The 109,090-nt window shown below is 51.8% G+C and overlaps 6 protein-coding genes and 2 pseudogenes across 12 annotated transcripts in view; 5 read left to right on the top strand and 3 right to left on the bottom strand.

Moving 5' to 3' along the window:
* Positions 1-529: 529 nt before the first annotated feature.
* On the top strand, positions 530-2,974 carry Tomm22 (translocase of outer mitochondrial membrane 22). The gene is made up of 4 exons (XM_004845598.4): positions 530-1,181; positions 1,409-1,527; positions 1,949-2,066; positions 2,271-2,974. The coding sequence occupies exons 1-4, from the start codon at positions 828-830 to the stop codon at positions 2,343-2,345; spliced, it is 666 nt and encodes a 221-aa protein (XP_004845655.1). The 5' UTR covers positions 530-827; the 3' UTR covers positions 2,346-2,974.
* Positions 2,975-4,151: 1,177 nt separating this feature from the next.
* Josd1 (Josephin domain containing 1) lies at positions 4,152-17,167 on the bottom strand. 2 transcript variants are annotated; one of them, XM_087213878.1, is made up of 5 exons: positions 17,004-17,167; positions 15,877-16,632; positions 7,378-7,506; positions 7,022-7,216; positions 4,152-6,216 (listed from the first exon to the last, which is right to left on the bottom strand). In XM_087213878.1, the coding sequence occupies exons 2-5, from the start codon at positions 16,059-16,061 to the stop codon at positions 6,117-6,119; spliced, it is 609 nt and encodes a 202-aa protein (XP_087070004.1). In that variant the 5' UTR covers positions 16,062-16,632; positions 17,004-17,167; the 3' UTR covers positions 4,152-6,116. The 2 variants fall into 2 exon arrangements, with proteins under 2 accessions (XP_087070004.1, XP_004845654.1); XM_004845597.4 differs by having other exon boundaries at positions 16,903-17,039.
* A 127-nt stretch (positions 17,168-17,294) lies between these two features.
* Positions 17,295-22,800, top strand: LOC101703814 (vesicle-associated membrane protein-associated protein A-like; annotated as a pseudogene). Its single transcript, XR_015452293.1, has 2 exons — positions 17,295-20,172; positions 21,454-22,800. The product of XR_015452293.1 is annotated as a vesicle-associated membrane protein-associated protein A-like (transcript).
* Positions 22,801-22,998: 198 nt separating this feature from the next.
* On the top strand, positions 22,999-51,247 carry Gtpbp1 (GTP binding protein 1). 2 transcript variants are annotated; one of them, XM_004845596.4, is made up of 12 exons: positions 22,999-23,519; positions 26,159-26,270; positions 32,665-32,845; positions 33,370-33,718; positions 40,873-40,996; positions 41,833-41,947; positions 43,388-43,532; positions 43,645-43,827; positions 46,834-46,969; positions 47,522-47,700; positions 49,063-49,275; positions 49,706-51,247. In XM_004845596.4, the coding sequence occupies exons 1-12, from the start codon at positions 23,328-23,330 to the stop codon at positions 49,796-49,798; spliced, it is 2,022 nt and encodes a 673-aa protein (XP_004845653.1). In that variant the 5' UTR covers positions 22,999-23,327; the 3' UTR covers positions 49,799-51,247. The 2 variants fall into 2 exon arrangements, with proteins under 2 accessions (XP_004845653.1, XP_087070001.1); XM_087213875.1 differs by lacking the exon at positions 22,999-23,519 and adding an exon at positions 29,348-29,429.
* Positions 51,248-53,041: 1,794 nt separating this feature from the next.
* Positions 53,042-70,404, bottom strand: Sun2 (Sad1 and UNC84 domain containing 2). 2 transcript variants are annotated; one of them, XM_004845595.2, is made up of 18 exons: positions 70,267-70,404; positions 67,465-67,615; positions 66,515-66,705; positions 66,273-66,410; positions 65,484-65,579; positions 65,116-65,209; positions 64,176-64,246; positions 62,112-62,239; positions 60,102-60,356; positions 59,036-59,113; positions 58,617-58,660; positions 57,927-58,110; positions 57,382-57,603; positions 57,048-57,132; positions 56,571-56,686; positions 56,291-56,458; positions 55,876-55,968; positions 53,042-54,412 (listed from the first exon to the last, which is right to left on the bottom strand). In XM_004845595.2, the coding sequence occupies exons 2-18, from the start codon at positions 67,587-67,589 to the stop codon at positions 54,299-54,301; spliced, it is 2,202 nt and encodes a 733-aa protein (XP_004845652.1). In that variant the 5' UTR covers positions 67,590-67,615; positions 70,267-70,404; the 3' UTR covers positions 53,042-54,298. The 2 variants fall into 2 exon arrangements, with proteins under 2 accessions (XP_004845652.1, XP_087069999.1); XM_087213873.1 differs by having other exon boundaries at positions 66,515-66,615.
* LOC147827469 (uncharacterized) lies at positions 70,113-88,169 on the top strand (annotated as a pseudogene). Its single transcript, XR_015452366.1, has one exon. The product of XR_015452366.1 is annotated as an uncharacterized LOC147827469 (transcript).
* A 4,005-nt stretch (positions 88,170-92,174) lies between these two features.
* On the top strand, positions 92,175-93,392 carry LOC101702512 (mitochondrial import inner membrane translocase subunit Tim13). Of its 2 annotated transcripts, none has more exons than XM_004845594.3 (3): positions 92,175-92,467; positions 92,555-92,623; positions 92,904-93,392. In XM_004845594.3, exons 1-3 carry the CDS (start codon positions 92,348-92,350, stop codon positions 93,000-93,002), a joined length of 288 nt encoding a protein of 95 aa, XP_004845651.1. In that variant the 5' UTR covers positions 92,175-92,347; the 3' UTR covers positions 93,003-93,392. The 2 variants fall into 2 exon arrangements, 1 of the variants encoding a protein (XP_004845651.1); XR_001183523.3 differs by having other exon boundaries at positions 92,278-92,467; positions 92,536-92,623; positions 92,904-93,033.
* A 12,096-nt stretch (positions 93,393-105,488) lies between these two features.
* The window catches only part of Dnal4 (dynein axonemal light chain 4), an 11,449-nt gene continuing 7,847 nt past the window's right edge, over positions 105,489-109,090 (bottom strand). Inside the window, exons 3-4 of the mRNA XM_004845592.3 lie at positions 107,695-107,778; positions 105,489-106,626 (exon numbers count right to left, since the gene is read on the bottom strand). Of these exons, the coding sequence (XP_004845649.1) occupies positions 106,462-106,626; positions 107,695-107,778 (249 nt within the window). The 3' untranslated portion in view covers positions 105,489-106,461. The remainder of the gene's footprint in view (positions 106,627-107,694; positions 107,779-109,090) is intronic.

Raw genomic sequence — 109,090 nt, 5'->3', positions numbered from 1 at the left:
AGCACTGTAGGTGATCCTGGTCAGGTTTTTATGACTGGAACCTTGGGCCTGGGGGCACTGTCACTTCCTGTCATGGTAATTGGACCTGCTGGGGGTGGGGATCTCATCATGGGGTTGGGGGTCTGCAAGGCTCTGCTTTTCCACCCTTTTCTGGAATCCAAGGTGACTGCTGGTATAGGACAATGACCGGGGACTTCTAGGCATCGCCCCAGCAGGTCTGGAACTGGATGCTGACAAATCTGACCATTGGATGTTCCTGCAAATCCTGAAAATTAGTTACTCTTATCTTGGTGTCCTCAGTCTTGCAAGGGAGCAAGATAGACTAGCTAGATTTAGGGCCAAACTTGTATCACAGACTCTCCTTAAGTGATTAAAATGCCTGTGTGCAGAGCTGAGCAGGAATCTGACCCAAAATATTAAAGTAATAAATGAGGGCCAGGGATTTAGCTCAATGGTTCCGCCGTCTGCCTTCCAAGCACAAGGTCCCGAGTTTGATCCCCGGTACCAAAAAAAATAAAAAATTAAAAATTAAAAATAAAGTAATAAATGAAAGAAACTGAAGGAGAGATGCCAAGCTTCACCCTGCTCTTAGTTACCCATTGGGCATCTGCAAGCCCGGCTTTTAGGTTCCTGTTACATTGGCACCTTGGGCCTATTTACTTGCTGCTTTCCCAAAGACCAGTAAACCAGCAAACTGCTAACTTATTCCTACTAACTGCCATATCCCTCTGGAAAATAAAACTGGATTGGTGTTTCTCAAGGTGTGAGCTCAGGAAGGCTTGTTAAAATCTAGATTTTTAGTCCCACCCCAAACTCACTGCCCAGAAATGCCGTGGAAGCACCCAGGAGTGCTCCCTTTAGCAAGTTTCCAGATGTTTTTCAACCTGCTAAAGTCAGAACCACCGCGTAAACCCGGGGCCAGACGGCCGAATGGAGCCGGAGGACCCGAGGGACAGAGGGCGCCACTCTCCCGGCCCGCGCGTCTCGCTGCCGGAAGGGCGCTCTGTCTGCCGCTGCGCACGCTCGATCCCCCCCCCTTCCGCGTCCGGTGTCCCTTAACAGCCATGGCCGCCGCATCCGCTGCCGCCGGTGCCGGGGAGCCCTTGTCCCCAGACGAGTTACTCCCGAAAGGCGACGCGGAGAAGACTGAGGAAGAGCTGGAAGAGGACGACGATGACGAGGTACTGGGGCCCCGCGGGGCGCCGGGCGGGGAGCGGGCCGGCCCGGGGGTGTGGGCTCCGCGTGCTGCGGATCGGACGAAGACGGCTTCTCCGGGAGGCGGGATTAGGGATCCAGCAGGGCCCCCGCGGTGCCCTAGCTCCGGGGGATTCGGCGTTTCTTGGAGCCGCGGCAGGGCTGGGATAACCTCCCGCTGCTTTGGCCGATACCCGCGCCTCCTCTCCCACAGCTAGACGAGACCCTGTCCGAAAGACTCTGGGGTCTGACGGAGATGTTCCCCGAGAGGGTCCGGTCCGCGGCCGGAGCCACTTTCGATCTCTCCCTCTTTGTGGCTCAAAAAATGTACAGGTAAGTGGCGGGGGCAAAGACATTGGGGATTTGCAGGGGGTGACTGGTGCTGTGAAAGAACACGGGCTTTGGAAACAGCAGACCTGGGTTCGGGTGACCTTGGACTGATGGCTCCCTAACCTGAGTCTCAATTTATTTTTCTATAAAGTGGGGATTCTTACTTAGCAAGGTCGTTATGGGTATCGTTTCAGGTCATTAATGTTTGAGCAGCTTAAGAGCGCAGGATAATGTTAAACTGCTGTCACTAGACAATACAGGTCCCAGAACTGCTGCTCCTGTGTGTTGTAGGAGTGTGGTGCAAAGAGGGAGTAGAATACACTTCAAAAAACACTGGTGTACTAGGGCAGAGGTTCGTTTAGGGTTTTATTCTTGGCCAGGCTGTTTTTGTTTGCATCTCTCCATGCTCACCCTCCCTCTGCAGGTTTTCCAGGGCAGCGTTGTGGATCGGGACCACTTCCTTTATGATCCTGGTTCTTCCTGTTGTTTTTGAGACTGAGAAGTTGCAAATGGAACAACAGCAGCAGCTGCAGCAGCGGCAGGTGAGCCTGAACCCTGGGCTTTTTGCCAGTGGGAGACTCGAGTTATTTATTTCTCCAGTACCTTGGTAGACTGGCATTTAACGTGGGGGTGGGGGCTTGGGATTGGGCTTTTGCTCAGCAGTGTCTGTCTGCCCCATCAGTTATGGTGAAAGTGACAACCCTAGGCCTATATAGTTCCTTACTCCTGTCTTTTTTCTTTTCCAGATACTTCTAGGGCCTAACACAGGGCTTTCAGGAGGAATGCCAGGGCCTCTACCTTCGCTTCCTGGAAAGATCTAGATTGTTAACTGATAACATTTGAGCTGTCTTGGTGGAAGCAGGTCAAACTCAGTTGTGTTTGAACTGCTGTTTGTTTCTTGTTTTTTTAAACTTAGGCACATTGACGTAAACCTGGTAGGGAGAATTCTCCCTTTGTTGTTTTATGGAGACTCCCAACCTGCAGCTGTGCCCTACACGCTGTCCTCACTGTCCTCTCCTCGCTGATACTGGAGTGCAGCTACATGGACGGTTACTTCAGCTCTGGCCACCCAACCCCTTTTAGTAAACTCCTCCAAATTATCCCAGATGGGGTAAAAACTGATGCCAGTGGGAGGGACAGACACCCAACCATTAATAACTGGTTTTGGGTTATTTTTGTCTTTCCAAGAATGGCGATGTTGGGGAGGGATGTGCACACGTTATAAAACTGACACGGTACATTACAGCTGTATTATAAAGCACCAGAAATCCTTGTGTGTGTTGGAGAGGGAGGCTTGTTGCAGCTTCAGCCCCAAGATGAGGATGATGAGGGCTGTTGGGGACAAAGCAGGGGCTCATTTCCTCTGCACACTTTGGCTATCAGGCCTGTGTATAAGAAAGGTCAGTGCTCACTTTTTGTATTTAAACATTAAAAATTATTCCAACTCAAAGTGTTATCCATGTGCTTGTGACAGGTACCTCAGAATTACATAGGATCATTTGAGAAGGCCAGAGACACACAGTACCTCAGATCTCCTCACCTAAGCCAACACCTCTGTCTCCACTAATCCATCTCATAGGTGTAATTTTGTTTCCCAAAATGAAAAAGAAATTTCATTTTTGGACACCTCTTACTAGCAGCCTTTGCCCTAATTCAAGTAACCACTTTCAGATCCATGAACCTAAAGCAAAGGATCAGCTCTGTGTACTTGCAGTCTTCAGTGACATCATAAAATATTTACAGTAAGTACTGATTTCTAGTCTCAGTGATGGGGCTAAGTTTGCAAACAACATTTTTTTTTTTTTTCGGTACCAGGGATCAAATTCAGGACCTTGTGCTTGCAAGGCAAGCGCGGTGCCACTGAGCTAAATCCCTAGCCCTAAACAGAACTTTTTTGTGACCTAGTTTTTAAAAAGTTATTGCTGAAATGAACCACTGATGATGAAACCAGCTGCAGCCTTGTCTGAACTTTGCAGTTTTTCCATTTACTATGTTTTTAATAAGCATCAAACATACTTTGCCTTGGATGTATTTATTAGAATACTATGCAATTTAGGAGGTGGTAGTATTCTTTTGAAAGATTAAGTAATGTACATGAGGTCTTGTAGTAAAAGCTGGACCTAGATTCAGCCTTCCAAGTACAGGCCTTGCAGTGTACTCCGGATGCAGACAGCCCAGGCCCAGTGCATGGCCTTTCACCTTTCAACTTAAGGACAAACACTGATCCTCCATCAGCAGGTACAAACTTATGCCTACCTTGTGGCTTCAAATTGCCAAGCCTAATCTTTTAAATTAAGGTAAACTCCAAAACACCTTGGAGGTGGGTATGGTGTTGGTAGCACATGCCTGTAGTTCTGGCACTCAGGAAGCTGGAGCAGAAGCATCAAGAGCTCGATGCCAGCCTACCTAGTGAGACGCTGGCTTGAAGAAAAAAAAAAGCTTTGGGCACCTTCAGAGCCAAGTTCCACGTGAAATATTTTGTCTGGATTTTTCAGGTAAAAAGTTTGATCAGAGCTTAATGTAATTCTAAAGGATGACTTATGATAGTAATGAATTCCTTTTGAAACAGCATCATACTATTGTTTATTTTTTTTCTTTACATAATTATAGAATTCAGGCAGACAAGATTCACGTATGGAGTTTTCCATTTTTAATATTTGGTTAAAGAAAATACATCTTTTGTAAACAAACCCAGCACAAGGCCAACAAAAAAAGGGAACAAAAGCAAGAAAAACAAAGCCTAGGATTGCCCCTTACGGGGCATCAGGGTCAGGCCTGCTCCCTTCCTTAGAGGAGTGGGCTTTCCGCCCTTGGGCATCAGCATGGGTCCCCGTTCCTAAGCACCAGAATTGGATATGAACAGAGAAACCAGCCCTGAAATGTTGAAGCATCTTTGCATATTCCATTGGCTCGTGCACTCCATGTGCATGGGACTCTGAAGTGCCATTTGCACAAGCCCAATCAAATTTGTGGAGAGGAGTTTCCTCCTCCCAGGAAATGGCTTACTCTCACTGACAGTGCCAATGGACCCACAGTCCTGCTTGTGACAGTCAGCAAGGTTGGCTGTAACTTCCTGCTTGGTGTGGGTGGAATGTCATTGTGCAGGGGGAAAGAGCTCCCTGTGGTGCCAAGCAGGTCTGGTGTATAAAATGGTGCAGAGACCATGGCCAGTTGCTGAGAGGGCATAATGCAGTTGCTGCTTGGGGCCTCTTGTTACTCGGCATAAAAAACAGCCTTGTTAGATTGAAGATACATGTGCAGAAAAAGTGCTGGTGTAAACATGCACTCCAGTCACAGTGGGGAGCAAACCTTGGCTTCCCCTGTGAAGCTTGCTGAGGATCAACATGCAAGCCCCAGGCTGGCTCTGCTGCTGGAGAGAAGTCTGGCCAGTGGGGCAGCCCTCCAACCTGCCAAGACCATGGATCTGGAAGGGCTGGCCATGTCGCCCCTACCTGCCCACCTGTCCTAAGGCAACCACAGCCACTTTGGTGACACATGGTATGACAACTTCCTCTCCTCTTTTGTTTTCCAAAGTTACAGGAGAAACGTGGCCTACAACTATATCGAGGTAGGGGGTGGGTCAATCCGGTGATTTGTAAAGGAAACTACATGGAGATGACAAACCCAGGTCCTATAACAATGCACAGAACCACCGACTTGTAGGCTCTGCTGCTTGTCAACACAGTGACTCAGCCTTGGAGCCCAGGATCTCTGCCATTTCTATTCGCTCTTTAACTCTGAGAAACGTTATCTTCACATTACTTCCCTCATCCACTTCTGTCCCAAGCTAGTGGAATTTGCTATCAAGGGTAAACATCATTTTCTGATTTTGCCAGAGTGGACAAAGTATGAAAACTGCCCATTTTCCTTGACTTTTGCTCCAGAGCCTTCTAAATCAATGTAGTGAAATGGTATGGACAAACTGGAGTGAAGAAAAGCCACCCCATGCCTGTCCCAGTTTGGCTTTAGCCACATCCTCTTAGCTATGTATTCACCCTTGTCTTGCCAGAAGATTGTGGGATTTAGCCACCTGGCTTGGAATATTAGAGAACTTTTCATTATAAAGCTCAAGGCTGGCCATAAACCACCTGTAAAAGTGGGGTGGGGTGGCATTAAGAGCTGCAGATGGCCCAGCATGTGGTACTGCTGCTGGGGTCCGGGAGACGATTTCCTGAGAGACACTTATGCTCTGGGTCCTTGAAGGCAGTCGCTGGGTTTTGTCTTCAAAAAAGACAAAACTGTGTCTTCAGACCCACTGGTGCCATGGCAGAGAAAAGTGGGGGGAGCCTGGAGCAGCAGCGATGATTCCAGCAGAACCTCTGTCAGGTCCTCAGAGAAAGGGGCAAACAGCTGGGACCCACCCTGCCTTCCCAATGGCTGGCCTTCAGTGCGTGGGCCCTTCCCTTCCTTTCCCAGTCACAGACAGTGGGTGGTTCTTGTGACAGTCCACACACCTGGCCTAGTGCACTGGCAGATCGGAAGGGGAAGCCCAATGAGATGTCTGGGGAAGCGGCCAGGGCAGACCCACCGCACAGGCCACAGCACATCACAGAGACCTGGAGGGTGGGGCAGGGGCAGCTTGGGCAGAACTGTTACACATCGGCCCTCCAGCTCTGATGGGCTTCCACCTCTTCTGGCACCACCAGCAGGAGTTCACAGTTCTTTCCTCGCAAATGATGTTTTAGAAATTTCCTACAGAGGAACAGGTGAGAGAGAAAATGAAATCCTGGTGAACTGAATTCCAACCTCAGGGCCATTCGTTGAGCAAAGACCTCATCTATACATTGGTAATCCTAAAACATTCTAGTGGTGGACTGTTTGTGGAGGCTCCCCTCGGTCTGTCCAGGTAGAATTCCAACCTGAATACTCCTCATGCTCATACTGCTGACTGTAGCTGGATCTATGAGGAATAGAAGGGAAAATAAAAGGCTTCTACTTGTCTGAAAAAACTTTAGAGGGCCGGGGATTCAGCTTGCCTGCCTCGAAAGCGCAAGGTCCTGAGTTCAATCTCAGGTACCAGAAAAATAAAAACAAAACAAAAGAAAAAACAAAAAACCTTTATCCCTTTCTGGTTGAGTGTTTGTCTTCCTTTCTCTGAACATCAATGAAATGACCCTGGTTGTCTCAGTGGAGAAAATGCCAGCCCCTAGAAGGCCAGGATCCCAAATTGTGGAACTTGCCTAACAAAAGGAAGAAAGTCTTGATTAAGGACTTTCAGGCCATAGTGGCACATGCTTACAACCTCAGCACTTGGGAAGCTGAGGCAAGAGGATTGCTGTGAGTTCAAGGCCAACCTGCAATACATAGCAAGACCCTGTCTCAACCCCCACCTCCCCAAAAAAGGTCTTTCAGGTCTCAGACCTATGGCCAAGTAAGGCAGGGAGAGGATCCGAGTACATAGGAATTTCATTTCCTCTGTCAAATAACCACAGATGAGCTCAACTTCGATGAACTAGCAAACAGGAGAAGCTGGCAGCTTAGCCACGGTGAGGATTACCTGAGTTCACTCTCGCCTCCGATCCACTCAGGCATCTTGAGTTTGGAGTCAAGGTTGTAGTAGGCGCCTCCCACCTCTCGGACGCAGATCCAGTGCTGCCTTTTGAGGGGCAGCTTGAGTGGTCCCCAGCACAGGCTGGAGGGCAGATTCATGATGAACCCCATGACGTTAGTAAGAGCAATGACACCGACATCCCTGTGAAACAGACATGCCTCAGGTTCTGAGGTGCCCAGCCTTGGACCTCCTCCAAGGCCGCCTGGTTGTACCACCACAGCTGGCCACCTCCCCATCAGGAGTCCCAGACTTGGGCCCATGCCATGACCTGTTCTCATTGAGTCAAGTCTGGTTCATGTTACCTGCGCTTGTCCCACCAAACAGCTTCATAGCCTTTGGTCTGAAGTGCTGCCATAATGACGTTCACATCGTAGTTCCCATTTCCCAGCATGCTCTTCTTGTGGGGTGTCACCATGGTGTTTGGAGACAACCTACAATTCGAAAAGAGGAGGGCTGAGACTTGCTGGTCTGCTGACACTCCACCCCTCAGCCCAGAAAAGCACTTTATATCACTGCGATGTAAGCTAGTTTCTCCAGGTCTACCTAAGTATGCTGACCTTTGGGCTCCTGCTTCCCTAGGGCTTTTCTCTCTATGCAAAACAGTTCAGGAGGAGTGGGACCTATCTGGCTGCCATTCAAAAAGTGTTTCTACAATTAAATCAATGAACACAAAAAATGATCCACAAAGGAGTCTCATTCACAAAACCCCAGCCCACTGCAGCCTCTCTGCCGTTTTCCTATCACTGATCTTCCTGCCTTGATGCAAGTCTTTTCTTAAATAGTGGGAAACATATGTAATATGTGTACTTGTGTGGATAGTGACTGGTTACTGCTGGGGAGGTTTTTGTTTTTTGGTTTTTTTACAGTTTAAGTGCTATTTAAAGCTTGCACACTTGGTAATAATTAAATACTCAAAGGCCTACAGAGGCCCAGGCAGGTAACAAATGCATGAACTGGGGCCAGATGTAAGGCACTAAAAATTAGTAAGCCCTGTGTTAATCTGGAACATATGATACACCTGAAAGCATTCCAAATCTGTGTGTAGTACTTGAAAAAAAAATTAAATTAAAACACAAAGAATCAATTGAAAAAACCCGTGTGTGTGTGTGTGTTAATGGAGACCCATAGCTAGGCAACCGCTCTACCACTGAACTACACCCCCAGTCCTTTTTTTTTTTTTGAGTACTGGGGATTGAACTCGGGACCTTGTGCTTGCACGGCAGGCGCCAGAACCACTGAGCTAAATCCCCAGCCCCAAAGTCAACTACCCCCAGTCCTTTTTTATTTTGAGACAAGGCCTTGCTAACTTGCCCAGGCTAGTGCCGAACTTGTGATCCTCCTGCCTCAGCCTCCCAAGTACCTGGGATTATAAAGCGCACCATATCCAGCTAACTGAGAAAAATTTTGTGCCAGACAAACAACTCACCTACAGTGCTGGTTGACCCACCCAGCTTCCAGCCACTTTCTGCCAGGACTCTAGCAAGTCCATTTCAAGACAAAGCCTGTGCTGAAGGCATTTGCAATCCTATTATTTTGTTTTCAGAGATCTGTCAGGCCAGGAGCTGAAAAAAGGCCATCCTGAAGGGAGACTCGGCATGCCTTTGACCTTTCTGTGAAAGGGACAAAGTGGAGGGCAGGTGTCCAGAAGGCCCTGATGTACCATCTCCAGCAGGGAACTCAGACGTGAAGCACATCAGGCAGGTGTGGCACCACTGAGCTATATCCTCGGCCCTTTAGAAGCACATCAACTCTAAAAACATCATGTTTTTTACTTCTCCATACTGATTTTTTTCTTTTCCTGTGCTGGGGATCCAGGGCTTCTGCACATGCTAGATATGCAGTGTTCTACAACTGAGCTACTGATATTTTTAAACATATGTACATAAAACATACTCCTGCCACTGCTTAAAACCCTCCAATCATACACAGAGAATTTAATTACAAGCTAGCCAGGCATGGTGGTGGATGCCTCTAATCCCAGCACTGTGGAGGCTGAGGCAGGAGGATGGCAAGTTCAAGGCCAGCCTGGACTACCTAGTGAGACCCTGACTCAGAAAACCAAAAATAAACAAATTAACTACTAAAACTGCATAGGTGCATACAATCTAAACACCTTCATCTGCTGACCTCTGCTCTTTCTTCTTACACATGATCTTTTTCTTGTTCCGGGAATACATAAGCTTCGCTCTCACTTGGGACTCACTTGCTCTTCCCGCTCCCCATGGCCTGGAAATGTTCCTCCCCAAGAGCTTTGCACCTTATTATTTGGGTCTCAAAGTTACTGCCACACAAAAACCTTTTCTGGCTACCCAACCTTAAGTTTCTCCCAGTCACTTCCTCTTCTGCTTCTTCACTGTCCATCTGCTTTGGTTTTATTACAGCCCTTTGTTACACCAGACACGTTTCCTCCTGTGCTGGTTTTCTGCTGTAGCGATGCCTGGGGTCTTAACTGTTAATAGTTATCATCCGCTAGGGCCTCGAGTGCCGGGCACACACCAGGTACTCAAAGAATGTTTCTTGAAATATCCTTTGTTTATTTTTGTTATTCTATCTCTTCCTTTCTCAATATTAGTGACGGGGTGGGGTGGGGGTGGGGGTGCAGGTTGCTAAGAGGAAGGGTCATTGAGTCCCTAAGGCCTGGGGCTGAAACACACAGCTTAAAAGGACAAAGGTTTTCCCTGGTGAGAAAGCTCAGGAAAAGAAGGCCAAGCTCAAGATCTCACAGGCTCCTTTCCCCCACTCACTTTCCAGTGGCCTCTAATTCCTTCCTGTGATGTCCCTGACCAGTACAAGGAAGAAGATCCCAACAGGAACAACAGTGAGTCTTCCATCTCTCACCACGTACCTCCCTGCAGGCACACATCTTAGAGCAGAGCTACCACATTCCCAGTGATCCTAGCTCTGGGCTTAGTATCAGAGAAACTGGAAGGCACCCAATATTCCAATACCATAACAACTGAATGAACCAAGCAAGTAAAAAGGTTTCCTGCAGGTACTCTGGGAGTCCCTACTCTGATAATCTTCACCTGTGTCTCCAGGAAAGGAAGTTACATGATATGCTTCAGTTCCCAAACATATCTGACCAGCCAGGCATTTCTTCTGAAGTTCACCTTTCAAGACTGTCCCAAGGATCTCTCTTCCTTGGCCTTCATCTTCCATTTCAAATTGAAATCCTTTCTTGTCTATTCCCACTACCTCTGTCCTAACTGGAGGCCCCTCAAGTATACCTGGACTTCTGAAACAGGTTCTTAGGCTGATCTCCTTGCTTCCAAACTCTCCTTCCACCAACTCAGCCTGTATCCTGCCACAGTCACCAAGATGTCACTTCACTCCCTTACATAAGAACTGACAGTCACGCCACCTGCCAGCTCGGCTAACTCCAAACCCCCAGCCCTACTGGGCCTGCTGTTCTGCTCTCCCGGGGCTTAGTGCCCTTTAGGCACTGTCACCACATGGCCTCTGCTCTTTTATCCTCTGTCTAGTTCCAAGCCAAATCCTGCAGCTTCTTAAAGCTCAACCTCACATCCCATCTCTCCCATGTAATCCTTTCTGGCTCCTCTGTGAAAATGGAGGGCGACTGGGAGGAATAACATTTATCCAAATTCACTTCTAGGTGTCATCTACACTGTGAGATTTAATCTCTGAGGCTAAACTGGATGTGGTGGTGCACCCCTGAAGTCCCAGCTACTTGGGCCTGGGCAACATGGAGAGCCTCCAAATCAAAAAAAGTTAATCTCCACGCCTGTTACACAATATGTTTCAGTTCCCAAACCTATCTGACCACCCAGACATTTGTTGTGAATGATCCATATAAATGGGAATGATTCCTACTTCATGGGACTGAAGAATTCATTTTATACATGTATAACCAAACAGGTCCCTGAAGCTCTTTCACTCTGTATCTTTTGGCTAGGCATTGGCACCTGATGAAATAGATTGTCTAAACCCCTCAAGATTTGGAATGCTGAGTAGTTTCCATCCCACCCTAGAGGGTGCTCTTTTGAGTAGGGAGGTCCCCTGGGTGCACCACCCAAGTACTTGCTATTTTACTAATAATCAGATGCCCACTGTGTTAGATGCATCCATGGACTTTGTCACTTAATCCTCCCAGCAATCTTGATATTCTGTAAATAAAGAAGCTGAGGTCCTAAGGCTATCTCAGGATTTGCATGGCCATGCAGTTGGTGGCAGAGCCAGGGTTTAACCTCTAACCCAGGAAAATACTGAAGTCTTCTGGTTCCAGTGAATTCTACAAGGTCCTGTTTGCCTTCCCATGGAAAGTTGTTTTGGCAAACGCCTGTTCAAGACTGTCTTACTGATTTCCATACAAACTTTGGGTTCTAAAGCAAGCCTCTCATGTCTGTCATCACATAGAGCAGAGCCAGAAGATCTGAAGTGACTAGCCTCTAGCCCAGGTCTCCACACCCTCAGCTAAGTCCCTGGAACTCTCTCCTGATTACTAGTGCATCTGGCCATGATGATTTTGAATTTTTATGAAAGGGAGACAGGGAGGCATTTCATTAAGGTTCATTTCCTCCCCGAATTCCTTGTCAGGTCTGGGAGATGTGACATTAAAAAATGTGGCTCAATACTGGAACCTGAGGCAGAAGGAATGCAGGTTTGAGCCCAACTCGGCCAACTGAACAAAAATGATGCCTCAAAATAAAAATTTGAAAAGAGGGCTGGGGATGTAGCTCAGTGCAAAGCCCCTGGATTCAATTCCAGGTACTCTGAAAAGAAATCCCCAGTATTGCAAAGGGAGAAAAGGGGGGGGGGGAATGGCTCAAAATTTCCTGATTTTTTTTTTTCCAGTACTAGGCACTGAACCCCTGGTCTCACATATGCTAGGCAAGTGCCCTACCACTGAGCTACATCCCAGCGTATTTTTGGAGACAAGGTCTTGATAAATTGCCCGATTAGCCTCGAACTTGCAATCCTGTTGCCTCCTGAGTAGCTGGGATTATAATCATGCACCACCACACCTGGCATCCCGATGTTTCTAAATAAAGGACAGATTATAGAGCTAGCCATGTAAATTCTTTAGGTTAGCTACTATTATTATGTTTTCCTGGCTCTTGGACAAAACATTCAAATCTTTTTCTCAACTTATAACTACCACACATTTACATGTGGTTTCTTCTACCTGCTCAGAGACCTTTAATGGAGAAGGTGGAGTGCCTACTCTTTAAGGTACAACAACACCCCAATTTCTTTGTTCTTTCCAATTGTCATTAGTTCCCCCTCCCCCGTACCAAGCTAGTTTTCATCTAATTAGACTGTAACAGATAGTCTATTTGGGAGAAGAATGCACAGCCAGCTGCAAGAAAGTCTGATCAATGAAAAACTGGGATGCATCCTGCAAAATGTTTGAGGCCTGAGCATTTTCAAAACCACTTGGCCAAGCTGCTACTGTATCATTTGACCTCTACCACCCTCCTTTTTCAAAGCTTAAGACAAAGACATGGTAAGACATCTGCAGTTAACATCCTTGTCTACATACACATACACTCTGAGCTTTCGTCCTGGACCATGCCTTGGTCACAACTGACTTCTCTTCCTAGTCCCTTCCTGGCAGTGATCAGCTCAGTTCTGAGCTCCTACTCATTTCTACTCTAAGTGTGAGTCATCTCATATCCATGATTCTACTGAAACTCCACCCTGCTTTTGTATTTCTCCTCTTCCTCTTCTATTTGGCTAAAACTCAACTGCTAAGATGAACTTCCTCTCAACAAAACAGCACTTATCAACATTTTCTTCCCATTTCTACCACTCATTAGCCACATCTTCAAAACAGCAGAGAATTTTAGGTCTGAGAACTTAAAAGTTATCTAGTTCTTACACTTGACAGCTTTACTTTTCTTCCCATCAAGATATGAAGAGACCCCCCTTTTTTACTTCTAAATGGCTCTGAATTCCATGCTTCTCTCTTCACCTAAATCTTTTCTAAGACCTGTTCAGAGTACAACTCTGAGATGTCCTGTTCAGCTCGTTTTCTCTAGTGCCTTGTGGTGCCTGGCACACTGCAAGAAAGCTGCTCAATGTTTGTTTAAAAAATTCCATCTTCTCTCCCTCACCTTTTATCCCTTTGATTTTTCCTCTGTATTTCTTCCACACTTTTGTTCCTACCTATATATAGCGAAGCTTTCCATACAAAATGCTCTAGATAGAATTTTACTTCTGGAATTCTGTTTTATGTACTGGTTTATTTTTATTCTCCGGTAGATCTTTATACTGTGCTGATAGGGAATGGAGGAGTGCAGTACAATTTGAAAAAACTTAAGAGTACTTGGGAAGCTGAGGCAGGAGGACTGCTGTTGAGTTTGAGGCCAGCCTGGGCTGGATAGTGAATTCAAGGCCAGTCTGAACTACATAGCAAGACTCTATCTCAAAAAACAAACTGGGCCAGGCATTTAACTCAGTGGTTTCGCTGCCTGCTGCGCAAGCGGCAAGGACCCAAGTTCAATCCCCAGTACCAAAAACAAAAAAACAAACAAAAACCAAACAAACAAAAAGCTTTAAAAGGAACAGGTCCCTGGTTCCATGTGGCTGTTTCGCAGATATTAAGAGATCTTTCACTCAAGAATTGCAGCTGAAAACTCCTGCTATTATCCACAAATATTCAATAATCACAGTCCAGATCTTCAGATCTGGCTGCAGGTACTAGCAGCATGACCAGCTACTGGTGATACAACAGCTCAGACAAGCCTTTCCAGTTTGCAGCACGCAGGAGACAGGCCCTGCAGCCATAAACCTTGAGTCCAAATCCTGCCATGAACAGCTCTGTGCACCCTCTGTGCCACGACTTCATCTGGAAAAAAGGGAAACAACAGAGCCTGCCCCCCCCCCCCCCGTGCTCTCATGAGTACTCAGCACAAGGGAAGCACTCAGAACAGTGCTCTGTTATTCTTCTCACAATTATTCCCCTTGGGCCGGGGATTTAGCTCAGTGGTTCCACCGCTTGCCTCACAAGGACCCAAGTTCGATCCTCGGTACAAAAAAAAAAAAAATATTCCCCTTGTCAGATCAGAGGCCAAATTTACAGAAGACTTTTCCTCCTCAGTGTAACTGTACACAGAATTTTTGTATCTGACATTTATTCACTAGGGTACTAACTGTGCAAATCACTCAAACTGAGTCCCATTTCCTAAGGTTGTTCTGGGATCATCAATACATATTGTGAAGTACCAAGTAACTCAAGTACTATGAATCCTTTCCTTCTTCTTAGTTTTGGATTAGGAAATAATTTGCAAATACTGAAGGAGTAGGAGAAAAATTAATGGCTGGCCAAAAAGAAGCAGTTCAAGGGACTGGGTTGTCCTATCACAGGATTTGGTGATCTGTGACACATTATCTTACCTCCCAGGACCCCATTTCCTAAAGCTGGCACTCTTCTTGCTGCCAGATAATGGGCATGATGCAAATGACACATCTGCTTTGCTATGGCGAAAGCACTACTTCAGTTATTACTGGCATTAGAAAATAATTACTCTCATTATAGTTCTGTCAGCATGCTCAAATTAACATTCTTTTAAGAGAAAGCTTATGGTTCTTCCAGGGAAACTGGTCCACACCTATTCTTCAAAAATCATACAACTAGACTGATTTTGGCTGTGACTCAGGCTCCTGTGCTGCAGTAATTTCATCTCTAAATAAAGGGAATTAAAAAAAAGTCCTTGGAAGTGTCAGTGTGCTCTGCTTGAAGACACCTCAAGCTTTTCCTACCCTGAGGACTGGGCAAGTCTAACCCTTTCTAGCTGGAGTGATCAGACAGGCTCATGGCCAAGGGTTCTGTGCACTGCCGCCATGCTCTGTGTCCATCCAAACACTGCAGAACTAATTCCCTAACTCTCTGGTAAAAGAAATCTAGAAAATCAAAGCAAAGAGCAAAAAGCTGAACTTCTACCTACTTGTGGGGTGGTATTTTAGTGGATAAGAAAGGCCATCTAGGGGCCGGGGATTTAGCTCAGTTGTTCCACCACCTGCCTCAAGCAAGTGCAAGGTCCTGAGTTTGATCCCCTAGTACCAACAAAAACAAAACAAAAAAAGAAAGGCCATCTAGAATAACGTAGAAAGGGAGTGGGGGAGGGATATGGAGTCAGCTTCAAATCACAGTTTGCTCTTTAGGACTGACTTGGATGAATTATTGATCTTTCTGCCTGTTTCCCTATCAGTAAAATGACCATTGAGAGATGGCCACACAAAACAAATGTTCTAAAAAGCACCAAGGCCAGCATGCGGCTTCACAGAAAAGCTGGGTAGTGTGTGTACACCTTTCTTGTGGTACCTACCACATTCCAACCTTCGGAGGCAGGTAACCGTGGACATTATTATGTCCCCTTTCTAAACTGTAAACTTGGTGGCAGGACTTGAGAGGACGATGTTACAGCACAAACATCAACAGCAGACACATAAGCCTGATAGCAACCCTGGCTCTAATGCTTGTTATACTACTGTAACACATTACTGCATTTTGCTGAGTGCAGTCTTCATCTATAAACTGGAAATAACTGCATGTAGAATGGATTCCATGAAGCTATTGAACAGATCTCTTGAAAAAAGATCTTTTTTTTTTTTTTTTGAAAAGAAGATCTCTTGAAAGAACACATCTGAGGCCTCAGTAAGTAAGTGGTCCATAAATGGAAGCGATTCTCTTTCCCATTCCTGCATCCCTTATACCTGCTGACCACATCTAGTTAATACTTGCAGGTTCAAAGACGTATGTACATGAGACATTGCCCCACCCACACAAACTCAGAAATACCAAGGAGTGGGCATCAGGATGCCAAGAAGGGGCACCCTACCTCTGGAAAATCTCTTGCAGCGTTTCCCGCGTGAAGGCGTTGCCGTCCTGGAAGACGTTATTGAGGGCGTGTAGGGCACAAAGTTCCCTGCGCTGTTTCTCATGGTAGATTTGTGGGGGTGCTGCCTGGGGCAGCTCCAAGGACTCAGATTTGGCCTTGTCTCCTTTCCATGGCACGCAACTCATGTTTTTTTAATTTTAGGTTCCAGAGAGGGCTGAAAACAACCCACTCTTCCCTCCTGAGGTCCACCTTATTCTCTGGTGTCCATGATTTATGCTTTGTCACTGAGAGAAAAGGTTGGGATCAAAAAAGAAAAAGAAAAATTCCCCTCTTCTCACTTCCCAATAGAAAAATAACTTTTGAATTAGTTTATATCGCCACCACCGTCAAAGTGCTGGGCTTTAAAAAATCATACAAAACATAAGACCTTGTTACTCTTTACCCACCCTCCTCCAGAAAGACACGATTTCCTTCCTTGCTGTGCCTTCCTCTCTGCAAATGCCAACCAGGCCTTAACGCAGGAGGACCGACTGGAATAGGTCACATCGCTCCTTTTCTTCCATTTCTTTCCAATCACGACGCCACTGAATCAAGAGACAAGGCCTAGGAGGTGGTGGATAAAACGCACAATTCGAGCAGCTAGAGGCGGCTAGCCAGCGTGGGGTTGCGGGGAGCTCTGGAGCAGCCCTCCATCCCCTCCAGGGCGGCGGGCACGGCTCCTTGGGAAGCGCGGACTCTGGTCCTCTCGCCGCGGCCCTACGGAGACAACTGGTCAGCGCCGGCGGGCCGCCGCCAGCACTAGGCGGGCCCGGGACGGGGAGCGGCTGACCTGGACCCGGCCCATGCCGACGGAAGGGTCCTGCGCCGCACAGGCCCGGAGGGGTGGGGCCGGGCATTCACCGCGCCCTCCCGGCCCAGGCCCCCCTGCTCCCCCCCCCCGCCGACCTCCCCGCCCGTCACGTGAGCTCAAGCCCAGGCGCCCTCTGGCTTCTCTCCGCACTCTGGCTCCCTCCCTGTACACCGTACCCGCGGGGACAGAGCTCCGTGGCGCCGCCAGTCGCCCCTCGCCGCCGCCAGGACCTGCGGGCCACCACCTGGGCCGCGGGCGGGCGGGCGCGCGCGCGCACCTGAGGCCGACGTAAGCAGCCGTCTCCTGGCGCGCGCTCCGGAAACGCCCTCCTGCGGCGGCGTCATGCGTGACGTCAGGATGACGCCAGCGGCGCCGGCTTCGGAGCAGTGGTAGCCGCGATCTTGTTAGAGCGAGTGTGGGCGGCGCCGAGGGCTGCGGGGACTGTGAAAGGCCGCGGGTTGCTGGGCAGCCACAGGCAGGGCGGGTGTCTGGCCGGTCCGCGACTCCACCCCCGGGTAGGAAGTCCCGCTGGGAGCCTGCCCGCTTCTCTGGGCGGCGGCGCCGTGCCGGGGCGTTGACCCAGCCTGAGGCTGTCCTTGGCTACACGCCCCACCCCGGCCTCGCTGGGTTCTGTGCTTTCTCGAACCTGGACTGCGGGTCCTACCGTTTTCTGTCTAGCGCGCCATTCACCAGGTGGTTTCGAAACAGGTTGGGCACAAATTGTTTTGGTTAGTGATCCCGACCTCCTCTCAGTCCAGAGCACCGAGGGTTAGCACCTCGCCAGTGGGAAGGAGCGCCCTAATTCAGTTACTAGTGTCGTGTTTCAGTTCAGCCCACACAAACCGCTGCCCTTTTGCCCCACACCCCTCCTCCCATGGTGGCTGTCACAGGGCTTTCCTCGGCATAGTTTCAAGCCGTAGCCTAGCGTTTTGTGTTAAGAGGCAGACAAGCAGGTTTACGAGGATATTTTTCTTTTTACTCCTAGAGGAGGTGGAAGGCATCCATTATTCCCCGGAGCAGCCCTCCTTTTGGATCTTTGTTCAGCAAATAGATAAAACATTAAAAGAAAAAATCGCACTTCCTTCAGTCGTTTGGACTCTGTTTCAACACGACTGTCAAGACCATTTCACTCCGTGGTGTTACTTAACATGCTTGAGCAATTACCACGTTGGTAGAGTCTTCGACTCATCAGCCCACTGCTGAATTATCTTAGATTTTTGTAATTTGTAAACCACCTAAAGGTTATAGTATATCTCCATAAGGTTAGTTATTGAGGGCTACTGTGCAACAAGCACTGTTGTAAACGCTTTACATATATTCTCATTCACCGACAATTATCTTTTTTTTCGGGACCTTGTGCTTTCGAGGCAGGCACTGGAACCACTGAGCTAAATCCCTGGCCCTACCGCCAATTATCTTATTAGACACTTATTTTTAGAGAAAACTGAAGCTTAAAGAAGTTAAATTGCTCAAGGTCACATATGTCTAGTGGGTACAGGATTTGAACCTAAACTAACCTGTCTTTACAAAAAAAGAGGATGTAAAGACAGGTGGGGAATTGCCTCTGAAATGTTATTTAGACTTCCCCCTTCAATTTAACAAGCATCTATTCTGAGAATCTTTCTGGCCAAAGTCCTATAGTGGGAAGGGCATGTTTTTTGTCTTTTAAGTTTTATTGGGTGTCAGGTAATACGTTTTGAACTTGAGCTCTTGTCTTGAAGATCCAGTGGATGAGACATGCTAAATATCATTCTGGGGTGATGGAGTTGTAACACAGCACTTCTGGTCGCCAAATTGTGGATTTCTCTCTTCCTAGAAACCAATCGTTTTTGGCAGCAGACACCAGATGGGCATCTTCCAATTCAATTCTGACACTTACCTGAAGATAGCATCAGATGCTATAGATTAAGGAACTCAGGCTTACAGACTGCTTCTCATTTCAGGCACCAAGTGCAAAGCCAGGCCTCTAGAACTTTTGGCTAGCCAGTTCCATAGAGCAGGGTACTCATGACCTCCTCCTTGGTCCAATTAACCTGCTCAAGCAACTTATAGAATTCAGGGAAACACTTATGTTTACCAGTTTACTGTAAAGGATATTGCAAAGGATCAGGACGAACAGCCTGGAAGAGATCAACAGCAAGATACAGGAAGGGGTGTGGAGCTTCTGTGTCCTCTCTGGGTATGTACTCTCCAGAAACCTCTATGTATTTAACTCTGGAAGCCACCCAAAATTGGTCCTTTCCATTTTGTTTTTTTAATGAAAGCTTCATTACATAGGCATGACTGAATGAATATTGTTCACTGATTATCAACTTAAGCTTCAGTCCTTTTCCCAGAAGCTGGGGCTGAACTCCTGACCCTTTAATCTTGCCTTCGTCTTTCCAGTGACCACCCTCTATCCACCACTCACCTTTCTAGTGTACAAAAAAATACTTGTTACTCAGGAGATTCCAACAATTTTATGAACACATTAGCACAGGGAATTATTATAGAATATTTAAATTATAGGTATTTGACTTTTCTAACAAACCAATTTTAATGTTTCAACTACTCATGGGACCAGGTAGAGGAGTATATGGGATGGTGGTGAGCAGTTCAGCTAGGGGGGAAAAAAGCACCTCAGAAAAATTATCAATACCACTGAAATTGCATGACTTTTTATCTCACATTCCCAGCTGTATTTGTACAAATAAGGCTTGATATTAGCCGGGTGTGGAGGTGCATGACTGAAATCCCAGCACTTGGGAGGCTGTGGTAGGAGGTTCACCATGAGTTCCAGCCCAGCCAGGGCTATACAGTGAGTTCAAGGCCAGCCTGCAATGCATAGTGAAACCCTATCTCAAAAAAATAAAAAAGAAAACAAGGGCCGGGGATTTAGCTCAGTGGTTTCACCGCCTGCTGCGCAAGCACAAGGACCTGAGTTTGATCCCTGGTACCAAAAAAACGCCCCCCAAAACCTTGATGTGGCAGTGTGGGTGGTGTGGCAGCTGCACGGGGTTGAGTCAGTTGTAATCTTACAGTGGCCCATGAATCTCATGAACCTGGACCAAGCAGCAGGTATCAAGGCCCTGGATGATGCACCACTGTAAGCTATGTCTAATGGTGTCCTCCTCCAGGGCCATGGCAAAGCACTAGCAGAACCTGGTCCTCAACCTGCCCACAGACCTCAAATTCAAAGGCCCCTGTACAGTTGTAGTCACCTCAGATCTTAAATTGTGAAATCCATCAGCTAGAAAAATGTGTTTCAAAGAGAAAATTATAGCATTTCACCAGTACTGGGTAAGGCCCAACCATGAAGTTATTGACTCAGGGTCAGCTGTGACTGAGTAATGCTACAACCCTTTGACTCTGAGCTAAGTGAAGACAGTAAACACAAGTTCATGGTACAATTTTTGCTCCACCAAATACTTTTGATAAGGAAGCTGTGTGGAAAGAAGCAACCCTCGGTGAAATAATGGATTTTTTTTTAATGTTCAGGATCTGTTTTTTAATTTGTAAAATAAATTTTATTTTATTTTATCCCATTCAAGCCCCCTCCCCTCCCTATGTACAGAAACTTTGTTTTCATTTTTTCCTTCTATTTTCACTTTTTCTTGTCCCTTCCTCCTTTCTCCTTCCCTCTTCCCTTGTTCCCCTTCCCATTTGAACACTTTCTTCCCATTTCCCAACATCCATTATGCATCTCAATCCTTATTTCCACATTTTTTTTACACCAAGAGAAACAATGCCGTATTTAAATATGCGTGTCCAATTTATTTCACTTAAGAGTATGGTCTCAAGATGCATCCATTTAGCTAGAACTGTCTGAAGATCTTTCTTCTTTATGACAGAGTAGTACTCCATTGTATAAGAAATCCACATCTTTATCCACTTGTTTGTTGATGAGCATTTGAGCTGTTTCCAAGATTTAGCTATTGCAAATTGTGCCACTGTAAACATGGGTGTGCATGTATAGTTGTGGTAGGATGCTTTTAATTCTTTCGGGAAGATACCAAGAAGGGAAATAGCTGGGTCAAATGGAACCTCTAAGTTTTAGTTTTTTGAGGCATCTCCAATTTGATTTCCACAGTGGTTGCTCCAGTCTACACTCCCACCAACAGTGGAGAAGGGTTCCTTTTTTCCCACAGCCCCTCCAGCATTTGTTATTGGTTGATTTCTTGATAGCAGCCATTCTTTCTGGAATGAGATGGAATCTCAGCATTGTTTTAATTTGCATTTCACCAATGACCAATGATGTTGAACATTTTTTCACATACTTATTTATCATTTCTAATTCTTCATCTGAGAAGTGTCTTTTTATTTCAGATGCCCATTTGCATTGGGACTTTATATTTGGGGGGGTCTGATTTTTTTGAGTTCTTTATATATTCTAGATAATAGTCCTTTATCTGAATATGGTAAAAAAAAAAAACGTTTCCCACTCTGTGGGTCTTCACTCTGTTGGTGGTTTCTTTTGCTGTGAAAAAGCTTTTAATAAGATGAGGTCCCAGTTGTTGATTCTTTGTAGTATTTCCCGTGCAGTCTGGGTTTTGTTCATGAAATCTTTGCCTACTCCTATATCCTCAAGCATTCTACCTATTCTCTCTTCCAGCAGATTTAGTGTTTCTGTTTTAATATTTAGATCTTTGATCCATTTTGATTTTAGGTTAGTGCGTGGTGAAAGATATGGGTCTAGTTTCAATCTTTGGCTTGTGAAAAGCCAGTTTTTCCAGCACCATTTATTAAAGAGGCTGAAATAATGGATTTTAAACTGAGATGTGTATTTGAAATACCAAATGAAAAGGATAAATTGAGTGATAGGGAACCTAGCAAAGCTGCTCCACTGAATGTATCTAAACAAGATGGACCCAGACCCAAACTACAGTGTTTTGCTCAATGGTACTGAATGAGGAAGTAAGGAAGCTAATAAAAGAGTGGGAAAGACTTCAGAGAGAAATGATGAAACCGTCAGAAGAAAACCAACACCTGAGAGGTGATAGCTTAAGGCTGGAAAGGTACCACATTCAGATAAACCCAACTGAACCTCAGCTGCATCCTTCAGAAATGTCACCAGCCCTCTTCTCTCACTCCTCTGGCCGCAGCTATTTTCATCAGAATCTTTCTAGGGAAATTTGTCTTGTAGGGTGAAGCATGCAGAGTGCTATTTTTTCTCTCCTGCTGGAAAAGATTTGTTTACTTACCATTTTATTGGTAGTATGACCCCTGCAACCATTTGTTTTTGTGTACAGAGTCATACAGGCTTTGCCTTTAATGATGTCTTGGGGTTAGAAAACAGTAAAATACAATCAGCTGTTGGACAAGTTGTCCATCACTGGGTCATCACTAGTAGATATCAGTGCTGCACTTAGTTCTTCATGAAATACATAAAGAGCTGTTTTATTTGCATATATATATATATATATATATATGACTTGATGGTACCTAACTGAAAATAGGAAAGAGGCTGTCTCTTTCCTCTCAGATCCCTACCACCTCCTGCTCACTAAATTCTGCTGTCAGAACCCTAAATTTTGGTTACCTTCTCAAATGGCTGCTCTTTTTTGTTTACTGCCTAGCAAAAGTGGCAAAGGTTAGCATTATTAGACCTTAGTCAATCCCTAAATTCATTGAAGGTCTAGGCCTTATAATATTTGAAACAAAGATTTAAAACTGTGCAAATGGCGTTTTGGATTGGGGCTTTCCACAACTGATGATATCGTGGAAGAATAATCCAAAGGAAACTACCTTAACGGAGCTTAGAGCTTGGGTTAGCTGTTTCACTAGAAATGTAGTGAGGTGCTTTTGGCTTGCATTTTCGCTGCTTGCTTTAGTTTTTTGTTCAAGCAATTGCTGTCTCCGCAGAGGCAATGAATGGAGAAATCTCCCTAAGGTCAGCATTCTAATTAATTGCCTCACTGTGGCTGCTATAGTATTACAACTCTTGGAATATACAGCATCGATTCTACTATCAAATTTGGCGTGTGCCAGCACGGCGGACAACGTGTTCCAGCCACTGCCTCAGTCTTTGGATTGAGTGGGCGGTTCGTTTTGCAGTTTACTATCTCCTAGAGCAGCGCCCCCCCCCCCCCCGCGCCGTACCTATGGAGGACTAGATTGGATTGCGTCCCTGTGCATCAACCGGAGGCTCGTGGCGCCTACTGTTTTGCAGTAAGATTTGGGAGCCACGCCCCGCCCCTGGAAGGCAGGAGCGTGAAGGGGCTGTGGGGAGAAACATGAATTTCTCTTCTCATTGGATGGATGCTGTGTCAGTCATACAGCACTCTGCTCCGGTTGGTGGGAAGACTCCAGGTATGTAGCATGTAGCGTGGACACCCTGCTGCCAGCTCCTGGGCTGCGACCCGGGCTCTTGACGTCTCAGACATTTGTTGTTGGGGTTTTAGCTGTATTAATTATTCATTAGGTACTTGAAAAGGCTACAGCGATTGGCGGCTGAGAGACCTGGTCGATTGTGTCTTAGCTAGAGATACGTGTCATCCTTTGCTCTGCCGTAGAAGCTCCGCATAAATTATTCCAATAAGGACAGGGCGTGGTCACGCATAGATTAATCAAATGAGCCGGGGAGGGAGGGCAGCAGGCTGCGAATTAGCCTAAGTTATTAAAGATGGCGGCGGAGCGGAGTCGCTCTCCGATGGACTCGCCGGTGCCGGCCTGTATGTTCGCCCCCGAGCCCAGCTCCCCCGGGGCGGCCAGGGCTGCGGCATCTGCCGCCCGACTCCACGGCGGCTTCGACTCGGACTGCAGCGAGGACGGCGAGGCGCTCAACGGCGAACCGGAGCTGGACCTCACCAGCAAGGTAGGCCCGGGCGGCGGCCACGGGCGCTGAGGGGACCCGGGCGGGCCGAGCCGTCTCCTGGGCGACGGCTGGGGCCGCCGGCCGTCGGGGCGCTGGGAAGGGTCAGGCTCTGGGACCAGCGTGCGGCAGGGCCGCCCCCGCGACCCCGGGCAGCCTCCTCGGCTGCCCGGCGGCGCGGACCCGGTCTCCCGCGCTCCCCGTTTACGCCGAGATCTCAACCCCTCGGCTCCGCCACGTGGAACGGGGGCGCCCGACGGCGGCAGCAGCTGCGTGGTGTCCCCCCGCGCGCCATGCCGTCGCCCCCTTCTTCGGGTCCTGTCCGTGAGAGTGGCCCTCTCCCCAGGGAGTCCTGGATGGCTGGGGGTCGAGGTGGCTTGGGCTGGGGACGTGGGGAGCTTGGGGACGTTGGGGGTGGGATGCTCGGGAAGATAGTCCGAGGGGAGGCTGGGGTGGCAGACGCGTCCCTTCCTGGTCTCGGGAAAAGAAACAGAAAGCAGTCGCTCAGCCGGGAGAAGGATGTGTCTGAGGGACGTCCACTTTGTGAGTTCACCCAAAACAAAATGGAAAGATGGGCACGACCCAGAATCTCGCCATCTGGAATTGGAACCTCGTCTTGTATGAGCAGAGTAATGAAGGATGTTTTAAATACTGTCTTCTGAGCTTTTGAGAAAGTAGGCAGGAATTAAGGGCTCACCCATCTGCTTAGGATTGTGGAGAAGGAAAAAGTATAAAATGTGACTGGTGTTTTGAAGGCGCTTAACATCGCTAAAGTAATGAATATCGATTTGGGAGTCAGACAGGAATGAGCTCCTTTTCCTGCTCTGCCATTTGAAAGGCTCCATGACCTTGGGAAAATTAACCTTTCAGTTCTTCAGCTACTCCTCTTAAGTACAGATTCATTGCAAAAATTAAAAGTGTATGTTGAGACAATTAGTAAGCGCCTGGTCCATACTGGAGACTCAGTAAATATTTGAAGTGAACTGGATACAGTAATTCCCTGTGGGGATTAAGTAGCAGCTGATGAACACTGTAAAATAGATACAATAGAGATTTCATCAAAACTTTGAAAATGCTTGTGACTTATAGCTCATGATGACAAAACTGCATGAAACTTGGCCCTAAACTGAAGAGAACTTTCCCTGCAACCTAAGTAAGCAGTTTTTCAACTGTTCTTTCTCCTAGTCTCAGCTGAGGCCTTGGAAATCAACTGGGTCCTGTTTGTCACAGTGGTCTTCTCTGGTGCCTCAATAAGGGAGGGGCTGGAGACAGTCGGGAGGGAAAATAGGAGAGGCAGGATGGCCCAGGCAGCATCCAGGTTACAGTTATAACCCTGATGAGTCAGCTTAGGAAGTTCTAAGGTAGGCATCTGGCTGGAGTGGACCAGCTAGATGTCAGTACATGGTCAAGGAGCTGAAGAAAACTGAAAACAGTGAGAAGTTGCAGAGCCTGCTTATTTAATGTTCATGGTTAGGGAAGTGTTACTTCATCACATAGCTAAGGAAATCCTAAAGATTTTGAAATTGAGAAGATATATGTCTATATGATACATTGCATGTATTTGCATATAGAGACAGGTGGATAGATGATATTGAAAAGAAAATTGACCTGTGAGGAGGAGAGAAGGAATGGGTTGACTAGATTAAATCCTGAAAAGATTAGATGTTAGACATTTTTTTTTTTTTTTTTTGGTACCGGAGATCGAACTCGGGTCCCTGTGCTTTCGAAGCAGGCGGTGGAACCACTGAGCTAAATCCCCGGCCCAACATTATATCCTTACTATAATTAAATATGGGGACCTAAGGCTCTAAGGTTCACAATTAGTGAACAGTGTTGGCGAATTCCATGCAAGGAGATTTTTTAAAGATATGATTGGATGAAGAGAACTTTGTAATGACCATGTATTGAGATTCAGACTAGATGCTTTACATGTTATTTGGTATTTATAGTGGCCACAGGATGCAAGGTAGTATTATCTCTGTTTTTCAGTTTGAAAATCTTAGATTCAGAGAGATTAAGTTCTTTGTCTAAGGTCATACAAGAGAATGAGGTCTGACATGCTCATTGGTGAGTGGCCTCTACAAATGAATGGTTGATACCATAATGTTATTGACTAAAGTTTGCAGAGTTATGATGTTAATACTTATCTCAGTGGTATTGACATTTAATTGAAGATGAGTCTTGCAGGCACTTTCCACTGCTATTTTCCTAATAGTCAAAAGGACTAAGATAAGGTGGAGCAGAATTCTTTGGTTATTATTATGGGAGCTATTGGCCTATGGGTGGAGGGCATGGCTGTACATGAGATCTTTGTCCTTGAATTTCCAGATACAAGCTTCAGGTAGAAGACTGGCATGTAGGTATAAAGCATTGCTCATCAGTTTCTTCCTGCCATGCTAGATTCTCAGTTGATTGAGTCCTGACCTCCTCTACTGTGGATCATAGTTCAGACACCCTCATTTATTACCTGGGTCTTTCAAGGCTATTGAAGGAGATGCAGAGAGGGCATGAGGGGACTGTGCAGTTCCCCTCAGTCAGGGTGCTGTGGGGTTCTGTCAGAGTCTGTGGTCAGGCTGGTGATCAGTGTTGGCTGTGGTGCTCTGTAGTAAGTGTGGTCCTAAGGCTGTTGGTTTCTCTTCTAGCTGGTTCTAGTGAGCCCTACATCAGAGCAGTATGACAGCCTACTTCGGCAGATGTGGGAGAGGATGGACGAGGGATGCGGAGAGACCATATATGTCATTGGGCAGGGATCAGGTGAGCATAGTTTTCCTTTCATTTATTTTTAACAATTATTTAGAGCACCTTTTATCTCTTTATCAACTTTCTGCTCATGTGTCTGAGTTGCAGTGTTGCTTTAGTATCTGCAGAACTATTTGGAGGACATAATGAGAGAAAATGTCAGTTCCTACTCCCCTCCCCCGACCAGGGATGAAACTCAGGTCCTTGCGCTGGCCAGGCAGGCACAGCACCACTGAGCTAAATCCCCGGCTCCCCAGTTCCTACTTTAGTAATCATGATGTGCCTAGACTTAAAGATTCCCTTTCTGAGCAGTTCTACAGATGTGTCCTTTCTACCTCAGTGCTCCCCATATGCATAAAAGGAAATGAAGCACAAAGCAAGGAAACTTCTTGTCTAAGGTGACAGAGCAAGTCATATGTTTGGAATTAAGCCTGCCCTGGGCAGCTCCAGGTCTCCCCTCTGAGCCCTGTTTATGGGTCCCGTTGCTATTATCTCCTGCCTAGCAGAGAAACTCTTTGATTCTTCTTGATGTCAGCAAGAAAAAGATGCCCAGAATCTGTCTTCAGTCGAGCCAGTTAGCCCAGACCACACTGACCACTAGGTCTGCCGTGATAACAGAGGTCCCTTCCTCTCCCTACTGGGTCCTTTCTGTCACGTAAGCTTGTGACTGTTCTGGTTATTGTCTTCCAACCTGCTTATTCATTGTAACAGGGCCTCCAGTTTGAGAGGAATGCAGCCTCTGTGACAGAACCCCAGATTATATCATGAGGTTTTTTTTTCCCCCAGTCACTCCTAGTTCACACCCTCCAATAGGAGGTCTGCTTACCTCCCTCTTCATTGTAACTTTATCTTTGCTGACATGACAACTGAGATTGTTAACAGTTATGAATTCAGTCCGTACCAGCACTTGTCTTTGTCAGCTTTGCTGAAAGCCCAGGATGGGTCTGGATTCATCATTAGGGAAACAGTTTTCTTTGTTCAGTGTGGGCTTTGTAAAGGAAGGTTGTTATTCTTTTGTAGTCTGAGTTTAAGGTTGAGGAGATCTCAAAATAGTTTTTTAACAGTTTGACATAGATCTAGTAACTATTCTACATGGCTTGATACTGTTACAAAGCTCTTCTGGATACTTAAAATCTGGTCCTGGGGGCTGGGGCTATAGCTCTATGGTAGAACACTTGGGTAGCATGTGCTAGGCCCTAGGGCTCAATCCCCAGCACCCCCCCCCCAAAGGTCTGGTTTGTACCCCAAGAAGGAAAGATGGCATATAGTATACATAAATAACCTCAGGAGAAAATAATCTTTGGAACTGCTACAAGAGTGACAAAAGGAAAAAGGGTTTGCTCTCCAAATACTGCTGTCCTGTCCTTTGAACTGTCCTTCCTATCTCTGTTCTTTCCTATCCCTATCCTGGATGCCACTTCTCCAGTTATGAGTCTTTATCAGCTAAAAGAAGGTATGGGCAAAGAGATAGGCAAACTGAGAGGTTGCATATCAGGAAGGGGAGGGACTGGTCAGCTTTGTCAAGTGCTAAGGATGCAGGGGGCAGATGGCCAACACAGCAACAGTGTCGAATTCAGAAAAGGCTATTCAACTTGATGGCTGAGAAATCATTGATAGCCTTTCAAAAGCTTGTCAGGTACACTCCTATCCCACTCTAATAAGATAAACCACTTGTAGATCACTTGTAGAATTTCAGAAACCACATAAAGGTCAGTTTTGACCAGTATTGGGACTGGTCTTTGAAGACCCAGATTCTTAAGACCTTTCTTTCCTCTTGTCCTTTAATGTAGACTCTGCGTTTTACCAGGCCTTGGCAACTCACAACTAATTAACCCTTCTGTGGCAAAGCGTAAGAGATATCAGACACTCATTAGCCCATCTCCTACACACCCAAGCATTATCCTCTCATCTACCAGTTGGATGCTATTAGATTCCTGCTGGAATTCTTTAGAGCCAGAAAGAGATCAGAACTAGTTAAACAAGTTGAGCATCAGACAGAGGATTCAATCAGATGCAGACTCCCAGGAGATGGCTTCATCATTGACGTCCTGTGTGTCCTTGGTATGTCACCTCTATCTCTCATGTGCTCCTTCTGTAAAATGGGGGTAATGATATCTCCCTCACTACCTCAGAGAAATTTTAAATGGATATATTAGACATTAAGAAATTGTGAGCATTGCAGAGGAATGTGTTCTTGATGTATATGTTCTTAATTTAAAGTGGGCATTTCAGAAGGAGGCAAGGCATTAGGGCCTAGTAGGTGAGGGTCTGGAGCCTGGCAGATCTGTTTGCCTGCTGACTTTTCTCTTTGTCTGAAAATGTAACTGATCATAGAACCTAGCCCATGGTCCAGTAGTGAAGATTAAATAGTAAGAATTCAAGGAAATCGCATATAAATGGCATATAAACATTCATGAGTATAGTAGTTACTGTAATAATTTCTTAGGATCCCAGGTTGTAGTTTTTTTATCACTTTTTTTTTTTTTCTTCATACCGGGGATCGAACTCGGGACCTTGCGCTTGCAAGGCTGGTGGTGGCACCACTGAGCTAAATCCCCAACTGTAGTTTTTTTTATCATGAGATCTTTTTTTTCAGAAAGAACCTGGTTCATTTCTCAAATACTAAGTCATGACTTTCCAAGAGCCAGGTGCTCTACTGAGAGTGCTGACTCCTAGAAGGGGGGCTTAAGTGTGTGGGGAGTAGGAGAGGCTACCCGGAGAAGCTGCTGCTGGGATTGATTCTAAGGGCTGAGCAGAAATTTGCAAGTGAATGGAGTCAGTGGCCAGCTGGCAGAGAAAGCTGCGCACAGAGTCGTGGAGGTAGTGGAGACTGGGCCTGAGGGGTCTGGGAAGGTGGGAGTGGCAGGAGAGGAGACTGGACAGGTAGACAAGGCCCCATCTGGAGGGTCCTTGAATGTCATGCCAGAGAGGTTAGATGTTTATCCCCAAAGTGTGGGCAGCCCTTGCAGCACATTGAGCAGACGAATGCTTGTAGGAAAGGTAAATGAGCTGGCAGGATGGAAATGTGATTGGGGCAGACATGGCTGAGGATAGGCCTTCAGTAATTAGAACGCTGTGGCTTTTCTTCTTAGCCCCTGTCTCTACTCCTGGAATAAGGAATGTGATGCATGCTGAAGGGTGATGTGACCCACTGATCGCCCACAGGTGGACCAGGTGACATTGACATTGGCGATGGCCTCTGTGTGAAGCAGGACCTGAAAGTGCTGCTTTTTTTTTCTTTTTTTTTCAGAACCAGGGATTGAACTCAGGACCTTGCACTTGCCAGGCCCTCTTGGCGCCACAGAGCTATATCCCCGGCCCGGCACTGCTTTTTGTTATACAGAGGGTGGCAGGGGAGGATGGGTGGAACTGAGAGTGTGGTGAGAATGGCAGCCTCTCCAGCTTCCCCCTAGGGACACTTTCCCAAGTCCTTCTCTAACCCCGGAGGCGTTCAGAGCGCATTTGCCTGTGCATTTAGAACTACCTCTCAGCCCAGCCGCTCCCTCTTGGCTGATTTGTTTCACATTTTACAAACATTTGAGGAAGTGACATAGGAAAGCCATGCTGTGTGGGGCATCAAGAAATAGTTGCGAGGGCCGGGAATTTAGCTCAGTGGTTTCACCACCTGCTGCGCAAGTGCAAGGACCCGAGTTTGATCTCCGGTACCAAAAAAAGAAATGGTTGTGATATGGTCCCTACCTTCAGGATACTCCTCTATGCGGGCTGGGCATAGTTCAGAATACCTTTTGGACTAGGCAGGACATGACAGATGCTCTAAGGGAGGCAAAGATTTATGTGGAGTCTGAGCAGAGTGGTCGGATCTTGCCAGGAGGAGGGGCACTGACTGGCTGCTTGGGATAGGAAATCCATGAGCAGAGGTACAGAGCTGGGACCATGCCGAGAGCTCAGGGGAAGAGGGGACTGGCTACTTGCACTGGGGCAGAGCTTTCAGAGGGAGCTTGAGAAGGAGGTATGGATTAATTTGGGGAGGCCCTTAAGAGAGGCTAGAAAAAAAAAGAGAGAGGCTAGAATAGGGCCGGGGATGTAGCTCTGGCACCAAGCCTCCCTGGCAAGCACAAGGTCCTGAGTTCGATCCCTAGTTCTGAAAAAAAAAAAAACAACAGTAAGAGAGGCTAGAATGCTGCTGGGTCTGGAAAGCCATCCAGAAGTTTTGTTGTGGAAGTGACAGCATCAAAGCCCTGCTTATTTAGGAGCTTAAGCTTGTGAGTCATGTAGGATGGAGGAAGGAATAGAGGCTGAATTTGTGAAGTCCAGTTCAGAGTCTGTTGTGGTGATTTGGGTAGAATAAGGGCTGTGTCGGGTGGTGGCAGTGGGTAGACATCAGAGAAAGAGGGAAGGTAAAGAGCTGAGTCTGCAGGACTGGGCTGAGGGGTGTTAAACTTGGGTGGCTGGAAGGCTAGGGGTGTGGTTATTAGAATAGGGTATGCGGGGAGGAGCCAGTGAAGAAAAGGCTCCAGGTTGCCCCCTCTGCTCCCCTTGGCTTCTGTTTACCCCACCCCTTTGGGGGTGAGGGCTCCAATGCTCTATTGGTGTTAGTCACTTTATGCTGGTGATTGAGTGTGGGTGTCTGACTTCAGGAGTTGTCTTCCAGGCCCTTGGGCATTCAGTATAGCGCTCAGGAAAGAGGGTAGTACTAGAGGTGAATGTTTTATTGTTTCCAAAATGACAGTTGAAGTGGCATCGCTGTGCACACCTGTAATCCCAGCACACAGGAGGCTGAGGCAGGGGGATCACAGCAAGCTTGAGGCCAGCCTGGGCTACATAATTAGACCCTGTCTTAAGACAAATGAACAAAAAAATCAACAAGATGACAGTTGAAGCTACAGAACAGAATGGCTAAGGTAAATGTTTATTTCTTTTCTCTTTCTTTTTTGAGATAGAGTTTTGCTAAGCTGCCCAGGTTGGGCTCAAACTGTGGTCCTCCTGTCTCCCATGTATCCGGGACTACAGAATGTGCCATAGTGCCCGACCTGGGAGGGTTAGGAGAAGAGAGAGAAGGCCCATCGATGGATGCTTGGGAGAGAGGCACAACAGGAGAGGTGTTGGGGCAGACAGGCAGGGTGGGAGAAGGAAGGACAGGATGGCCATCAGTGTAGAGTGCTCTAGGAGTGGAGACACGGGTGTGGGACAGAGTGGCTGAAAGGTCACTGGTGACATCTAGAAACTGCAGTTTCCTCAGGAGCAGTCAGCTCAGAGCAAGTTCAGTGGATGGTCAAGGGCCAGATGCTCTTTTGAGGTGTTCTGTGGTCAAAGGAGAGCCAGGAGATGGCGAGGAAAGGAGGTGTGGCTTTTTTCTTGGCTTGGGGGTGGGGGGAGGACAGGAGACCAGAGCAGGGGAGGTGGTGAAGAGGGGAGGCGCCTTGCTGAGGGAGTGCCAGGGAGGAGCCTGGGGAAGGGCAGAGGGGGCGAGGGTAGGAATTGAATCCCGCACTCACGTGGCGCTCAGTAACCAGAAGTTGCTCAGCCTGTCTTCTATCTGCCTCTCCTCATCCTCGGCTCAAACTCCTTTTGCCAGCTACTTGCCGGACATTTTAGCTGAGCCACCTCAGTTCAAAGTCTACCTGTAAAATAAACCCTGAGATCCTCCCCATCCCCTCCTTCCTCTTGTGCTCCTTGCTCACCTGTGCTAGTAGAATGACTTCCTCCCTGGCTTCCCCCTTCTGGCCTCTTGCTTGCTCCCCTGGAGGCCTTTCTAGTCCACCTCAATCTCCTGTTACTGCTGTGCCTGAACCCAGGCTTCCCACAGCCTAGTACTAAAGTTTCTGTTGTACTAGTACTGTTTTCCTAGTACTGTTTCTGTCTGATGCCCATCCCCCATATAGGCTTCCATCTCTTGTGTGCTTTCCTGCCACTCCATCTTCCCTGTCCTGCTCCCCCATGCCACTTCCTGGTTCCTTGATGTGCTCTGATCTGCCATGGTTCATGCTCTGCTCCTCTGGCGGATGTCCTTTCTCCTTTCTCATGGGCTCATTTGTCACTCAGCCTGGGGTCAGCACCTGCAAGGCTCCCTTCACTTCCCTTGGCTGTGTTTCTCTTTTCTCCATCCAGATCTACAGCACAGCACTCAAGCTATATAGCAGTTAATTAATTTCTTGCCTGACCCTCCCTCAGAGGCATGAGCTTGCTCAGGGCACCTGTATTCTCAGTACCCAGCATGAGACTTGGCACGAAACCTAAGAAAGTCTCAGTGATTATTGTTGAATGAATTGCCCAGTGCCCAGGTTGGTGGGAGGTGCTGGCACTGTCTTGTCCTAAGTCTGTCAGGTGAGAGTGTGTGTTCTCTAGTGCCCAGGTGGGCCTTTGTTAGGCAAGTGGGACTGGCTGGCGTGTTGGCAGGCTGGTTGGTCAGGACTCTCTCTCCCGCTGATGTGTGGGCTCTTGTCACCAGATGGGACTGAGTACGGGCTGAGCGAAGCTGACATGGAGGCCTCCTATGCCACAGTGAAGAGCATGGCGGAACAGCTAGAGGCTGATGTCATCCTCCTGAGGGAGCGCCAAGAAGCCGGTGGCCGCGTGCGTGATTACCTGGTCCGGAAACGAGTAGGAGACAATGACTTCTTGGAGGTCAGGTGAGGAAGCCTCAGAACAGTCCAGGGGTCCCCAGTGCATGACCCTGGGGCCACAGTGTCCTAGATACCCATGATAGAACCTGTGACACTTAGTGTGTCAGCCGTACCCTTCCCTTCTTTTCCCTTCCTGAGATGGGGAAAGTGTGCCCAGGGTCACGACAGCTCTGTTCTGTCTGCACTTCCTGCCCCTGAATGGTTCCATCTGTGAAGAGTGGGAGAGGCCCAGTCATGTGCTCTGTGGCCACCCTGTGGGCTGCATTTGTTCTCCCATCAGCCTGAGAGGCCCGAAGACCAGGGCCTGGGGGAGTTAGGGGAGATAGCTATTGAGGGAGCCTGGACCCCTGAACAGCTTCCTACTCCCTGGCTGCGACTCTAGGAACATTCCCAGGGGCTAATATAAGAGTAGGAGGAATGGTGAGCTGAGGGCCTGGGGGCGAGCCTGGACTTGGAGGTCCAGTTTCTGGGCTCCGAGTTGTCTCTTCACCGCTAATCTCATGCTGATGAATGGGTTCATGTGCACACAGGGTAGCAGTTGTGGGCAACGTGGATGCTGGCAAAAGCACACTTCTGGGGGTCCTGACGCATGGGGAGCTGGACAATGGCCGAGGCTTTGCCCGCCAGAAGCTTTTCCGCCACAAACATGAGATTGAATCTGGTCGTACCAGCAGCGTGGGCAATGACATTCTGGGCTTCGACAGTGAAGGCAATGTGGTAAACAAGCCTGACAGCCATGGTGGCAGCCTGGAGTGGACGAAGATCTGTGAAAAGTCCACTAAAGTGATTACCTTCATCGACTTGGCTGGCCATGAGAAGTACCTGAAGACCACTGTCTTTGGCATGACCGGCCACCTGCCTGACTTCTGCATGCTCATGGTAAGTATGAGACATCCTGGGGAGGGGAATCCCATGCAGGGCCTGGGATTGGTCAGCAACAGGGCTCTTGCTTTGAAGCGCAACACTAGGTAAGGATGGCAAGTTTGGGATCTCAGTGCCCAGTCTTCTGAGCACCGTGGCCTTCTCAGGGATGAACTTGACCTCTTCCCTACATTAGGCCAGGAAGGGGTTGTCTTGGTAAAACCACAGTGTCATTTGCAGACTTTTATTTTTCAGAGACACAAAGGAAAGCCTATCCTGGGATTGACTTACTGCCTTTAGAAATGTTTCCAGAGCAGTGGGGTACTTGGATGAGGGGAGACTTGGGGAAGACATGGAGGGTAGTGCCTCACATAGGGAGCCATGGGCATCAGTCAGGTGGCCTGAGAGATGGCGTCTTCAGAGCCTGGGAGGGGCAGTCGGCCGGGCCACAGGCCCCTGTGGGGTGGCTTCTGTGTGTTTGGCGCTGTGCTCACCTGGTGGCACAGCAGGACCAGGCTGTCCCAGGGCTCCCAGAGAGCTTGCAGTCTAGCGTGATTCGATTTTTGGTTTTTTTTTTTTTTGTACCGGGGATCGAACTCAGGTCCTTGCGCTTGCGCAGCAGGCGGCGAAACTGCTGAGCTAAACCCCCAGCCAAAGAACTGATAATTAATGTTCACTTTTTTTTTTTTTTTTTTTTTTGTGCTTGGGGATCGAACTCAGGACCTTGCGCTTGCTAGGCAGGCGCCGGAACCACTGAGCTAAATCCCTGGGCCGTGATTTGATTTTTGAGCAGCTTGTCATTGGATCCACTGCAAAGGAGAGGGAGCAGAAGGCTCTGCTTGTTTCCTGTTACTGTGCTCACAGGTATCCTTCCTCCCTGGACAGAATGGGAATAGTGAGGCCTCCAACCCTCTGCAAAGCTTCCAAGCCTTTGCAAGGGAGGGAGGCAAGAAGGAGGGATAACGAGAAGGGTACGCTAGTGCAGGAGTGAGCACATTTGCCTTTGGCAAGTCCTTCCCAAAGCACTTCCCCATTCCCAGTTCCTCAGCTGCTCATGTTAATAAGTGTGGTAAACACAAGCATCTGTTCCTAGCAAACTTGCTCAAGTTGCCCCACAAACAAGAGTCCTGAGGCCAGCTCCACACACAAGAGCAGTAGAGGGAGACAGAACGTGTGGTGTGAACATACTCATTCTGCCTGAAGTTCTCGGGCTCTCAGCACGATTTCTTCTCCCATTTCTTTGAACACCGAAGAGCTGTCACTAGCTCTCTAGACTGAGGAAGGAGCTGCTGTGTAGCAGTGAGACCCAGTAGAAGATCCATAGGGTTTATGTGGGCAGTTGCTCTGAAGAAGGTTATAGAAACCACTTTAAAATAAGTGTTAGGAGCCACTGGGTGGTGCACATTTGTAATCCCAGCTCTTCAGGAGGGTGACCCAGGAGGATCACAAATTCAAGGCCAGCCTGGACAACTTAGCAAAACCTTGTCTCAAAATGTAAAGAAAGGACTGGGGATGTCGCTCAACGGCCATTGGGTTAAGTTCCCCCAACCACAAAACAAAAAGTATTGGGGCCCAGGTTGTAGCTCAGGGGTAAAGTGCTTGGCTAGCATGCATGGGTTCAATCACCAGCATGACAAAAACAAATAAAATAAGTGGTTTTCTTTTGTAGTTTTGTTTGAATTAATGTAATAATCCTACAAATGTTGGTGAGGGTGAGGGGAAAGGAACCCTTCTACATTGTGGGTGGGAATGTAAACTAGCACACCCACTATGGAAATCAGTGTGGAGATTCCTCAGAAGACTAACAATAGAAATTCTATTTGACCTAGCTATTCCCCTTCTAGGTATCTTCCCCAAAGAGTTAAAAGTCATCATATTACAGGGTTACATGCATACCCATGTTTATAGCAGCACAATTCATAATAGCTAAATCTTGGAAACAGCTTATATCCCCATCAACAGGTGAATAGCTAAAGAAAATGTGATATTTATAAACAATGGAGTACTACTCTGCCATAAAGAAAGACTCACTTGAGGCATTCATGGGCAAATGGATTAAGTGAAATAAATCAGACACAAGCTTAAACATTGCATTATTTCTCTTATATGAGAAACTTAAAGTATATATATTTATATATACAAATAAAGAGTAAAACAATATAAACAGGAGATCTTTTCCAAATGTTTGGGGAAATAAGAGATGAAGGGGAGGTGGGAGAGAGGGAAGAAAAAAGGAATGGGGGTGGGGATGGGGTTGGTGAGGAATTGAAGGGAAAAGAAAATGCTGATGAAAGCAGAGCTTTTGCAACAACTGGAAAGGGGACCAAGCATTGAAGAGAGCAGGGAGGGAAGGGAGGGGTATGGGATGAAAGAAAAATCAAGATGCACTGTGTGCGTGCACCAGCTCCCCACAGTGAATGTAATCATGTACTGTGAATGTGTACTAATCAATTTTTAATGTAATGTGAAAATTGATATAAAACTCCTCTCTTCTAGTTCTTCATAAAATAAAAATATTTTTCTAAAGTAAATAAGACCAATGAATAGAATTATCTTTTCTCCAGACACAGTGTTCATGTCTCACTTATAGGCCATGATCCAGACGTGAAACTTCTATAAAAAACAATGAAATATTTCATTATTGTTCCATGGTGGTCAATTTCCAGGAAAATTTTTTTTAAAAAACAAAAGTATGTACCCAACAGAGCAGTAGAGCACTCTCTTCTGCAGCTCAGGTAAAACAAAAGCCAGCCTGAGCCGGATGGCGGGGGGTTGGGTTGGGCGGGGTGTCAGGAGGAAACTGTGCCTGCCGGCAGGTGGGTGTCCTGGTAAGGCAAGGGAACGGGTGCAGCGGCAGCCGGGCTCCACACCCTGTGGGCTTTGATATGACACGAGTGAGCGAGTTCCTTGCAGCACGGCAACGTGACAGTGCCCTGGGATGATACAGCAAGTTCTTTTGCAACTTAATTTTATTGGAGTAAGTAACATGTTCATGGGACACAAAAATAAAAGGCACCAGAGAACTTACTGTGAAAAGCTTCCCTTCCTCTTCTTTCTAGTTTCCTGCCAGAGGCAACTAGTGTTTGTAGTTCGTGTGTGTGCTGCTGATACCTGTACTCGTGCCAGCAAAAGTGTGTCTGTTCTCTCCCTCTACTTTCAAACATGCAGAAAAAATGGAAAGAATGGTATAATGAATGTCATAAACACACCTGCTACATAGATCCAACAATAACACGATGGGTGCATATGTATATGTGTGTATATTTTCTTCCCTTTTTTACTGAATCATTTGCAAGTAAATTATACACTTAAGGCCGGGGATTTAGCTTAGTGGTTTCGCCACCTGCTGCACAAGTGCAAGGACCCAAGTTCAATCCCTGGTACCAAAAAAAAAAAAATACACTTGATCTTAGCCAAAAGGCCAAGAAACGTTTGCACATAGATGATTGTGACCTTCCCGTCAAATAATCAGCACACAACTCCTAAAAGTAAGGACTATCTCCTATTATTGCAATGAGGAAAATGAAGAATGATAGTTCCTTAGTGTCCTCCAAGGTCTAATCTGTATATTTTCTCAAATATTCCTCACATGTCTTACATTATAACTGCTTTTTCAACTCATGATTCAGCAGCATTTGCCTCTTTCTGGTTCTGGAGATGGAACCTAGGACCTTGCACGTGCTTGGCAAGCACTCTACCACTGAGCTATATCTGCAGCCCGCTCGCCTCTTTTTATGGTAGCGCACTGTGTGCATTTCATTCGGGGCTTTTTTCCCCCTTAAAAACATATTTTAAAGATTAACCCTTGCTGGGCATGGTGACACGTGCCAGTAACCCAGCACTCAGGAGAAGAGGCCAGGAGGGTTGCAGAGAGTTCAAGGCCAGCCTGGGCTGCATAGTGAGTTCAAGGTCAGCCTGGACTACAAAGAGAGACCCTGTCTCATAAATAAATAACCTACTCTTAACTGAAGATAAGCATTTCAGCCACACATAGTCATCCCAGCACTCTGGAAAGCTGAGGCAGGAGGATTGCAAGTTCAAGCCCCATCAACCTGGGCAAATTAGGGACCAGTCAGAAGCTGCCTAAAAATAAAAGGCAAACTCAGTGTGTAGGCCTCGGGTTCAATCACCAGTACCAAAAAGAGAAACAAAAGTTTCTTTTTTGTACACTTGCCCTAATTTACGTAACAAGCCTTCATGGTGATACTGAAGACATTTAACATTACCAAAAGGAATAGTAACAGTAACAGCTGCCGTTGGACACACCTAGTTCATGCTGGTTGTGTGCTGGACTTTTCATATATACCAAGACATCTAAGCCTCTACTGTGCCTCTAAAGTAGAGATTTATTTAACTACGTTTTTGGTACATAAAGATTACTTCTATCATGGGGGGTTGGTACATGCACATAACAGACACGTTTGAACCCTACCTCGCCATTCCCTGCTTCCTCCAATTGTTGGTCCCCTTCCCATTTACAAAAGCTCTATTTCCATTTTTTTCTCTTCAGTTCTCTTTTTTTCCACTCCCCCTCCCTCTCCATCTCCTCTCCTTCCATCTCTTGTTCTCCTTAACATTTGAGAAAGATCTCCCAACTTCCTATTATTTATCTTTTATTTTGCTCTTTATTTGTAGTTTGAGTTTCTCATAGAAACCATGCAATATTTAAGCTTGTATGTCTGATTTTCATTTAATATTATGGCACAAAGTGCATCTATCTACAAATGTCTCAAGTTTATCTTTCTTTGTGGCAGAGTAGTATTGCATTCTGTATAAATACCACATTCGCCTTATGCATTCATTGTTGATGGGCATATAGGTCATTTCTAAGATTTAGCTTTTTCTTTTTTTTTTTTGGTACCAGGGATCGAACTCAGGTCCTTGCTCTTGCGGAGCGGGTGGCAGAACCACTGAGCTAAATCCCCTGCCCAGATTTACCTTTTATAAATTGTGCTTCTATAAAGATGAGTAGTGTACATGTATCTCTATATGATGACTTTTAACTCTTGGAAAGATACCTAAAAGGGGAGTAGCTGGGTCAAATGGAATTCCTATATTTAGTTTTTTGGGGTTTTTTTTTGGGTACTGGGGATCAAACTCTGGTCCTTGCGCTTGTGCAGCAGGTGGTGAAACCACTGAGCTAAATCCTCGGCCCATAAAAACATTCTGTTAATTTCTTTTTTTTTTTGGTACCGGGGATCAAGCTCAGGACCTTGCGCTTGCGAGGCAGGCAGCAGAACCACTGAGCTAAATCTCCGGCCCCCCTATATTTAGTTTTTTGAGGCATCTCCATGCTGGTTTCCATAGTTGGTGTACTATTTTACATTCCCACCAATAATGTAGAAGAGTTCTTTTTTTCCCTGAGGCCATGCCAGCATTTGTTATTTGAGTTTTTTGATGATGACTATTCTTTCTGGAATGAGATGGAATCTCAGTGTTGTTTTAATTTACATTTCTTTAACGGCCAGCGATGTTGAACATTTCTTCATGTATTTATAGTCATTTGTACTTCTGAGAAGTGTCTGTTCATTTCAGTTGCCCATTTTCTTGACTGGGTCTTTCATTTTGGAGGGAGGTCTAATTTTTTTGAGTTCTTTTTTTTTTTTTTTTGGTACCGAGGATCGAACTTGGGTCCTTGCGCTTGCGCAGCAGGTGGCAAAACCACTGAGCTAAGTCCCTGGCCCTTGAGTTCTTTGTATATTCTAGATGTTGTACTCAGTATAAGGAATATCTGGCAGACATCTTTTTCCCATTCTGTAAGTTGTCTCTTCACTCGGTTGGTTGTTTGTTTTGTTATGCAGAAGCTTTTTAATTTGATGTGATCCCATTTATTTATTCTCAATATTATTTCTTGTGCCATTGGGATTCTGTTCAGAAAGTCCTTGCCTACACTTATACTTACTTACTTTCTTTCCTTTTTTCCCCCCCTCAGTACTGGGGATTGAACTAAGGACCTTGTGCTTGCCAGGCAGGGGTGCCGCTGAGCTACATCCCCAGCCCCTTACACTTATACTTTCAGGAGTTTCACCTGTTTTGTCTTTCAGCAGATTGTTTCTATTTTACCATTTAGATCTTTATCCATTTTGATTATAGTTGAGAACATAGTCTAGACTCAGTCTTCTGCATGTTGATATCCATGGTGCCACTTAATAAAAAGGCTGTCTTCTCCCATTGTATGTTTTTGGCCCCTTTGTCAAAGATCAAAGGGCTGAATGTGCCTGGGGTTGTTTCTGCTTCCTCTATTCTATTCCATTGATCCGCATAATCTTGATTTTTTTGTTTTGTTTTGTTTTTCGAGATAGGATCTTGCTATGTGGTTCAGGCTGGTCTTTAACTCACTGTGTAGCCCAGGCTGGCTTCAAACTCACAGTGATCTTCTGCCTCAGCCTCCCAAGTGCTGGGATTATAGGTATGCACCACCACACCTGACCCATGCGTCTGATTTTGTGCCAGTACCGTGCTTTTTATCTTTGTAACTTTGTAATATAATTTCAGATCTGGGATTGTGATGAGTCTTGCTTTGCTTTTTTTGGGGGGGGGAGGGGTTACCAGGGATTGAATTTGGGACCTTGCGCTTGTGAGGCAGGTGGCGGAACCACAGAGCTAAATCCCTGGCCCCTTGCTTTGCTTTTATTACCCAGATTGCTTTACCTATTCTGGGTCTCTTCTGGTTCTATATGAATTTTAGGATTGTTTTACTTCCCTGAGAAATGCTGTTGGTATTTTTGATTGAGATAAAGTAGGTTGTTATCTCTTTTCCAGGAAACTGAGGGCTAAGGATGTTAAACTGAATCCACTTTGAGGACTGCAGACATTCCCCCCACCCCCCCGACCCTGGGTGTTTTGGTTTTGGTTTTGGCTTTTTGGTTTTTTGAGACAGGATCTTGTTTTGTAATTCAGGCTAGCCTTGAACCCACAGCAATCCTCCTGCCTCAGCCTCCCGAGTGCTGGGACTGCAGGTATGCACCACCATGCCCAGCTAGATGGTCTGGTTTTATCTTCTCTCTTGTTGAAAAGTCTCCCCAGGTTTGAATGGCCTGAATTTGTGAGTCTGGGTTAAAGTGGTCTGTGCCCAGCCCAGCTTTTGTTGGTAGATGCCTTGGAGCCCCTGTGCCCACCTAGCAGCAGCCTCTGTCCCCCTGTCCTGACAATTCCTTTCTGTACTGGGGCAGGTGGGCAGCAATGCTGGTATCGTGGGGATGACCAAGGAGCATCTGGGCTTGGCATTGGCACTCAATGTACCTGTCTTTGTGGTGGTCACCAAGATTGACATGTGTCCCGCCAACATCCTACAAGGTAAGTGCCGCCGCCAGCGGGCAGCAGCCTCCCTTCATCTCCCACTGCATCTGGAGGCCAATCTGCTGCCAGGGCTTCAGCCCAGGCTCTTCTGTTTCTGTGTTTTGTGCTCAGACCTTGGCCTGAATTTCTGTCAACCCAGAATCTTCTTCCCCTTCCTTCCCTGCTTGGCTCTTGATCAAAGCATAGCCTAGAATTTTCCTCTGTTCTTTGTTCCTTCTAATTCCAAGTGTAGAATCCTGAGATCCCCTAATCTGGTACTCTTTTCAGATGATTCAGGCAGCAGGCATTGGGCTGTACCATCCAAGCCAGATATATACACAGGCCTTGGGTATCTGATGACCTTTACCACCCAAATGTCCCACAGGGTTGCAATAGAGGGCCTCCATGTTCCTCTTCCTCATTGTTGCAGATTGTCATGCTAGGAGGCCTCATAACAAGGGCCTCTGCAGACTTCTCAGGGCACAAGAGATCTTTTTGTCAGATGAGATTTTCTCCCCAGAAGCAGAGCATTTTGAGAAGAGCATTGGCTCCTTTCAGGGACTCCTGAATCACTTGTCTGCAGGATATAGGTCTGCTAGAGACTGGAGAAATCCACCAGGTTTCAGATGCACAGGCCTTAAAAAAGAGGCCTTACCTGTGCTCTTTCTACTCCAGCAGCTTGTACTCACCCAGTGTTGCTCCTCCTTTTTGCTTCTCCAGGCATTGTGGCATTTAACACTGGTTCATCTGTCGATCCCCTGCTAGCATCAGTAACAAGTGGGCCTGTCCTGCCCTGGAATCCTAGCCAAAGAGAAGGCTCTGCTCCATAATTCTGTTCCATTTTGCCCTTTAAGAAACCCTGAAGCTGTTACAGCGCCTGCTGAAGTCTCCAGGCTGCCGGAAGATCCCTGTGCTGGTGCAGAGCAAGGATGATGTGATTGTTACGGCCTCCAACTTCAGCTCTGAGAGGTAATGGGTGGACAGCATGTGCTTGGGGCTGTGGCCGATGATAGGCCTAGAATGGCTGTCATTTGGGCATAGGTCTCAAGGACCCTTACTAGTCAGGGGTTGGAGGAAATAGAAGGTTCCTGTCGTAGGGCAAGGTCTCCCAGAACAGCAGTATTGCCAGAGGCCATATCAAGTCACCCATATTCTAAGATGCAGCCTCTGAGGTTGAGATCCCTGCTGAGACTTCATTGTCACCATCTGTCAAATGGGAATAATACTGATTCCCCTGCAGGGCTTTTGTGGGTTTTTTTTGGTGGGGGGGGTACCAGGGATTGAACTCGGGTCCTTGTGCTTGCGCAGCAGGTGGTGAAACCGCTGAGCTAAATCCCCGGCCCCATTGGGTATTTGAAATAATGTATATAAAGTGTTTAGCACTGTGCCTGGCTGGCAGATACACAGCCATTTTCATGATTATTAATTTTTTTTTACTGTTTCCAGAAAGCTCTCTAATCCCAGGTCACTAATCACAGACACTTACCCGTGAATGGGTCTTTTCAGTCCATAAATATTTATTAGATGTTGTTCTTCATCCAGAGAATTGAGCACAATCCTCAGGCATTCAGCTTGGTTGAAGGTACTCTGCTGTTAATACCGAACTTGGCTAAAGGCTTTGCCAGAGCCGCAGCCTCCTTGGCAGCCATCTGTCTACTGTGCAGAGGACCCAGAGCAACCTGGCTCTTCCAGCTGTGGCTCTGGCCTCTGCCATCCGCAGTACCACCAGTTGGCCAGAAGAGGGGCCATGTTTCAGACAGCCCTGCTCCAGCTCAGGCATTTTGCTGAGTCCCTGTCTGTGCAGGCACTGTTGTAGGAGTTATGGGGAATATGTAATTCCTGACCTTGGGGGGTTTCTTTCACCCTGATGAGACGATAGAGACCATTTAGATGACTGTGATAGAAAGTCAGTTGTAGTACGGTAACACACACAAGCTCTTCCCTGCTCCCAAGAGGTTGAGAGGATTCACCCAGAAAGGGTTTCATGGGAGAAATGGTATTTGAGATGAATTATGGAGGATGAGAAGGGTTGGTAGTTGAATAAGAGGAAAGGCTTACAAGAAGGACGATCAGAGTGAGTGTATGAATGAGGAAGAACATTACCTAGCTCTTGGGAGGGGAGAAGGAACTCTGGTTTTCTCTAGGTGATGGAAAGGCAGGTGGGGTTTAAAGCATATGTGTGCTCGAGGAAGAAGAAATAGGCCTAGGGCAGTGGCAGGGGAAGACATAGGGGACAGGTTTCAGAGACAAAACTAAGTCAGGGAAGAAGGCCACAGGGCAGGACTGGGTGGGAGATTCAGGCCCAGGCAGAGGGTCGAGATGTTAGAGGTGGGGTTGCTGGCAGGTTAGGGTTAGAGCTGGCCACCTGAGCGCCTCTCTCCTTTCTTCCTTCTCTTCCCCTCCACTTAGGATGTGCCCAATATTCCAGATCTCTAACGTTACAGGCGAGAACCTAGATCTGCTGAAGATGTTCCTCAACCTCCTGTCCCCCCGCACCAGCTACAGGGAAGAAGAGCCTGCTGAGTTCCAGATCGACGACACCTACTCTGTCCCGGTGAGTGGTTTTGGGTGGGACTGAACAGAGTGTGTGGCTGGTGGGCATCAGGGGTCCAGTTTGTGTCTGTGGTAGGGATGGACTTACTAGCCTGGCATCTTCTCCTTGGCAGGGTGTGGGGACAGTGGTATCAGGGACAACACTGCGGGGCCTGATCAAGCTGAATGACACACTGCTGCTGGGCCCAGACCCCTTGGGTAACTTCCTGTCCATCGCTGTCAAGTCCATTCATCGCAAGCGCATGCCTGTCAAGGAGGTGCGTGGGGGCCAGACAGCCTCCTTTGCGCTGAAGAAGGTGAGTCTGGACAGTGCTAGAACCCCCTGAGCTCCATCATGGGAGGCTCTGGCTGGGCACTTTTCACCCTCTCTGGTCCTCGGGGCTGCTCTGCTGGGTGGGAATTACTGAGCTCATTTTTATAGGTAAGGAGACCCTGGAACTTGCCCACGACACACAGCCTCTGGAGCCCCTTTTGAGGTCAGCTAGGAGCCTCGCTGCCAGGCACAGAGCCCTTCTCCATAGGACTGTGGCTCATAGGACTCCTGTTCAGTCTTCTGTCTCCTGGGGTTTGGGGTCCTTGCTGGCTCTGGGGTCACCTACCTTCCTGCCAGCCAAGTGAGACTGTGTGTTCCCTGCAGTGGTCACTCACGTTCGCCCTGTCCCTCGACCTGAATGCTTGTCTGTCTTTGCTCCTCATCCAACCCTCCTCATCACCCCATCAGCTGAAATGCCAGTTCTTTTTATTTCCATTTTATTTATTTTTTTATTTTAGTGGACATTTTAGATATATATAATGATAACATTCATCATAGGGAATTTGTAATTACATGGCGTATCTTCTTTTTTTCCCATTCCCCTCCCCTCCCTTCAACCCCTCTTCCCCTCCTGGTTTACAAAGGCTTTGTTTCCATTTTTGTCCTTGTCCCTTCTTTCCTTTCCCTCTCCCCTCTCCCTTATTCACTTTCTCATTTGAACATTTTCTTCCCATTTCCCAATATCTTTTATACATTTTGGTCCTTATTTATACTTTTAGTTTCTCAGACCAGAGAAACAATGCGGTATTTAAATATGTGTGTCCAGTTTATTTCACTTAAGAATATGGTCTCAAGGTGCGTCCATTCAGCTAGAAATGTCTCAAGCTCATCCTTCTTTATGACAGAGTAGTACTTCATTGTATAAAAACCCACGTCTTCTTTATCCATTCATTGGTTGATGAGCATTTGGGCTGTTTCCAACCATTCATCACTTGATGGGTATTTGGGCTGTTTCCGAGATTTAGTTATTACAAAATGTGCTACTATAAACATGGGTGTGCGTATATCACTGTGGTATGATGCTTTTAATTCTTTTGGGAAGATACCAAGAAGGGGAATAGCTGGGTCAAATGGGACCTCTAGTCCTAGTTCTTTGAGGTATCTCCATACTGATTTCCACAGTGGTTGCTCCAGTCTACACTCCCACCAACAGTGGAGAAGGGTTCCTCTTCCCTCACAGCCCCGCCAGCATTTGTTATTGGTTGATTTCTTGATAGCAGCCATTCTTTCTGGAGTGAGATGGACTCTCAGCATTGTTTTAATGTACATCTCTCAAATGACCAGTGATGTTGAACATTTTTTCATATATTTATTTGCCACTTCTACTTCTTTATCTGAGAAGTGTCTATTCATTTCAGATGCCCATTTTTGGATTGGGTCTTTAAATTTGGAGGTGTCTGATTTTTTTTCAGTTCTTTATCTATTCTAGATATTAGTCCTTTGTCTGAGGAACAGCTAGCAAAGAATTTTTCCCACACTGTGGGTTGTCTCTTCACTCTTGGTGTTTTTATTTTATTTTATTTTATCGCTGTGCAAAAGCTTTTCAGGATTTTTTTTGTTTTGTTTTGGGGTGGGTTTTTTTGTTTTTTGGTACCAGGGATCAAACTCAGGACTTTGCACATGCGAGGCAGGCACCAGAACCACTGAGCTAAATCCCTGGCAAAAGCTTTTTAATAAAATGAGATTCCAGTTGTTGATTCTTTGTGTGATAGTTCCTGTGCAATTGGGGTTTTGTTCATAAAGTCTTTGCCTACACAAATGTCTTTAAGAGTTCTATCTATTCTATCTTCCAGCAGGTTTAGTGTTTCTGTTTAATGTTTAGATCTTTGATCCATTTTGATTTTAGTTTAGTGCATGATGAGAGAGATAAGTTGAGTTTTAATCATTGGCAAATGGAAATCCAGTTTTTCCAGTACCATTTTTTAAAGAGGCTGTCTTTCCTCCAGTGAAGGTTTGGCTCCTTTGTCAAACGTAAGATGCCTGAGTATGTCTGGGGTTGTTTCTCCATCTTCTAATCTGTTCTATTGATCCTTGGCTCTGTTTTTTCCCCCAATACCATGCTGTTTTTATCACAGTAGCTTTGTAGTATAATTTTAAGTCAGGGATTGTGATGCTCCCTGCCTTGCCTTTGTTGTTCAGAGTTGCTTTTGCTATTCTAAGTCTTTTCTGAATTTTAGGATTGTTTTCTCTAATTTGTGAGATATGCTATTGGTATCTTGATCAGGATTGCATTAAATCTGTAGAAGAATTTTGGAAGTATGGCCATTTTCACTATATTGATTCTTTCTACCCAAGAACAAGGGATATCTTTCCATTTTCTGGTAGCCTCCTTGATCTCCTTTTTCAGAGTACTGTAGTTTTCCATGTAAAGGTATTCTAGTTCCTTTGTTAGACTGATTCCTAGTATTTCATTTTTTGGGATGCTATTGTAAAAAGTGTTGTTTCCCTAATTTCTCTCTCAGTGAGTTTGTTATTTGTGTACAGGAATGATGTTGATTTTTGTGTGTTGACTTTGTTTCCAGCTATACTACTGAATTTGGTTATTAAATCTAGAAGTCTTTTGGAGTCTTCTATGTAGAATATCATGTCATCTACAAATAATGATAATTTAACTTTTCCTTTCCTACCCTTATTCCTTTTATGTCTTCTCTTGTCTAATTGCTCTGGCTAATGTTTCCAGAACTATATTAAATAAGAGTGGTGACAGTGAACATCCTTGTCTTGTTCCTGATTTTAGAGTGAAAGCTTTCAGTTTTTGTCCACTTAATGAAATGTCAGTTCTGCTCGAAAGCTTTTTTCCTTCCCCAGTGGCAGTATGTAGCTTCCCATGTAGTGCTAAGGCTGCCTTCTGTAGGCCACCCTAGAAGGTGGTGAGGGCAGGGCTTGGGTGGGTGGTCCCTGTTCCTAGAAAAAGTCCTGGTTCTCCAGGACTGGGGCAAAAGCAGAAGGCATCATCAGCCCTGAGCTGTGTGTTTCCTGTCTCTTTCAGATCAAGCGCTCATCTATCCGGAAAGGCATGGTGATGGTTTCCCCTCGTTTGAATCCTCAAGCATCCTGGGAATTTGAGGCCGAGATTCTTGTCCTCCATCACCCCACCACCATTAGCCCACGCTACCAGGCCATGGGTATGTGTTTTGGGCCTTACAGGCCCCGCCCTAGCTCCCACAAAATAGTGATCCAGCTCCAGCCAAAAGGAGATCCACATCCCCATCCTGTTTGACACAGCCATTCCTTCAGTTCTGCCCATGAGCTGCAGTGTTGAGCTGGTCCTGCAGATGGTCACTGAGGGCCCTGAGGGACCTGTCCTCAGGGACCTCACTTTCATTCCCAGCTGTGTTCTGCTGTGTGCCTAGCTTTGTTGCTGAGGTGCTGGGACAAAGATGACATGGTGGCTCAACATCCAGTTAGGTACAGGTGCAGACACAGCACCCTGTAATCCCTGGAACTAGGGTGTCGGGTGAGCACGCTGGCCCAACCAGAGGAAGGGGAGAGTGGAGGCAGGATCAGGCTAAGCACAGGCCTCCAGCTCGCTCCCTACACTCCCTCAGGGGCTTTGACCCTAGAGATGAGCCCCTGGAGCTGCAGCTCTGGTGTATTTCATGCTTTCACTCGCTGTCCCGTTGTCCTGACGCCACAGAGCACCCCGAGCCTGTCCTGACCTCCTGCTCCCTTGGCAGTGCACTGTGGGAGCATCAGGCAGACGGCCACCATTCTGAGCATGGACAAGGACTGCCTGCGTACTGGGGACAAGGCCACTGTCCACTTCCGCTTCATTAAGACCCCTGAGTACCTGCACATAGACCAGCGGCTGGTGTTCCGAGAAGGCCGCACCAAGGCTGTTGGCACCATCACCAAGGTATGGCCTGGACCTTCCTCACCTGCTGCAGTATGCTCCAGGGGTCACTCTGGCAGGGTGACTGTGAGCACCTCAAGCTCCTCCTGAGAACCCTGGCAGGCCCCTTCCCTCTGCCTCCCTGGGCAAGGCTGGACAGCACTGAGATGTGGCTTCTCTACCGGCTTCTTTCCTGCTGCAGGAGATGTCCCTGGGTCTCCCATCCTGGGTTTTGGTGTGGCCTTGGAGGAGAGCTGAGGTTGGGTCCTGGCCTCTCTTCCTGGGAAATGGTGGGGCTGATGTCCTGGGCCTGGCCAGGGTCCTCCTCCAAGGTGCCAGCTCTGACTCCTGTCCCTACAGTGCCACGTGTCTGGTTGAGTGAGTGCTGGACATTGCAGGGCCGTGGCTGTGGGTTTCCTGGGGCTGAGCTCTGTGTCTGTCCAGGAGCCCACTTTGCCCTCTGCAGACCTCACCCCTGGCATGGGTGGGGCATTCAGTGGAGGCTTTGACCTCTGTCGTGAACAGAGGAAGATGTGGTCTCCACATGTCTGAGATCTTGGAGTCAGCTTCAGGCTGGCTCTTCCTGTCCTCTTTATAGCCTTGTGTCCCTGAAGGTCCGGCCAGGAGTGTGGGGGAGGCCGCAGCACACACTAGCATTCTCTGGGACTGGGCTGGGCCTCCTCCCTGCTAGATCTGAGACTGAACTGAACCCCAGGGGAAGAACCCTAAGGGAAGGCAGTTAGTTGCTCCTGAGTGGTAGCCTGTTCTGTTGTTCCTGTTTCATTTTTGAGACAGGGTCTTGCTCTGTAGTTCAAGCTGGCCTTGAACTCACTGTCTAGCCCAGGCTGCCCTCGAATTCATGGTGATCCTCCTGCCTCAGCCTCCCAAATACCGTGATTACGGGCATTCACCATCACGTCTTGTCTAGGTGGTAGATATCTCACAGACTCCACATGTGCTTTTAGCTGATGAGTCATTCATTTGGTCTCTTTGGGAGGCCTGAAGTTAAAGTTGGCTCAGAGCAGGCTGTGGGCAGGCTGGATGCCAGCCTGGGAGCTGGGAGCTGGGCTGGGAGGCAGCAGAGAGGTTCAGGGAGTGCTCTGTGGGCCGGTGCTGGGCCAGGAGTGGGAATGGGATGGATCTGCCTGGGTGTGGGGAGGTGGGAAGGGAAGAGATACCCCCAAGGCTCCGAGGTCCTAGACTCAGACTAGGGTGAGCAGACCTCCCCTGGCCGCTCTCTGGCGTGCCGTCCTGCCGTGCACCCTGTGTAGGACCAACCAGACTGGGGGTAAAGTCCCCTGGGAGAAGGGGACAGGGACCTGGCTGGGCCGCTCATGCCACTGCTCTGCAGCTCTGGCCTCACCCTCGCCTCTTTGGCTCCCGCAGCTGCTCCAGACTACTAACAACTCCCCGATGAACTCCAAGCCCCAGCAGATTAAAATGCAGTCAACGAAAAAGGGCCCACTGTCCAAAAGAGAAGAGGGGGCGCCATCTGGCGGGTCTGTGGCGGCAGGAGCGGCGGGGGCAGCCCCTCCCGGAGACGAAGCTTCATCTCTCGGTGCTGGGCAGCCGGGCACGTGCAGCGGTCTGCAGCCCCAGGTGAGTGAGGCCCCAGGGTCCTGGGCAGGGGACAGGAGGGCGTGGCCCAGGGAAGCCTGGCCTTGTGGGAAGGGGTCCTGGCAACTGCTCTTGCAGGTGCCACCCAAGTGCTGTCTCTTACTAAGGCAGAGTTTCTCCAGCTGGGATGTGGCCCACATCCCATCAGTGTAATTGGTCCTGACTAGCATTTGGTTTTAATGAAGTAAAATAGAATAGAAAAATGTCAGATTTCCCTTTCATGGTAAGAGTAGACATAGTGTTGAGAGTGGCGTGTGTATGTGTGTCCTGCCATGCAAGGAAGGCTCCATTTCAAAGACAGGTGGTGCAGCGGGCGAGGTCACCTCACAGACTGCCCCTCTACCTGGCCCCTGCTGTTCCATTCTGCTCTCGGGGGACAGTGCTTCTCAAGCTTCTCCTTTCTCTCTTTCAGCCCAAGCCTAGCAGTGGGGGCCGACGACGAGGGGGCCAGCGCCACAAGGTGAAGTCCCAGGGGGCCTGTGTGACTCCTGCCAGCGGCTGCTGAATCTTCCCTGGCCCAGCCCTGCCACCCAGGGATCCTCACTCTGGCCACCACTCACCAGCTGGGCAGAGCAGCTGACCGCACCCGCCCACTCCCAGGCCACAGCCAGAGCCTCTCCGTTGCTCCACCTCCGTTTTCCAGGGGGGTTGTAATTTATAAATGAGGAAAGTGGCCAGACTTTTTGAGGACTGACCATTTCCTGCCTTCTTCCCTGCCTCCTTCCTCACTCACACATCTTTTGTACATCTGGGCCCTTAGTTTTTATCTTTTTATTATATATCTCTGTCTCTATTCAGCGTGGTGTGTGTGTGTGAGGCCCAGGAGTGTGGCGGTGGCCAGGGCCCTGTCCTTTTCTCCTCCGTGGCTGGCCTTCCCATCCGTTCATCCATCCGTCCATGTGTCTGTCGTGGTGAGATCCTCAGAGGCTGTAGCAGACATCAGGAGCTGAAGGAGGCCACCTTCCCTTCTCAGTGCTCCTCCTGCCACTGCAGGTCCCTCTGCAAGGCTGGCCTTGGGTTCTCAGGCTTCTGGGACTCTGTGTCTGCTACTGCCAGGGCAGAGAACCTGCAGCCCAGGACTTGGTGATGTTAACAGGGAGGAAACGGTGGCTTCCCCTCGTCTCTTTCTCGCTCCGCTTCCCCTTAGCCCTCAAACAGGTGATGCCAAAAGTTCCTCAGTCAAACCTGTGAGTGTGAGGGAGTGGCGACTGGGCTGCAGGACTCATCCCACCCTGGCCCCGACCTGCGCCCCACTCCGGGGCACCTGCAGGGCTCCCCTTGGAGACAATCCTGTGCTTGCCTGGGTTGGCCCTGGCTACTCCTGCTCCTGCCGATCTGCCCAGCTTTGAGGCTGGCTCCTTGCCACCACTCGAGCCCCCTCCTGCTGCAACCTTGGCCTTTGCTTGGGCCTCAGGGCACTGGTTTACTAGACTAGGGCTAGGCTGCTCAGGACTGGGTTTTCTAGCACCTCTGGTTGGTAGGGAGAGGGTCTCTCTTCCGGGCCCCTCGTGCCCACCTCAGTCCAGCACAGCTGCTGCAGGAGCACAACAGTTCAGGGCTCGGCCCCGGGTCTGAAGGCCCTGCCGGGGATGGGGGCGGGCATGCTTGGGCCCAACACAGAGCACTTAGCGCTGAGAAGCACTGCTGCCTGGGGCAGGGCAGGTGGAGCTGTGCAGGCCGGAGATGGTGACATGGCCCAGGCTGTCCTGGACTGGGCTCTGCCCTGCAGCCTTCCGTTTAGGGTGGTGGGCCCACTTTCCTTCTCTAGCCAGGCCAGACACCCAGCTGGCTGGGTCTTTCGTCAGCTTCACCTCCCTGTCCCACCCGCCTCCTGTCCTCTGCTCCCTACTGCTGGTTCCCCTCTCCCCTCCTTTCAACTGTTTCTAGTTACCACTGCCCCATGGCCATGGACCGACCAGACCAGCATTCACAATAAAAGTTTGTTTCAAGTTGACAGTGTTGTGTTCCCTGCCCAGCCCTCCAGGTGGAAGTGCTACCACAGGGTCTCTGTGGCCAGCCTGCCCTCGAGTGCCCAGCAGAGGCCTGCACAGCTTCTCAGCTTATGCTGTGTGACACAGACAGCTTGCCAGTTTCCTCATCTACAGCAAGAGGCAGACCCTCCGCCAGGGCTGTGCAGTCAGTGAGAGTAGGGGCCCTGGCAGGCCGGCAGGCTGGAGAGGCGTGGAGTGTGGCACTGACGGGGCTATTGAGTGGCCTGGACGACCAGGTGGACTCAGCGTGTGTCATGGTCTGTGACAGTCACAGCTTCTGTCTCTGAGGGAGGAATTGTTCGCTCTGTTTTGCTGTTTGAGGAAACTAAAGCTCGGCCTATGCGCTGCTGGCAGCCCTACCCTATTCCTTGTGCTACATTCTTGCCACCTGTGTCTGTCGGCTGCGTCCTGTCTGCGCTGCTCTGTGGGCTCTGGCTGGCTTAGGCCGGTGCCTTCCTAACAAGAGGGCTGCACTGAGTACCTGGAGCAGCAGGAGTCTAGGCTGAGCCTTGGTGGAGCCTCTTCCTGTTTGAACACTGCTTCTCCAAGCAATGGCCAACGCCACAACCATTCTGTTTTCGGGAGCTCTAGCCAGCCTGGCCTCTGTCCTCAGACACTCTGGAGGGTGGGTCTGTTCCCTCGGCCCACGTCTGCCAGCAGGGAGCTAACTGAATCAGCATTCCAGTGTGGGTCACAGGGACTGCAGAGGTCCCAGCCCTCCTGCCATGCACTGGAACAAAGCACCAGCCCACTGTGACTGACAGAAAGTAAAGTTGCTCTTAGATGGCAGGGCCTGACCTGGCCAGCCAGCAGGGAGGAGCTTTGGCATCTAGCCAGGAGGAGGCCCCGGATGGGATGGGGTGGAGGTAACCAGATCCCCATCACAAGCTATCTTGCTCAGTTGCACCTAATAGGGAGCGAGATGAAGGAACAGGAGTGGGCCCCATGCAGGGACTTAGTGTTGGGTAAGGTTGGGAAGGTGCCCTGAGCCAGCAGGATCTGCACTTGGAGAGACCGGCAGACTGCATCCTGGTGTGCAAGTGCCAGCGACCTGTTTATCACCCTTTCCTGCCCAGGACGTCACCTTGGTCAGCAAATGGTTTGAGGAGAGGCAGAGCAGGAGGTGAGTGCAGGTCCCGCTCTGTCCCGCTCTCCAGACCCGAAGGCCCTACTGGACTTGCCCTCCTCCCATCCCTTCCTGTCGCTGGCTAGCTGCCCACCCCTCCCTGCTGTGTGGTTCCTGCCTGTATTTTCTCAGCCATGGCCAGGCCCAGCCCTGGGCAAGGTGCCTGGGTTAGTTTACGAGGCTTCGGGGCCAGCTAGAGAACTGTCCCTGAGCTGAGTCTGGGCAGCTGTCCAGGAAGGTCAGGACGTCTTCCTGCTGAGCTGACAGATCCTGGTGCATAAGGGGACTTACTTTGTCCCCTCCCTGCCAGTCTAGGACCTATGGAGGAGTCACATGTAAGGTGGATGGGGTCCATGGTTTCTGTGCCACAGACTTTCTGCCTCTGCTCATTGGCACAGGACAGGCAGGGCCTCCTCCCCATAGGGCCTCTGTGACAGCTCATAAAGCCAGCCCACTTCCTCCTGCCAGCCTTGGGCCCTGCAACACTGGTTCCAGCCCCATTACAACTGGGTTGTAACCGGAAGTCCTGGGTTCTTACACTTTAGCCCTGGAGGACATGGGTTTAGCTAAAAATCCATTCCCTCATTTCCCCAAGAGCAGCTGCCCTGTGCAGTGACCAATAAAAACCACGTTCCACTGATCCTGGGCATCCTTTATTTTTTGCATAGGCATAAATTAGAATCTGGAGATTAAAAAAAAAATTTAAGAACCAACAGTGCAGCATTTGTGACAGGAGAGCGCAAAATAAGACTTGGTTGTCTCGGGCAGGGGCAGGGCTGAGCAGGGCCCCGTCCTGTAGCACAGGGCACCCGCCTGCCCACAGCCCCTCATGCCCACTCCCCACAGGCCGGGACCAAGGAACTGAGAACCACCCAGTGCCCCACAGAACGGGGCTAAGAATCAAGCCCTTAGCTTTTCAGTTAAAAAACAGACCTTGAAAAATATATACATAATACAGCAGGGCCTGTGGGTCCAAAAGCCCCTTTTCCGCCTCCCTCCCAGCCCCCACCCTACTGCCCTTGCAGAGGAGCCAGAAAAGAAACAGTCTGAGAGGGAGCTGAGAGCCCAAGGGGAGCCTGAGGAAGGGCCCTCGCCAGGCCCACTTAGAGGGCAGTGGGCTAGTACAGACAGCCCTCCCTCCACCCGACACCCTGAATGACACCGTCATCATCGTCACTGATGAGGGGAGCCCAGGAAATCCCCTGCTCCCCCATTCTAGCTAATGGCCCCTAGATAGGCCTGGGCACCCCACAGCCTGGGATATGTGTGAAGCTTGCTGTGGGGCACAGGCAGGCCCACTGCAGAAACAGGGTGCAGGGCAGCCCTCACCCTGGCATCAGGAGAGAAAAAGCGCAAGGAGTTCTACAGGCTGGCACAGGCAGCCTCTCTACCCTGGGCAAATATAGCTTCTAGAGACCCTTGGGGGTCCTGGGGACCTGGCTTCTCCAGGTCACTGGCACCAGCCTTGCAGAGGGTCTCCTGCCTGGGGACAGTCCCAGCCTGTAGATGCACGCTCCCCCAAGGCTGTGCTTCCCTGACTGATGTGGGCACTTTGCACCTCCCGGGCCCTGGTTCTGCCCACCCAGGCACCTGCTTCATCCACACACTTCCACCTGGGCCAGGGTAGGCGCCTCAGTTCCTGCCTCCCAGTCCCCCATGGTATGCTACATTTGTACACCCATGGCCCAGCTCGGAGGACAAAGGGTGAAGGGGACTCCAGCACTTTCTCCTCTCCCTGGGGCCAGGGCTCTTCTTTCTTGTTCCCGGAAGTCAGAGCACTGGTCAAGCATGTGAAGGCAGTGGCAGGGTGCTGCACACCCATCCTGGAGCTGAGCATGTGCGGGGAGGGGTGCACCCCCTGGCTGGCAGCAGGCACAAAGGCTCGGGGCTAGTGGGCAGGCTCCCCGTGCACCCTGAAGCGGTAGATGCAGGTGTACTCAGGGTGACCCCAGTTGGTCAGGATCCGCAGCTCTACCACCTGGTACTCCGCCATTTTAGGGGTCTGCACAGAGATAGGGGTTAAGAGTGTCATGGACCCCTTTGAGAGAAGGGCATGGGGAGGTGGCCACATCATCTTGGGCCAGATGGCTCCCTGTCCTCCCCTGAGGCTCTGAAGGGAACCAGATGTCAAAAGTTCCTCTCTTCAGTCTCTTGGAACAGCTGCCAGCCCAAGGGCCACTGACCCTGTGGGCCTGCACGAGGAGGCCTGGCTTTCAGGCTACCTGCAAATGGCCTTGGTGCCAAGGACCAGCACAATATATTAAGACAGTGATGACTTGGCTCTGAGGGGACAGAAATGCCTTTATGGAGGGCCTGACATATGTTGATGTGGTTCTTCTCCTTCTCAAGTGCCCACTGGCCTGGTCCTCTGTGCTTAAAGCCAGTGTATGAGCCAGTGTTTGCATCACATCTCACCCTGCGGAAGCCACAGGCGTGGCATAGTGCCTCTCCGGTCCCCTTCCCTTGACCCTTCCTGCATCCTCCCTTCACACTACCCAGAAAAGCCTCCCTCCCAGGACTTCTCGTCACCCTGGAGCTAATAACAGCTGTCCTTACATCTAATCCCTTTCAGTGCCACTGGACAGCCCCACAGGTGGGTGTGCATGGTGGGTAAAGCACTCCCCAGCTCTCCACCAACGTGCAAGCTGTCCCCTGCTCCTCCAGCCTGACATTCAGGGCCTCCCAGCTGTCCCATCCTCACCCCCCACATCCCCCTCTGACCTCAGCCATTCTGGCCCACTTCCCTGCAACCACTTCCGGACCCCGCTTGCTCACCCTGCACCTAGACTCCAGGCTTGTCTCCTTCCATTCATATCTGATTTTTTTTGGGGGGGATACTAGGGATTGATCACATTTGATCTTAACATGCACATGTTACTATCACCTAAGACATGCCAGTGTCATTCCCCCCCCAGCCCTGAGGCCTGAAATTCCTGCCTCCTGGGCCTCTCCCTGCTACTGTGCCCTCCCCATCTCTTACAATTCCCCCTTCCTCACTTGCCTCGCATTTGCTTGAATGCAGCTTCTCAGGTGTCATCAGGCCTAAGGAATCATTCTCCTAGGGCAGGGCCTAGGGATCTGCATTTCTAACACAGAAGACCTGATGCCCACTCAAGCTTAAGCCACAGGCACTGCCTAAGGTCCCAGCTGGCCATGCCCTGGCACAAGCTGGCCTCTCTTCCCAGAACACCCTTCACAGCTGTGTTTCCTGGTCACCCCAACCCTTCTTTCCTAAAACTCTCCTTGGTCGCACCCTGCTTCAGGAAGCTCCTGACACTGCACTTCTGGAAGGGGCCCCTCGGTAGCCATCTCTAGGATGTGATATCTCCACTTCTGTACTCTAAGGGCAGGAGGGCCTGTGTCTGTCTCTCTGAACCCTGCGCCTGGCAGAACAAGTGCAGGGGAAACATCTGGTGCCCAAATGGGAAAGCAAAGTGCCACCCCACTGTTGTGACTGTCTTGTACCTGGAAGTGGAAGGTCTGAATGGGCTCCCCGTCCTGATTGTAGGTGAATGTGCCAAGGAGCGTGCCCTCTTGCTGCAGGTCTTCATCAAAGCCCTGCAAAAGGGCGGAAGGGATGGAGGGAGAGGTGGGAGAGCAGGGTGGTGCTGCCTGCCTCCCACCCCTCAGGTCAGCAGAACTTCGGGGACTTCTAGGAGCCTGGTCTGAGCGCCCTCCATGGCTGCCATAGGGCTGCCCTGTGGGCCGTGATGATCACTTAACTCTAGTGCCTCAGTTTCTTCCGCTGAAGGCTGAAACAACTGGGGATGAAGTGCCCTTTCTGCTTCCCTCCCGGCCAGAGTGACCCCAAGGGGATCCCAGGTGAAGACTCGCAGGATTCTCCCAGGGCCCTTTCTGCCCACACAAGCCAGACACTCACGAAGATGGAAAAGTCCTTGGGGGCACTGGAGATGGTGCTGTTGGGTGAAAGAGCCTTGGGCACGTGCTCTAAGGTGACGGCTGTGGGGCGGATTCGGGCAGAGAGGCGGACCACAGCAAACCCCTGGGGCCCCTGGAAGGCCCAGCAGTTGCCTGGATGCACGTCTGGCTGAAGGGGACAGAAGGCAAGGCTGGTCAGGGCCTGAGTCTAGCTCTGGCTGAGCAGGCGGGGCTGTCCCCAAAGTCCTCCAAGCCGTGCTGGGGCCCCACCTCGTGCCTACCTGGAGAATGACCCGGGGCGACTGGGAGTGGTACCACAGCGGGATGCCAAAGAGGCTGAGGAGGGCCGTTTTGGTCTCGTAGGGCTCTGAACACCGAGTACTGATAACACTAGCCCCTGATGTGGGAGAGAAAGACAGGGCGGGCAGCCCAGCCAGCCAGGTCAGGGTGCCAGCCACAAGTGCCAGCACAAAGGGCTGAAGCCGCCAGAGGAGGGCCTGCCATTCCCTGGATCCTCAGTGAGCACAGAGGGCAGGTGGCCCAGACCCATGGAGCAGCTTAGACATCAGCCTTTTCTGGTCAAGGGTGTGCCTTGGCACCTCCTGACTTCCTGAGCTGTCACCTGCCTTGGCCGAATCTAGGTTTGGCAATCTGTGTTGACCCCAAGCTCTTCCTGATTAGCACCATGGCTGCTGGCAAATGCCAGGAGCCCAGTCATTGTGGGAACCAGGACAAGGCAAAGAAGGTGGCGGGCATACCTCCTGATTCCAGGGCGTAGTCCACCATCCCAATGCGGTCCTCACTGTAACGCTGGAGGGCCTGCTTCACGATCTGGTGCACCTGCTAAAACAGGCCCGGCAGACAGTCTCAGTGGGAAGCAGACCTCTTACTCCCCAGGACTGGGCCCCCATGCACGAACCCCGCTGGGCAGGTACCATGCTGGTGCCCCGGTAATAGCCCACCACCACCCACAGTGGCCCAACGCACGTATCAGAGCCTCCTGTGTGTCACTTGTGCTCTGGAACACATTGTCCAGGTCTACAGCTCCCAGCAGGGACAACAGTGCATCTATGGGGTACACTTGCTCCTCACCTCCTCTGTCACCCCGACCATGCCTTCTTTCTGCAGCGTCTGCCCCAGCAAGGCTGCAGCCTCCTGAGTTGACTTGCCCTGCATCTCTGTCACATGGGTGAGGATCTTGCTCTCCAGTTCCTGCAGCTGAGCTTGCACCTCCTCTCTCTGGAGGAGCCCGGCCCGGGTGCCCCCACCATGGAGAAGGAAGTGACCAACCCAGGCAGGGAACTGAGATTCCACCTAAGGACAAGACACGGTGTCACTGGGAGGCCTGCAGGAACTGCAGGGCTGCTATGGCCAGGCCAGCCAGAGGGGTGGTGCTCAGTTGGGGAGCAGGGTCTGAGGGGGAGCCCCATGGAGAAAAGGGTTAGGAGCTCTCCCTGGGCACCCCTGAGAAACAGGAGGCACTCCTGTCACAAAGCCCACAGCTGTGTCGAGTCCAGTTTTGTAGCAGGCTACTGGAAATAACAGGCAGGGACAAGAGGCCCCTGCTGTGCACACCCAGGGCAGATGGTCTTGGATGAGGGGACATTTGGCGGGGCCCTCTGGTGCTTCCCACTCACATCCTCCCGCACAGCCTGGATCTTCTGGGGCAGCAAACCCACTTCGTCCTCCACCTCACTCTGTTTCAGGCTCAGAGCCGCCAGTTCCTGCCGAAGGCCGGTCAGCTGGGCCTCCATCCGCCCCAGCTCCTCCACAGAGTTCTTCCGGATGTTCTCCCAGAGAACAGAGTTCTCCTGGGTCATCCTGGTCCCAGAGAGAGAGTAAGGGTGCAGGGTGAGGCTGAGCTGAGGACACCCTGGCTGACCCCCACTGTGCCCAGCACCCACTGTGAGTGTGAGGGGCAGGGCCTCCCCTCGGGGGTCTGGCTGTTCCAGGAGCCTGGGCACTGGCTTGCCTGGGCCAGAGATAATTCTGATTGGATTCCCTTTATGTCTATAGAGTCTGTAATTTCTTTTGCCACAGCCTCTCCATCTCCCCAAGTATGGACATGTGGGTTGTGAGGAAGCCATGCTGTTAGCACAAGGCCACACAGAGAAAGCAGTGTCAGTCAACCAGCCCTGCAGTGCACACCTCCACCTCTAACACCCCACACTGCCCTCTGCTGTGTCTCAGACAGGCCGCACGCAGTCCTGAGCTGGGCCTCAGCCATTCGACTGGGAGAACAGTCAGAACCCCTGCTCTGGGTTCTGCTCCCAGATCTGCCTGGGGCGGAGCTTGGGGTGGCCTAGGGCAGATGGTGGGGCACTTACCTTTGCCACTCTGACTTCAGCTGCTGGAGGCGAGCCTCAGACTCCTGGGACCGGAAGAAGAGACAAGTATAAGAAATACTGGGCTCAGAGAACGTGGTTTCCAGAGGAGGAACTGTTCTTACTGGGGTCTCTGCTTCACCGCATGCCTGCCCAACCCCGACAGCAGACCTCAAACTGGCTTCCTGGCCAAAGTCCTTGAAAGTCTTGACCCACATCTGACGCACTCCAGCATGCACACATCGAGTCCCACAGCTGAGAGCACCCACCTAGGGGAGTGAGCTCACACAGCCACACCCCTCCCACTCAATGTCCCAGCGGTCCTCCTGCAAGGACCAAAGGTCCCAAGGGTCTCACAGTCCAAGGACAGATGAGGAAATGGGCCAGGATCCTGGTACAAGCTGAGTGCCTGGCTCACCGACCTGGGAGGCCTGGACGATCTTCTTGAAGAGATCCTCTGAGTCGTGGTGATGTTCCGCCCTCACGGTGGCCAGTTCTTCCTGTCAGACAGGGAGGAGAGGACTGGAGATTGGACAGCTGCAACCTGGAGGGGTGCTTGTGACTAGGAGGGCCCTAACAGGTTCAAACGGGGTTCTCTGGTTCCCAGGCTTTGGCTGGTGGCCTCATTCCACAGAGCTTCTTTGAAACGTGCAAGAGCCTGGCTTATTCTCTGTGGCACAACCCACACGGTGTCAGCACCGTGCCAGGTGCCCCAAATTGCACGTCTCGCAACTCTGGGCCAGGAGGGAGACAGAACAGACTCCATTTTTTTTTTTTTCATTTGATAAAGGCTTCATTTAATTCTCAATCAGCACTACGAGGCTGACACTATCACCTCGGAGAGAAATTGAGGCTCACGGGGGCGGGCTCAGTTGCCCAAGGTCAAAGCTAGGCAAAGACTCTATGGTTAATTTAACCCAAAACCCCCGAGTAGGGCGGGGCCCGGATATATACGCTCCGCCCCCACCGAGCGGGGAAGCAGAGGCAAAACCAGTGAACGGCGCGGCTCCGGACGACATGGCACAATCTGAACACAGGCGGCCCCAACATCCGCGCCCTGGATCCGGATCAGGAGGGATTCAGATCTGGCCTGCAGCACCGCCTGCGGATCCACTGCGCAGCCGGGGAAACCGAGGCCTTTGCGCAGCAGGAGTGACCAGATGTGGCCAGCGAAGGGCTCCACTCCGTGACAGCCCGGTGCCGCGCCGAACCGGGCCCGGTTTCCCCACGGCCCCGGCATCCCCAGCCCCACCCCAAACTTAGCCTGGGGTGGTCGGTGGTGTCAGCACCTGCACATCTCCAGACTCCATTTTAAAGAGGAGGCAACTGAGGCCCAGCCAGGGTGCCTAACCTTAAATGACATAGTGGTCTCTTTCACGTCCTGCGGGTGCCCCTTTACCCCACACAGCCACAGTCACAAGTTCGCATGATGACACCCATAAGCGACGTACAGCTTTCTCCCCTGCCCAGGAAGCTCGGCTCCCCCACCTGGATGCGAGTGGCAGTGTCTCTGAGGAAGTCCTCCTTCAGGGCAGCCTCCCTGCGGCTCACTAGCCCCTCCAGGAGTGCCAGGGTGTCCTCGTGGTTCAGGCCACCGCCACCCCTATGGCCAGTGGACCCCTGCCACAGCTCCAGGCGCTCCAGCCGAATGGACTGCTTCTGCCAGCTGGAGGAAAACTCAGCAGCCAGGGCCTCCAAGCGCCGCTCCAGGGAGTGCACTCGGGACAGGATGTGCTGCTCCCCCTGGGGGTGGGAAGGAGGAGATGAGCACATGGGCCGGGCCGGCAAGGAGCCCCATTACCGAGGCTGAGAGAGAATGAGAGTCCAGGAAGGCCCAGCACCAGGCAGGGAGACCCCAGAGCCCCAGCTGGGTCTGTGCGGAGAGCAGGCACAGGCTGGCCCGGAGGGGGCCAGGACAAGCTGTGAGAGCCAGATCCTAGAGGAGCGGAGGTGGCTGTGGAGAGAGGGTCTGAGCCCAGGGACTGTCCAAGGGAAGGATGAGACACTGCAGGGTGGCCACGGGGGCCTGAGGAACCGGCTGGCTGCCGCCTGCTGTCTTTCTCCTGAGGTCTGGCCAGTGGCTCTCAACTGCAGCTGCTCCTTCCACAGAAGAGGACATGATTTGAAATTGCTCTTTTTCGTCTTTAACTGGATGCCCAGGGTGGAGGAACAGTCATTTGGACCTCAGGGTGGCATCTGATAGTGTGTTGTGAATTTCCAGGACCTTGTTGGCGTAAAGAACAAAATCTTTGCTAAGGGAAATTATAAAACGCAATCTGTCAACTGTCAGCAAAAGGGCTGAGTGGCAGAGGTTCTGATTTTTAGAAGTCCCATGTCTTAAACAGGCCCAGCCAGTGTCCTCACCACCACCCTCACCCAGCCCACTGTTCTTCTCGGTCTTTATGCAAATGTCAGTGAGACAAAAGCCACCTCACACTTTACTTCTTCTTAGGGAAAAGGTCCCCCAAAATTGAATATAATGATGAAAAAGGGAAGATGGAGATGACAGAATATGTCATTATTTTATGAAAAAATAAGATCATGCTCAGAAAATAGCCCCAAGAATATATGACTAAAAATGTGGTATCAAATTAAATCCAGCAGGGCTGGGGATTTAGCTCAGTGACACCGAGCCTGCCTCACAAGCACAAGGTCCTGAGTTCGATCCCTAGTACTGGAAAAAAGAAATCCAGCAGGATGCAAACAACGTTCAAATAACTCTAATTCAGGGATGAAGAGTTTTAAGTGACCTGACCTGATACCACACTCTGGCTGTGTGTCCACTTGTCATTTGTCACTCCCACCAGCCTGCAGGCTCCTTGAGGGCACAGCCAGGGCTTGATCCTTCTTTAAACACTTGCAGATTTTAAAACTGGCAACATTCCTCACTCTTCCTTGTGTCTGTAACCTCTGCAGCCGGATGGCTGCCTCCTTTCCCTTGGAACCCTGCCTGGCTTCTGTGACAGCAAGGTCGGGAGAGCCTGTTGGGTGACCTAAGTGTCCAGGGAGGGCAGCTGTCCCTGCAAGGGCCCAGGCCAGCCAGCCAACTGTGTGCAACACACGGCCCAGCCAGGATGGCTTGTCCTTGCTTAGACAAGAAGAGCCACCCCAACCGAGACTCAGGACTCGATCAAGTGTCTGCCATTTCCTGCCACAGAGTTCAGGAGTGGTTTCTTTGTGATCACAGCTACCAGAGCAGGATATGATGATACACACAGAAGGGCTCAGGCAATCTCGGTGAGATTGTATTGAAAGGGAACAAAGGAATGAAGTAATCAATAATTAGTCCTCTGCCTCTGTTTTCTGACCTTAGGATGCAGCTAACTCTTGGGCACCATTCTGTGCAGCACCCCCTCTCCCCAGCACCTGCACCCCAGAAAGCAGGGAAAGGGGTGTCACAGGAGGACAGCAGCTCCTCGAGGTGTGGCAAGGTGTAAGGCAGGGATGCCAGGTGCAGGGACAGCAGTGCCAGGGTCTGCCCATATCTCGGGTGCTCACCTGGAAATGCGGGGTCGTATCTCTGGAGTCCCACACCTCGGGCTGTCTCCTGCTGTCCCTCGCTGCCCACCAGGAGACCACAGCGGGGTGCGACGTCTGCAGCCCAAAGGGATAGAAGTACCAAGCACCTGTCCACAAGGACAGGCTGGTCACACCCGAGGAGTGGCAGCAGAATCTCCTCAGTTACCATGGCCCGTGTCACCCACAGAGCCCTGCTCTGCCAGAGGTGGCCCTTCTGGTTGATGGCCTCAGAGGATACCTGTGCTCTTGTCCCCTGGGGCCCTTCAGCAAGTCTGTAGATGACAAAGCTCTGAGAAGACGGCTTTAATGAGTCAGGGAGGATCCAGGGGCCAAAACCAGGGCCCTGTGAGAGGTTCTAAGGCCTGGCCTTCCAGCACAGTCACCTCAGGGGAGCTTTTAAAACATCTGCCATCTGACTGTGCCCTCGCCCTCTGGAGAGAGTTGATTGACCTGGGCTTGGGCCCTGTGCGCTGGTTTTTAGAAGCTCCCCAGGGGGCTTCGTGGGCTGCCAGGATAGAGTGTCCCTGAACAAAAATGCAGCACCTGGCACAAAGCCGAAGGCAGACAGACACTTCTTGCTCTAGGGACATCTATTTGCTATGTTTACTCCTAGGGAGTGTGGAGTAGGGGAGAATGGGAAAGCCATGTTGGCCAAGGGGTCTCTACCCTCGGAAACTGTGCTTGTGGCTCAGTCATGGGCTGTGAGCAGGTGGAGGGGAAGGACACGGCCACTGCGATTGAAGCCACGGCCACACCCTCTGTGATGTGCAGGTCACCAGCACATGGTCTCCTCTCCGTCCACCTGCAGGCCCAGGGAACAACTGTGACACTGGCTCTACCAGCCCCACACTGATGTGAGGCCTGGGAAAGTGCTTTCTGGATAAAATGCCATCCAGTTTGAAAAGACCATTGTTATTTTAAAGGTGGTGCCCAGTTTCCACTGGGTATGAACAAGTCGTTCTCATAACAGGAAACAAAGGGGAAACCAACATTTGAGGAAATTTCCTACCCTGTCATTAATAGAAGAAATACAAGTTGAACAGCTGCTAAACCTATAAAACCAACTCTAAAAAATGATAAGACATGGCCTTTAGTTATAAATTGGTACAGTCATTAAAAGTGAGCCTGAGGGCTATGTAGGAAGCTCGTGTGAAACTGGCAAACTCAAATGTAGCTGTCAAACGAGAAGAACACAAAACATAAATATTTGTGATGGGCGTGGTGGAGCACACCTGTAATCCCAGAACTTGGGAGGCTGAGGCAGAAGGATTGCCATGAGTTCAAGGCCAGCTTGGGTTACATAGTGAGTGCAAGGCCAGCCTGAACTACATAGTGAGACTCTGTCTCAAAATAAAAAAATTAGTATGGTGTAGCGGCACTTGTCTGTATACCCAGCAGCTTGGAAGGCTGAGGCAGGAAGATAGCAAGTTCAAGGCCAGCCTAGGCAACCTAGCAAGATCCTGCCTCAAGAGAAAATAAGAGGGGCATGGGGCTGTTGCTGTAGCTTAGTGACAGAGCACTTGCCTAGCATGTGCAAGGCCCTAGGTTCAAACCCCAGAACTGGCAGCAGAAGAATCCCAAAAAACATAAATATGAACAAGATGGTCCCCAAAACTGGAACAGTGCCAAGCAGCTGGCAAATGACTGCTATTTTAGTGTGGAAATGGGATATATATTTCTCTTTACTACTTCATTGTTTTTAGCTTAAAGGCAGCTAAAGATTTAACTTGATCTTGTAAAAACAATTCTCCCACACCGGCTATGTCCTGATTTGGACTGGAGGGAAAAGGACTGCTACTAATAATAGCATCCATACTCTCCTGGGGTGTTTTCCTGCTCCAGGTGGCCTGGAGAATATCCCGGAAGGCAAAGTCAGTAGGTTGGGGTTTGTTCCCTTTGCCCCCAGACATCCTGAGAGCTCAGCAGCAGCAGACGGGGGAGGACCCCTAGGGGTGGCAGGTGGGAAGGGCCAGGGGCGCAGGCCTTTGGCCTGTCCCTGACTGTTGCCTGGATCCTAGCCACACTCTCCCCACCCGGGCTCACCGTAGGTCAGGCCTGTCAGGAGCAGCAGCAGCAGGAGGAACCAGAGGAAGGTCCTGAGCATCGAGAAACGCCTGGATCGAGAAGGCACACAGGAGCACAGGCGTGAGGGGAAGGCTGGGGCCTCTGTGACCCCCTGTCGAGTCCCTCACTTTCTCCTGCGTCCTGAACTAGAACTGAGGGGGACAACCTTTGAATTTCTCATGGGACCAGGGCCAGAACGGATGCCACAGCTTTCTCTGCACGACATGGGGTGGCAGGGACAATTCTGACTGTGAATTTTACTGATATTATTAACAATGGCACCCCTAAACATTTTAATAGAGATCCTCTATAAATATAAAAAAGCAAATATAGAAATGTAGAAAAACTACATAACTCCCCAAACAATGTTTGCTCTCCAAACCAGGAGCCTGTTTTGGTGCTGTGAACCTGACCTTGCCCCGAGTCTCAGCAGAGCCGGCCACCCACCCTGACCACAGCGACGCCAGTACAATCTTCTTTCCTCTGCCCAAGGGCCAAGTTCCCAAATCCTGGTTCTGTGGTTTGGGAACTTGGGAGATGAAGAAGAGTGGGAAATCTCGGGGGTCTGGGCTGCCACAGGGCCCGGAAGGAAGCTGGGCTTTCTGGGACCCCACCCACTTCAGGGCTGACTGCAGAGATAAGGCCACCGAAACTTAAAAGTGGCGGGGCTGGGTGATGCTTAGTAGGAAGCATCCAGGCAGAAATAAGAACCTGTGTTGCTGAGTCCTGCCCCCCAGGGCTATGGATTCGGGAACAAAACCTTCGGGGCGTGGTGGGGGGATGCTCCCCTACCAGCTCACTGATAAAAGCTACAGGTAAACTGGGGGAACCTTTGGAAAAATGACCACATAGAGGTTTGATGCTTTATTGGTCCCAGGGGTTCTGATCGATCCATTGTCGGGGCTGCAGTCTCACTCACCTGGTTAAAACAAAGACATCCAGGAGCGAGGCTGCTGTTGTCAGGCGGTACCAGGTGGTGCCAACCCACCAGTAGAGAAGCCTGAAGAGCCGGCCTAAAAAAGAGTCCACTGAGCCAGTTTAGCACGTCACCCTCTCTCCATCTGTGGTCCTCCTTGTCCCACTACCAGCACCCACATGCCAGCACCTCTGTCCTGTCCCATAGTGGTCCAGTTTCCATCCCACCTGTCCATGCTGCCCACACTCTTTGGCCTGTTCCACAGCTGCCTGCCCCAGCCCAGAGCCTATTCTAGGAGCCCAATCACAGAGATAGGTAATAAGTTACTGCAGCAGAGTGGAAGTAGCCAAACATGTCTATCTAGTGCTCACCTGGAAAAGTGATTACCGTCCAGACAAAGGAACCCGCCCGAGAGACCACGCTCCCTAAACTTGACCCTGAACTATGCTGGTCCATGTCCGAGTAGCCTGCAGGGAAGGATGAGAAGAAACCAGTCAGCTTGGGGTCACTTTTAACATTTTTTTTTTGAGACAGGGTCTCGCTATGTAGTTCAGGCTGGCCTTGAACTCTCAGCAGTCCTCCTGCCTCAGTCTCCTGAGTGCTGGGACTACAGGCACATGCCAGCATCCCCGGGTGGAGTCACTTTTAAGAGGCTTAGGGACATGATGCCTGACTGTTACTTGAGCTGAGGCCACACAGCCTTCTGCTTCATGTCCCCAGAGCATCACATGGGCCTGGCACACAGTAGGTTAAGAAATGTTCGTGGAAAAAATGAAATGGGAAGTTTCTGACATTTTGTTTCCTACCAGAGCTTTTCCTCACTGAGGATCCCTCAATCCATTGATTGGAATCAGACAAAGGGGAATCACCCATGTACCTCATAGACAATTACTAAGCACCTACTACGCTCAGAGCCCCATGTTAAACTGCTGTCATGAGCAGAACCCAGAGGTGTTGGCCGAGGGTGGGGGTGGGACAGACAGACAAGTACTTGAAAGTCACAGCCCAGGCTCAGAGAGTGCTGGGCACAAGAGGGGTGCCCAGGCCAAGCTGTGAGGTGCTTGTCACATGCTGTGATTTCTTGTGCTGTTGGGGTGCTTCCTGCCCAGGCCTCCCCCTCTATTTTTTGGACTGAGCTGGGGAGGGGAGGTGCCACCTACCTGCGAAGTCATCTTCGGAAGAGTAGCCAGAAGAGGAGCCCAGGAAGTCCTCAGTGGCCTTGCTCTCCACCAGCCCATTGGCCTTGCTGCTCTCAGTGCCACCTGTGCCCCTCCTTCTCCGTACACGCAGGTCCTCATCTGCCAGGCAAGAACAGGGGCTCTGCTGAGGGGTGTTCATAGGGAGACACTGTGGAGGAGCTCGGAGGAGGCCAAGCCCCAAGTGGAGGGTTTAGGTAACTCACCCCAGTAGGGTTCACTGCGAAGGTGGTCGTCGAGGAGGGCGCTCCTGGCAAGGGACGAAGCCCGGGGGCTGCCTATGTAGGACTCCTGGATCACAGACTCGCTGTAGTAGGAGGTGTGTGTGTCAGAGGAGGGGCCCAGCTGCGGTGCTGGGGACATGCGCTTCATGTTGCTGGATTTCTTCTTCAAGGTCCTGAGGGTCAGCCGTGGGGGGAGAGGCAGGGAGCAGGGAGGTGAGCCCAGCCAGGGAGCAGGGCTCTGACACCCTTCACTGATAGCCTGGGTTGGCTTTGTTGCTAGGCAACCAATAACCAGCTCTACCAGTGAGGATTTTTCCCCCCCTGGTGTCTGAGATTAAACCCAGAGTCTTGCACATGCTAGGCAAGCACACTACCACTGAGTTACAGCCCAGCCCTGTTATTTTCTCTGCTCTTTTTAAAATCTCTAAATCTCACAGGCCAGCTTATCAGTTAGGGATAGAGCCAGCATTTAAACCTAGGTATCTAACTTCAAAGCCAAAAGTTTTCCCCATTCTTCTGAATGGGTTAGTAATTTTGACAACCCATGGAAAACCCGGACCAACCTGACCTCCTAGAGCTAGCCAACACCTCAGCCTCGCATCTACGAGGGGGAACAGGACACCAAAGTGTACAGGTGGTGAGTCTGGGCCAGCTATGGGTCAGGGGGCCACGCCCATCCAGAGCGGAAGGGGTTCCTGTGAGCCTAGCTTGCATTTGGGGGTTTCCAGCCTGGTGTGTGCTTGAAGCTGACTCTCCCCACTTCCTGTTCTCTAATCGTCAGGGCAGCAGCACGAGCTTACGATGGGTAAAGAAGGGGAGCTAGGCACAGCACCTCATAAGACAAAGAACCCCCTTAGGCAAGCTCAGGCATCTACGACCATAAAGGCTACAGCAGGATGGACAGGGCTGGTGGAGCTCCCTTGAGTCCCTACCTCAGAGGACTGTCCTTGAACAAGGTGCTCTGGCTCCCAGCCACTGAGCTCCCTCCACTGCTGCTGCTGCCTCCGTCATCGTCACCCTGGGAGTAACGCGTGAGGCGCTGGCTTCGTCGTGACATGTTGACGTAGGATGTGGACCCTTTCCCTGAAGAAAGGATGACACATGAGGCTTGGGGCAGTCCGAGGTCCTCCCTGCAGGAGGAGGGGCAGAGGCCTGGCTGCAGAGGGCAGATCCCTATGCCAGCTGATGCCCAGCTTCTGTCCCTGCCCTGCCCAGGGCTCACTTAGTCCCTGTGGAGGCTCCTTCACGAGCACCCTGAGAGCCTGAACTGGGCTTCCTGATGTGCAGCAGAGAATCCTGCACACAACAGGTACCCCAAAAGGTTCGAGGCAAATGTTTTAAGTCATCGCTGCCTGGCACACCGTCCAACCCAGGCACCTGCCGTGCTGCCCACTCCCTCAACCTGCCCAGCCTCAGCTCACAGCCTCCCTGAATGGCGCTGTTTCCTTTTCCTCTTGACAGACTCACAGGTCCAGGACCCCAGTCACAACTGATTCCAGAAACCCTTTCCCCAGGAACCCACCCACACTGTGACCATCTTGTATTCTGTACCCCCTCATCAGTGACGTTGTGCTGCCACATCTTGACGTGACCATAAGACACCGTGTTAAACACCTAGTAGGTGCATGGCTCCTTATACCTCCACGTGTGTTTCCAACAGGGTTGGTGGGTGTCATTCCTCCCACCTACACAAGTGGAACCTGGGAGGTAGGTACCTCGCCTGCCACCACCCAGCCTGAGGGACAGCCAGATCTGAGTGCAGACCTGATGGGTTGCAGGGCTTGGGTCTTTCTACTCCACCAAAAAGGTTGCAGGACGCTTCAGAAATGAGTTGTAGGTCCCAGCTAGTCTTATAGCTGCCACACATGCCCAGAGCAAAGCTGTGCACTGAGTGGTTATGTAACAAATATTTATTAACAAACTGACAAGGTGGGGAGGTAGAGCACAGGTGTGGCATTACAGCTGGTCACTCTGTGGTGCAAAAATTGATAATGAAGCAAAGGAGGACAAAGTGAAAAGACCTGGCCAGCGTTTCACCACATGAGGAAGACTAATAAACCTCTTAGCTCTAGAAATCCAAATTCCAAATCTCAGATTACCAATGTGACAAGTCTCCATGTAGCACTATGGCCAGTCTGGATTACAAAGTCATTGTTCCTTCCTAACTCCTCTCAAGAGTTCCTATGTACTGCTATACCTAGTGTTCCTATGTATAGCTGGATGTGGTGGGCCATGCCTGTGATCCCAGCACTCCAGAGGCTGAGGCAGAAGGATCGTTGTGAATTGGAGGCCAGCCTGGGCTACATAGTGGGTTCAAGGGCAGCCTGGATTAAAGAGTTCCTAGTACTTGTAACTGTTTATCACTGCTGATGTTTCTGGTCCACACTGAAATCATGTTGGTTCTGACCGTCAGTGAGCACACACTAACACACCCATCCCCAACGATGCAAACCAGAAGGTCAGGTTCCTCCAGCTAGAACATCCCCTTTTACAAAACAAGTAGCCTCCTGTCTGGGCTAGTTGGCATCTTTCCAGATGGGATGCCCATCTGGCATCTTTCCCTGACTGTAGCCGGTGTCGGCAAAGGAAGGATTGGTAGTAGCCAAAGAAGGAAGTTGGCCTGGGTTCTTGGCTGGCTTCCACTCCTTATAAGGTAGCTCCACCCCACACTGCCCTCCCCCACCTGACAGCTCCAGAAGCCCACACAGGGCTCCTCCTCTTACACACACCCCCACCCCACCCCCCGCCCCGTCCTGCTGAAGCAGAGGAAGCCTTTGCCTAGGGCCAGAAACAAAGCAACCTGTTTACTTAGTAACCAGCCTGCGGCTGGCAAAAAGCTAAACATTCTAATGGAGGTGGGGGCATGTGCTGGGAGCTGCCACCAGCTTGCCTCCGCCTCCGGAGCTCCCAGAGGCAGAGAGCTCCCTCTTATCTGCCTTTCCTGCAGCATCCTAGTATCACAAAACAATTTACAACTAAGTGTAGGTTTCACAAGATGGAAAAGCTCAAGGCCCATCCTCCCAGATAAGAGGTGAATCCCTAGGAGTTCAAATCATTTGCCTAAAAGCCCCCCCATCAGTTGAGATAACCCCAGAACGTCCTTTCTCCACTTAGGAGCTGAACTGGATCCTCTTCCCAGCACCGCCCCCGTCTAACATAAACGGCACTATCCACCCCACCTTCAGATTTAACCTAGATTGTGGGCATCTTGCACATGACGCCCGCCCTCCCCACGCACATTAACACTCAGTTTCCTGGTGGGACCCGTCACTGCCGCCTTTCTCCGTCCCCACAGACTGGAACCGCAGAAATGGCCCAGGAAGGTGCAGCTAAGTCACACCCCGCCCCCCACTCGCTGTCTTGTTTTGTTTTGTTTTAGAACTGAGGAAAGGCGGGCCTCCCTCCAATTCCCAGAGCCCTGACAGACGCCGCCAGGGAGCTGCCAGTCCCGGAACCCGCCTGCCTGGTACTGCGGCCCTCGGCCGGTGCGGGGCTGCAGGGGACGCCCGCCCGGCCCCGCCCTCCGGACTGACCAGTGCGCGGCGGGGACGGGCCGGGCTGGGGGGCGGGGGGGAGCGGGATGAGTCAGGCGCCGGCCAGGGGCGAGAGCCAGGCGGGGACTGGAGCCCAGCCCAGCTCGGCCGGGAGGGTGGCGCAGGCCCCGCTGCCCGGGTCCGGCTGCAGCGGCCTGACGGTGACCTGGGACCAGGCCGGCTCCCCGCCACCCTCGTTACCTGCGGCTGCAGCTGCTCCGTGCGGGCCCGGGGGCGTCCGGGTGATCTCGCTGCCCGGACTCTCCCCCTTCCCGCGTCCGGTTCCCGCGGGCGGCGCCCCCTGCGGGACCGAGACGGCGGGGACTCTGGGCTCCCTTGCGCTAGGGGCGGCGGCGCGGGACGACGCGGGCGTGCGGTCGGCGGACAATGCGGCCGGAGAAGACCCGCGCAGCACTAGTGGGGCCAGGCGGCGCGCGCGTGGCCGAGTGTGTATGTATGTGCCTGTCAGTCAATACTGACAGGCCGCGGCCCATTGGTTAGGCCCCGCCTGCCGTCCCCGCCCACGGCCTCCGCCCATTGGTCGGTTTGAACACAAAGGCCCCGGCTCGCCCCGCCCTCCGCGTGGGCCCAGCGGCCCAGCACGACCAGCCTTTGAGTCCGCGCGTGGGAGGCGCGCGGCGCGCTGAGATTCTTGGGTCTCTGGAGGACACGGCGCGATCTGCTTTGGGGTTCGGGCTCGCCTGGTCCTCTAAGCACGGGACTCGGAGTCTTGTCCCAAAACACTTTTGAGACGCTGTGAGCGCGCCCTGGTGCAGCTTCCCTCACGCGCGCCGCCTTGTAAGCGGTGTCAGGGCGCTAAGGGCATTTGGTACTGGGGGCACCGCGTTGCTGAGAGTGGCCCGAGGGGAAGGTAGGAGACCCGTCCCACGACCTGGCGGGGAGTCGTGCTCTGTTAGCCCAAACTAGGCTTGCAAAACACCAGGCACTTGCACAATCGCTGTTTTTGAGATTTCTACCCCCATTTTAGTGACAAGGAAACAGGTTCGGAGAGATTTTAAGTTCTTTTCGTTACACCACACAGGAAGAAGCAGCACTGAGGTTAGAAAATTCCCTCCACTTGTAAACCTATGGTTTTCATTGGTGTTGTTTTTGTGTTTGGGGATTGATTTGGGGGTTGTTTTTAGGATTGCAGCCACAGCAAGAGGTGCCCCAAGTTCCAAGAATCCCAGAGTTTCACAACAGCTTTTCTGTTTGAAGGGTCGCGTTTGCCATCATTGGTGCCAGTGAAGTCAGGGCTGGCTGCCTGTTCTGCCTTCCGCCGAGCTGAGCCCAGCCCTGATGCCAAGGTGCTGTCCCTTCACTCCCACCTAGCATCTGGACAGGAGCAGGCTTGGGGTTAAGGCACTTCCGCTGCAAGCCCTTCTAAGGGATGAGGAAACCAAGAGCTTTATTTCACTACAGCACCAAAAGGAAACAAGACCAGAAATGACAAAATGGCAGAGGCACAGGAAGGTACTGGGGGTAGGAGACTCCTGCTGAGTTAGCTCTAGGCAGAAACAGCCCCCCTTTCTGGGCCTCCACTGTCCCTCCTGGAATGGGGGTTTCCCTTGCCCTTAGAGTATCTCAGGACAATGCTGCCCAGGCTTGTTGAGGATGGCGTGGGGGTGGGGCTTTTCATCCCAGATGGACAGGGTGATCTCCCTTCTGTCCTGGCCAATTCCAGCAGAGTCTCCACACCCTGCCTTTGTGGAAGCAGTGCAGAGACAGCTTCACCCCACTCCGAGGGTCCCAGCAAGACTCGTGCCCACAGGCTGACTGGAGGCCCTCCTTTTAAACTGTGCTGACTGTGGACCTGCAGGAGGTGGAACAATGGTCCCCATAGATACCAGGTTCAGGTTCTGCAATCGTGAGTTACCGAGATGGAAAGGCGTAGCAGGGGTGATTAAAGATTCCGAAGTGGAGAATAGGGAGGTTCACACTGCAATCCTAGGCGTCCTCTGCAGAGAGAGGCAGAGAGGAGAAGGCAGTGTGACCCCAGAGGCAGAGACTGAGTGATGTGGCCCCAAGCCAGGTCCTGCTGACAGCCACCAGGAGCTGGCAGAGACTAGGAATAGACTTTCCTGCTAGACCCTTCCTCCAGAGGGACCACAGCCCTTCCCGCACCTTGATGATGGCTCAGTGATTCTGATTTCAAATTTCTGGTCTCAGAACTGTGAGAGAATACACTTTTGTTGCTTGAAGTTACCAAATTCTTGGTATGTTGTTACAACAGCCACAGGCAGCTAACAAATGGCCCTTGGAAAAGTTTTGGCCTAGGGATCCAAGGCTCTTGTTCCAGGACCCTCCTTCTCTTCTGCTTCTTCTCACTGACACCCCACATCAGAGTCCCCAGATGACACACAGACCCACCTCCGCCTCCCCTGCCCTTTGCTCCTCCTCATCTTCCCACTCAGCACCTCTTCCCTCCTGGGCTCTTCTCTGCCCTGCAGCCATACAGTAGGCCACTCTTCTCCCCACTGCCCCTTCCTTGCTCAATTTTTTCCATGAGTGGTAGGGTCAGGGGTGGCTTTCCCCAGCTAGACTGACTCTCAGTGGTTGGCACCTGCAGCCATCAGAGCAGGGCATATTATGACTGCCTCCCTTGCCTGGAGCTTTTGACCCCGGGAGGGTCACTTAACCTCTCTGAGCCAGTTTCCTTATTCATAAATGAAACCAATGATCCCACCTGTCCTGTCTGCCTTGGGAAAGTCAGCCAGGCTTTCTGGCCTCCCGTTCCTTGGGTATGAGGTCAAGAGAGGATGGGATTGTGGATGGTCTCCCAGTACTACCCACCCACACCCATGGGCTTTGGGGGAGGACAGGGGAGGGGACACTAGGTCTGTCCTGCACCCATAGGCAAGGGCAGATGATTCTTCTCTGCCTCCAGAGCCCAGCACTTCCCTGTTCCACCCACAGACCTGGAATGATCTGTGTCCTGTTCTGCCCTCCCTCCATGGCCTTGTGGCCAGTGACAGGTTCATAGTGGGTGCTCAGTATGCTGAGGCCCTGCAGCCAAGGACACCTCCTCTCCTCCCTCCTGCCCCCCCCCCCGGGTCAACATCAGTCAGCAGCCAGGGTGGCAGTGGCGTCTGTCATTAACCATCATAGGCAGCCCTTGGCGGGGGTGGTGACTTTTATGTCAGGCTTCCTGGCTGCAGCTCTCGGGGCGGTAACCTCAGAGGAGCGCCGTGCCCCCAACTCCCAGGGGCTCTGATGTGGGCTGCTACTCCACCCTCCCAGGCCTGTTATGGGACAGAGCTCTGTATTTGCAGGCTTTCATCCAGGGAGCTCAAAGGCCATCCAGTCACCAGGCGGCAGTGCAGTTAAGCTCCTTTTTATGGACCAGTCCAGTTCCAGGAAGGAAAGACTGTGGATTCAGGTTACAGCAGGTCAGCTGGTGCCAGGGGCAGAACATAGGTCCCTGACAGAGGGATACTCCCAGGCAGGTGGAGATTGGCCCAGACTCTGATGGATGACTATGCCTTAGTCATCTCCGTGCCCCATGCCCATTACAGTGCCCAGCTCCTAATAAATGCTCAATAAACGTGCAGCTCCCCAATCTTCAATCACAGAAGTCTTCCCTGGCATGACCTCCAACGCAGACCCCCACAGGCCTCGCCTACACCCACAGAGCCACACCCAGTGCTGACCCCTTGCTCACCTGTCTGGTGGCCCCTGGTGTGCCCTTTCCTGTCCTCTGCCTGATGGCATCCTGCTGGCCATCAGGGACAGGCTCCCACAGCTCTTCTTCCCTGAGGGTCCCAGCCTGGGTTCCTGGGGCAGAGCAGCAGCTGTAGTACTTGCCTACCTTCTGTACGGCCCTCACACATGTGCTATCCCATGGCACCAAAGGACATTGTGAGGATCCAATGGGCTACTGCCTGGGGCTCAGTAAATGTGAGCTGTGATCCATTGTCACTCACAGTCACCACCACCCAGCACAGCGCTGCCCTCGTGGAGAAATGGCCTAGATGGCTGAGGGTCACGAGGAAGGTGCAGGCCCAGGTGCAGGGCTGAGCTCAGGGCTGATCTTGCAGAGCTTGCCTGATGCCCATGAGGTTGTCCGTCCCTCCTGGAGATGGACTTGGCTTCTGGACACTGCTGCTTCGCCTCTTGTGGGGACACTGCAGGGCCAGGGGTCCAGAGTCAAAATGGGGATGATTGGGAGCTTGGTACTCGCTGTGGCCTGGGGAAGTTTGCTCTAAGTGCTGTGTTTTCTTTCTTTTTTTAAATAAGCATGGATTCATCCCACATATGCTCCTTGCAGGCCTGTTCTGACAGTGAGAGGTGGGACCCTGCTGTACAAGGCTCCCTGGGTGGTGCAGTTACTACAGCGCTGCAAGACCCACAGCCCCAGAGGGACACTGGGCTCTAAGGGTTCCCAATGATCAGGGCTTCAGTATGACTTTTATGGCATAAAAAATATTTTTTAAAATTCCCCCGTATAAAAAATATTTAAGGGCTGGGGATTTAGCTCAGTGGTTTCTCCGCCTGCTGTGCAAGCACAAAGACCCAAGTTTGATCCCTGGTACCAAAAAAAAAAAAATTTAAAATTGTAATCTCTGACTGTGTTTGTATATAGGTGAGGATACTACAAGTTTCATTATATCGATTTTTTTCTTCTGATAAAAAAAATAGTTACAACATTGCTAAGGGCTCCAGGCTATCCATGGTCCTGGCACAGTGGCTTTGAGCCACATGAGAGTCAGCCTGCCCACGGTTTTAATAACCAGACTTAGGGAGTCAGCAAACTGCCACAGAAAGTGACCTAAGGACAAGAGGAATAGCTGGGAAGAGGGGACAGCAGGGAGGTGGGCGTGCAGGTGCAGGCCTGTAATCCCAGCTATTTGGGAGGCCAAGGCAGGAGGCTTAAAAGATGGCCGCTGCCCCAGGCAACTTAGTGAAACCTTGTCTCAAAAACCAAAAAACAACCCCACCTGTAATTTCAGCACTTAGGAGGCTGAGACAGGAGGACCACTGACAGTTTAAGGCCAGGCTGGGCTACATAGTGAGTTCAAGGTCAGCCAGAACTCTGAGACCCTATCTCAAGAAACCAAAAACATTAAAAAAAAAGAAAAAAGCCAGGGATGTAGTTCGGTGGGTACTTTCCTAATACTAATGCAGGCCACTACAGCACTGCAAGGAGATGCACACCCCAGGAGGGACACCTATGACCAGGGCTTCAGTATAACTTTTGTGGCATAAAACCCCTAGGTTTTGCTGGGTGTGGTGGTGGACACCTATGATCCCAGCGCTTGGGAGGCTGAGGCAGGAGGATTGCCGCGAGTGAGGCCAGCCTGGGCTATATAGTGAGTTCAGGGCCAGCCTGAATTACAAAGCGAGACCCTGTCTCAAAAAACCCAAAAAAACAAAACCAAGAACCAAAAAAACAAACCCTATGTTTGGTTCCTAGTCCCCCTAAAAGAGGGGATAGTGGGGAAAGCACTCAATTCATGGACAATTGCCAGATGGACCAGGTCCCCACTTCATGGTACGGCCTGAGAGCCACTCTGGGTGCCCTCCCAGCCCTGCTGCTGGAGTGGTCACCTCTAGCTGGGAGGTCCAAGCACGATCCTAGGCCCCCACTCAATGCAAACTTCCATCCCACCCCCCAGGACAGCAGCACCCCCTCACCTGAGCATGGGGTAGTAAGACCCCTCCCTTTCATCGGGTAGCTGTGGAGACAGAAGCCTAGGGAAAAGGATGCACAGAGGCACCAGTGTTGGATGTGGCCTGAATGCTTTCCCACCCGGTGGGAGGTTGCCTCCCTGAGCCCCCGGCTGTTGGCCCCAGGCCATGGCCAAGGACTCAGGCTGGATTTCAGTGCACTCAAGTCTCTGTGCTCCCAGCTGCCCTCCCCCTCTGCCCTGTTTCCCCAAGGACTGTGCTTCTTGCCCGCCAAAGTCCCACAGGGTTGGCAGCTGGGTGACTGGTCATCATGGCTCCCAGGGGGGCAGGGTTGGGTGGCAGGGGCTAAAGGGGGTCCGCTGCACAGCTCAGCCCGCTGGCCAGTCAAGCTCCTTGGGCGGCACCTCCAGAGCACCCAGGTATCACAGGCAGTGTGGCCTGTTGCGGCAGCACAGGACCCCCAGGGGTGGATGGCTCAGCCACAGGGCTCGGTGGCCAGGAGCTTCGGGCTGGAGAAGGCTGACCCCTCTGTGCTGAAGGGTGGGAGGGCCCAGCTGGGGGATGTGCCCGTGCCTTCATGCTGCATGTGTGTGTGTGAGCATGTTTCCGGCTGTCACCCGCTCTAAAGGACACTTCTCTATTCCAGCTGCCTCCTGGGCTCTGAGGGCCCTATGATCATCACTTCATTTTTCTTTAGTCCATAGAGCTCCGGACTCTGCTATTTCCTCCTCCTTTTCAGCCCTCACCCCATTCTGTCCCCCTCTTCTGTTTCCTGTCCTCCTCCTCTTTTGGAGTCTCAACAGCCTTGTTCCTGGGCCAACCAGGGTGGCTGCTATGATAATTCAGGAAGCTTCTGGCCTCTTCCTGGCCTGCACCCCCTCCCCAGGCCACTCCAGTGTAAGGTCCTGTCCCCACTTCCCACCCACGTCTGCCTGCCCTCCCAGGCCATGGTGCTTGAATCCTGGGCCCCTTGGGCCTCCCTCCCTAGGAGCCAACAGTTCTCCTTGGGACTCCAGCATGACACCTCCTCTTCCTCCCACTCACCTGGCACTGGGCTGGCATGGATAAGACAGCTCACCTGCCTTACCTGTCTGATGTGCTTCCCTTCTGGAAGTCTAGGAATTGGGTGAGTGCCAGGGACATGGTGCCCATGGGACCAGCTCCCAGGACAATCCCAGGGTGCTGAGTCTCCACTGAGCCTCCCTGGCAGACAGCATTTCCTGTGTCATCAGAAGAGTTGCTGGAGGGCTTAGATATGTGCTGGGAGACTTGGCTGGGAGAAGGTCCTCAGAGGCCTGGGTTCCTCTGTGAGCCTGGTTTCTGTGCTAGTTGGGCCCTAGAGCCTTTTGCTGCAGTGTCACAGCTGGGAACTTCACTACAAAATGAGTTCTTGCCAGGTGTGGTGATGCACACCTGTCATCCCAGCACTCTGGAAGGCGGAGGCAGGAGGATCACAATTTCCAGCCCAGCCCCGGGCAATTTAGGGATTTGGCCAGAACTTGTCTCAAAATAAAAAAATAGAAAGGGCTGGGGACATAGCCTAGTGGGGAGGCCCTGCATTCCACCCACAGTACCACATTAAAAAAAATAATGAAGTGTGTCTCTCAGCAAATCATGGAACCTGGGCAGGCTTGGGGATCCCGACACCCTAAGCCTTCTTTCCCTAGACACCTGAGGCTGTTCACACCTCTGAGTCTGGTGCACCAGGCTGGAGCCCTGGGGTGGTGTTGCCTCCCCTGGGAGGGAAGTGTCATGGTCCCCTCCACTGAGCCCCGTGGGCCTATCCCCTGGTGTTTGTGACCTCCCACTGTGGGCATGGTTGATCAGACCATTAGCTCGAGGCCTCTGTCCTCCCATAGGACAGGACTGAGGCCCCCATGAAGAGACATTTTGAAGTTCTGATATGGGTCCCAGGTTGGAGGGTCCCACCCTAATTCCTGGGGTCTCCGGGTAGGGCTGGGGACAGCTCACCTGCTCCAGGGGGCCAGGATGGAGAACTTGCGACCAGACAGGATACAGACAGGATACAGCCTGTCAGAGGTTGGTGGGGATGTGGGTAGGCGTGAGGCATTGTGGGGGGTCCGAGAGCTGGATCTCAGCTGGCGGCACCTACCTTGCTGGGTGTTCCAGGAAGTGTGCCTGGGCCTGCATGGTGTCAGCCTCTGTGTGTCACCGAGAACAGGCATTCTTTTGTCAAAGCCTCTGACTGGAGCAGCAGAGCGAGGCCCCTTCCAGTGGGCTCAGTACTAGGCCTCTCCAGGGTGCTGTAAGTGAAAATTTGACTTTGGGACAGACTTGTGGGGGTTCCTTCTGTCTGTGAGGTGGGGTGATCCTGAGGGTTAAACAAGTGTCAGCTGGCAAAAAACCTGGTTTTGCCTATGTCTGGATGGCAGCACTTCCTGAGGGACAGGAGTGGGAACAACCTCTCCTATTATGCTCTTGTGGGGTTCGAAGAGAGATGGCTGGGCTCTTTGAGGTAAGCCTGGGAGGCAGAAAATACCCCTGCCCTTGGGTCCCTACAGAAGTCCCTGCTGTCCCAGCCATCTTCTGGAATCTTCTAGAATCTTCTGGCTTCTCTCCAATGGCTACTAAGTATCCCTCACCTGCACAGAAGCCTCAACTCACCTGTAACTGAGAACTGTTCAGCCCTTGCTTCTAACTCTGTCTTCAGGAAACTACCTACAAACTACAAAGAGAACCTCAGCAAATGCTGAGCCCCACAGCGTGGGCTCCTTCCATGACGGCAGAGCCTGTCCTGTGCTTGAGGGATCTGGACACAGACTGGGTTCTACAGGAAAGCACCACCTTCTAAAACTTAGTAAATGCAGTGAATTCGAAGAGCCATGAAGAGGATAGGAAAGGGGTGTTTCAAAGTTATTCACATAAAAATATTGCTCTAGCCAAGCACAGTGATGCAAGCCTGTTAACCCAGCACACTGGACCACTTAGTGACCTAGACCCTGTCTTAAAATGAAAAAAATATTTCTCCATCAATGGATGGATGAACACAGTGTGGTCCATCAGTGCAAAGAATATGATTAAGCTGTGAAAAAGAATGGATCCCATTCTGGATGTAGACCCTGAAGAATTGAAAGTAGAGTCTCAGGTGCAGACCTACGCCCACAGCAGCTCAAAGGTAGGAATAGCCTAGGGTCCACAGATGGATAAATGGACACATAGGTTCATTCCCATGGTAGGACATTACTCAGCCAGGAAAAGAGCAAAGCTCTGACAGTCACCACAGCATGGAGGGACCCGGAGGTGCCATGTCAGTGAGAGACATCAGATACAAAAGGACACACAGTGTGGGGCTCCATGGAGAAAAAACATCCAGGATGGGCAAAACACAGGTGACACACGATTGTGCCTGTCCATTCTATCTCCTGAAACTCCCTTAGCATTGCTAAGGGAGGTTCTTGCTAAGTCATCTCACTAAGTTTCAAAGTTGCCCAGGCTGGGCTGGAACTTGAGATCTTCCTGCCTCACCCTCACAAGTAGCTCAGGTGACAGATGTGTCCCCTCCCTGCCACATCTGGCAAAAAATTAAAAAAATTTTTTTTGAGATAGTGTCTCATTATGTAGTCCAGGCTAGCCTTGAGCTCACTATGTAGCCAGGCTGGCCTCAGACCTGGAGCAATCCTTCTGCCTCAGCTTCTGAAATGCTGGGATTACAGGTGTGCGACACCGTGCCTGTCTCAAAATTTTATTATAAGTACTTCCTAATGTCTTCTGGTGGATTCAGAGGGGGACATTCTTGGGGATTATATTTACTTGTTTCCAAACCGTAGCTGTGTTTCCAGAATGCAGATGTGAAACTAAGCCCTTCCCTCTTTAGTGCAAACACATCCACACACACTTGTGCATGTAACACACACACACACACACAGAGTCCAAATATTAGTGCACTTGACACTCACTGCCATTAGGGGGCTTCAGTAAACCTTGTCAGGCTGCGCTATGGTCCACACATTTTTTAAAAATTATGATAATGAAGACCCAGACAGGGCTGGGTGTGGTGACACATGCCTGTAATCCCAGTACTTGGGAGACTGTGGCAGGAGGATTGCTGTAAGTTCACACCAGGAAAATCCTAGACTTCATCTTCTTGTCCACCCAGGTGGCAGCTGTGCCATAAGTTAGCTCCACAGAGTCCTGTTGGGAGCTTCCCAGCAAATCCCAGGACTGTAGTTCAAGCAGTTGCAAACTAATTTTCAGCCTGTAAAAGTACTCCATGCAGGCACTGGTCACTGGGGTCCACCCCGTATGCTTGGCTAACATTTGGCTGCTTTGCGTGGAAATGATTCTTTTGTTTCCAGCACAAAAGGACTCCCTGGCTAAGATGCCCAGAGAATTTAGATTATTGGGGCTCAGCCGGTGATCACCTAGCAGCATCTGTTATGCCCTGGGTAGTGCAGAGTGAGATTTATTAGCCACTCAGTTACCCAGGCATGATGTGCTGCCTGACAAGAAGGTCTCAGCATCCAGTCAGTGAAATCTTGTGACTTTTTCCAGTCATCTCTGTGGAGGGCACCACGCACTCAGGCGCCCTGAGGTGCTGGGTGAGGGAGGCATTCACAGACCCAGCGTACTCCTCCTTAGCCGCTTCCGTGTATTCCTGGGCCCATACTAAAAAGGAGTTGGATTCTCCTGTCATAGGTTGTGTGAGAGAGGCCACAGTTACTATGACAATGCACAGGCTAGAGTCATTTATCTGAGGAAATAGTCTTCCTAAATAGAAGTTTTAGGTCTTCCATTGGCTCACAAGAGTACTCAGCTCATGGGTTGTGTTCGGGAGTCTTAGACTTCCATGATTTTAGCTGGGAACCGCATATCCAGGACTCCAGTCCAGATGCCCTAACTGCTGAGGGGGCTGAAGGAATCACCATATATGGTCTCTCCCAGGTCGGCTCTAGAGAGGGAGCTAGAGAAGGGAGAGAGATCATGGGTACCAGGTCCCCAGGCTGGAATCCTGGGAGCCTCAGTTCCGGAGGTTGAGCTTCTGTTAGCTGTTGAAGAATTTGTTGAAATTTGGCCAGCAAGGTGATATCTCTCACTAATGCACCTGTTTCCTGGTCAACAAAGAGATCATTAATTAAAAACGATTATCAATACAACATTTTAAAAGGACTCAGGCCTAGAGTTTGAGGTGAGTTTTTTTTTTTTTTTTTGTACCAGGGATTGAACTCAGGACCTTGTGCTTTTGAGGCAGGCGGCAGCACCACTGAGCTAAATCTTCGGCCCCTAGGTGAGTTTTGTTTGAAACAGGATCTCATTGTGTATTCCAGATTGGCCTTGAACTCACTATGTAGCCCAGCCTGGCCTGGGATTCATGGAAATCCTCATGCCTCAGCCTCCTGAGGACAACAGACATGTGTGACCATGCCTGGTTGAGGTGACTTCCTTACTCTAATCAAAGTAGTGGAAGTAAAGCCACAGAAGGTAAGTCTCCTGGGTCAGCTTTCAAAGGTGTCTCTTTAGAGTTTCATTCATTATTCCAACCATTCCTGATGATTACTGGGATTAGAGGCATGCACCACTATGCCTGCCCATCTGGGAATGATTTCTGAGACCAGGACTTTTACTACTTCCTGTACCTTTTCTGGTCGGCAAGAGAAAGCTTCAACCCAGTTGATAAACGTGTCTACCCAGACCAAGTATTGAATCCCATTATTCTTGGGCATGTGAGTGAAATTGGGTTGCCAGACTGCCCCAGGGTACCCTACCATCCCTCTACACTGGGGAGAACTATAATCCTAGTGAGGGGACTATGTTTTTGGCAGGCTTCTCAGGTCTTGACCACCTATTGAATAGGTGAACATCTATTTTCCCAGGAATAATTTCTGTCCTGCCTGATTCATTTTATTCTTTCCTAAGTTCCATGCTTGGTGAAAGGTTTTAATAACCTTGCACTGGTTGGCAGTTGGAAGAGTTTTCTATCACCGGTTTTCTATCTCTTAAAGTTTACATTTCTATGGCTTTTAGTATAATTGCAGAGTTGTACAGCCATCACCATCACCAATTCCAGAACATTCCATCAACCCAAAAGGAAGCCCCATCAGTCCCTATGAGCAGTCATTTTGTCCCCTCCCCATCCCCCAGCACCCAAGACTCCACTTCCTGTCTCTGGATTCTCCTGGCCTGGACGTTTCCTGTCCATGGAGTCCCACGCTGTGTGTCTTTCTGTATCTGGCATCTCACTGGAGCACAGGATCCTCAGAGTCTCTCCACACTTGGCAAGTGTTACACCCTTGCTCCTTTTCCTGGCCCAGTGATGTCCTGGTATTGGGACAACCACACTGTGTGCATCCATGTGTGGACACTCAGCTGTCCCCACTTGGTAGCTGTGTGATTAGTCCTGCTGTGGAATTCATGCCTAGTTTCTGGATGTGTTTCTGTGTCTCCCAGGTCCACACTTAGGAGCAGAGGTGCTGGGTCAGGCGGTGACTCTCTTTACCCTTTGGAGGAGCTGCTGGCCTGTTCCAAGGCAGCCACGCCATTTCACATCCTGCACTGCCTGCACGGTTTGGATTCCTCCAGCCCGTGCTCACATGAGTGCTTGGCTGTCTCTCTTGCTAGGGATGGGTGTGGGAGGCCTGGTGTTAATTGTCCCCTGGGCTTTGAATGTGGCTGTAGCAGCAGCTGATGGCCTTGGAGGGTGGGCTCATGCTCGCCTCTGGGGACTGCACTGAGCAGGGGTCAGGAGCCTGTGCCCGGCCAGTGGCCAGCCCAGGAGATGCCAGCACACCCTCCCCTGCCGTGGAGAGGCTCAGCCCCTGGAGTGAACAGGCTGGGGGGATGGGGGCTAGGCCTGGTCACAGGCTGCCTCAGGAGTGTGGACCCCAGTGGATCAGCCAGAGACAGCACAGGAACTCGGTGTCATCTGCCTTCTATCGGCAGGCACATTCTCACTGTAAAAACTGGCTTTTAGAGAACAGAAAATGTATTATATTAAACCAGTGATTTTGCAGTGGGGCAGTGGGACCCTAGGTCATATCTGGAGACATGTGTGGTTGTCACAACTCAGGGAGCTCCTGTCATGGGGCAGGTGGAGGTCAGAGACACTGCTCAGCACCCTGCAGCGCCCAGGGTGTCCACCCCAAAGAACAATGTGGACCCCCATATTGAGGGGGAGACCCCTGATTAGACATCCCACTGAGTTTCTGATTTCAGAAGCTGGGGACATGGGAAATGTGCCTCGCATGGCCATGACAGAAGCTGAGGGTGTCGAGTGTCCCTGTGTGACTCTGGGCTGAGGCCCTTGCTCTGACAGGGAAACTGGCACATTGAGCAGGGTAGTGCTCTGGGCCACAGGCTCCACCCAACACCTGAGCACTGCTCTGTGCTATGAGTTGGCACTTGGGGAGGGGACAGATCACTCCAGAAAGGGTCACTCAGGCTGTCTGCTTCCTTCTCAGGTGCCTGCCCCTCTCTGCTTCCCTGCAAGGGGCTCTCTGCCCTGGCTGAGCTGGGTAACATGGGGTACCCTGTGTCCCCAGGCTATGGTCCTCTTGCTCTGGGTGCTGAGTCTGTGTGGGACCAGCCTCTGGGACAGCTACCCCGGGCCAATCTCCTTCCTTCACCAGACTGTGACTCCCAGGTGAGAGGCAGCAGGGTGCTGTATGAGTCAGAGATGCCCAACGCCCAGAGGGTCCTGGACTAGACAGCCTGCAAGTGTGCCCAGCTGCAGATGCAGATGGGGAGACCAGAGACCTGAGCTGGAGGAGGTCACCGGGAGGTAGGAGGCCTGTGGGTGCCACGGTGGTTTAAATTGAAACCTGAGGTTCCCAAGCCGAAGCTGGTCTATTCTTCAGATGCTTGGGCAGGTGGACATACCCAGGACGCAGCACGGTGTTCAGTGCATTTAACCAGTGCAGTCACAGGTCACTTAGCCGCTCCCATGGTTTTCTGTGGCAGTCCCTGGGGGTGACGAGCATCAGAGTGCATCATCTTCCTCAGGCTTTCAGGGAACTTGCCAGACGTGGCACAGGGTGCTTATGGGACAGTGGCAGCAGGCCACTGGACTTGTGGCTCAGCCTGTCGAGGGCTGGTGGCCTCTGACAGGGAGGGACAGGAGTGCCCCACACTCCCTTCACAGAGCCCAGGTCACCCCTCCAGCTTCCACCCCAGCCACTGGCCTTAGAGGCACCTGTGGGCACCTGCTACCCCCCTGCTGGCAGGAGGGCCACAGGGCCTTCTTGACTGGGGGTGCCTGAGAAGGATGCCCCACAGCAGGCGGTGTCTTGGCCATCCAGTTTGAAGGTGCAAGCCAGCCAGTGGCCTGAGGAAGCACTGCCCAATTGGTCCATATCATCCGCATGGAATGTTCCCAGAGTAGTGACCACAGGCCACATTTCAAGCAGTGTCCAGGGTCCCTGGTGAGTGACTGGTGGGGCACCCACCCCTAGAGGATTCCCCTTGGCAGGAGGAGTCACCTTCCAGGTCAGCTCCCTGCCTGTGTCCCCAGAAATGGTAGATGTCATAGTGACCACCCGTTGGGGGACCCAGGGACCCGGGCTGAGCGAGGTCAGCCCCCCAGTCCAGGCACGTTCCACGCAGAGCTGAGTCACCTGTTGGGCTGTCCACTGCCAGCCTCGCCACTTAGAAAGACCCTCTGCCGAAGTAAAAAATAAAGCGCCTGGGAGTGTAGCTCAGAGAGGAGTGCTGCTGAGTTCCATCCCCAGAACCACAAGAGTACATAAATAAAATAAAGATTCCTAAAGTACTAAGGAGGCCAGGCCTGAGCCGGGTGCTTGGATTCCTGACTCTCAGGTCTTCTGAGCAGTCACAGGCATGGTATCCCCCAGTGGGGCTGACTTTGTCCATTTCATCTGGGCCACCAGCCCCAAACACAGTCACCGTCCTGATGGTTCCATGTAGGGTTTTCCTCCTAAAAATGAATCAGCAGAGCCCCATGGTGACAGACAGGCAAGCAGCCGAGTGGAGACCAAAGGACTGAAGCAGGGGCTCCCGTGTGGCCTTTGGGAGTTCTTGGCAATCTGCGAGGAATCCGCCTGGGCACCCTGATCCCCTTAGAGTTGGCATGAAAGCCCATGGGCACCATATCCCTGCTTTCCACATCCTGCAGAACCCTAATGTGGGGTGAAGGCTCCCAACCCTCTGCTCCTGTCACCCTGGCCTCTTTGCGGACCTTGGGGATGTGCCTCCGTGCTACTGGTCCCTCTGCAGGGAACACTCCTCTCCCAGAAGCAATCGCCATAGCCTGTTCCCCATGTCCCCTCCTGCTGTCTGCCCAGTGCGGCGGCCACATGGTACCTCATCTCCACACTTCTCCCCACACAGGCTCTGACAACACCCACAAGTGTGGTAGGCTGCTGGAGGGCAGTGGGGGTGGCCTCTTAGATGCCTTGCTGGCCTGAGAAGGCGCCTTCCCTGGAGCTTGCCCTCAGCCGAGATTTGTGAACAGATGACTCCAATTCCCTCAAAGGAACCTACTTCAGGGATTCGGAGTGCAGCTCTCCAGACAGAGGCAGCGGGGCTGCACAGTGTCAGCTCAGGAGCATGGCCCTCTGTACCCCAGGACCCTCTGTGGAGGCTGATACCCTGCTAGAAACAGAGCTTGGGGTCCCTGAGGCTCTCGAGGACAGTCAGCTTTGTGGCCAGCATCACTGGTCTTTACCCTGCTCAGCTCATGAAAGCTGATGTGGTGTTACCCAGGTGTCCCAACCCAGGGTGATTCTGCCCCTGGGGACATCCGTGGTTGTCAGGACTGGGGGTGCTGTCCTGGAGCAAGTGGAGCCCAGGGCTGCTGCTCAGAACCCCACAGTATTTAGGATGCCCATCCTAGAGAATGACCACCCAGTGGGCCACAGCACTGGGGTGGGCACTTGGGTGTCCCTTTGTTTCTTGAGAGAACACCGTTCCTTGAGGGGGGATAACAAGCATTCAAATCTAAAATTAACGAGCCTATTCTGTTCAACAGCCTAAAATCTATGCGATTAACATTTGTGTTTAAAAACATATTTGCTCTCTCAAGTATTTAATATTTGGTAGAAATACCAGGTGAGCCTGCCTGAAATAGCTTGTTTACAAACAAGGTCACTTCTGGGGACAGGGTTTCCATATGTAACTTTTGTCAAGTATTCAAAGAGTGATTAAAACATATGGTTAATGTTTAAATTTTAAAAATGGATTACAGTAAAGACGCATTGCCAGCCATGTGTGGTGCTGCATGCTTTTAATCCCAGGAAGCTGAGACAGTTCACACGATTCCTGGGCCTCAGCCTTCGAGTGATCACAGGTGTGTACCCCCGCTCGATTCACACCATTTTCTGAAGCAGTTCTGGAAAGTCTTGTTTCGTGTCTTTACTAGGGGTGATCAAAAATATGATGAATGCTGCTGCAGAGTGCCACCTAATGGAAAGGCAGGCTCATAAAAACATTACACTGTGTCCTCATCACCAGATCTGGCACCATGAAACTTCTGGTTCTTCCCCAAAGTCAAAATGATCATGAAAGGTCAATGTTTTGAACTGAGGATTTTGAGGCAGCCATGACAGTGCAACTAAAGACAAGAAAGAAACTGCTTCAGAAAGTGGTAAAAACAATGGGATAGGTAGTCAAAGGGGATGTAAAAAGAACTAAGATGTGTTATGTGCCTGTACCAACTGCCCCCACCATGAATTGAATCATTATGAGGTGCAGACATGTACTAAAAAGAAAAGAAGGATGAGATAAGTGTGTTTGAAGTAAGGAGGGGTATTTTGAGGGGGATTCCTGGCAATGTGTCTTTTACTGTAAAAAATAGTTCTAAAGATCACCATATGTTTTGAGCATACCTCGTCCATTAAGCCTGGATCCAAAACTTGCAGGAAAGGACCTAAAATAGTTTTGCACACTGTGCCTGTGGGTGGGCAGGTTCCCAGTGGTGTGGGGCAGCTTTGAAGAGCACATGTGCCTTCACCCTGACCAGCATGGCTTCCTGTCCCAAGGGATGGGAGGGCTGCAGCCTCTTGAAGCTGTTGGGGCCCTGAGGCTCAAGGCTCCACTGACCTCGTACTTGGCCTTCCTGGTGCCTTTGATGCTGCCAGAGGGAATCCTGATGCCAAGTGGCTACTTTCCCCTTTCCAGTTGCCTTGGCCTCTTGACTTTTCAGTGCCAAAAAGTAGGAGGGTGAGCTCACAGGGCCTTGTGAAGGCCTTGGAGTCCCTGTTCCACAGGAGTGAGGTGGAGCTGGCCTATGCCCTTGGGGACAAGAGCAGCCTGGAAAGGGATGTGATGGAGCTCAGGTCCCAGGTGACCAAGGTAAACAAGGAGCCACTATGGGACATGCCTGCAGTGGGTGTGAACACCCCTGCTGGGAGCACTGCACTGTTGATCACTACGGCTAGGCCTCACTTGCCTCCTCCCGCGGACGAGGCAGGGCCCCGCTGGAGGAGAATGGGTGACAAGAGGCCATAGCGGAGCAAGGCCTGGGCAAGAAGAGGACTGTCTTCCTTCCAGCCCATTTGCCTATTCGCCAGAGAAACATCAAGCATGATGTCCTGCAGACCTTAGCTACTCTCCTGGCTCTGGTTACAGACCAGGCCTTTTTACCTCTCCCTGTGCTTCCCTTATCTCTACCGCTACAAATAAATGTGCGGCCATTTGCTTGGTGGTCTTTTTCTCCCATCAGGAGTTAGAGCCAGCACCTGGCCCCACCTATACCTTATTATATCTCTTTGTCTGTCTTTCTTAATCTCTCACCATCATTTCTCACTCCTTGAACCCTTCTGCCATGTGGGCCATGGCACACACCCACAGCCCATTGTCCTGTCCACAGCAGAGGATGGTCACACAGTGGCCAAGAAGCAGCTGGACAAGGAGATGCTAATGATGTAGACCTTGAGAACTGCTGCCAGATCCTGCCAAAGGAGCTGGACTTCCAGAAGAGTGTGTTTGTGTAGATGCGCGTGTGTGGCTCAGTCATCGGCTACAAAGGCCTGTCTGTGTCCTGGGCTTCTGTGGCCAGTGGCCGGCAATGACTCAGGTCTGTCTTCCCATGGTTCTTGAGATCCCAGATCCTGGGCAGGGCTGTGGTCCCTGCAAGGTTCCAGGGAGGATCTTTCCAAGCTCCCCCATTGTCTGGGGCTACAGATGTCCTGGAGATTGTGATTTGAGTCTCTGCCTCTGTTTTCACATGGCCTCTTCCTCTCTGTGTCCCTCTTCTGTGTAACTCTTTAAGGACATTTGTCATTGGATTTAGGGCCCACATGAATAATCCAGGGATTGAGCTGGGGGAGGGGCGTGGGCCCACAGGGTCCTCTGGTTGGACCCTGTCCATCAGAGTCCATTGTGGGGCTACCTCAGGCAGTCGGTGCTCAGGACAGCTAGGCTGGAAGGATGCCTGGGCAGGTGTGGAGCTGCGCCTGGCTCCCGAGAGCCATAGGGAGACAGCGAGCTGCCAAGGGAGCCCTGGAGGCCAGCAGGGCTGCAACCAGGAGACCGGTGAGGGAACCCAGGGAGACCTGCAGGGGAGACTGGACCGGTCAGGGAAGCCAGGAACAGACCCACAAGGGAATCTGAACCTATGAAGGAAACTGTAGAGACACCCATGGGTGAATCTGGATGCTTCAGGGAACGAGGGAACACCCCCCTGAGGGAACATGAAGTCATGAAAAAACCTGTGAAGAGACCCATGACTGGCACAGAAAGTGGCTATGAGAGCAATGAAGCAGACCTTGGCGGTGTGGGAGAGCAGGCAGGAGGAGGTGGAGGAGGGCTGAGTCTGGCAAGGAGGATCTTCTCCACCAACAGGTAGAGCCCTTGTGCCCATCGAGGTGGGGTTTGAGAAGCCAATGCGGCCCCCAAGACTCACGTTAGCTAGTACAGCACCTCCAGGGGAGGCGCTGGTTGCTTACACAGTGGCTTTGGGGAAGATGGAGTCCAGCAATCGCGCTGTGTTAAATACACACCCTAAGACTCCTCTGACTCCCACATAGCTTGGGTCAGGGTGAGGGAGGGATGGAAGGGCCTGTCTGGAAATAGGGACCATACTGACTCTGCGCTGTTGGGGGCTAAGCCTCCAACCTAGCTGTCAGCCTCTCCTCCCTTCCTTCTTTACAGGGAGCCCAGGGGGCCACCTCTAGGGGCTGCCACCTGATGTGACCACACTGCCCCCACCCTGTCGTGTGGAGCCCCAGGGACTACTTTGCTATCATGACTTCCATGAGTCGAGTCCTGGATACATTTCTAGGTGATCTTAAAGCACATGTTGGGGAGGGGGTCTCTGTAGTCCTGTCCATGGTGCCCCTGGGCCGTCTGTCCCTTCGTCACTCCTTCTTTGCTGTCCAGACTCTCTGCTCCTCACCCCCAAGTTGGCAATTAGGTTGAATTATTATTATTATTATTTTGGTATGGGGATCGAACTCAGGACCTTGTGCTTTCAAGGCAGGCAGCAGCCCCACTGAACTAAATCCCTGGCCCTCATTAGGTTGAATTTGAGACCCAGGACCAGGAACTTGGAGGCCAGGAGGGGTGGTGCTGCCACTGAGGTCCACCTCCCCATTGCTTTGGTGCCAGAAAGAGGGCAAAGCAGTATAGATTCCATAGTTGTGGAATAGTTTGATTTTTCTTAACCTTTTTCAAATCCAAAATCAAAATCCAGGTTCCAGCCTGGTGTAAGGGTATTGGTGGCACTGGCCAGTCGTGATTTAGTGGCACCCACCCGTGGGTCAAGAGTGAGTTTGAACAATGGGGAGTGGCCTGGGTCCAGATGGCCTGACGGGAGGGTGGCTGGCTTCTCTGGGCCTCAGCTGCTTCCTACAGCTCTCATTCTGAGCCTGCAGGACCCACAGGCAGGAGAGGAGGAAGCCTGGGAGATGGGGACCCTGCCATTCTAAGCCTTGTCACCACAAGACGCCAGAGGGACAAGTCAAGGGAACATGCAGCTTGTTTCAGACCTCCCAGAGGTCAGTGACATTGGGGAGACTGCAGAAGCCCCTGTCCTGTCTCCTGGGTACATATATTTATATAGCAAGTGTAACTTTCCTCTGTGACTTCTGCAGAGGTTACACTTCTCAGCCAGACACCTAAAGGCCAAGGGACCCTGTCTGGATGGCTCCACACTGCAGCCCAGGCCCTGGCCCCTGGTACCCCCTTCCCATAGCCACTTACCCTTCCATGTAGATACACGGAAGTTTGTTTCCTTGTTTTTAACAGATTTTTTTTTTTTTTTACATTTGTCAGTTTGCAGGTCTCCAGGGTGCAAAGGGGTCCCACCATCCTCCCAGGGGTGGCACGAGGGCAGGGGGACCTGTCCAGGGAGCTCTGTGCCCCTGAATAGCAAACTTCCTTCAGAAAGTGCAGCTCAGATCTTATACCCATGCTGAGCTGTGGGCGCTTGCTGTTTCCACAGCCATCCTGATCTGCCCGAGCAGACTTTCCTGTCCCCACGGGTCTGGCTTGCTTTCCTTCAGAATTGCTCTTGGAGAGGAAGGAGCCAGGGGCCAACAAATGTCACCGCTGACAACCCTAGAACCTGGTGCTGGCCTTGCTGTTAGAAGTCCCCAGTTTCCCACATGGTGACCAAGTTCCCAGGGCATAAGGTGTTTTCCCAGGCAGAGGGAGCCATGTCTTAACCAGACTGCCCCTTGCAGAAGGTCCACACAGGCTGAGCTGCTCCAGATGGCCTCCTGGAGCTCTTGGCCTGTCCTGGCATCAGATGTGTCCTTCTCCAACCTGACCTGTCACCCCTTTTGGGGTCCCCGAAGCCCTGTGCTATGGAAGCCCTGTCTCACCTTCATAGCAGGAAGCATGTGGGCCCTGGCAGGCAGCCTTGAATGGGAGCACTTCCCAGGCCTAGGGAGCCTACACACATCTTGCTGTGTGTCTGTGTGTGTGGGGGGGTCCATGCCCTGACCTGGAGTTGGGCCTGTGGTTTGTTGAACTGCTGCAGGCAGCAGGCCCTCAAATGCCAGAGAGAGTGGCCATGCATCCCACCAGCCCTTCACCCCCGCCCCATCTGTGCCCTGGCTGCTTCCAGGAGACAGCTGGGGCCCTGGGTGCCCTTGCTGGGGAGGGTGTGGGGGTAGACTGGGCAGCCAGCTGGTGATTGGAGTTTGATGGTCACTAGTAATCAACCATTTGGACACTTGGCGGTGTCGGTTTGTACAAGTGGAATGTGACCTGTGGAAACATGTGCACTTGCCCAGATATGCTTAGGTTTATTACTTCTTATAACACTCTTCCTGGAGAGAGATCCGACGGCCACCAAGCCAAATCTAAGGCCAGACATGATGTCTGACTGGATCCTGACCCTACACCTGCTTCCGTAACTCGTCTTAGCCCAGCTCCATTTACACTAAAGATCTGAGTTAGGGGAATGTTCCCGGGTGGATACAGCATCCAGTTGGCCTGCAAGGGACAGGGTCTCCGATGGTGTCAGGCTGAGTGGCTCCTTTAGGAGGTTTTGTTGGGGTTTTTAAGGCACAGGTCAAATGTGTTTTCCTCAGTGATTTTATTATAGACAGCTAAGTTAGGTAGAAATATTACAGGCACTCAGATAGGGTTAGGCCCTTGAGAGTCAGGATAAAGGTGAAACACATCACAACTGTGGCTGCAGACACATCTGTTGGAAACGAGATGTGCTGGAAACCAGAAAACCATTTTGTCGAGATAAAGACAAAATGGCCAGGCCTACATACTTCTCAAAAGGCAAACACTAGGCCAATGAAGTCTAGCTAGACACTAGGCACTCCAGTGGGTGACCAAGAACTCCGGACCCATCATTTCTTAGAATAAGTCTTTGTTCTTCCATACACGTTATGTGACTTGTTTCCCTATCGGAGCATTAAGCGACTATACTTGTAACCTCCTTGGTTGATCATAGCTGTAAACGTGGGTTTTACTCTATAAAACCTCCCGGTAAAGTTGGGTCCCCGGCTACCCATTCAGGTCCCCTCCTGGATCTCTCTCAATAAATATTTTCCTACTCTTAACCTCTGTTGTTTCTAGAATTCATTCTTTGATTTGTTTTGGTTTTTTGGTACCGGGGATTGAACTCAGGTCCTTGTCCTTGCGAGGCAGGCAGCGGAACCACTGAGCTAAATCCCCAGCCTAGAATTCATTCTTTGATTTTTAGAGAACACGAACTTGGCGTGTCAGACATCTAACAGGTTGGGAGATATAATATTGTCATATTTCATCTCCTGTACCAATTTGTGATATACATTTCGTGACTGGAAACTTTTGTACAAGACTCCAATGAACACTTTGATTTTAAATGCTGCTTCCCAGGTGCTCTCGAAGCCTGGAAGCTGGGGACTAAAGAAGCTGGCGACCCGTGGCAGCACCCACTCCCTTTGCAATCGAACCCCCAATCCAGTGGAAAGGCAAGAGCGCCCTGTGCTCAGGAGCGACCTACGAGCCGGGGGCGGGGCCCAGGTGCCGAAAGCCCTCCCCTGGCTCCTTTTTCTTCGCTAAATCCCACCAGGGAGATCTAGTCGCGCATGCGCCAGGAGCCCCGCGCGGCCTTGCGGGTGTTGAACTCTAGACTCTGTTTCCCAGGGTACCTGCCGTGGCCTGGCCTGCTGCGCAACTGTGGTGTGCCGCGTGCGGCCTTGTGGGAGTTGTAGCCCGGACTACACTTCCCATTGTGCCCCGGGAGACTCAGTTTCGGATGGCTGCTGGTTCGAGGCCGATTTGATTTAGCGGAGAAATGGAGGGTGGCTTCAGTTCGGATTCTGTGGGCTCCGGCGGTGGAAAATTGGACCCAGGGCTCATCATGGAACAAGTGAAAGTGCAAATTGCCGTGGCCAACGCTCAGGAGCTACTGCAGGTACTGGGCGCCCGGGAATGGGGGTGAGGCGGAGAGGGTAACCCCGGGGGACGGGCATCGCGGCCCAGGTTTCGCGTGTGTCCACAGAGGATGACCGACAAGTGTTTCCGGAAGTGCATTGGGAAGCCAGGGGGATCCCTGGACAATTCGGAACAGGTGAGAACTCTGGAGGGTACAAATTTGGGGGTTTGAGAGGGTTTCCAGCCTCATGGAAACGCGTCTGCGCGTGCGCAGGCTAACGGCGTGTCGCGGTTTCTCCGCGTGCGCAGGTTGTGGAGCGGCGCCGCGAAGCTTCTGCGCGTGCGCGGGGCGATGGGCCGTGCCGTTGGCAATACCGCGTGCGCAGTCGCGACCCCAGTGGCTTGGCTTGTGGCTACCTGTCGCTGTGTGCAAGGGTTGGAACTGAGCTGTACGTCCCCTCCCTCTCTGCACCTAGAAATGCATCGCCATGTGTATGGACCGCTACATGGATGCCTGGAACACAGTTTCCCGCGCCTATAATTCACGACTGCAGCGGGAACGAGCCAACATGTAACCGAGAAGCGCTGCAGTAGCCCTGGAGCTCACCCCTGGCTACCCCGCCTCAGTTTCCATCTCTGTAAACGTGCTTTGTGAGGTGGAACTAGCACGGTCACCCTGCCTGCTCATGGTGTACAAGGATGACACGATGGTGAGGGGACATTTGGAACTGTGTTCTCTGCCAACCAGTGCAACGTGGGTTTGGGGAACCTGTGCTTTCATGACAGCTCAGTGGACGTCCTGCGGCCTGGGAGTCGCTGACCCCTCCCCTAGTATGCCCAGGTCAGCTTCCTGCCCTGGGCTGAGAACATTTGCTTTGACCTTCTTGGGGTGGAGGTGGTGAGTCCCCAGGGCAGCTGTGACCTCCTGAGGGTGGACCAATAAATTGCTGACAGGGGCAAAGAAACCCCGTGCATTTTCCCTCGTTGGGGGAGGTGTTCGGAAGAAGGTGCCACTCATCTTTTGTCCTTTGCCATACTGGGCCCCAGCCTTCTCTGGGGCATCCATATTACCTCTTGGTGCCTCTGGGCTGTTGGCTTGAAGAGAATGTGTTGCCAGCACAGAAGGAAGCATTGAACAACACCTGTCATCCTAGCACTACGAAAACCTGAGGAAGGAGGATCTCAGGTTTGAGCCCAGCCTGGGCAACTTATTGAGACCTTGTCTCAAAAATAAAAAAGGGCTGGGCATGTAGTTCAGTGGGAAGGCCCTGGGTTTAGTCCCCAATACTGATAAAAGCAGGGTGAGGGGAGGCTTGGAAATGGGGCTGGCACCATCGCTATACTTAAAGCTAAGAGGAACATCTGCTCCCTTGGGAACCTTGTTTTCCTGGTTCCCCCTACTTCCAGGGTCAGGACTCTGCTGGGACATGGAGGTGCTGAGCCAGAAAGCTAAGGGGGAGGGGCTGTTTATTTGAACAAAATATGTAAACTGCGCACCATTCCTGCAGCACCCCCACTGCCTGCCCTGGGTGCATGGGTGGCCAGTAGCTCCTGTCCCAGGCCTGGGCAGCCTCGTGGTCACTCCTGGATGTTCTGGCCTAACATGGGGAATTTAGCAAATTAGCAAGATGCTGTCTCAAAATAAAGGCTAGGGATGTAGCTCAGTGCCTTCATACGGCACTGGATTCAGTCCCTACTACCACCAAAAAAGAAAAAAAAAGTAGCCCCCAGCCTGTGCTTGGCAAGATTACAAAAGCATAATCTGTCCATGTCTCCCTTTACCCTGACCACCTGCCCTGGTGTCACCAGACTGAGCTCCCAGTACCAGGTAATGTGTTGCAAACATGGGCTGAATTCACAAGCGCAAGGTCCTGAGTACTGAGAAAACAACAAAATATGGGCTGAATGATGAGAATCCTGCGATGCAGACCCCATCCCTCCCTGCCATGTACCTCCAGCGCACCTGGCTCCAGACAAATGAGTGGCAGGATAAGGCATTTATTTGCAAGATGTTGATGCCCAAACCCCCAGGACCTCAGAATGTGACCATTCCTAGGTCTGATGTCTTTATAAACGGAGTTCAGGGATGGGTGTGGTGGTGCACACCTGTGATCCTAGCATGCTGGGAGGCTGAGGCAGGAAGATTTAGAGTTTGAGGCCAGCCTGGGATATATAACAGAGGACACAGGAAGAAGGTGCTGTCTGTAAACCAGAGAGGACTCAGGAGGAACCAGACCCCAACTTCTCCAAATTGGACTTGTGGCCTCCAGAGTTTTGGGGAATAGATGTCTCAGCCACCTTGGCTGTGGAATTCTAGTGGCCCCCTGCAGACCCACATGGGACATCACCACCCTCCCATGTTCCCCCATTTCTCATGGCACCTGGCAGCTAGGAGTGCATAGTGGTCTCTGGGGTTCCAGAGGTGGCATCTGTCCCCTACTGGGGGCATCCACAGCAGACGTGATTATGGTGGTGGTAGGGGGGAATGGTCACCCAGCTGGTGGCCTTGGGTGTGGAGGGTCTGCTGCTGGTGACCCTCAGGGCCTTGAGGCGGGGGTTGGGCCAGCATCCTGCTTGAGGAGAGTGAGGTAAGGAGGGTCCCCAAGGACATGACGTCCGGGACCCAGCCCTTCAGCCTGGTGGTGTGGATATATGCCAGGCTTCTTGGCCTGGGTGGAGCTGACAACCCAGCTCCCAATTCCTACCAGGTAGAACACACCAGGGGTCTCCTCACAGGCCAGAGGGACCCCCCCCCCACACTCACCCTACAAGATAAGGACCAGTGGGGTGCCTTTCCAGGCCCTCCCCATTGACCCATTGGAGGAGCAGAGTGGCTCAGCTTGGCACTTAGGAGACCTGGCTTCGGCCCCAGGCCTTGCTGTGTGACCTATGCCAGCCACTTCTCTGAGCCTCAGTCCTTGGTTTTGTTGTGGAAAAGTAAAAAAGATTCAAGAGCAGGCTAGATGGTGTGCACCTGTCACCTCAGCATTCTGGGAGGCTGAGACAGGAAAATCTTAACTCAAGCCTAACCTGGGTAATCTATCGAGACTCAGTCTCAAAATAAAAAAGAAAAAGGAGATGTAATTCAGTGCAAAGGCCTTGGGTTCAATCCCCAATGCTGAAAAAACTTATTTGTTCATCACTAAGCTTTTCCCTCTGTCTCCTCTTGGCTGCTCTTTCTTGTGCAAGGGCATGGATTTTAGGGCCTTGCTCACACTAAGCAGTTGCTCACCACTGAGCTGCACCCCCACCCCCAGTCTCCTGAGGCTAAGACACCTGGAGGGATCCCCTCTGGGTTTCTCTGGACACTTCCAAAATGCAGTCTGCACAAGAAGCCTCCCTGTGGTGAGGGCACTGATGTGCTGTCGTACTTTGCCTGCTGTCCCCAGTGTTGCCCGCCTGTGGTTGGTGAGGGAGAAACTAGAGTACCCTACAGGTTTTCTGGTCCATGATACCCACAGATGCCCTCTGCAGAATGTCAGGCTAGGTGGCTGCTGGGAGAAGTGGGTGCCAAGTACCATTTAGCAAGTGACCACTGCACCGTGGCCAGCTCAGCACTGATGGCCCTGAGAGGAAGTGCTGTCCCTCCCCTGTGGAGGCACCCCAGAGGCACATGGCCTCCACAAGGAGGCAATTCCCAGACTCCCAGCGTGGAGCCCTGGGGTCTCCTCTCTGTTCCCATAACCTGTACAAAAGCCATTCTGGGGTCTCTACGGGAGCATTAACTCTGGCTGGGGGTCTGTGAATGGTATTGTGCAGGGTCAGCTAGCTTTCCCCATATTTTCAGTTTTATGAGCCAGTCTCTCTCCCCACTATTCAACCTGGCCAGGAAAGCAGCTGTGGATGATCTGTCAATGAACCTGCATGGGCCATGTGCCAATAAAACTTTATTTAAACAGGAGTGGGCCCACCTGTGGCTCTCTGGCATCACAAGTGGGGAATGGTTCACAGGCTGTGAGATGGGTCAGCACAGAGGCCCCGGTGCAATGGGACTGGTTTGGGGTCCAGAGAAGACGGCCCAGCCCTTCTCTCCCCAGGCCAGCCTCTGGAGAATAAAACTATCATCCTTTCAGTTGTGGCAGCCACTCACTGTTCCCCTCCTGTGTGTTACCCCAGCCTGAGATCATGCACTTGTAGCCCACAGGGGACCTCGGGATGGCCAACAGGAGACAGAGGCAGGCGGGCTGGATGTACTTGCTCTAACATGGCCACGTCAATGCCCAGGATGCCCAGATTGTAGTGCAGATGGAGCATCACCTGCCACAGCCCCAGCTTCACAGGGCTCCTGCTGATGCCCAGGAGGGACACCTTGCCCATGTGGGCTTGTGCCTTCCTTCCCCATGTGCTGCCAAGACAGGGCCTCAGCATACCACCTGCCATCATCACCTTCATCCCTGTCCAGGGAAGCCAGGAAAAGGCCCCCAGCTGAACCCAAGGGCGACATCTGTCTTGAGGGACTTTGGGAAGGACAGAATGAGGATGCAGCACAGGAACTTGCACATGGATGCACCCCCTTCTCACCCATCCTGAAAACAGGTCGTAGGCGGAGGCGGGATGGCCCAGGAAAATGGCCCAGGGTTCTCAAGAACCCTGTGGTTCGTTTGGCTGGGTGTGCTGGCGCAGGGCTATGATCCCAGCATTCTGGAAGGCTGAGGCAGGCAGACTGCAAATCTGAGCCCAGCCCAGGCAACTTAGTGGCTTAGTGAGACTTTGTCACAAAAATAAAAAAGAGTGTTTTTTGTCTTATGATTTGTACTCTGAGTAACATTTTGGCCATTATTTTAAGATTATGGTACACAATTTCTTTTTTTTTTAATGGTACATAATTTCTAATTATTATTGTCTAATTATTGTTGTTATTCTCTATTTTGTTATGAAATTTTGTTTTATTTTTTCATAGAAGAGTGCTTTTAAAATATTTTCTTTATTAATATTTATAAGTATTATATTAAAATTAAAAATTTTGAAAGGGCTGAGGATGTAGCTCAATGTGCAGGCCCTGGGGTCAAAAAAAAAAACTAAAAAAAGCAAAAAACAACACTGTGCTTTGAGTCTGCTGATTCACTGCTACGGGAGCGCCCACTGGCTGTGTGACCCTGGCCACACCACTTAATCTCTCTGTGCTTTAGTTCCTCACCCTGCCTCACAGATGTGCTCACAGCTGTGAGGAGTTGTGGGGGGAAAACACCCCCAGGAGTGTGTGTGGTGAGGTAAGGGTCCCTGCCCAGGGTGATTGCAGGCTTGCCGTTTTCCTGGTCTCTTTTCTGAAGGTTGCACCCCCATCACACAATGAAGCCCCAGGGCGTCTCTTGCTTTTTAGGAGGTCTGAGGCTGGGGGCCAAGGGGCGGCCCTGCTGATTTCCTCAGGCTGAGCTTGGCCTTCCTATGCGCAGCCACTCCGGCTGGGGTGGAGTAGGGTGGGGAGCAGTGTAGCCCTGGGCAGCTCAGGGCGGCCCTGCTTCACGGAAATCTACGGAGGAGTGCAAGGCCAGGGAAGGAGGTGCTGGAATGGCCCTGCTCTGAAAGGACCTCGTGACACCAAACGCTTCCCGTCCAGGCGGCATTTCCTGGGCCCCTGAGGGAGGCACTAGGGTATGGGATTTGGGGGCCCCAGTGGGAGCCCTCGAGGTACCCTGCTCACTCAGCGTGGGCTCAGTGTGAGCAAGGGGTGCCGGGGCCTGGCTGACCTCCAGGCTTGGCCGCCTCATTACCTGCAGAGAGGTAGGCCGTGCAACGGGCGCTCAATAAATCTTTGCAAATGAAGAGCAGAAAGAAGTCAGGGCTGACTGACTTGAAGCTACCACACCTTTTTTCATTTGGGCCCGATGAACCTGAAGAGGTTGCCCGTGGCCTACTGGGCCTTAAAGGGTGGGGTGCACCCTCCAGCCAGACCCCCCCCATTCTCCCCAGTCTCAGTCCTCCCAGCACCCAGGGCAGGCACTGTGAGCCATGTCATACCCACATATGGCCACCAGAGGGCGCCATGCACCGCCAGCTGGAGCCGAGGCTCCGGTGGGCGCTGAGCTGTAGAGGGCGCTCCTCTTGGAGAAAGAGGTTAGAGTGGCGGGGGTTAGAGAATTTACCATCTAGAAGTCAGGGCTGTGGGGAGCCTGGAGGCGGGATCAGCCGAACACCACACGGAGGTCTTGGAAAACAGAGGGTGTGGCTGACCCTAAGGCCGCACAGCTGCACAGCCGCGGAGTTGAGCAGGTGACCCCCCCCCATCCCCAGGCCCTCATCTCTCAGGCTTGAGAAAGGCCCGCTGATGGCTGGAGCACATGATTAGCTTGGGCTGTGTTTTTTTTGTTTTTGTTTTTTTTGGTACCAGGGATCGAACTCCGGTCCTTGTGCTTGCAAGGCAGGTGGCAGAACCGTTGAGCTAAATCCCTGGCTCTGGTTTGGGCTGTGTTGTCCCCAGTGACTACTGCCTCATCCTCCTCCACCCTCTCCTCCTTTTTTGCTTTTTTGAGACAGGGTCTCTCTATGTGAGGCAGGCTGGCCTTGAACTCACTGTGAAGGGCAGGCTGGCCTTGAGCTTGTGGCCATCCTCCTGCCTCAGCCTCCCACATCCTGAGATTACAGGTTGCACTACCATACTTCTGGATGGCAAGGTAAAGATAAGGTTGGAGAGCACAGGGTGGGGCTCACAGCTTCCTTCTCTCCTAGGGGGACCCAGCAGGTGAGGCTGGGTAAAGCTCATCCCAGTGGATGGGCAAGTAGAGCTGAGTGGGCAGTGTCCGAGGTTCGGCCCGGATCTTGCTGAGTCGGGGGCAGTGACACCAGGAAGCTTGGCTCTGCTGAAAGGTGGTGGGACAGCGACATGCCGGGCCTTGCAAGCCAGGCGAAGAACTGGGTGTCAGCCAGGTGTGGTGATGCATGCCTGTAACCCCAGCTACTTTGGAGGCTGAGGCAGGAGGATGGCAGGTTCAAGGCCTACATGGACAACTCACCAAGACCCTGTCAATGAATGAATGAATGGGGCTGGAGGTGGCTCGGAGGTAGAGCACTTGCCTAGCACGCATGAGGCTCTGGGTTGCAGCACTGAAAAAAGAGAGGGAGAAAGGGCTGGGTGTCACTGGGCCAGTGGGGAAACTTTCAGCCTGGAGGTGAAGCTGAATTCACAAATTTGACCACACAGGCCCTCGATTACCACTGGAAGCGATGGCAGTGGGAGCCGAGTGGGGGACCGTGCAGCACAGCTAGGCCGGGTCCAGGGTTGGCCAGCGTGGCAGGCAGAGGCCCTCTTGCTGTTCCCTTGGGCTGCGGGCAGAGCCTGTGTGCCTAAGGCCCTGCTCTTCGAAGCCCTCCTGGTGGCTGGTCCAGTAACAAGCTCTGTGCTCACTCTCGCTTTGTTTGTGGTCCAGGCCCCTGCAGGAAGGGATGCTGCTGCGGGGCTGGAGCGGCTGAATCCAGCCTCTAATGAGCAGTGAGGGAAGAGAGAAGAAAGGCCTGAGTGGCCGCTGAATGTCCACGTGTGAGAGGGCCCACCTCCTACCCAGCACACGAGGTCATCCTGGGCCTGGTGCCACTGCCACCAGGGAGCCCCCGTGCATCCTGGATGCCCTCCTCCCGCACCCATGGGTCACCACACAGTCACCTCCCCGAATCCAGCACCTCACTCTGGTCTGCACCCCCCACCTGCCTTCCAAACCTGTCACATGGACACTGTCACCTCCTTAACACCGCCCATTTCTACTTCTCACCTTAGCAGATGAGCCCCGCAAATGTCTGGCCCTGGCAGCCTCTCCAGAGCTGTTTCTCATTCCCCGATCCCCTCACTCTGGCTGCACCGAAGGGGGTTGTTTTGGGAAAATGTCCTGCTCTTTTCATTATTTATGTTCACACTCCTAGCTCTGCTCTTGTATCCGACTCCAAGTCCTTCTGAGGATCCAGTTCCATGTCCTTCGTCTGACATCTGGCCCCTCCTGGACACTCCCTCGTCCCCTGTGATGCCACTAGCAGACGGAGCCATTCCTGTTGGCTCCCACGGCTAACTGCAGGGACTCAAGGGTGGCAATGACATCACACTGCCCTGTGTCCCTGGCCCCAACAGAACCTGGCACAATGAATGGACAGGAAGTGCTGATGAATGAATGGATGATGAGGGCATCCATCCCATAACCACATATGAAGCCCCAGTTGTATACACAGCTGTGCTTGGCCCTGAAGCACCACGCATGACATAGGGCCCTTGACTCTACAGGTGCTCCGGCCTGGATGGTGGCACAAAGCAGGGACCCTCTGCCCCCAGGGTGGCGGGTCAGTTTCCTGGTGAGACTGCATCCTGCACCTGGCTTCCCCTTCCTCCACGAAGACTCTTCAGAGTTCCTGTCCCCTAGACCACGAGGGTCTCTGGCATCCCCTGCACAGGGCCCAGCACTTGCTGGATGTCATGAAGTAGGTGCTGTGTGATATAGGCCACCAGGACAGCAGGACAGCAGGACAGCAGGACAGCAGGCAGTCCTCGTGTGCAGGGAGGCTGAGAGCTGTTGCCACAGCCAACCCGGGGAGCAGGCCCCACTGCACCACTGCCATCCGTGCCCCTGCTCTTATGATGGCCCTCAGGGAATGGAGGCAAGGACCCGTCCCCACCTTATGCTAGGGGATAAAGAGATTCGCAAAAGGCCACACAGCTGGTGAGTGCCAGGGCTGGTGTTAGAGTCCAGGTCCGTTGCAAAGCCAATGCCACCCCTGCTGTGCTGCCTGGCAACTATGTTCTCCCACCTGCGGGAGCCCACTCAGGCTACACCTGGGTGGTTTTTTTTTTTTTTGGTACCAGGGATTGAACTCGGGTCCTTGCATTTGCAAGGCAAGCAATGGAACCACTGAGCTAAATCCCCAGCCCTACACCTGGGTTTTCACCTCTTCTTAGGAACATGGTCAGAGGGGCGTGACTTAGTCCCAAATGAACCCAAACCCTTTTGTGACAGGCTGGAAACTGGGCAGAAGGTAGCAAACAAAGGACAAGGTTCAGGTGCTTGTCCAGTGTGCCTCACCTCATGGTCTGGCTGCCTCCTGGAGAATCTCCTCCATCTTTCCCAGCTTCCCAACCCTATCTATCCTTCTACCCATTCCATCCATCCATCCATCCATCCCTTCGCCTGTCCAGCCATCCATCTGCCCCTCCATCCATTCACCCCCATCCATCTAACCATCTATTTATCTGTCATCCACCCACCCATCCATCCATCCATCCATCATCCATTTACCACACAGCCATCCCTCCTCTCAGTCAGCCAAGTTTTTGATGCCTGTCACACCCTGGTCAGGCACTGGGGACACACAGAGAGATAAGACACAGTCCCAGCCATGGAGTAACCGAAGCGCAGCAGGTGCAGACACCATGAAAGAAGGTGTGGCATGTCTGGCTTGGTGTCCACGGTGCAGTGGGGAAGATATCCCGGAGGGGCAGGAATCATTCTTGCTGCCTCCCCAAACTACTGGTGCAGTTGGTCCCAGCCAGTTCCACTTTGGCCTGTCACGTGATCTCTGAGAAGTCCTTTCCCCCAGGGAACAGAAGGGGGACCCTCCTGGAACCTCCCTAGCCCACAGGGTGGGGACATTGCTTGGCCCTCATGTGCACTTTCTTTTCTGGCTCAGTATGAAATGACAGGGCCTGGTCCCCACCATGTGGGCCTCAGTCACTGAACAGGGTGTGTGGTCACCCTATTTCCCTTGCTTTGGCTCTGTGGGCCCCAGGTGCCTTCAGGGGTCCAGCCTTCCAGACCCCCAGCTTCACCAGAGTGAAGGTTGCAGTGGAGCAGCACCTACACTGGTCCCAACCCAAATCCTCCACCAGCCCTGGTAAGTTCAAAGCACTTGTGCAAAGCTGGTCATGGGGCACACGCCTGTAATCCCAGCATTTGGAGGCTGAGGCAGCAGGTTCTTCACGAATTTTCGGCCAGGCTGGCCTATATAGTGAGTTCAAGGCCAACCTGGACTACATAGCAAGACCTTGTCTCAAAAACACAATACAACACAACACAAAGCACTTGCACATTCATGGCCAGGGTGCCATGGCTGACCCTGGAGGCAGGGCAGGCACTGGGGATCCTATTTTGCAGGTGGGGCCTTGAGATCAGAGGAGCTGAGGTGCCGTCCCTGCTGGCAGCAGCCACTGGAGAGGTCTGAGCCGGGGCTCTGAGGTCACAGGGTGGGTCCTTGCTCTGCTACTTAATCACAGGGACTCAATTCACCTGTAGGAGGGACAGGAGCAGCCCTGACCGAGTGACCCCAGATCCAGCATGTAGAACACTAGTGGAGTGCTTGGCACATTTGGGGTACTGATGAGTCCTGGTATTATTAATTCCAATCACCTGCATCCCAGGCTCGTCCCTCCACCCCCAATATATCGCCTTTCTAAGGACTGAAGACAGCAGCTGGCAGTGGGAGGTGGTTGCTTTAAATACGAGATGCGGAGAACAAAAGGAAACTAGAACAGGGTGGTGGCTGTGGCTGAACTCACCACCCTCTCCCAACCTGGGGGAGGGCAGGGGACACAGGGGTGCAGCTGCTTCCGGCTGTGCAGCCTACACTTAGAGCAGGAGTGGGGGACACTGGCTTGGGCTGGGACCCGCCCCCCACCCCCCCGAAGATGCCCTCTGCCTGATGGTGGGGTCAGTCTCTGGAGAAACAGGAAGTAGATTCAGCGAGATCCTGGACACGCATGCACCCTTCCAGGGTGACACTGAATATTTCCCAGCAGATTCTTGAAGCCCCACAGCCAGCTTCAAAGGCCTGGCAGCGCGCCCATCTCGTGGCTTCCCATGGGGTCTCAGGGTCTCCCTATCCAGTCCTTGTGCTTCACCTGCTCAGGCTGTGGCCAGCACCCCCCCACTCCCATCTCCCATCCCCTGTGAGGCTCATGGCTCTGGAGTCTGCATGGTTCCCTAGTGGGGGCCCAGGGTTTCCTTCTCTGAGCTACCAGGGCAGGGTGGGGTGGGCACTTGGCTGGGCCTAGGGGAGGGGCCTGAGGTGTTGGCCACTGCCCCACACCCCTCCCATGCCAGGGGTATGGTGGGCCTGTGGTTGCTGACTCCTGTAAGGAGACACTGGTGCCGCTGGGTCTGAAGGAGGGATGGGGTCAGGAAGTAGCAGAGCCAGAGATGGACCATGGTGTCGGCAGGCGTGGGGACTTGGGCCGGATCAGCACCAAGGCTGAGACCCAAGGAGACCTTCTGCGCAGACCAAGTAGGGGCTCGGGCTGCCGGGGCTGCTTCCTAGCCGGACGCTGGGCCTGATGCCCTGCCCGCTTCAGCCTTCCCTCCCTCGCACCCCCGAGATCTGCCGACCCCCCCACCTCGTGGCTCAAGCTCCACTCTGCCCCTGCTCCTCCCGCAAGCAGTGGGCACTTCCTTCCCTCCGCCTGCCTGCTCACCCTCTCCTGGGAGATGCCCAGGCCTGGCTCAATGCCATCTCCTCTGTGCAGCTGTCCCCAGCCCCCCAGTCATCGAGAACTGCTCCCTTCTCTGAACCCCAGGTTCCTGAACCCCACCTTCTCCCCTCCAGCAGTGACTTCACTATGTGCTTTCTGCTCCCATCTCCATCCCCTTCCTAGACTGTGAGCCACAGGCCACAGGGGTGGTTCCAGCCCATCCAGGAGCCCCCAGAGAAGGCCGAGGGGACTGCACTGGCCTCAGGGCAAAGGGAAGGAGAGCCCTGGGCCTGGAAAAGAAGCCCTGGGAAACAGACCTGCCATGGATCCTGGCTCCAACCTGGCTCACCGGTGACCGTGTCACCTTGCAAGCAGGAGGGGCCCGTGGCGTGACAGCTGTGACTAAAGTGGGAGGGTGCTCGCTGTCAGGCTCTGCTATGCTGCGTGCCTGCCCAAGCCCCATCCTGGTGAGTGCCCGCCGGTTCTGGGGAGCTGACTGCCAGCACCCAACATTCAGAGGCAGGAGAGGGGTGCCCAGTGGCAACAGAGCACAGGCTGGTGGGGTGCTCGCGGCTCAGGGAACCCTTGGGAGGCAGGTGCTTTCTGCCCCCACTATACAGACAAGGTGGTTGAGGCAGCGTAGTTCTGAGGAGCAAGGAACCCCAAGCCAGATCTGTGGATCTTGGGGCCACACTCCTGGCCACCAGCCTGCTACCCTGGCTGTAGGTGGTGCCTGCCACACTTGCTGGCTCCCACGTGCCGCAGTTAGAGAACAGATGCCAGCAGGTGGCGCATCGGCCGCAGCTATTCTGGGCCCAGTGCCCCCTCTTCACCTCCCATGCCACCCCCACCCCACACTCCTTTCCCATCTGCACGGCTGCCCATCCCCCTGGCAGCACCCGGTGTGGCACAGTGTGCCGCAGATAGGCAGAGCAGGTGTGGGCTCAGGGAGATGCCCCCACTAAGACCCGGGGCCAGGTCAGGCCTCAAGCCACCTGGCTATGTTCGGCCTTGGTGGTGACAGTTGATGTTCCTCACAACGCCGAGCAGCAGCTCTGAGTCTCGCCACTCCTGGGGGGCAGCTGGGCCGGGCCTTTGGGTTCCCAGGCCCGAGTCCTAGGTGTGCCATCTAAAGTGCACTGTGGGCAGGGGAGGGTGGTTGGCCCCAGCTCAGCCCATGCCCTGGGTGCCCTGGTCTGAGACTGGGACCGAGGCCAAGCCAGAGGGGCTCCATGTCCCAAAACGTGCCCACCCCACACCTTTCTCGCCCGTGTTACTCCACTCTCCCAGGACTTGAGCTGCTCCCTACACTGGCAGAATCTCAGCTGCCTTCACACACAGCCTCCACCCCACTCCGAGACTGCGCCGGGGGCCCCTCCTTCCTCCTCCCCGAAGGCCCTGTCCTACCTTTTGTCAAATCGCTTTTCACACCTGACTGAGCCCAAGCATTGCTCCACAGCAGACTGCACTCATGGGGGCAAGTCCTATGGCTTTCCACCAGCTCCTAGGGCCTGGCATGTTCAATAAACACCTGCTGAACCCAGCTACGTTGTGTGGGCATGAAAGCAGCTTTCCAGGGGTTTGGTCCGCCCTGACCCCGGGGGTACCAGTGAGGGGGTTTCTAGCAGCCTCACAGTCCTTTAGCCAGAAACATCTTCCCCCAGTCTCAAGAGGTAGGAGATCGAGCTTAGTTTTTGGTCATTTTAATTGTAAAAACCAAGATGTTTATATAAATAAGACCGCTGTGTAAAATAGGATTCATCCTTCTACTAAAACCCTTCTTCCCACACTCAAAAAGAATCTAGAAAACCCAGCAGAGATACGAAGTACAAATCAGCATGCGGTCCCTGATGATAAGTCACTGGCAGGCCAGGTTCCCTGCTGAAGCGGCCCGCGGCGAGAGCCCTCCTGGCCAGCGTCTCACCGGAGCTCAGTGACACCTCGAGAACTTGAGCTGGGGGCGTGCAAGCACCCCAGCCCCTGACTCTCAACTGTGTGTGCGCTTGGTCTAGGTCGGTTGAGGCGGTACAGAAAGTTCATGCGCCTGGGGCTGGGAAGGGAGGAGAGGGCGGGAGGCTGCGTGGTCCTCCTGCCAAACCTGGGCTGTGGAGCCACTGGTACCGTGGTGAGACACAGTGTCTGCGCAGCCCGGGATCAAGCTGGGGAAAGGGCTTTGGGGGTGCTCACTGTGTCCCCAGGGGACAAGGACAGAAGCTGCCCGTGTCCCTTGAGAGGAGAGGCTCCTTCTTGGGGCCACTTCCATATGGCCACGAATGACAAGGACAGTGGCACTCCTCAGCAGTACAGGGGACAGAAGGGTAGCGGGGCTCCGGGGTGCTGAAGGACATCTGCCCTGGAGAACGGTGGGGCTGGCATGTCCTTTTGGGAAAGCTCCACCCCTTCACCCTGTCACAGGTCCGCACTCTGCCCCTACAGAGATGCTGCCTCTGCCCTGTCCACTGCTTGGGACTCAGAGGGAGGCGGCCGGGAGCCTGGGGGTAGAGATCTCAACAGATTCACACACTGGGCATGGCTCAGGAAACGGGCACACAAGGATGAAAGAAAAGACCCCAAACTCTCCTTGGAAAGGCCAGGACCTGCCTGAGGTTGCTCCCCATCCTGGAGGAGAGGCAGGAACAGGCCCTGCGGGGGACGGAGGGTCAGGAGCACTTCCAGACACACACGGCCAGGGTGCCCCCGAAGTACAGGTACAGGAGGTTCTTCACCTCATGAGTGATCTCAAACCCAAAGCCTTCACCGATCACCACGTGCCACGAGGAGCCGAACTTCTTGTCCATTGTCTCCTTGATCATCTTGGCTGCACTCTGCAAGGGAGAAGCCGCTGGTCAGAGGGCCATGCGTTAGCTCCCTCTCAGGGAAGGAGAAGCCCAGCACAGCTGGCTGCTCTTGGCAAGAGAGAGGCCTGCTGTCCTGTTCCTGTTGCTCTGCTCGCTCGGAGCCTTCCGAGAGGGTTTCCATGTGGCCACCTCCTGCCAGGCTATTGCACACCTCACCTGGCAGCAGGGAACTGGGGGAGTGGGCACCAGGCTGGCTGTCCTCAGGGCCACAGGAAGTGGCGGGTGTGAGACATGACAGCACTCTTTGGAGCGCGGGTGCCACTGTCCTGGCAAGGTGCCAGGTAAAAGGCTCTTGCCCCATGGGTTTAGGGGTTCCAGAGACAAGCGGACTGCTTGTCCCAGGTGTGGTGACAGCCCACTGCCTCCCATGCTGGCTTCCTCCAGAAGCTCCAGTGTGAAGAGGAGGCCTGGGGAGGGTAAAGGCTCAGGCTCCCGATGTGCACTCACCCCTGTGCCAGGTGCCACATAGAACACTGTTTCCCTTGTCTCAGTAAGTAAACCCTCGAGACTGGGCCAGCAAGGTGGTGGTGTCATCGTCCCCAGGGCACAGAGCAGGACCTGGGCTTGAGATGAGAAATGGCCCAGGCAGGGAGGCTGGAGCGGGGTATGAACTTGGGCCTGGCTGGCCCAAAGCCTGGGCTCTCACTGGCCAGGGCTGCCCGGTCCTTGCCTTCTTTCTCAGGGCCACCAGACTGATGGATGACATTGCTGGGTCGAGGCCTACAGCCGTGTCTCCAGCCCCCAGCAGCACCTGGCACGGTGCTTTCTGGATGGACGGATGGATGAGCGAATGAATGCCTGGGTGGATGGAGCCCGGGAAGGAGCCCTAGTGGGAGGCCCACCTGGGGCACTGGGCAGGGCGGTGCAGAGACCCCGCTGGTCTCCTCCCTTTCAGCACCACCAGCCTCCCCAGCCTGTGACACTTCCAGGATGGCTCTGGCCTCGTCCCAGCGGGGCGCTGGCTACAGGGGTCTGGGGCCACTCTGTTCACCCCCAGGGTCCCCAGGCCCGAGGGCCACCTGCCCTGATGAGTACCTCATTGTTGTTGGAGAATTTCTCACAGGCTGTGACACACAGCTCCATGGTTTCCACTCGCATCTCCTCTGGCATGTCCGAGTGCTAGAGATAGGGTGGGGTGACAAACAGAGGGAGGCTTAGCCCATGACCTGGCCTTTCTGGCTGGCCTTGAGGTCCCGTGCTTAAGGCCTGGACACCAGGTAGCTCCCCTGGCTCAGCCCTGGTGGGTGACTCGTCTCACTGAGGATGAAGGAGCCACATGGGCTGGCAACCAGGATCCTCTGCAAGGGACCGTGCTCCAGGCAGTGGACACAAAGGAAAGGTGGCTGGAGGCAGGGCAGGTGGCTGTGGGAATGGCCAGGAGAGACACGGGCCACTTTCGAGACTCCTGGTTTCCTCCTGTCTCACCAGCTGCTCCTTTCCAACCAGCTGGATTCTCTTCCTCCTCCCAGGCCCCTTCTCTAACCTCTTCCTTCCCCAGCCATGGTCCTCTCGGGATTTTGTCCCTTTCCACACACTAGGTCTTCTCCACAGGACAAGAGGGTTCCTACATTTTCATTGGCTCTGAACTTTTCCTTGGGCTCTGGTCTCTCACGTCCAACTTCTGACTTGACAATCTCACTTAGATGTCTAAAAAACAATGTGATTTTCCCCTAAACCCACTCTTCCTAGAAAAAGGGTAACTAAAACCCTGTTCCTTCCCATCATTTAGGAAAGAATAAACTCCAGGCCCATCCACAATGAGCCCACTGCCTCTGCCTTCCAGGTGGGTCCTGACTCTGGCCACACCGCACATGTACTCCAGGTCCTGCCTGGCCACTGCGTCTCCCTGGCACTCTGAAGAAGTGTCTCTGTGTTTCCCCACTGCCACTCCAGTACCCAGGTCCATTCACCTCCCAGCATCCCTCTATCTATGCCCCTCCACTGCTGCCCTCTGACCTCAGGCGGGGTCCTCGTGTGGCCACCGCGGGGCCTGGAGTCTGGCCCTGCCAGCACTCCACGCCAGCCATGCTGGCCTGCTCTCTAGCCCTTCACAGTGCCAAGCTCACCCTGCCTTGGCTTTCTGTACCTGCTGTTCCCCTGAGAATGCCATTCCCCAGCCTTTGCCAGTCTGCCCCACAACCAGATTCAAGTCTCTGATCCGAGTGGCCTCTCTGGAAGGCAGCACTGCTCTCATGCCCCATACACCTGCTCTAGTTTTCTTTGTAGCAAGTATAGTCTGCAATTGTGTCCTTTAAACACCCTCTCATGTGGGTCAGGGCATCATCCGCCTTGTTTACCACTCTCTCCACAGGGTCTAGGACTATGCACAGAGCAGGGGGCCAAAATACATACATGGTGGATGAATGAATGGATGAGAGAATGAATCACTGTCGCCTCCTTGATGTTCAGATCTGAGTCAGCAGAGCCCTCC

Source organism: Heterocephalus glaber, unplaced genomic scaffold, assembly GCF_053883595.1.
Source record: "Heterocephalus glaber isolate CG9 unplaced genomic scaffold, H.glaber_assembly_v1.0 deba00001444, whole genome shotgun sequence".
Taxonomy (NCBI): domain Eukaryota; kingdom Metazoa; phylum Chordata; class Mammalia; order Rodentia; family Bathyergidae; genus Heterocephalus; species Heterocephalus glaber.
Note: the sequence above shows the minus strand (reverse complement) of the source record. Positions and strands in the feature narration are given on the sequence as shown.

What these genes read in the sequence shown, in the direction of transcription:
- Tomm22 (XM_004845598.4), top strand. Translation starts at nt 828, where the DNA reads ATGCCGTGGAAGCACCCAGGAGTGCTCCCTTTAGCAAGTTTCCAGATG. An exon ending in AAGAGGACGACGATGACGAG is followed by an intron (nt 1,182 to 1,408) that starts GTACTGGGGCCC and finishes CCTCTCCCACAG; the next exon opens with CTAGACGAGACCCTGTCCGA. An exon ending in GTGGCTCAAAAAATGTACAG is followed by an intron (nt 1,528 to 1,948) that starts GTAAGTGGCGGG and finishes CTCCCTCTGCAG; the next exon opens with GTTTTCCAGGGCAGCGTTGT.
- Josd1 (XM_087213878.1), bottom strand. Translation starts at nt 16,061, where the DNA reads ATGAGTTGCGTGCCATGGAAAGGAGACAAGGCCAAATCTGAGTCCTTG. An exon ending in CTGCAAGAGATTTTCCAGAG is followed by an intron (nt 7,507 to 15,876) that starts GTAGGGTGCCCC and finishes TTCGAATTGTAG; the next exon opens with GTTGTCTCCAAACACCATGG. An exon ending in GTTTGGTGGGACAAGCGCAG is followed by an intron (nt 7,217 to 7,377) that starts GTAACATGAACC and finishes TCTGTTTCACAG; the next exon opens with GGATGTCGGTGTCATTGCTC.
- Gtpbp1 (XM_004845596.4), top strand. Translation starts at nt 23,328, where the DNA reads ATGGCGGCGGAGCGGAGTCGCTCTCCGATGGACTCGCCGGTGCCGGCC. An exon ending in AGCTGGACCTCACCAGCAAG is followed by an intron (nt 23,520 to 26,158) that starts GTAGGCCCGGGC and finishes TTTCTCTTCTAG; the next exon opens with CTGGTTCTAGTGAGCCCTAC. An exon ending in TCCAACTTCAGCTCTGAGAG is followed by an intron (nt 41,948 to 43,387) that starts GTAATGGGTGGA and finishes CCCTCCACTTAG; the next exon opens with GATGTGCCCAATATTCCAGA.
- Sun2 (XM_004845595.2), bottom strand. Translation starts at nt 67,589, where the DNA reads ATGTCACGACGAAGCCAGCGCCTCACGCGTTACTCCCAGGGTGACGAT. An exon ending in ATACGACCCCGCATTTCCAG is followed by an intron (nt 60,357 to 62,111) that starts GTGAGCACCCGA and finishes TCCCACCCCCAG; the next exon opens with GGGGAGCAGCACATCCTGTC. An exon ending in TTCAGACCTTCCACTTCCAG is followed by an intron (nt 54,413 to 55,875) that starts GTACAAGACAGT and finishes ATCTCTGTGCAG; the next exon opens with ACCCCTAAAATGGCGGAGTA.
- LOC101702512 (XM_004845594.3), top strand. Translation starts at nt 92,348, where the DNA reads ATGGAGGGTGGCTTCAGTTCGGATTCTGTGGGCTCCGGCGGTGGAAAA. An exon ending in ACGCTCAGGAGCTACTGCAG is followed by an intron (nt 92,468 to 92,554) that starts GTACTGGGCGCC and finishes GTGTGTCCACAG; the next exon opens with AGGATGACCGACAAGTGTTT. An exon ending in CCCTGGACAATTCGGAACAG is followed by an intron (nt 92,624 to 92,903) that starts GTGAGAACTCTG and finishes CTCTGCACCTAG; the next exon opens with AAATGCATCGCCATGTGTAT.